General features: G+C 42.7%; 2 protein-coding genes and 1 pseudogene across 4 annotated transcripts; all 3 read right to left on the bottom strand.

The window, feature by feature from the left end:
- Positions 1-55,666: 55,666 nt before the first annotated feature.
- On the bottom strand, positions 55,667-64,718 carry NXNL2 (nucleoredoxin like 2). Its single transcript, XM_063128583.1, has 2 exons — positions 64,414-64,718; positions 55,667-55,976 (listed from the first exon to the last, which is right to left on the bottom strand). Exons 1-2 carry the CDS (start codon positions 64,713-64,715, stop codon positions 55,808-55,810), a joined length of 471 nt encoding a protein of 156 aa, XP_062984653.1. The 5' UTR covers positions 64,716-64,718; the 3' UTR covers positions 55,667-55,807.
- A 13,729-nt stretch (positions 64,719-78,447) lies between these two features.
- On the bottom strand, positions 78,448-128,791 carry SPIN1 (spindlin 1). 3 transcript variants are annotated; one of them, XM_063129437.1, is made up of 6 exons: positions 128,458-128,791; positions 100,721-100,935; positions 96,329-96,377; positions 88,445-88,698; positions 86,019-86,252; positions 78,448-81,903 (listed from the first exon to the last, which is right to left on the bottom strand). In XM_063129437.1, exons 2-6 carry the CDS (start codon positions 100,770-100,772, stop codon positions 81,704-81,706), a joined length of 789 nt encoding a protein of 262 aa, XP_062985507.1. In that variant the 5' UTR covers positions 100,773-100,935; positions 128,458-128,791; the 3' UTR covers positions 78,448-81,703. The 3 variants fall into 3 exon arrangements, with proteins under 3 accessions (XP_062985507.1, XP_062985508.1, XP_062985509.1); XM_063129438.1 differs by lacking the exon at positions 128,458-128,791 and adding an exon at positions 125,482-125,563; XM_063129439.1 differs by lacking the exon at positions 128,458-128,791 and adding an exon at positions 112,524-112,587.
- Positions 96,434-96,538, bottom strand: LOC134400972 (U1 spliceosomal RNA; annotated as a pseudogene).
- Positions 128,792-144,179: the final 15,388 nt, after the last annotated feature.

The following is a 144,179-nucleotide window of genomic DNA, read 5'->3' as shown; positions in this document are numbered from 1 at the left end:
TGGATATGTATGAATGCTTATTTGTGTGCGGTTGACAAACACAGTTGGATACATCTAGCTAGAACACAAATGTAGTCACAAAAAATGGTCTATCTCCTTCCCACTCAGTAACAACTGCTCTGTATGGTGATAGCTATCCATTCCTTTGACCATTTCCAGTAGTTTGCTTCATTACATTTCTTCACTTCTTTTCAATTGGAGTGTTTATGATTAAGAATGATGAAATTTTGCAGAAATGATCACTGGTTTAGAATGAATCAGCAGAACCACTGGAAGATGTTAGGTTTCATTTATGAAAAATGGGGTTGTTTGCTTACATCATGAACTATTTGCTCCTATTGAGAAAATAAACTGGTCACAATCCAGGAAAATTAGTCATGCTGCTAAGCCCCCATGAAAGCAATGGGTTGTGCCCACACCCTGCTGCTTTGCTAGGATGCTCTTTCTGGGCCAAAGAAAGTAGGCTGGGAACTGTGTCATCTGTTGTCCTTAATTGGAGGGGCGGATTATCCAGAAATGATTGTTTCGAGAAGACCAGTATGGTTAACCATCACCACCCCCAAAACCTTCACCCTGTGCAGCAATGGTTCATCCTGTACAAAAGTCATCTCCAAGCTGTAGGGCTTTTTAGGGCATGTTAGAATGCTGGGAGGGAGCTGCTGGAAAAGGCTCCAGCACAGAGGATGCTGTGGAGCTGGGGATCCTATCCCATCCTATCTATCTAAAATATTTATACCTCACCTTTCCATTATCATGCAAGGTGGCTTACAAGAATAATAAAAACAACAGAACAGGCTTTGGGGAGAACATTCCTATAGACACCAATATCTTCCCTGCACACCCATGTTAACTGCAGCACAGGGACTTGTGTGTTGGAATTGCATTGAACCTCCACTCCCCATGTGCTGTAGTCTCAATAAAAACGACCGTTGCTGCCCCGCCCTACACAAATGGTTAAATTTTTAAAATCCTCTGGTAATAAAGTCCACAAGCCATGCAATTAAAATAACATGCAGTTTGCCCTATGATTTAAGGACTAATAAAATAAATGTTATTCATATTAATAGACTGGATCCAGATTAAGTCACATTTAGTTTCTGTTGAGTTCAATGGGACTTAAATCAGTCATGACTTCAGTAAGAATTAAGGCTGTTATCCTATACACACCTACCTGGGAGTAAGCTCCATTGAACATAATGGGACTTCTGTGTACGTAAATGTGAATAGGATTGCTGTTTAAGTGCAACAAACATAGCATGTGAAGGACATACTGTGGTTAAGAACTAGCCAACCATCGAATGTTCCACCATAACAGTACGTTTATATTATTTGGTACCTGAAATCCATGCCATCTTAAATTTCCTTAAAATGCATCCCCCAAAGCACTGTCTTTGAAGTGGCTCCAGCAGAAATATTTGGAATATGGTACACATACTTTTACTTTCAAGAATAGTTAAAACAGTCCAAGAAAGACAGTACGACACACTTAGCGAGAGCATTTCAAAGAACAAGAAAAGTTTCTTGGAGGCATTCCAGTTCTGTATTATGTTTAGCCTGCTGAGAAAACAAAACATTTTAACATACAGGAAATCAAAGCTACATCAAATATGTATGTCACATCCTGTTGCAAATAAATCCTGACCCTCAAGCAAATGGCTTGCATCAGTTTGCAAATGAAATATCAACAACAGCAAGCACTATGGTTGACATGATAGCTGCTGCTATGAATATACAAAACCATCTGAATATTAAGCAGAATGAATTATATGTTTTCATTTATTCGTTCGTTTACATTTTTTTTGCATCCCACTTTCTTCTTTGTTAAAAGTAAGCCCAATGTGTCTTGCAATGTAAAATAAATAAGACAACAGACAATACAGAAAATACAAAGGTCAAAGCCAGCATCTTTAAATGGTGCCTAGAAACTAACAAGTTGCTATTTCTTCGCTGCATACCTTGCAGCTAATTTGAAAAGACAGCGAAGACTCCAATTTGGTAGAATTGCATTTGAGAGGTCTCCCTACCAGAACAGCAGTCTTCAATCGCACATATGGGTAACATGGTTTGTTTCAGCCTCATTTCAAAGTGCATCAGACACCAGTCTAGTGGCAGCCTTTAACATGCATGGTTAGTGTCTGTGCCATTTGTCTCAGGACGAAAGCGTCTGGGTCAGAAACGAAGGTCAGATTTGGGGGTTCTGCAGGTAGGGAATGTCACTGAATCCCCACAGAGCTCAGGAAGAGATTTTTTAAAACAGTGCTCAGCTTCACAATTCCAGAGGATGTGTGCCTGCTGAGACTTCAAGCCCTGACGATTTTCCTGGGATTTGGGGAAGGGGGATGGAATAAGAAAGGATGGGAAGAAAAGAGATCTCACTTGAAATCAAAAGAAGCTATTATGGTTCTTCCTTATCAAAGAACAGTGACAAGGAACACACAACTTGTTATGAGTGTCCCACTTTAAGGAACTAACTCATGTCTCTGACCTTTTACAGTATGTTAGAGAGAAAATTTCAGCAAGCATATCTTCCTCTGTCAATTCCACACTGGTGTTAGAAAAACCTACCAGGCAGCTCCCCTGCCATGCAGTTACTAGTTCAGATGATACTTCTCCAACTATCTGGCCCATTGTGTGGAGTAGAGTAAGAATATGCTTTTTCACACCAGCCATGTGACTTGGCTACCTCACCTGCCTCATCCAAATGGGAATCTAGTATTCAAATTCAGCCTCTCGCATCTAAATGGGAATTAATATTCACATTCTGCCTACATACACCAAGTCCTCTCACATTGAAATGGGAATCTAATATTCAAATTCAGCCTACATTCATAAAGAGGTTCATCGGATGAGCGTTTTATCGCATGCTCGCTACTGCCCACTTACAGATGTCGACGTCCACCTCCCGCGTGCCTCCCACTCCTTCCGCTCATTTTTCCACTGCAAAATAGACCCCTTTTAATCCAATTTTAAAAAAACAGAATGTGGCGCAATCTCCTGCTGTGTGCTGGAAAAGTGGTGTGATAAAAAGAGGCCTTGAATGGGCCAAGTGGTCTTTATTTACTTCCTCTTTCCCCTCTGGGCAGAATGAGGAAGTAATGAGGGACAAAGCATGGGTGGAGAAGCGACAGTAAGGAAACACGATTTCCCCTGTGTGATGACACTCAAAGTCTCAGAAGAAGAAGACCCAGAGCCACCACTACCCCAACTATCCAGTAACTGGCTATGCAGTTTTGGCCCACAAGTATTGCATTTTATTTGTGTAGGCCATATTTGATTCCCTTCTCTCTTTGCAGCCTTGTTTGACACATCCCCAACTACTCAGGAGGGCCCCAACCCTCTGGAGAGGATTAGAGGTGTGCAGGTGGCTGCAGGAGGAGGGGGAAGAGAAAGGTTGGTTGTGCAAGCTGTCTTCTACTCCTGCAGCCAGTAAATACATTATTTAATTTATTTTTATTCATAATATTTATATACAGCCTTTCCACCAATGTCACCAAAGCAGGGGACAGCAGTGCAAACAAAAACAATAATACATGACATATGCAATCATACCATATTAAACCTACAGTATTGTACAACATTGTACAATTGGTACAATTACAATATTGTAATTCTGTTATACACATCTATCATTTTACCACACTTGGAATACCATGCACAGTTCTGGTCATCAGGTATCAAAAAAGGATATTGAGAGCTGGAAAGGGTAAAGAAATGGACAAGCAACATAATTAGGGCACTAGAACATCTACCCTACTAGCAAAGACAAGAACATCTGGGCCTTCATAACCAATGTCAAAGGGTTCAATTCAGGATCCACCTTCCAGGAGAAGAAGGGATCTTCTACAAGACAAAGGATCTTTGTAGAAAATCCCTTTTACCTGCTTTTTGGAGATCCCTGTTTCCCCCCCCCCTCCTCCACTGATTCATGCACATTTGCTCCCCACATTCAACAGGGTGTCCTGACCCATGTGTAGCATTTACAGAGGTCTGGAGGGGCTGCCATATGGAGGAGGAGGACTGCCAGTGTAGTTGATCCAGCATAAATCTGGATTCAATTAAGGTCTATAAAATTCTGCATAGTGTGTACAAAGTGGTTAGATACAAGCTTTTTTCCATCTCTCATAATACTAGGACCTGGGATCATCCGATGCATGTGATCGTTGGAAATTCAGGAGAGAACAAAGGGAAGCATGCTTCGCCTCTGAATTCCAGTTGTTAGGAGCAACAGTGGGAGTGCATAGTTTCCCTCATGCCTTTTATGGGCTTTCCTTTGATGGTTGGCCACTGCAGGGAAACAGGATGTTGGATTAGATAGGCTTTTGGTCTGATCCAGCAGCACTCTTCTTATAACACATATGAAGGAACAGATTGAGGGAGAGGTATCATCCAATCAGGCCATAGGGATTAAGGCGATGGAGCACACTTCATAATTCTGAAGGTCAAAACTGGAAAATGGCCAGTAGTATTTACAGCTCAGTTGCAGGGATCTTACTCTGGCAGCAACAAAATAAACGCATCCTAAGTTGAGCTTCACAGAGTGTCAAAGGTTAGAATTTAACTTGCCAGGGTCCCTGTAATCCCAACAATCCTTGCCCTCTGATTGATGTTCCACCGAGGTTATCGGTTTTAAACTCCGAGGTTTTCAACTTAAAGCAAAGCTGCCAGATGTGACAGGGAACCCTCCAAAAACATTCCTGATTTGGAATGGCTGAAGTTTCTTGTGTTAATATGTAAAACTAAAGAAGAACTAATGAAGAACTGAGTTGGTTTTTCTTGTTCTTGGATACATTGCAATCTTTACAATGTTGCTTAATATATAAGTACTTTGAATGTGGGGGGGGGGGGAAACAGAATTACAAGATAGCTTAGTGACTTGTTTAGCCATATTATTAGAGGTCTGGAAAGCTTACCAATAATTCCACACACACCCCAAGAGGGAGTAGCTGTGTTAGTCTGCTACAGTAAAACCACCCAGGAGTCCTAGTGGCACCTTAAAAACTAATAAATTGATTCTGGCAGAAGCTTTTGTGGACACTGTTCATGTTTTGTCAACACTTCTTTGAATCTGATGAAGTGGACAGTTACCACAAAAGCTTAAGCCAGAATAAATTATTTAGTCTTTAAGCTGCCACAAGATACTTGGTTGCCAATGTTTGTTTGTATGCTACATCCGGGGTGGGGTGGGGGGCTGAAATGGAAGGCTATTGATCTAATATCCAGATAACAAATGCCCAACTAAAGTGCACATTTCTCCTAACATGTCTGTAAACATTTTTACTAGGGCTGTGCAAGGTTCGGACCTCAGATATTCAAATTCGAGGCTTGGGGGCCATTTGGTGGCAGAGACAACATTTTAGGATTGGATCTGCCATTTTAAGATGGAATGTGCCATTTTCTTGCACAGCCCTAGGCCCTGGTACAGCTTACAGCTCCCATGATACAGTGCCTGGGAGGGCTGGACTTACCAGGAGCAGAGGGCAGATGTGTCCTCACTGCGCAACATCGCCCGCTTTTTGGTGCAATCCCTGGCTTCCCAGCCACCATTGCCAGCGTCCTCTCACAAGATTGCCGGCGTCCTCTCACGAGATCACTGGTGTCCTCTTGCGAGATCACCAGCTTGAAGTGGAGATCTCATGAGAATATATATTGTTTTAACTTGGATCATGGTTTAATTTGTTTTTAAATGTGTATATTTATTGTTTCATACTGTATGTTTTTATCTGTACGCCACCCTGAGATCTTAGTGATATAGGGCAGGATATAAATATTTTAATAAATAATAATAATAAATAAGACGCTGGTGATCTCGCGAGAGTATGCAATCTTCCGAGAGGATGCTGGGAATGGCAGCAGGGAAGCTGGCAATCGCACCAAGGAGTGGCCGATGGTGAGTGGTGAGGACACATCTGTCCTCTGCTCCTGGGCCCAGTAAGTCCAGCCTTCCCAGTCACTGTAGGATGGAGGCTGTAGGCTATACCAGGGCCTATGGCTGTACAGGTAAATGGCAGATTCAGTCTTAAAATGGCGGATCCCATCCTAAAATGTTGGATCTGCCACAAAATGGCCTCTGAGCCTCGGATTCGAATATCTGAGGTTCAAACCTTGCACAGCCCTAATTTTTACCTACTACAAACATTTTGCCAGCCATTATATTACAGTTCTATACCGCCCCATAGCCAAGGCTTTCTGGGCCGTTCACCAATTATATTTTCCTAATATAATGGATTTTAAAATTTTATTTCCCCTAACATATGCATTTTTGTACACATTTTTTGATTGGATAACTCCATTAAAATTTGGAGTGTGAATTTCGAAAGATAACTGAGTTTTGCAAAAAAATGTGTGTAGTAGGCAAAACTACTTGCAAAAAAGTGGTTGGCCGCTTTGCAACAGAACACTAGACTAATAGGTTTTGGTTTGATCCAATGTAGATCTTTTTATGTTCTTATATTATAGCAGTTCAGAGCCCATCTAGCCCAGTGACTTCTGCACTGACTGGCAGCTACTCTCCAGGGGTTGTCTTCATGGCACCGGGTTGGCGCTACCTACCTCTCAAACTCTGAGCTTTCCCTTTCCCAGGGCACCATTGGGTAATCCTGATACCGAGGAGGGAGTACTTGAGCCGCCCCTGTGCTGTTCCTGCTGGTCACCTTCCACTGCCCCCGGATCGACCCCAGTTTGGCCCTGGAGTGACGTCAGACTGCAGAAGTGCTGTATTGAGGTTGCTCCACTTGAAAAAGTCAGGGTACATCCCTGACTTTTCAAACCGCAGCATTGTAGGATAGCCCCATGGTGGCTGTGCAGATGCGCCTGTGCTCTCAGGTTCTCAGGTAGAGAAGGGTCTTTCCCAAACCTGCTACCTGACCCTTCTAGCAAGAGATGCCAGATGTTGAACCTGCAAAGCATGGGGGGGTCTACACTACTGCTTTTAAAGTGCTTTAAAGAGCTTTAAAGTGCTTTAAAAATGTTTTGAAACCTGCATATGCAGTGTGTCCTGGGCCCCAACAGTTGTCAAAACTGTTATAAAGCACTTTAAAGCAGTAGTGTAGATCCCCCCCCCCAGTCCTTGGCCATTAATCTATAGTCCTTCACCAGCTTCTTGTTTCAGACTGCAACTACAGTGCCCTTGGGCAAATAGCAGTTTATTACGTTATTACATGTACAGGAAAGCTGGAAGTTTCTTTTCTCATCCTATTTTAGGATATCTTTTGTGGGCTGGGAGACAGAAGGGGCGGTACACATTAAATCAGCCCAGGAATGTTTTGTAGCATATTTATTGCCAATTATTTTCACAACGGAGTAAGGGACATGTCCTGCTGCACCTCATAAACTGGCCACACTCACTCTTCCATAGCATTTGTTTTCTCCAGATGTAACTTACATTGTCAGTACAGCTTTAGACGATGAATTTTCTTTTCTTCTTCTTCTTCTTCTTCTTCTTTTTTTTTTGAAGCTTGGACATTTGGTATTTGTCCTTTCTATGAACCCCCTGCCATGTTTAGTGGGTAAGTTAAATTATTTAGCTACATGTATTGCTTTACATGAAGCACACAGATGACTTGAAATGGCTGGTGGGCACTCATGAATGTAACACCAAAAGCACAATTTTACAGAAGTACCTCAGTGATCTCCAACTTGTAAAAAAGAGTATTCTTTGATGAGAGCTTGGGCAGATAGAATGGTGGAAGTGAAGTAGAGAGAATGTGTTCAAATTCTATTCAGTAATGAAGCTTAGTGCCAAAACAAACATTGATTTAAATCCAAATCTACAAGCTTTTTCTGCTTTCATTTTTACTCTAGAGTAGGAATGGAGTGGGGCTGATCCATATCAAAACCAGCCTGAACTTTAAAGGAGCTATCCAAGGTGCTGAACCCAATTTGGGGAAAGTGCTCTAAATAAGCTTTGGATAGCTTATTTAGAGTTCTGGCTGGTTCTGACTGAAACCCAGAATGCATTCACAGCCCCACCGAAATCAGAGCCATCAGCCTCACTAAATTTAAAATAATGTTTCTTTTGGACCTTATTGAGTACCTTTGGGCCACTTTCTCTTTGCTTAACCTACCTTATCTTCATTGCAAAGATAAAAGGGGTGACCTCCATGTCTGCTGCCGTGAGATAAGTGGAAGAAGGGTTAAATATAAATAGTTTTCCTATGTGAGAGCCTAGCCAGCCTACTCACGGAGCGTGACACTGAGAACATATGTGGGAACACTTTATCCTCAAAAAATGCTAAGTGCCCGACTCTTCTCCATGGCTGGTAGCAGTCAAGAGGTACAAAAGCTAGGATTTTCCATGGGTGGTGGATGATGATGATGATGATGATAAGAAGGGAAAATCAAGGAGCCAAATTACACGTTTCCTTCTCACCAATCAAAAGAGACTGAAGGCACAATGGACTCTGGAACTGTTCGGATGTCCCTTTATAAAGTCAGTATAATAATTAGGTTTGGGGACTGTGTGTCTCAAGAATCTCAAGTATTTCATTCAGCCAAGCATTTCATTTGGGTAGGGGAGGAAGGTTATTCTCAAAGTGTCAGAGCACTGGTTTGTTTATGTTTCGGGGTGCATTTTTACAATGAAGGTATAGCATACTTGACCTTTATCCTTGACTCCAGGCTTTCCTTGTATTATCTATTATCTATATCAATAACAGATTTCTTCATTTCACAATTTTTAGCAGTAACTGATGCTCTTCAGGGGATACGTCACTAATGTTTGCATGGTGTTTCCTGTACCTAAAACATAAATTTGAGATACGTACTTGACCCATTCTTGACTCCATACATTGTCACAGATCCAATTCCTTCATAGAGTGTTCAATATTTTATATGGCATCTTCTGTGGGGGAGTAGCTATGGAAAAAGAAGGATACATGGCTTACAAGCGGAGGGCCTTCCTCCCGAAGAATTACTTCTCTTCTCTTCTGCAGAGCACCATTTCCCCCACCCAAAAAAAACCCATCCCATGAGTGCCAGACCCTGCCCTGGTTCACACATAGCAAGAAGTCACCATGGGGTTTCACACTGTAGCAACGACTGCCATTTTGAATATTCAAGCCATGGCATGTCGTTACGTGAGTATTTGGTAAGGGTGGATTGTTGGGGTGCTTGACAAGCCACCCACAACCCTAAAACAGTACCATGGGTTCATGCAGTGAATGAAACTCACAACAAGGACACAATGGAGAAGGCAGGGCCAACAGACTTAGGCCAGTCCCGCCACTCCTAGTTCTAATAGTGCAGGTGAGAGAGAATGACTGAAAGGGCTTTTGTCTTTGAGAGTTGGTACAAATTAGGGGTGTGCACGGACCCCCTGATCCGCCCTGCAGGCCAATCTGAAAATTTTGGATCTGCCCGCTCTGCTCCGCGCCGCTCCGCCCACATTCTGCTCCTCTTCACCGCGGAGCTCCGGCTCCGAATCGGAGCTCCGGAGTGGAGGGGAGTGGCGCCAGGTAAGGCCCCCTTCCTCCTCTCCCTTACCTGCAGAGACCAAGGGGGAGGGGGGCCTTACCTGCGTCCATCCGCGGTCCCTCGGCTTCTTCAATTGAGCCCGTGGCTCAACCAGGAAGTCTGGGCCGCAAGTGCAGCTTAGACTTCCTGGTTGAGCCGTGGGCTCAATTGAAGAAGCCGAGGGACCGCGGACGGACACAGGTAAGGGAGAGGAGAGAGGGGGGGTTTACCGGGCCCTGCCGCTGTCGCCGCATGGGAGATAGCGACAGCGGCAGGGCCCGGTAAACCCCACTTACCTTTCTGGCGGCGCTCCGGATCGAGGCGAAGGATCCGCCTTCACCTCGATCCTCTTTGCCATGCTCTGCCAGCCCCCCAATCCTCTTCGCCTCCGCCTTAAGGGTAGGCGAAGCCCCCCGCTCCGCTCCTGCTTCTCCGGTTCGAGGAGAAGCGGAGCACATCCCTAGTACAAATCATTGCCAGCAGGTTATGAGTAATATCTAATGTTAGTCTTGTGTAGAGTAGACCCATTGAAATGAATGGGACTTAAGTTAATTGTGACTAGCTTAAGTCTCATTCCTTTCAATGGCTCTGCTGCTCCAGAGTGGACTAACATTGGGTTTGACCCTATGACCTCCCCCTAGAAGAAATCAAAAGCAGCATCCCTTTGAAGGTGGTGGAGTTTGAGAAGGGACGAAGGCAAATCAAGTTCCAGGATGGAGTCTCAGTCAGACATCTGTTTGCATTTCAGTATGGCAGCAGTCACAGAGTTATTGCTCAGATGTGAAGTAAGAAAACACACAACGAATTCCTCGGAACCCCTTGGGGAATTCCTTTCCTTTTGCTGGGGTGAAAGCAGACATGTGGTTGCTTAGAATTCTGGGAACAGCTGTTTTTGAGTGAGTACTCTGCTAGAGAAGAACTTTACTAATGCTACTCCCAGCAGGCCAGGTTTGGTTACTATCCTCCCCCTGTGTCATTTCTTTACTTAGAACATCCTGTCTCATTTTTAACTCCACGGACTACTTCTCACAGAGATTGTGGGCAAATTCATCATGGGGATCTCAGATAGATGAGCTAAATTCAAGATGAATCACTCTTTTGACACAGTTTTGAATGATTCTTACTGCTGCTTGATAGAATCATAGAATTTTAGCAGTAATACATAGGAAAATGGCAAGGCACATTATTTTATTAATGCACCCCCCCCCATACACACACACACACACACACACACACACACACCAAATCGCTACCAGTTATGTTATAAGCAATGCCTTTTCTTGATCAATACATGGAACAAGTAGCACAGCAAGCTCCAAACCAGATCTAAGTGGCTTTAAGAACTAAGAACTTGGCCTTCAATAGAAAGCTATTTAAGCAAAAGCTAAAGCTGACCTGAACATATTTATAGGCATCCTGGAATGCAATGTCTTGTCAGCTGCAGCTTGGTCCATATTCTCATGCTAAATTAGCTTGATGGGATATTCCAGTTTTGAAAATACTGGAAGATGGCCTTTCATGTCAAGTAGTTGGGCTGATAGTAGAATTTATACTTAGTCCATGAATTGTTACCAGTATTGCGAATTAGATATCATTTACTGGCTAGTGCTAGTTGGCAGTACGTTAAGATACTGTACAGCATTCATTGGAGTCTGTATACAGGCCAGCCATGATGAGTGCTTCAGTGCTTCCTGCACTGTAGCAGCAATTAATTGGTTCTTTACAGATAGCTAAGCCTACAATAGCTATTTATGAAAGTCGTTTGAAATTTAGTAAAGTAGATGATCAGATTGTCAGAGAAGAATGGAATAAGGAGTCAGAATGCTCTATACAGCCTAATCAATGGAAGCTGCCTTAGCTTCTATGTGTACTATTTCTACAGATTTAAAATTGATGCTAATTCAACAAAAATGGTTGTTTTACATATATTGGACAGTTTAGAGGCTTGTTAAGCATATGGCAGATGCTGGCAATGTAGTAAGGACAATGCCTCATTGAGGCACATGATGTGGGCATATCCTGCAATGACTTCTTTGAGGCTGGGAGTCATTGCTTGTATAAATTTTGTTCTTGAAAAACTGTGATAATAGCCTATGTCTATGCACTTTTAAATTCCATTCCTGTGATTTGGGGATTAACAAAGAGACAGCAAAAGTGGATACTGAGGGCCCTTTCAGGTGCAAAGAGACTTCAAGATTGGAAGGATAAACAACTACTACCTATCATTCAGTGGAAGCTCTTTCTGCTATTGCTACATTTGAACATATCTCCTAGAGCTGTCAATTTTATACAGTACTTATTTGGATATATAATCTGCTTGTTGTTATTACTGTGTTTGCAATGTTTGTTTAAAAAGGAAAAAGCTAAAGGTGACCTGAACATATTTATAGGTAGCCAGTGTCATCAGGAGACAATGTAAAGGTGAGATGAAGGCTTCATCTACACCAAGCAGGATATTGCAGTATAAAAGCGGTATATAAAAGGCAGGAGCCACACCGAGCAGAATATAGCACTATGAAAGAGGTATATGGTATGTGTCAATGGGCCCCAACAGTTGTCAGTACACTTCAACACTGCTATAAAGCAGTAGTGTGGCTCCTGCCTTTTATATACCACTTTCATACTGCAATATCCTGCTTGGTGTAGATGAGGCCAAACTTGCATGAAGGTAGGTTGGATCAATTTTGTATGTTATATAAAGCACAGGGGGCAGAAAGTGGAAGTGTGACTCTGTACTTCTTTGTAATGTCTGAAGTGGAGTGTTTTCTTCTTCTCATTTATTTATTTATTTTATTTCTATCCCACCATTTTTCCTCCAAGGAACCCAAGGTGGTGTACATAATCCTTTGCCTCTCCATTTTATCCTCACAACAACAACCCTGTGAGGTAGGTTGGGCTGAGAGTCTGTGGCTGGCCCAAAGTCACCCAGCTGGTTTCCATGGCTGAGTGGGGACTAGAACCTGGACCTCCCGACTCCCAATCCAACACTCTAGCCACTACGCCACACTGGCTCTTTACACTGACAACTGTTAGTTCCTGATATAGGAGCAGTTTACACACATTTCAGTGTGTATATATAAGAGGAGGGGGAAGATATGGAAGTTCCACCATACACATTAGAAAGAAGCCATGAGTTCTTATTCATACTCAATCTCTGTTCATGGCTTTGGACAGAATTTCCATCATTGTAAAGGGGAGCTGTATATGCTTATTAAACCCAAACACATAATTATGGCTATTAGTTTTAGCATCAGGTTTTGCACTTGACACCTGAGCATATTTGCATGTCAACAAAGTGTGTGTGTGTTGATATTATAAACAAACAAATAAATCAATATATTTATTTGTGTTATTCCAGCAGCAACGCTGCCTTTTTTAGTGTGTGCAAAAAATGCTGAGGTTCATTACAGCTCTAGTTAAAATGCTTGCGGTTCAGACTTTTACAGCATCCTGGTGACCATGAAAGAATGGCCATTGTTATATGATAAGTGCAGTGTGGGAAAGTTTTCTGCTCAAGAAAATCTCTCCACTTCATGTAGCTGATGGGAAGCGCAAGTAATTATTCTGTAACTGGTGGCAATTTGCTCCACAAATTCAAAACAGTGAATGCTCCACATTTATACCTTAAGAAATGTTAGCAGTTTTGCATATTCTCATAACCTTGTACTGAGAACTTCTGAAAGCCGAGGTCTCCATTCACAAATTATAAGTCACTGAAGCGGAAGCTGAGCCCATCTGATAAAAAGCACTGTATGTTTAGTGTGCATATACAGAGTGGCCGCTGACTTACACATTGCCAAAGAAGAGGAAGGGCATCAACAAAAAAGAGCACAAGCAAAGACTCAGATTTCCATAAAATTTCCATATGCTAATTTATAAGAATAGATTCAAAAATATAAAGAATTGCTATTGTTTATATAAAAACCGAGGGGAGATGATTGTGACCAGGAGAGCTGTGTGCGTGCCTTGAGCAACTTCAGTGACCCTTGAGCAACTTCAGTGCTCCTGCTGTCCCTTCATGTGGTTCTTTAAGCTGGACTTGGGCTGGACAGCTCTTTAAATAGACTGAAGATACCTTAGGGGTGGGACCAAAGCTCAGTGAGTAGAGCAGCTGCTTTGCAGACAGAAGATTCAATCCCCAGCCTCTCCAGGTAGGGCTAGAAAAATTCCTGCTTGGAAGCCACTGCCAGTCAGCGTCAGCAAAACTGAACCATATGGACCCATAAGAAATACGGCTGTGGATAGACACCCACCCATCCGGATTTGCTTTGAACCCTGATTCGGACCTTCCGAATCAGAGCCGATTCACTTTGGGTTGATTTGAACCTCCCCCGATTTGGTTCGGATCTGTTTTAGAGAAGTCCAAATCATCCCTATTTGCTTCAGATTTGGGATTCAGTTCCGAAGCGGTGCACAGCCCTAATAAGAACATATGAACATACAAAGAACCATGCTGGATCAGACCGAGGATCCATCTAGTCCAGCACTCTGTTCACACAGTGGCCAACCAGCTGTTGGCCAGGAATCCACAAGGGGGACAGAGTGCAACAGCAACCTTCCACCCATGTTCCCCAGCAGCTGGTGTACATAGGCATAGGCAGCCTCCTATGTTCCTATGTCTTCAGATAGGGGACTGTTCTCTGTAAAGTGAGACACATGGTCACTCTGAAAAGGTTTCCCTCGAGACTTGGCAGTTGCTGCAGGCTGAAAGATGGCAAGGGAAGAGGTGCCTCGGTGCAGAGAAATAAATGCATTTCCCTACAAAGAAATTACACTCTAGCTTAAAACCAAGGGCTCCCTATTCTTGAAGAGCTGGGTATACACCAAATGTAATTGCTCCCAACCTTACCATGCATGTAATTACTGTTGTGGTGATATGTGCAATGGGCCAAAATATTTGATGGCTTGTTTTCTTCATATGTACCCAGAAAATACCATAATCATAACCCTGCCTGCTGCAAAAGTGCATATTGCCTGTGACACATGGGCACGGTGGCCTTGCCCAAAGCCTGAAGGAATTTTGCTTGGATTTGTTTTTCTGAATTGTTTAGCGAAAGGAGGGCCTGATCATATACCCACATAAGTCAACTGGAACATGGGAGCGTCACCTCTACTGACTTTAGAAAGATGAGCCAATCTGATTGGCTTTGCACTGCTGGGGCTATGCAGAAATACAAGTTGCAAGAATAGTTTGTTATTCACACCAGGGAGTGGAGCTTAAGGGGGCATCTCAGAAGGCTGGAGAGCAGCCCACATTGCATGAGATCTGAGTGTATCATCCCACACTGGGGTCGTTGTCAGTGCATAGATTCTAAACTAGGCATGATATAATTTCCCTCTAAAGCAAGTGGTTGATGTCTTACCTCATATTGCCATCAGATTTCATTTACTTTGCCCCACAACTGATCTGCATAGAATGAATGAACGTAAGAAGAGATCTTCTGGATCAGGCCTATCTAGTCCAACATTCTGTTTCCCACTGTGGCCAATAAGATGCCTACTGGGATCTCCCAAGCAGAATCTGAGGGACATAGCCCTCTCCTGCTTTTGCTCCCCGGCAACTGATACTCAAAGTCATACTATGTCTGATAGTGGAAGTACCACATAGCCATCAGGACTTATAGCCATTGATAGCCTTCTCCTCCATAAATTTGTCTAATCCCATTCGGTAACCATCTTGTGGTCCCAGTAGGTAGCCATATTGGGGCAACAAATTTAATTGCTTAACTATGCCCTGTGCGAAGAAGTACTTCTTTTTATCTGACCTGAATCTACCACCATTAAGAGGCATGTTGACTCAGTGCTGCTATTGGCAGTCCGGGGATCACAGTCGTCATCAAGATTGCTGGGGGAAAGAGGCTTTAGCCTTGCCAATGTTCCCAATGCAACCAGATTGCTCTTTTTGTGCTTAGGGTGACCAAATGGAAAGGAGGACAGGGCTCCTAAATCTTTAACAGTTGTGTAGAAAAGGGAATTTCAGCAGATGTCATTTGTATGCATGCAGCACCTGGTGAAATTCCCTCTTCATCACAACAGTTAAAGCTGCAGGACCCCTGCTGCAGCTTTAACTGTTGTGATGAAGAGGGAATTTCCCAGGTGCTGCATGCATACAAATGACACCTGCTGAAATTCCCATTTCTACACAACTGTTAAAGATACAGGAGCCCTGTCCTCCTTTCCATATGGTCACCCTATCTAACAGGAATGGGGGAACAACAATCTTCAATGGGATTGCTGACGTCCCCACCACCAAGCAGCCCTGCCCCGGCTGCAGCAAGCCTGATGCAGCCCAAAGCAGTGGCCTTCATCAAAATCACTGTTTCTGCACTGCTTTTTAGCTGCATCTGGGTTGCTGGGAGAGGAGGGGGCTGCGAATGGATGTGTGAGTGCATGTATGAAAGACAGAGATGGATGGATGGATGGATGGATGAATGAATGAAGGGGAGGAGACCACCCCCCCCACTCACCACCAGGAATATGCAGCCCCTGACCATTCTCGCACATGGGAATGATGCCCTCAGTCCCAAAAGTATATAACCATCATAACTAGCAGCCACTGATAGCTTTTAATCTGCCATGATTTTATCTAATCCCTGTTTAAAGCCATCTAGTGGCTTCAAGGGCATCATCAGAGTAGCATTTTACCTCACACTCACTATTGCCCACTTATGGATGTTTGCACTTCCTTTAGACGTCGTTGTCAGACTCCCGTTTGCCTCCTGCACTCCTCCCGCTCATTCTTCCATCGCAAGATAGACCCCTTTTAATCCGACTATTTTTTTTAAAAGGAACGTGCCGTAATCTCCTGCTGTGTACAGGAAAAGTGGCACAATAAAAATGGCCCCTGAATGGGCCACGTGGTCTTTGTTTACTTCCTCTTTTCTGTCCTGGAAGAAAGAGGAAGTAATGAGGGACAGAAGCGGGGGCGGAGAAGCAACGGTAAGGAAACACAATCCCCCCCCCATGTGATTATGCTCTGAAGCATGAGCGAATATTAAAGTTCTCTCGGTTGCTTGCTAAATAAAGATAGTTTAGCACATTTTTAATGGTTTATTTCCTGCCTTCACTAATGTCTAGGGAACAACCAACCAGGAATATCTTCCTTTTGGATCCCCCTGAAATGAATAAGCATCATTTCAGAGCAGATCAGTGCTCCCTGAAATACACCCCCACACAGTGCGTTTGAGAAATTACTGGTGGATTGCACCCTTTAGCTACAGAGCTAAAAATATCCAACACACTGTTTATATCCTATAGATTGGAGGATTTTATATTTAATAAGCCTGTTCCTTTATTTCAAGAAATATCCTGACCTATCACAGCTGGATTCAGGTAATTGCCTTAAGGCTACAAGTTTGTTAACACAAAGCAGATGGGGCAGGCGGAAATTTAACCTCCAAAAGAAATTGCCTTTAAACAAAGTATTTTTTAGGAATTTGTATATGTGGACAGGACACTTGGCAAGGTTATCCATATGTTATGAATGAACCTGAAAACCTAGGCCCATCTTGATTTGCCCAATCAAAATCTAGAAACACTATTTTGGGATTTGCATTGACTGAGAACAATAGATTTCTGGATGGATTTAGGATTAGGGCAGAGCTATAGGCTGTGGTATGCCAGTTAAGCAGTTCTGGAAAAGTTCAACTATGAAGCAGCTCAGCTATTGTGACTTTCTTGTTGGTTTAATCCAGAGAGGAGGAGGCTCTCCTTATGATTGCCTAGGATGACCACTCACTCATCGTCCCCAAAAAAGGGAGGAAATGTATCACCAAAAAGAGGACAAGAGAGGACAGCATCATATATGAATAGGAGCAAATTTACCAGTTTTATATCATATTTAAATACAGAACTTCCTCTGTCAGGTCAACAAATTAGAGGATTGCTCTTTGTAAAGTAGGACACCTGGCTACCTTGTGACTGCAACTGGCATAGCAGTTCCTGCTCCTGTAGGGCAAAATGTACATCGATGGTGCTATATAAATAAATAATAATAATAATAATAAAATGGGGTAGGGTTTGTGAAATCTCCAAGCCCCACCTTTGACTCTTCTCAAGTTTAGCCAAATCATTCTTCCTGTAACCTTCTAAAACCAGGAACCATGGTGGGCATTAGTGGTGCTGCTAGGGCTAGATTGTGGGACCAAAGTCCAGTGCTCCTCAGTTGGGAGTGTGTGTGTGTGTGTGTGTGTGCAAACTACCACCTGGACAGTGGCATGTGCAGAAGCAAACTCCATTTTATTTCTGTAGCCATTGTGGTGCTAGTATTTAAAAATAGTTAAGAGCAGAAACACCACACTGACAACAAAGGTCCGCATAGTTAAAGCAATGGTATTCCCTGTAGTAACCTATGGCTGCGAGAGCTGGACCATAAGGAAAGCTGAGTGAAGTAAGATAGATGCTTTTGAACTGTGGTGTCGGAGGAAAATTCTGAGAGTGCCTTGGACTGCAAGAAGATCAAACCAGTCCATACTCCAGGAAATAAAGCCAGACTGCTCACTTGAGGGAATGGTATTAAAGGCAAAACTGAAGTACTTTGACCACATAATGAGAAGACAGGATACCCTGGAGAAGAGATTGATGCTAGGGAAAGTGGATATGAACATCCAAGGGCAAGATGGATGGATGATATTCTGGAGGTGACAGACTTGACCTTGGGGAAGCTAGGGGTGGCGACAGCTGACAGAAAGCTCTGGCGTGGGCTGGTCCATGAAGTCACGAAGAGTCAGAAACGACTGAACGAATAAACAACAAAAATTGCATATGCTCAGAACAACTAAATAAGACAATATTTTCCAAGGCATATACAAAGGAAAGGTAACCTCATTGGTTCATGAGAAAAATATATATCCACAATTGGGCAATGCCTTCAATAGGACCAGCCAAAATGTCACAAAAGAATGTGCAAGTTTTTGTGTTCTCCAGAAGTCTTCATTGGGCTAGGTAGCACAGAAAGCAGGGGCTGGGATGAAGGAATGAAAACGAAAAAGACCTAAGATCAGGCCACACATTGCAGTGATGAAGTCTCCATTTTAGATCCAGTTCCAGTAATTCCAGATAAGCCTAGGTATGCATTAGCCCCAAAGTGCACCAAAAAAGATTTAAATCTATTGCGGGAAATTCTACCCAGATGAATTTTAAACCAAGAATTTTAAGATACTTGTGAACCGCCCAGTGAGCTTTGCCTGTGGGGCGGTATATAAATGTAATAAATAAATAAATAATAAATAACTAAATAAGATGTCTTGATTGTTATTTTGATATTGTACTGGTTTTATATTCTCCTTTAGCCTGTTTTATGTATTATATTGTATTTGATGTTGTTCCCCGCCTTGATCCAGAGAGAGAGGTGGGTAAGAAATAAATTTATTATATATATATACCCCCCCAAAAAAAACATAGGGTTCTTATTGGGTCATTTGAAGGAACAATGACAAAACGTTATTACCATCTAAGCTGAATGTTTGCATAATGAAAATGTATTGAAAACAGGTCAGATTGCAGAAGCCTGGCCTATGAAAGCACTCCCGTTGCTTGAACAAGTAAGAAAAACAATTGTCCTTTTTTTTGTGGTACAAACAAAGGTTACACTGTGTTTTTCTTTCCAATTCTCATTAAAAGTTTTTCACACCACAGGGCGGGTGGGTGGGTGGATAATGGTTCTTTGTATTCCTCCCTAGTTTTACAAATTGGATCTTCCACCTGTAAAAGACTAGGAGCAGTTTCCTACTGACTGTTGTTGGAAAGAGTCTTACGACTTCTGTTTCAAAAACGCCTCCATGGAGTGAGTTTTATGGCTATTGATTTATATACAGGCATTTCTCGTTATACATGGTATGTGATGACACATAAATATGACTAAAATGGGGGCAAAACTCATTCTTGGAAATCTACGAGTCGGTTGACTTGAGTTGTTTCCATAGTTATTTTTAAAGTTAAATAAATAGGGCTACAGCAGCAGTATAAGTAGGAGTGAAATTTTGCTAACACTTCATTAGCAGATATGCTGCCTTTCCTCTGACCCTTTTATCTCAGAAACTATATCACAATTCTGCTAGTAAAGAAATGGAAATTTCCACAGGTTCCTAGAGAGAACAATGTTTGACAAGCAGGGCTAAAGCAAAACATTATTATAATTCTAGGCCTATTATTATTATTATTATTATTATTATTATTATTATTATTATTATTATTATTATTATTATCCTAGGCTCTGTGAAGACACTTCCAAAGCCTGAGCAGCTATGCTCATGATCATTGACCCAATCTTCTCATCTCTCTTTACTTCCATTCCTTGGGGGTTCCATTCTGTGGGGGTCACACAGGGCCCTTCAGGCCTACAACTCAAAATCTATAGATTTAAAAAATTAGGTCCATATCATCCATTTTGGGACATAAAAAGGTTTAAATGTCTTGTGGCATGTGCAAAAAGCACCTCCAATGCCTGTAGGTCAGGCTTGGCCAAAGAGGGTAGGGCCATAGCTCAGTTGATCCCCAGGTTTAAATTCCTGGCATCTCCCAGTAGGGCTAGAAAGAAATCCTGCCTGAAATCCTGGAGAATGCTCGTGTCCACCAACTTGTCCAGCTCCCAACTAGCAATTACAGGAGAAGTGAAAAGCCCTCCTCCACCCCACCCCCACCATACCCATTGGCGCAATATCTAATAATTAGATCCAAAAGATTAGTGAATTCATTGGAAACCCTTAGGAGAATTCAAAGCGTTTCTGTGAATTGGATCACAGCTTCACTATGCTGAGCTATCCTTGTCATTTTATGAGAAGGATATGAATTAATGCTATAGATCCTTCAAAATGCCTTAAGATGTGCTATTCTATGCTTAACAGCTGCTTAAACTAACTTAAATCATAATACCATCATGAGTACAATAATAAAATGGACTAAACACATTTACAATTTTGTTGTAGAAAAGGGTAATATAGGCCTTGTTCAGAAGACACCTTAAACCATGGTGGTTAAGCCAGAAAACCAGGATGTCTTCAGAAGACACCTTAAACCATGGCTTTAACCATGTTGACTAAGGCAAAAAGACTTATTCACTGTGGTTAAAACCATGGTTTAAGGTGTCTTCTGAACACAGCCTGGCTTTCTGGCTTAACCACCATGGTTAAAGCCATGGTTTAAGGTGTCTCCTGAATGGTTTGAAAGTAAAAAATAATACAGTGTACATCTGTAACCATCCACATGTCTGCATGGCTGCCCCCTGGCTATAGAATGGTTGGTTTTGTTTTAATAAGAAAAAAATAAAAGATACTGTGGCAAGCATCTTCAGCCCTGATCTGCCCTCTGCATTCTCCTGCCAGCATTGTGCTGAAACCTGTTTGACACTTCTGCATTATCTGCTCCTTTCTGTGTGCCCCTGAACTTTGTCTGCAATGTTCTGCCCTACTCCAGGGGAGCCCCACATAGAGTGCATTGTAGTAATCTGATCAGGAAGTTACCGGTGCATGCATTACTGTGGAAAGGTTATCCCTATCCAGGAAAGGCTTTAGCTGGCAGATCAGCTGAAGCTGGCCCCATGTACTCTGGGCCATAGAGTCCACCTGGGCCTCCAATGACACAAGGACCAATCTAGAAGTACTCACAAGCTATGCATTTGCTCCTTCAGAGAGAGTACAACCCCATCCAGAACAAGTTGCTTACCCAATACCCGGACTCAGGAACCACCAATCTACAGAGCTTCCATCTTATCAGGATTCTGCTTCAGATGATGATGATGATGATGAAGATGATGATGATGATGATGATGATGATGATGAATAATTTCTTACCCGCCTCTCCCTTTGGATCAAGCCCTCATCTAGCCCATTACAGCCTCCAGGCACTGATCCAGCACCTTCACCGCCCCAGCTGACTTTGACGACAAGAAGTAGAGCTGAGTATCATCCTGGGTACTGATGACACCCAATCCCCAAATCCCTAATGAGCTCAGCCAGCAGCTTCATCTAGATGCAAGTTTCTTATGGAAGCCCTATGTATCCACATCTGTATGCAAGAAGGGCCCCTTTCAGATGAATGCTAAACAGTTGGCCATTGGCCAGTGTATACACATGTAGTGGTGAAATCCCACTCCCTTCTCTGCTGCTTCAGCAACAAATGGAAGAGAAGGGGCTGAACAGACCTAAAGTCTTTGCTCAAAGAGATCCTGCAGACATGTCACAAGGAAACCCAGGAAACGGCCTTTTACCAAGTCAGATCATCAGTCACATCTGGTGACTTCCAGATGTGTTGGACTACAACTCCCACCATCCTCAACCAGCATGGCCATTGGATTCTGGGAGTTGTAGTCCAACACATCTGGAGGACTCTCGGATGGGGAGGCTGGCAGTGGTGCTCCAGAGTTTCAAACAAGGGTCTTTGCCAGCCTTCCTTTACACTGCCGGGGATTGAACTTGAGACTTTCTGCATGCCAGGCATGTGTCCTACCACTGAGCTATGCCTCGTCTTCTTAAGCAACATGTTACAACAACATGTATAACAGGATGCCCTTTGAGCACAGACTCTTGCCCTATGCACACATCTTCCACACACAGAAGGTCTGTGTGGATGAGAGAGACCTGGTCCCACCACTGGCCCTGGCCCTGGCCCTGACTTTGCACACAACATCTGGGTGTGTTGAGTGCAGATGTTTGCAAAGGGGCATCTACTAGCATTCAGATGAACATGCATAGGTGCTCCATGCAGTTGGAATCCCCATCATGGAGAAGGCTTATGCATGTCCAGCTGAATGCAAGTAGGTGTCCCTTTACAAATGCCCCTAGGACTGTCTTCAGGCTGCTGGATTGGCACTGCCTCCCTCTCAAACCCTGGTGTCAGGTAATCCCATTGCCGAGGAGGGAGTATGGGGTTTCTGGGTGGCCACCTGGGTACCAGAGCCACTCACACCTTCTTCCTGGTGGAAGGAGACCAATTGCCTTCCACCAGGCACACACACACACACACCAGATTGGCCCCTGAGTGACATCAGATGGCAAAAGTGCTGTATTGACATCGCTCCAATTGAAAAAGTCAGGTTAAATCCCCAACTTTTTCAAACTGCAGCATTGTGGGAAAGCTGTGCGGTGGCTGCGAAGCTGTGCCTGCGTTGTCTAACCAAAGCAGTGCAGATCCACAGCCACTGCGGGGCTTTCCCCACATACAGACAGCCCCCACACTGAACATGTGTACGTTGCAGGGGACAGGCCAGAAGTGCATGTGATGGCAGTGGCAGTGGCGCAGGTCCATTTGGCCCTCTCCATGTATACCTTGCTCATGTGGATAAAGTGTGCATAGGGCTATGGCATTTGTGGGAACCTTGTGTTGGTAGATTAGGGTTAAGAAAATGAAAAGCAGACTTTTAAAAATATTGTGTTATAATACCATGTTGTGTTTCTAGCATTTAATTAATTAAATAATTAACTAATTCAAATATTTACAGCCCACCTTTCCAATCCCAATAAGCCACTCAAGGCATCATTAAAACATAAACAGCTATAAAAAAAACCCACTAGGAACTATAAAATAACAAACCATCTATTGACTTTCTTTCTTTCTTTCTTTCTTTCTTTCTTTCTTTCTTTCTTTCTTTCTTTCTTTCTTTCTTTATTACATTTTTATACCACCTAAAAGCCGAAGCTCTTCAATAAACTTTACTCTGGGGCCTGAATATTTAAGAGCTGGATTCTTAAACTGTTCTTGATATAGGAAGCTATGTAATGGCCCTGATTTCTGCCTTTCTAGGAAATTCTCTGATGGCTCCAGTTAGAATTGGCTGACCTTTTAGTGACTGGACTTTGGAGACTTGACATTTGACACCAAGTAGCCTACTAATTAATGTCCTGTATGAAGGGGAAAAAACTCAGATGAGCCAGTTTGGTAATTTTAACAGAGAGAGAGAGAGAGAGAGAGAGAGAGAGAGAGAGAGAGAGAGAGAGAATATTATGAATTAATTCTTGAAGGTCTTTTATACTGGTCAGCCAAGGACGAACACAGCAGTAGGCAGAAACAACTTAACATTGGCAATGATTGGAGATCACACAAAAGATTTCCTTCTGAATCCAAGCCTTCCAAAAACAATTTCAAGAGAGGTGTCTCTAAAAATAAATAAGAGGAAAGAGTTGAATCTGGAAAATATGTATTTATTTATTCATGAGAAGAGAAGATTAAGGGGTGACATGATAGCACTCTTCAAATACTTGAAAGGTTGTCACACAGAGGGCCAGGATCTCTTCTTGATCATCCCATAGTGCAGGACACAGAATAATGGGCTCAAGGTACAGGAAGCCAGATTCCGGCTGAACATCAGGAAAAACTTCCTGGTTGTTAGAGCAGTACGACAATGGAACCAATTACCTAGGGAGATCTTGGGTTCTCCCACACTAGAGGCTTTCAAGAGGCAGCTGGACAACCATCTGTCAGGGATGCTTTAGGGTGGATTCCTGCATTGGACTCGATGGCCTTATAAGCCCCTTCCAACTCTATTATTCTATGATTCTATCACGCCGCCTTCAGTAGCACTCATGAAATGACTCACACTGCTTTAACCTTTAAGCAACTTCAAACATCCCTTGTCATTATACATGGTGTGTTTAATGTGCAGTATATACCCTGTTTGGAATATTAGTTCTCTTGATGTTAGTGGAGTTTCCCTGGTAGATTCCACACCAGAGTTTGTTTGTTTGTTTGTTTATTTGATTAATATCCCAAACTTCTGCCAAAACTGGGATATTCTAAAAGAAATGAGTGGGTTAGTGATGGTGGCCTTTTAGGTCTGACTCCACATTTATAGACAAGTGAAGTAATGTGGTAGTAAATTTTGAAATGCAGGGGCCCATCATGACAACCCCTGTAGTCACGCCCACAAGAAAAGTAAAAATGCAGGCAGCTGTGTTGATCCATATCAACACATCAGTTTTAGCAGTTTTCATCTCTACTACAAGCAGCTCTTTTGTAAAATGAATGGGTCTTAATTGCCCATTCAAGTCCAAGCCACCCCAAAATATTTTGCATTACAACATGAAACGTTATATTATTATTATTATTATTATTATTATTATTATTATTATTATTATTTATTTATATAGCACCATCAATGTACATGGTGCTGTACAGATAACACAGTAAATAGCAAGACCCTGCCGCATAGGCTTACAATCTAATAAGTTGTAGTAAACAATAAAGAGGGAAGGAGAATGCAAACAGGCACAGGGAAGTGTAAACAGGCACTGGGTAGGGTGAAGCTAACAGTATAGAGTCAGAACAAACTCAATATTTGAAGGCTATAGGGAAAAGAAAAGTTTTTAGCTGAGTTTTAAAAGCAGTGATTGAGTTTGTAGTTCTCAAGTGTTCTGGAAGAGCGTTCCAGGCGTAAGGGGCAGCAGAAGAAAAAGGACGAAGCCGAGTAAGGGAAGTGGAGGTCCTTGGGCAGGCGAGAAGCATGGCATCAGAGGAGCGGAGAGCCGGAGCGGGGCGATAGTGTGAGATGAGAGAGGAGAGATAGGCAGGAGCTAGACTGTGAAGAGCTTTGAAGGTCAGCAGGAGAAGTTTATATTGGATTCTGGAGTGAATTGGAAGCCAATGAAGAGATTTCAGAAGTGGAGTGACATGGTCAGAGCGGCGGGCCAGGAAGATGATCTTAGCGGCAGAGTGGTGGACAGAGACCAGTGGACTGATGTGAGACGAAGGAAGGCCAGAGAGAAGAAGGTTGCAGTAGTCCAGCCGAGAGATAACCAGTGCGTGAACGAGAGTCTTGGCAGAAGAGACAGACAAAAATGGTCGAATCCTGGCAATATTATATAGGAAGAAACGACAGGATTTAGCTGCTGCCTCAATGTGAGGAGTAAAGGAGAGCGAGGAGTCAAATATAAAGCCAAGACTACGAGCTTCCTTGACCGGAGTAAGCGTGGACTGCTATGTGTTGCTATGAAAATCCATGTTCCTCCAGCTGTGGTGAGGATTGCAGCTGAACTGGGAGGGAATAAAGAATTTTATATAGGAGGGTGGCAGATGGTGGCAGTGTCCCTGCTGATAAAAAAAAAAAAAAGTGCCAGCAATATGTCCCTGTGTACACCACTGAACAGGTGACAGGGAATTGATCTCCAATAGAATTTCCTCCAGGAAAACTCATTGGAAAAGTGTGGCTCACTCTCTGACTGATTGGAGGTAGACAGGCTTTTCTTCTCTGATAAAACTGGATGTTGATCTGGAGATGGAAAGCAAATTTCCTTCTGTATTATATGGTTTAACGTGCTTGAGTCTGCTAGAACTGATGCCTCAGAGACCCCTTATTACACTGTGTGTCTTCTCTATGACAGACATAGTTCTTCTAGACTCAGTGTGTTGATTTATGGGGAAGGTTTGCTAGTGGATCATTGGTGTTGCACCATGGTGCTGAACGAGCTGAACTTTGAGTCTTTTTCAGCTCTGTGATTTTATGAGGAACCCTTGAGTTACAGAAGGATAATTTACTACACAAATATGTATGACTTTTAAAATTAATACATTATTTTGAACCATCCCTGTGGCAAATTAGAAATCATGTTAAGCTGGTGTTCTTTTGTCTTTGCTTGGATTATGTATAGTGTGATTGTTTTTTTGTTTTTTCATCATTGCCAGTCAAAAGGAGCCACAGTTAGACGGCACACTCATATCTCTGGCATGTGGCTATAGAAAAAGTGTTTGGACAGGCAGTGCTTTATACTCTGGCATTCCTTTCAACTACCACTCACTTCCAGTTTATTGCGTTATTTTGTGTGTGTTTTTTAAAAAAATCATGTTATTCAAGCTCTGATTGAAACCCAAATTGTGCTGTCTGCCATTACATTACACGTTTGATTCTTTAGAGTGCATGTAACAGGGCTTGGATGGCCCATCAACTCTGCCTTGCTAATTATATATTGGGCTGGATCCAGATTTAGCCATCAGCAACTGAGCTGGTGAGAGCAGACTTCACCATCCCCTCCTCTCCATGGCAGCTCCTCTAGTTTCCCCAAATGCTACACTCTGAGTCTTGCACCCACCAGGAGTAAGTCCACTCAGTGGGATGTATTTATGAGTAGACATGTATAGGATTGCACTGTTAATGCTGCAGTCATCAAGTGACTCAACCAAGAACCAAGGATAGTACCCAGTGTTAGTCCTATGAAAGTAGACTCAGGCCTTAGCTAGACCTAAGGTTTATCCCGGGGTCGTCCCGGGGTCGTTTCTGCCTGCTCCCAGGATATCCTGTGTGTCATTTACATGAACAGGGATGATCCCAGGTTAAACCTTAGATCTAGCTAAGGCCTCAGTGAAATGAATGGGATTTAAGTTAGTTGCGACTCACTTCTGCCCCATTCATTTTAATGGTTTATTCTACATAGGACTAGCACTGGATATTGTCTCAAGCTTTATTTGTGACCAACTTTCCCAGATTGTGCCCTGTCTATAGAGATGTCTTGAATTTTGTAGCAACTTCATCCATGCAAGAGTTTGGAGCAGAGACCTTCTGACATCCTTTTAATCTACGATTGTATGATTAGAGCATACATATGACACCAGAGATACTTCACATGGACCATAAAGTGCAGTCAGTGTGGCTGAGTGTGAATTGGGGATGGCAGGGAGGAGGAACATCTTGTTGACTGCTTTGACTGGTGGAATGAGCCATAGCATGGAAGTAGGAAAGAGGTTGTCTTCAGGCTGAAGAAACAGAACAATTTCGCACCCAGAACACACTCCGGTGGCAGCTGTTCAGCCTCCAGAGAATCAGTCCTTTATCTATTCTTGATGAAAACTGTAAAATGGTGGGGGTGGGGGTGTTTGCAGATACTTCTATTTTTTTCTACTCCCCTTTTTTGTCCTTTGGCCAAAAAAAAAAAAAAAAAGGAAAAAAGGAAAAAAAGAAAGAAAAATGTCAGATGTGATGCTCTGAAGTGGCAAATGAAGTCAAGGCTCGACACAGCTCTTTCAGATCCATTTGGGAGGACATAATGAATGAAACAAATAAGTTGTCCCAGAGGCTACATTCCTGCTATCAAAGGCCGCTGAATGAAACAGCATGCAGTCCATGCCTCTGGAATCTTGAAGCAGCACAGCCCTAATTCATTTGGAGCACAATTGTTCATCCTTACAATGGGGAAAGAAATGTTTAGAGAAGCTCTATGAGGCACCATGGTATAAGGACCATGTGATGTTTTGAAAAACATACAGGAGGGAAGAGAGAGAGAGATCACTTGTTTGAAGATGGAGCCACTGGAAATTACTTGCAAGAGAGGAGAGGGAATGACAGATACTGTGGGCAGATAAAGGCTACAGATAATGGAAATACTATCCCAGATGTCTAATATTTCATAGATGTTTTATTACTATGGGAAATCGCAGGGGCTGGATCCAGGTTTATGCTGGATGAACTACATTTGCGGAAGTAGACTTCCCCACCCAACTGTTCCTTCCCAAGACAACCTCTCTAATGCCCTGAAATTCCTAAGCCAGCCTTCCTCAACCTGGGGCGCTCCAGATGTGTTGGACTGCATCTCCCAGAATGCCCCAGTCAGAGCTGGCTGGGGCATTCTGGGAGTTGTAGTCCAACACATCTGGAGCACCCCAGGTTGAGGAAGGCTGTGACCTAAGCAGAGATTCAGGATTTCCTGAAGAATGGGGTGAGCTATGGTGGGGAGAGGACAGAGGGATCCCCATAAATTCGGTGGAGGGACTTTATGTGAGTAAAGTCCTTTCTCTTGTGGAAGGCAGATTCTGAATTCAACCCCTTTTCTTATAAAAAAACAAACAAGCCAAAAAAAAACCCATTGCATTCCCTGAAGTTTAGGTAGCCTAACCACTGCAAAGAGCTTGGGTTTTGGTGCTGTTCAAATGCAGACCCAATATCTAGTTGTTATTCTTATTTCAATTTAAATATCACTTACCCTATCTCTAAGCAGTTTATTAAAAACCAGAGATTAAAATACATCATTGTAATACAAAAATTGTAAGTTAAAATGTTCAAATCAGCCTTTCTCAACCTGGTGTCTTCCAGATGTTTTGGAACTTCCAGCATTCCCCAGCCAACATGGGTGGACATTTCAAATGATAACTGAATTTTGGTATACATAATAGTTCAAAAGTGTGAAATTAGGTAAGTTTAAAATACAAACTGAATGAACTTCTCCCCTATACTTACCAAATCCTCACTCAGCCATGAAGCTCATAAGGTGGCACCACAGCCTCTGTGATTTATTTATTATTTTTATTTATTTAAGGATTTTTATGCCGCCATTCAGCCAAAAAAGGCTCTCACGGCGGCTTACAAAAGTATTTCTTGACAGTCCCTGCCCACAGGCTTACAATCTAAAAGACATGACACAAAAGGAAAGGGGATTGGGAGGGAGGAGGAGGAGGGGGGAAAGGAAAGCAAACTCAGGCACTACAATCTTAGTTGCAAAGTTCAGCAGTTACAGTTGACAGCAGGAGGGAGGGGGCTCTCAGCTGGAGCTGGACCCAGGCATGGTGGAGAGGTGCCTGGCTGCTGCTTCCTCCCTCACTGGTGGCCTCTGCAGAGATAGTTGGTAGCAGGAGGGAGGGGGCTCTCAGCTGGAGCTGGACCCAGGCATGGTGGAGAGGTGCCTGGCTGCTGCTTCCTCCCTCACTGGTGGCCTCTGTGATGTCTATTATATTTCTTTTCATAGGTTTTAAAATGTATATGTTTTAAATTTTGTAAGGTCGCCTTGAGGCCCAGTATTGGGCAAAAGGTGGGATACAAATATAATAATAATAATAATAATAATAATAATAATAATAATAATAATAATAATAATAATAATCCTCTCCTTCGCTGCCACCACCCTATTCTTTGTCATATAAAAGAATGAGGGAATAATAAACATTTGTGTGTGAGTGTGCCTGTGTATTGTCTACCTGAAGTAACTCATATTTCTGAGCAGACATGGTTGAAATAACAAAATAAGAATGTAGTTTATTTGTAAAGTAAAAGATTTTAATAGACACTTTAAGATTATTCTACTTTATCCACATACATCTACCTCCCTCAACCTCCCAGGGAATACTAACCACCTCCAAATCCTATAACCCCACTTTCTTAATACTATAGTGAAACGAGCCTCTACTAAACCTCACTCACTCCTACTCTCACTAACTCCCAAACCCTCTCTTTCAACTCTGACGGACTCTTCTAACTGACTCCCAAACTAACTGCCCAGCTGCCCAACTCTCCCTCGCTCCCCTCCCCTCTCTCCATTCAAATCAACCAACCAATCAGATGACACCGTTCACACTCCTCACCGTTCTAATTCCCCCTCCCACTTACTTACCATTTCCTGAAAATAAAATAATTTGCCACAGCAAATCCCAACCTGAACAAAACACTTAAACATGCACATATTCCCGTGCAGATGCCAGAAAGGAATGCAAGTGCGGGAGCCAGGCGCCTCGCGGCGGCAAAGCACCTCCATCAAAATGGGCCCCAGGTGTCATTTGTATGCATGCAGCATCTGGTGAAACTCCCTCTTCATCACAACAGTTAAAGCTGCAGGAGCCCTGCCCTATGTCGTATCTGGTCAGTCTAGTATAGCTCCTGAAACTAACTGTTCAATCTGAATAGGGGCTGTACATGCTTACACAAGAGTAAAGCAATCTACCACGCATAGCTACATGATGTGTGATTAGCCAAATATTTACTTTGGCCCTTAATGGTGCTTGTATACATAATACAAGCACTTTTAAGGGCCAAAGTAAATATTTGGCTAATCACATTTTGAGACTCCAGTCACTTAAAGCAGACTTACAACCTTGGCTTCAATATCACTACTTCCAAGTCTACTTTGGAAGCATACTTCTTTTTGAAAAAAGAAGTCTAACTTCTGAACTCTACTTTGGCTTGAAAGAGCATTCACATGAGATTATAAAAGAGTTCAATTTTAGATCCTAGGAAACAGAAATTAACATGTGGCAATGCAAAGTTACATATATAGCCCTCTATTTATGAAAACTCATTTCTGAGCAACTTTTTAGTGGAAACATTAAATCCAGTATATAAATATTGTCATCCTTTGGAATATGCAAGTAAATTACTCCAGTATGTTTATATGAATCTGAGACTTGAGTTTCGTTATACACTCGTTAAAAAGTCACTATGTCCATTTCGTGGGCCCCTGCTGATGAACGCAATGTTTGAAATGTCAGGCTGAATAATGGCTTCTCGTGCTGGCCTCTTCTTTCTTGGGATTCGGTGAGGCAGAAGCATTTCAGTTTGATCAGTTTAACATGGCCAAGGGATCATTGGTTGAACAAGTTCATGTTTTCCCCTTTAGTGGAACCTTAATCCGTCCTTTCTTTCACTTGAATCAGAGTTGTGGTGAGTCGATGTAACATGAAATGAGAATGCCAGGCGAAGCATGTTTCATTTGACTGCACTAGTTGAGCTTGAGGCTTACACAGGCTGCTAGAGAACCCTCAGCATTTAAAATGCAACAACATGAATCTCTTGGGTGGCCACCAACATTTCTGAATGCTAGTAAGGCCCTGCCTCACAGAACCTCTCTTTATCCATCCTAAGGTCACTAATTCTCATTGCTGGTAAATGGGGATACATGAGAAATTCATTTCAGTTCATTTTTTAATCAGGATTTTTCCAGTTCACGATTCCTGGACTAAACATGGACTCTGGTCTGTATATTTCTGAACTTGCAGTGTGATGCACACACACACGCCCCTTGTGTTGGATAAAAAATATGCATGAAAAAAATTCATACTTTTGGGGGGGGCAACCAATTGCACCCAATTATGCTATCAACGATGAGACTACAAACTCCCATAAGTTTAAATGTTGCACATACAGAGCCTCAGAGTCTCTCTGAAAAACCATCAACACCTGAATAGACAGAATAATAAATCATACCGCATAAATGGAGGGTTTTTTTTAAAATAAAAAAACCATTGGGTTGTATCCAACTCTGACCATCTGCCAGCAAAATGTAAACTACTGGTGGAATGGCTTCTCCTTCCACTCACAGCTCCCATGCACCCATAAGTCTGCTCCAGTGGATTGGGGGACCCCTTGGAATAGATTTGGAAGGCATGCAGGAGGCTACAGTGTGGGGAGGAGACCAGGCAGAAATCTGATCATGTGACTTTGAATTTAAGCCATAGCAAAAATATAATCTCTCTCATGTTGGATTCTTTTGTGGAGAAAAGAGAAAATATATTAATTCTTGAGAGCATTTTAATTCTCTGGAAAAAAAAATGTCAAAAGAAATGAGAAGCATTTCTTTCCAACTCCTCCTGCCCCTCTCTTCGTGTCATTCTTTTGATAGCCTGCAGAAATTTCTGTAGGTATTTTCCTCTGTGAAATATAAGCTTTTCTTGGATGGCTGAGACCATTTTTGGTCTCATACCAACAATGTCTCCAGCTGAGGGCAGGAAATCCAAATTGCTTTTCAAATTAAATCACAGGAAAACCCCCGACCTTTACTTATCTCAAGAAAAGTTAATAGCAAACAGATGCATTGCCTGTGCTAAGGCACTTATGCTGTATATTTATCCAATATTCACTCATCTTTTAGCCTTCCGGGTTCAAAATACATCATTCAGTGTTCTGCTGTTCATTAGATTTGGCATTTGTGTAAGCCAATAGTTTCAAGTTTCTAATCAATGGTCAATGGTCATCCACCCTGTTAAGGGATCTAGGCCAGGGGAGGTAACTTGGTGCCCTCCAGATACTACAACTCCCATAACCCCTGACTGTTGGCCATGCTAGCTAGGGCTGATGGGAGTTGTCGTCCAAAACATCTGGAAGGTACCAGGTTGCCTACTCCTGTTCTAGCCATTCAAGCATCCTGATCCAGCAATTTCTGAATCAAGGATCTTGGATGCACTTGTGCCAGTATAACTGCTTTGTCTGCAGTAAATATTACGGCTAGCATACTGTGCCAATGTAGACTTTGGATTGTAAATTGTTTACAATGCAAACAAACTTACTAAACATTATACTCCCTGATCTTACAGATTTAGATATCCAGTACATTTATAGCCTTCCTTTCCTCCAAGGCGTTCAAGGCAGGATACATGGTTCACCACACACACACCTACCTCCAATTTTATCTTCACAACAACTCTGTGAGGGAGCTCAGTGAGTTTACAATGCCCAGAAATCTTTTCCGCTTATGTTTTTCACTCATCTGTTCCTGTCTTCGACATCTTAGGGGCTGTCTTCATGGTGCCAAATTAACGCCGCTCCACCAGCAAACCCTGTGGTATTACTGGTGCAGAGTGGTGGTGAGTAGTACAAAGGAAAGGAGGAGGCGTGGGCTTTATGGCAGTCATTTGACCCACCGGCCCACCTCCTGCCCTCTGCCTGGGCAGAGGGTGACCAATCAGGGGTTGCCATCCACTTGGCCATGCCTCCACCATGACTCTGGAGCAAGGCTAGATGACGGATATGCCACACTTACCTTGCTTCAGAGGAAAAAGGTGGGGTAAAACTTTGACTTTTTTCTTCTGCAGCTTCACCAGAGAGCCCTGGGGTGGGTGACCATGCTGTGTCGTATAACTGATGCAGCACCAATGCACGCCCACCCTGGGGCTTTCTGTGCATCTAGACAGCCCCTTAGACAAAGCTGTGGAATTATGCAGTTTGTATACTGCAATTAATTATTTGGGAATTTAGGAGGAAAATGGGGCAGTATTTCATTCTAGGTTGAGGTGCAGAAGGTGCTAGAACCATACAATATATGCCCAACAATTGTCCAGTGGCAGCTATTGGTAAGTCAACATTTTTTACATTTGTACTGGTGATATGTCTTGGATTTGTCCAAGGCCCAAAGCCCAGGGCAAACTGGGGGCCCTTTAGACTGTTTCTGGTGCTTCTTGAGGGAAAGCAGGCGTCTCTCTAAAGCTGGATCCCACATGACATCTTCTGTGTTATCCAGGCTTTGGGAATGCAGACAGTGCAAAAATAGTGTCTTTTGGTTTCACAACTCTGTAAGTGCTGGAGGGGGACAGGAGTGTGGTTGAGTGAGTGATGGGTCCATGTTCTAATCATACAACACATTTTACAAGGGACTTGCCAATCTCTGTGCTTGGTATGGGGAAAGGATTATGAGTTACATGCACCTCTTAGCTTCCTTTTCTCAGTTAAGTTGTCCTGTTGGAAGTCACATGTTCTGTGTTAGGTAGGGAGTGGGGTGGCTTCAAGTTCTGTTTTCTATTATTTCAAAACCATTTCCTTTTCCCTTCTCAATTGTTATATCAATCTTTATCTCAGACATTTTCTTGCATGAAAAATGTTTCTTTCCAAAACTCTATGCTTCGCTATCTTTTGTTTAAAAAATGGCATTCATTTCTCTAAGGTGCAAACAGCATAAATTCTGGTCAAAATCAAACTGAAATCAGTTTCCCATACATCCCTATTCTCATGGGATTTTTTGTACTCACGTATAGATACTGGAGTCCAAAATACAGGTCCTGTCCATCAAGGATGAATTTTTGGTCTGTTCTATAGTTGAACAGAAGCCATATCTGGGCCCACTTGTCATTAAAATGGAATGACCGGGGCATGTTTGACTTGTTCTAATATTTTGACACATTTTACTGGAATAATTTGAGTAAAATAAATATGCTTAGCCTGAGATTTATAGCTCAAACAAAGATTTGTTTGTGTCTTACCATTATAAACTTAAACTCATAGGTCACTGGCATGTGGGAAATGCTATTTAGACTTTTCTGTAGGTAAAGACCAAGACCTGTGTTTGAAATGTAAATAACATCAAGGGTATAGTGAATGAATGATATAAAATGTGTGTGTGTGTGTGTGTGTGTGTGTGTGTGTGTGTGTGTGTGTGTAAGAGAGGGAGAAATAGAGAGATTAAGGAAAAAGTTCACAGCAAACCATTTTGCAGTGTTTCCACTTGAACTGAAATGCAAACCTGCCAAATCTTTGAAGAGAGCAAGTGTGGTGTAGTACTATAGAACTGGATTGGGTAAGAATAAAACAACTTACTTTCCAATCACATTAGGCCATAGGCAAGCAAACTAGTTGGTGCCCACTCCATTCCACACGAGAAGCTGACAGGACTGGCAGTTCAATCTTACTTCAACACTGGCAGCAAGATAATACCTTCTGCCTCACTTGAGGGCAGCCAGCTTGTATAGGGCTTGTAGGACAAGCGGTGTGGCAGCTCTGTCCTCCATGAAAGGGAAATGGCTGGGCATTCAGGAGCAATGATTGGCGGACTGTCAGAACTGCTTCATGGCAACTGCTACCTGAGGTGGTTGCTTCACTTTGCCTAATGGTTGGGCCGGCCCTGGAGAATACTGAATAAGCTCACTATCTGTCAGTGCAATTTACCTCACAGAGTCGTTACGGGGAGAAAATAGGGGGAAACTCCATATATACTGCCTGAGCTCTTTGAAGGAAGGGAGAGGTCCAAATTAGAAGTCTGTACCAACCACGAGATTTGACGCTGAGCCCTATTCAGTGCTTCATAAAGTGGCCCAAATTGTCTCAGCCCGATTCTGAGGCTTTCCACTTAAATAAATAAATAAAGCTCTTTAATAAAGTATATTTTCCATTAAACTATAGGTTGAGTGCAATCCTATAACACCTACCTGGGTGTATGTCTCATTTAACTCAATGAGACTTACTTCTGAATAGATATGTATAGGATTAAACCGGTAAAAAAATAACATTTTTGAAGAAAGCTGCAACTTGTACATACGACAACTTGTAAGAGTTATGCAAATAAAGAAATAATTTGTTTTATAGCTTATTTATGCTTTTAAAAGTACCTGGGGGCTAATTCTTATTTGTTATCTTTTATCCTTACAGATAACTAGTAAAGACATATATTAAAAACTGCCCTGTGTACACATGTTCATTTCATAAGAGGCATGAAATCTTTCAGTCTCTCTATTGTCTCTTACTTCCTAACTGTCTAAATATGCAGATGATATTTTTTCTTTCCTCTGTTCATCCATTTCTCTCTAATTTATCCTGCACAGCTACAGAAGTGCTAGTATTTAATGAGATGACCTTTTACAAAGAATCTAGCAGTTGATGCCAATTCAAAGCAAAGCACAATCTAGTTTCAGAGTTGCTTCTCATGTAGGGATGTGCAAATCAGCAAAACTCTCATTCTGATTTATGTCCACATCAGATTGTGAACTTGGTTTATTTTTATTTTTGCACACACACACACACACACACACACACACACACACATTTTTGTGCCCATTTCCACAAATGTACCCATTAATTGTGCACATCTTTCCCATTGATAGTATGCATTTTTCAAAAGTGTGCATTTTTCATGTACATTTTTCAAATGTTTGCATTTTTTTAAAAAAAAAATACATTCTGCGAATCGCATCGGAAATGAAGGGACTTTGGCTGCAGATTGCATTTCCATCTGAAAGTGCTGGTCCATTCTTTGACAAGTAAACCAACAATTATTCTCAGCCAATCCAGTTATGAACATCTGTTTTGCAGTTTAACTTGAGTAATATCTTTAAATCCATGAAGTCATTTCTTCATAGTTATCCACAGCAGCTGCTTTTGGGCTAAAACAAACTAGCACAGACTAAATCCATCCTTTATACAGGAATGGTAGATTTGGGCCAGTGTTGTGCTATCACTTTTCCAGTACTTGTGACGTGGTTTTGTAATATTGTTTAAAACTGTGGCAACTCTTTCATAGATGCATGCTCACAATTCTTACAGGAAACAGCTGGGAGTACTGCATGCTCTGCATCCCTGTGAGCAAGCACAAAAGGCTGAACTCATTGCTTTTGTAAAGGCATATATGAAAGAGATGGAGGTTGGTATACTGGCCACAATAATGACCATGCCATGGCTTTCTTCAACTATGATTAGATTTGGGGGGGTGGGGGTTGATTTTTGTTTTGGTTTTGTGCAATCCCAAAATATCTTTTTCTGGGAACTTAGAATGCAATGATGATTTCTGTGTAGTCCTTTAGTTAATAATAAATTACTCTCTGTAACGAAGCTGGTTCACAAGAGAAGTCAAATGAACTATTTTAGTGCATGCCATAGCATAGAGCTGTTCTAAACCAGGCAGTTATTGGGAGCTCATGATTCCTTACTCACAGTTGTTTATGGGTTGTTTAAACAATGTTGTGATCCTCCAGTGTCACTTCTGGTTTTTCAGACCACTTTCCCCATTTTTTTATTTTTAGAATGGGGTATTATTTCTAAATGTGTTGCTTCTACTTGTGCATTTGTGGTATTCTGCTAAAGCACAGCTCCACCTAGAGTTATATAGAGAAAAAGCAGGAGAGGAAAATGTCTTTGTGTAGAGATTTGCCCTAAACATGAGCCGCAGGTCACACTTGGCCCCACATTACCTGTTTTTTGTACTCCCTCCTCTTCTCAAATATGGAGTGCATAATTTCATCTGCATTCATGACCTGTCTTGCATATTTGCAGCTTCCAGAAAGGAATGAAAACTTTTGTGGTTGCTAATCAAATTGAGGGCATTGCTACCTCTTAAAGCAACCAAATAATACTGATAATTTCTTAACATTTGTCATAATCAAATAGCCTGGAAGTATATTGTGCAATATTCTCCTGACAGTCAGATCATTTATTTTTTATATTGCTACAGTGAAGCAAAGAATAGCTTGCACTCTCTAGCTATAGGAGTATGTCATGAAAGGTATCTGAATATTCCCCCATCAGATAAACAGCATTCACTTTTAGTTGTTGGGTATATAGGGTGACAGCTTTGAGCTGAGCACTTGGGGGGCTAAAACACCCATTGAGTACTGAGTCGTTGGACTGTCTGTGGCACTTGCATGGCATGCACTGCACCGAAGACATTCTGACTATGAGAAGAAAACTAAGGAATCATAGGCCTTAGCTAGACCTAAGGTTTATCCCGGGGTCGTCCCTGCCTGCTCCCAGGATATCCTGTGTCATTTGCATGAACAGGGATGACCCCGGGACAATCCCGGGATAAACCTTAGGTCTAGCTAAGGCCATAGAGAACCAAGGAATAATGCTGGGCTTTAAAGCTGTCTTTTGTTCCAGAAGTAAATGACTAAATCAAGTGTGCTAACGTGAGAGTGTTGTACAGAGAACTTGATAATAATCAAATTCTTGTGTGTCTGATCACTGAGCCCACTTGAAGTAATTATTTCACACTGTGAAGTAATTTATTATCTCTATTACTCTATAGCAGCCTTCCCCAATCAGGTGCCCTATGGATGCATAGGACTACAACTCCCATCATCCAAGCCATTGGCCATGCTAGCTGGGGATGGTGAGAATTGCAGTCCAAGACATATGGAGGGCACCAAAATGGAGAAAGCTACTCTACAGAAAGAAATGATGGCTCGTCCTGAAAGCTTGGGAAATTACCCAGATATCCAGGCAACCCAGTCTAAAAATCTAACCATGCTGGACTGTGTCATTCAACTGATTCTAGTGACACCCAGTTCCTAATGTATATGCTGGCAGTTGCAGCTTGCAGGGCCCATCCTATGGGTTGCTGCTGGACCAGCAAAGAAGTGCTGGCATAAGGACTGCTGCGGCAGCACAATGGCTTGATCCATGAGCATCATCAGACGAGTGTGTTATCCCATGCTTGTTACCGGCCACTCGTGGTATTTCGCGGTTGTAGGACCAGGATGATGTCTAATGAGTAATATAAGTGGCTGCAGAATGCAGCAATATTGGTAAGTAGCTGTAGAATCAGGATGAGTGCCTACAGAGCGATATAAGACACTGGTAAGTCATTGCAGGATTAGGATAAACACCCACAAAACAATACTGGCATAGTAGGACTAATTCCTTGGTGGGGCCCTTCTTCCCAACTTGACAGACTCTCAGGTATGTGTTTTTCTTGCTGTTCCTAGCACTTCCTTTCCTTGGCATCTCCCTTTTGCACTTCTATTTATCACACTTGACTCCATGTTGTTTTTGTGGCTCCTTTTGACTTTGTCCCTTCAAGTCCTGTTAGTTAGCAGTGCATCTTGTCTTTTCTTTCCTGTTGCCCATTTTTGTACCTTCTTTGTTCTTTTCCAGTTACTCCCTCTAGCCACACTTCCTGAGCCTCTTTGCTCCTGCTTTGTCCCCGGAGGCTTCCAACATCTGGCCTTTTATGCTCTTCTTCTGTCCTGCCTCCTCCTTCTTCCCCAGAGTCATTGAGCCATTTAAAGAGCCCCTGTCCTGATTCTCTTTCCTCTGTTCAACTAGTCCCAGCTGTGTCTTGCTTTTGTCACTGGGTGATTGGGAAAACATGGGGGATTACCCCCCCCATGGTTCCTCATCCCTGACCACTTTTATTTTGTAGAAAAAGCAGGTGTGGGGCAGTGAGGGCACCAATCTACCTGGGGCACCTGTCCCCAAAGGTGCTACTTGCAATAAACAGTATGGGGGGTGGAGGCAAAAAGCATCCAAGAGAGGTGATCTTCAGCAGAAAACCCGGGTGGTGTCCCAATATGAATCTAGAACATGTTCTGGTTTGGAGCCCAGAGTTGCTTTTCCTTCAAATGTGTAGTTTGGCTCTGTTAAAAAGAAATGTACTGAGAAGGGAATATACCCTTGAAAAAGGGTTGTCATACTCGTGACACTTTGCGTCATTTTGAAAATGAAACTGGTTTTCTTTCTTCTCTCCCTCTCCCTAAATTATATATTGCTTTATTATTTATATAAACTGCACATATAATATCAATAATAATAACAATAACAAAACAAAACAACAATAATATACTAAACATAATATAAAATAAACTGTATACAATCATCCAGAACATATTTTAACAATATGTAATATATAGACGAATAACCCACACATTATCTTTAAACATCTTTTATCTTTAAACATCTCTGTGATGATCATAATTTAAATATGTGTACAAAACATTTAAATACTTACAACAAAGAAAAATTCTTCTATTCAACAATATCAGAAGTGTACCTTAATTAACTGGTTTTCTCCAATTACTGTACAAGCAACAGATCTAACCAAATAATGTGGCTTTTATTCTTATTTTAAAATGTTGTTTCTATGTCACTTTGAATATGTAAGCTAAATACAAATTCAGCTCATAAATGTAACAATTCATAAAAGAGACCCTATAACTAGATGTGCTGAGGCAAAGTTGTGTTGCCATAACAGATGTGGGCTGCAATTTATGGGGTAGAGTAAGAATGAGAGGGACTGGGACTAGGTGTTGTTGTAACTACCTGTTCTTGTAATGGCGCCTTGGCTCCTACCAGAGTTTGTATTCAGATTTGTAAGGGTGCAATCCGATGTTTAGACAGAAAACAGTCCTACAACTACCTGCATTCCTGGACTTTTTTCTGTCTAAACATGCATACGATTTTGCCCTAAGTGAGTTACATCAGGGTTTTATCAGGTCACATACATTCTGGTGATCGACAGTTACAGTATGTTCACCCTTCCAAAGCTAAAGTGGATGCTCCCTTGTCATGACAGTGGTAATCTAATAATAAAGTCAAACAATTGCCATTTTTTGGTAGCAGCAGAAATATTAATTACAAATTAACAGTGTTGCAAAATATACGAAATTAAAGCTATTACAGCTTTGTAAGGCATTTCATGCCTTCACAAATGTTGGATTTAAGAATAGCATTGCCCTCTGGTGGAAAACGAGTGAAGTGGAAATTTGAAACGCCCATAAAACATTGTATTGAGCTGTTCGTTCACATCTGAAGCAGGGCCAACTACAGATCTAGTCTTGTAAAGCATCAAAAGCCCTGAATCAAAAGTTTTGGTTTGAGTATCTTTTATGGAATATGTAGCGTGCCTTGGCATCCTCTGGGATCAACCCCGTGATTTGTTTGCAACAAGTTAGAATACCAAATGACCATTAACCCTATAAGGTTTAGAAAGCTGGAATCCTCCTGAAAGAACATATTTGCATGGATGAGAAGAGATCCAAAAGAAAAGTAAGAAGGATATTGGCAGGGAAAAAACAATTTGCACATTCTTTTTTGGCCTTCGAAAGCTGATGTGGTCGATTTATGTAATACTTTTGGCCAGGACACAAACAATTTGTTCCATCCCAACCATATGTGGCTATGACTAAATAGACTCCCTCCTATCTACTTGTTGTTTTTAAGCCATTAAAACAAAACCTGGATAAGGTACAATAGAACAACTGAACCAGTATGTAATGTATGGAAATGATTGTGGAATATCATGAGAAGTCTAGAATGAACCTCCAAAAAGAGCATTGATTTCTATATTGCTACAGTTCAGGACAGGATAACTTAGGGCGACACCAGACAAGCATTTTATTGCATGCTTGTTACTGGGTACTCACAGATTTTCACGGGTCCTATTCACATTGTCGTCTGCATCCCACATGCCTCCTGTCCCTTCTATCCTTCTTCACATGACAAAAAAAGACTCCGGTAAATCTGAATTATTTTTGAGACAGAAGTTGCCGCTATCTCCTGCTGTGTGCAGGAGAAGCAGCATGATCAAAATTGCCCACTGAATGGACGACATGCATGTTGTTACTTCCTCTTTCAAAAGAGGAAGTAATGAGGGGGGAAAGTGCAGGTGGAGAAGTAACGGTAAGGAATTGCAATTTTTCCCCATGTGATGATACTCCTATAAACACAGAAGCTGAATATCTGGATTCTGAACAGTAAGATGGCAGTTTTGGTGGAGCACAGGAACTGGAAAATATTAGGCCTGTGGATTTTCTTGGACTGGGAGATCTGCTCAGGACTGGCCACCAAAATGCCATCAAGAGGCTCTCTTCCCCAGGTTGAGGATTGTGTCTGACCATTTTGTGTCTCATGTGTGACTGAAAATATGTGGAAATGTATCAAAAGAACTACAAGACATGTATTTCAAATCTGAGAAGGGACCTGTGAGAAGCAGCTGCAAAGCGCTGGCAAAAGGATATAATCAAGAAATGACAGAAAATACTGAAGATGTCACATAGAAACATTTTCCCCATCCTACAATGTAGAAAAGGCTCATACAGAAGTATAAGATGGCTCATGCTATAGCTGATAGCTTCTAGAATACTTATAGACTGGGTTCGGACAAGGTGATAACCAACGGTGGTATAAATAGTTGACAATTGGTATTCAACCCACTGTGGATTATAGTTTTGTGTGGCAGGAGGTTTTTAACCAACAGTTGGTTATTTGGCTGAAATAACCAAGTTAAATAACCAAGGCTGTGAAGTGTTGGCTATTTGAACCACTGTTGGCTATTGTGTCATGTGGAGGTCACATTGGTTATTTCCTCAGCCACTGTTGTTTATTTTGTCAGCCACAGAATCGCAAGGCCAGCATGCAGGATAGATTTTTGGCAGCAATGACTAATGGGATACTAGGGGGAGGACTGAGGGGGGAAAGAGGGAAAGGGTTAGGGCTGAGTGAGTCAACTCTGCGTGGACTATTAGTCAATTCAACGCTGATCTTAATCCACACCATGGTTGATTATTATCATGCCGTGTGGGGTGTATCCCCTAGATAAATAACTGTTGAGTTGATTATTACCCCACCGTTGACTATTGTGCTTTCCGAATGCAGCCATGGTGTTATTAATCTGTTATGTATACCTAATGAAAATTTATAATAATAATAATAATAATAATAATAATAATAATAATAATAATAATAATAGAAATCCTCTCTAAGGGTGCAATCCTATGCATGTTAGACTGAAAAAAAATCCTACAACTTTTTCTGTCTAAATATGCAGAGGCTTGCACTCAAAATATGTTTTATTATAAGTTCAGAAAAGTGGGAAGAAAATCCAGAATATTATCCAAAGATTTTTATTTTCAAGTCTTAAAAAATGACTGCAGAGGGTGGATAGACTACTATGCTGAATATTCTATTTAAAGGCATAATTTTAGAAATGTCTATTTCCTTGTGTCTGCTTTATTCTGAAATTGAGGAAGGGGCAGCTTCAGAAAGTGAAAATAGAGGAAATGTATATTTTTCGAGTCCTATCTTTGATACACCATCCCCTAAAATAATAAACAAAGTTTGGGCTGAGAATGGTAAAGCATAAACTAATGGAATACTCTGGCACTTTTGCACAAAGAAGCAATGTTCAAAGAAATTGCCTCTCTCTTTAATGTAACAGAAGAGAGACGTACAAAAGGCAATTTCCACTTTTGCTAGAAAATGGGCTCATGGAAGAGTAGGCATATAATCACCAAGAAGTGCTGGAAGCAATAAATAGCCACCGATATATCTAATGAAAATAGAATAAAGAAAACTACTTTTTAAATTAATTCATAGCTTTCAAAACCTCCTGTATGACAAATCTTCTTCTGGTTTCCTTCTTTCCCTCATGAAAATGTGGGAGATTTACCAAGCTTTCTTTCATACTAGCCATTAATTAAGGAATTACCATCCTCTGTTCATAAACTTTTTACAAAGAATTGAGACAATGCTATTGCCACTCATTACATTCAAATGTTTCCCATGTGGTCCTCCTGTCTTTTTCCAGTCTTGATTTGTGCTGATCTCCCCCTCCCCCAAACATAAAGGGCTAATTTTTTTTCTGGTCTACTGTGCCTTTAATTAGAAGCTTCCTTTTCCAGGAGGAATAGCTTCCTCTGTTTTTAATTGCTTCCTCTTCAGCATCATCCAGCATTACTGAGACATTTCCACTTAATTAGTATCACTTGCCTCATGTAGTATAGCTCACCTCATAGTGGAATGACAACAGGTTGTGCATTTCCCCAACTCTGTTCCACATCACTGGCTGATGGTGAAAGCAGGGAAATTCATAATATCACTGTGTCCTGATATGAGATAAGTGTTATTACATGTTATGGAGGGTGTGGCACAGTGATGGCTGGTGGCTCCCATTTCGGTGGGGGCTGTAAATTAATTCCAGGTTTCAGTCAGAACCATCCAGAACTCTAAAGGACCTATCGAAGATGCTGACTCCTATCCCCAAAATCAGTTCAGCACCTTGGATATCTCTTTTAGAGTTTTGGCTGGTTCTGACCAAAACCCAGAATGGATGCACAGCCCCACTGAAATCAGAGCCACCAGCCTCCACTGGTAAGGCGTCTATACAGGGATACCATTTTTCTGCAGCAACCGTGTGCAATGTAGTTCTGCACTCATTCTCATTCTTATCAGTGATCTACATGTGCATAAACAAGGCATAGGGTTATAGCTATTATATCAAAGTGAATGCCACTGAAGTCAAATTTTTGATACGGGGCATTAGAGACAAAAGGAGGTTTGGGACACCTTTTTATGGAATGCCAAAAGGATTTACCTCATGGAGATACAAGCAACCTGTAAGAAACTCTTTTGCTTCCAGTTTTATATCTAGCAACTGTTAGAAATGCGATTTGAAATAAAGATTCAAGGACAATGGTGAAAGCACTTTGTTCCTTTTATTGATACAGAATTGCAAGTCTGGGTGTCCAGCAAAGTAGGCACACCTCTCCAAGCACATGTCAAGACATCTTATACCCTACACCCGGCCGAAGAGGTCCCTCCCCGTCTCGTTATTGGTCAGAGACTTGTGGGGTTACAGCCTATCCCGGCACGCAGCTTTGTCCCGCCTCTGATTACTTGCTTTTTCATTTCATTTAATATTCCACCCACCCCTATTTACTTATGTCCAAATATAGGTTTGATTTATCTGGGCCTACCCACTTTATTGCTCTCTATCATCCCTCCACCCATCAGGTAACCACAAAAGTCATGAGTTCAAAAACAACAGATGTATGTTTCAGTTTTGTTCTGTTTATCACTTTTTCTGACCACTAGTCTAACCACAAATTCCGCTTTGTTCTTTTTACTCCGACTGAATAGTCTAACGGCGCTTTGCACTTGTTTGGGCTCTTCCCTGTCCCTTAACCATCTTTCAGTAAAGATAACAGTACTTTAGGCTGGCTGCTATTCAGCCACATATTTTTAATTATATTATATTTCTTTATAACATATAGTATTAGCATCCTTATACATATAGCATCATTGAAAAAGTAACATATCTCTCCATTTCTCACACAACTGATTGAGATCTGATTCTACGTTCATTTCATTTCACTTATTACATTTATATCCCTCCCTATAGCCAAAGCTCTCTGGGCGGTTATATATTCATACCTATACTCAGTTTCTGGGGGAAATTACAAGCCCAGATTTTCCAAAGAATGCGGGAGGGCTAAATGTGGGAAACACCCTGCCCCACAACCTCTCCCTGGTCCCACCCCTTTCTTTCCCTGGCCTTCCCTGCATTGAGCAAGGAGGCCTGAATGTAGGTTTCTACTCATGATCCATTAAATGTGAACAGAATGCTTCCTGTGATCTGGAGCCCTGGCGAAACACTCCCTAGTCGCACTGAGCATTCTAAGCACATTCAATTGAACATAAGTAGAACTTCCATTAAGATGTTGCTGCACAATGCTGCAAGGTTGGGAAATAAAGGATCCAGTGTATGCCCATGAATTTAGCTCTCACCCATTCTTTAGAACACCTGTATAGGGCCAAAACATACATCATTTTCCTTTATGGATATTAATATTGCATAACTATTTTCTTTGATTAGGTCTTAGTGAAGTTCAGGCATCCCTCCCTTTTCTTTCCCCTACAAACTGAGGACAATATGGAAGACTCTGACATATTTCTTTTCTTCCATAGCCCCATTTAACAAAGTCTGAGAAATTCTAACTTAGGTTGGGGGTGGGGACATGCGCAGGATCTACACTACTGCTTATAATGGTTTATAATGGTTATGACAACTGTTCAGGCCCAGGACACATTACATATACAGTTTTCAAAGTGTTATATCCTGCTTGGTTTAGATTGGCCCCATAGCTCTCTACCTACCCTCAAGTAATACACTCCAATAGCAAGAGAAACCCCTGCTTGTCCCAGCTCAGTTAGATGGGAGTGTATTGGTTGGTTGGAAAGACAGAACAAAAATTGACATTGAAATGATGGATATAACCCATTGAAATCATTGAAACGTAAGTTAGTCACAGCTAACTTAGTTCCTAATTATTTCAATAAGAACATAAGAAATGCTATGATGGATTAGACCAAGGGTCCATCTAGTCCAGCACTCTGTTCACACAGTGGCAAACCAGCTGTTGGCCAGGGACCCATAAAGCAGAACATAGTGCAACAGCACCATCCCACCCATGTTCCCCAGTAACTGGTGCATATAGGCTTACTCTGATACTGGAGATAGCACATAGCCATCAGGACTAGTAGCTACTGATAGCCTTTTCCTCCAGGAATTTATCCAACCCCATTATAAAGCCATCCAAATTGGTGGCCAGATTTCCTTCATCCAGCACTTATACTAAGTATGACTAAGTACTTAGATTTCAATGGGTATACAATCCGTTGTCTGTATCCAGTGCAATAAAACCTACAGAATAAAACAGCAAATTAAAAACAGTGAGCCGGCAGTTAAAAGTCAAACAAAACAGCAGGCTTTATACCTGCACAATAGTTTACACTTTTTAATCAGTTAGCAGGGAAATTGTTGACAGCACTAGAGCTGGTTTCCTGTTTGCCTGTGATCATGCTATTACTTTTTCCTGAAGATACAGATTTACATGTATTAATTACTTGATGTATCTAGGTAACCAATTTACATATCCAACTGAGGTCTCCAGTCAGAAAAGTCTGCATGCTGAAATTAGTAATTGCTTCAACATTTACCCAGGTTAATTAACAGGAAATCTGGAAACAATGATATAGTTTTTTACTCCCAGTATGTTTTTCTTAAAAGAAAGAATGAAGCAATGCTAACTTGGAACATCAAATACTATTTCAATTGTACCCATTGATGGGCTCTCTTGGAACTCCTGCCTGCAACAGCTGTGTCTCATTTGCTTATCTCCCTTGGGAAGTAGTGTTTATTTTATTTTTATTTATTTGTCTATGGATGGATCCCAGTGTAAGGTGGCATCCTACCAGTTATAAAGATCCACTGATTAACAGGTAGCTATGATTTGAAGAGTTGGCAACAAGGATTGGTGTTGTTGGGTGGTTTGGCCAACTTGGTTAGATTAGGGTGGCCATATTAACAGGAGGACAGGGCTCCTGTATCTTTAACAGTTGTATAGAAAAGGGAATTTGAGCAGGCGTCTTTTGTATGCATGCAACTCCTGTTGAAATTCCCTCTTTACCACATCAGTTGGTAAAGCTGCAGGAGCCCTGCCCTCTTTTGTATCTGGTCAGCTGTTCTGATGAAGAGGGAATTTCACTAGGTACTGCATGCATACAAATGACACCTGCTGAAATTCCCTTTTCCATATAACTGTTAAAGATACAGGAGCCCTGTCCTCCTTTCCATATGGTCACCCTAGCTTAGAGGGGTGATGCCTTAGAAATTACAAAAATAAATAAATAAATAAATAAATCCTTGTGAAGTTGTTCATGATTGTTGACCTGGTAAAAATCTTTACATTAGCTGAACAGTTGCTGCTTAAAGATCATGCCTACTGGGATTAAAATCATCTGTTTTGTGATCCTTGAAGAAACAGTGTCTCAAGTGAAAACTCCTCAGATAAGTAACTAACAGAGTACTGTGTCTAAACCCGCTGTCTCACAACAGGAGAGAATAGTCCTCAGATCTGAACATTATCTGTTCAGATTTGAGTTTACAGGTTGTTACAATTTACAATGGGCTTACTTTTTTAATGCTGATGAGATTCCCTTATAAGACTCCACGATGCCTGAAGTTACCCTGATACTAATTTGTGTAGTTTTATGAAATATTCATAACCAATGCTCTACAGTGACAAGAAAACACAGAAATCAGACAAATAGTTTTTCTTTGAAGGCATTACTGAAGCCACACGCCTTTCAACTGCGAATTTATCTTGGGGTACTTCCAGATAAGTTATTATTGTGCAATTGTCCTGGCTCATTCATGGAATTTTATGGCAGATTCAGACAATGGCTGCTTCCAGACAGAGGGTCCTAGAACTATCAATCAAATGGTGTTGTACAGCTATTCCATCTTCTCTTCTTCAATGGGAAGTGGTGGGAAAACACAAGAGGGTTACAAATGATGACTTCTGGATCCCCTGTATAATTCCATGAATGAGACAGCACAATTGCACAATAAAACCTTCATTTGGAACATCCAGTACCATCTTCCATTTGTAACTCTTCAGTATTTTTCCACTACTTCTTTCATCTTTTTCCCCCTTTAAACATACAGAAACACTTTTTGATTGGTAGCATTAGGAGCAGTCCCCCTAAATTCACCCTTAGAACTCTGCCAGACTTTGTTTGTTCAATAGGTCACACTCCAACTCATGGGCTGAGGTGACCCAGGAGGTTTCTATAATGCTCCAAGGTGATCGGAAGACTGAACTGGGAGCAATCATAGCACCAGAGATTCCTGGATGAACAGAACATGATTAAAAGGCTGTACTCATCCACTGCTTTTCTTCTATGCTGACTCTTGCTGACATTTAAAGGACCTGGGTTCTGTTCCCATGGGTGCGTACACCTCATAAACAAAGGTTATGACTACAGAGGGCCAAAGTGTTCATTAGGCTGCTCAGTAATTCCTAGTTCTACGTGCCCTCATCCTGAACCACTCTGCCAATTCCTAGCCATGTGGGACATTCATGAGAATGAGTAATAAGACCTTAAGCCTTGATCAGAGGTATCAAAACCCTTTGAGTTTGGGGACCAGACCCCCCATGGGCTGGATGATATCAGGCCACAATGCCATCAGGCCCTCTCGTCAGTGGGTCTCCAGCTTTGGTCAAGGAGCCACGTTCACTCTGCTCAGGCAAAACAAAGTCCAGCAAAGTGCTGACTTCACTGTGGTTGCTCTCTTGCCTCCCCTACCATCTCAGGAGATGGGGCTTTGGCGATGGGCCTGAGGCCCTGCGGGTCAGATGAACTGGCCTAGTGGGCCAAATTTGGCTCACAGGATGGAGGTTCCCCATCCCTGGCCTAAATACATGCATGCCAGTCACTGTCTCTAACCACCACCACCCGGCCCCCAGGAATGTGTATGCACAGGAACCGGGCATTATTACTTTTTAAAATGTGCTTTATGGAGCAGATCACAATTTTTACTGAATTAAGCTCCTCTTTTATTGCCTTGTCAGGTTATCTAGTACTTAAGCAAAATTTGCAGCAACTGCTTTGTAAAGTTCAATGGAAACTCCTCTAATATGAACAGGGTGCACAGATCACCATACAGCCTGCCTGCCCAGTCCCCTTCTGTGACATCCTAGAAGGTTCATGTCTGGATTCTATCAATTGCATGAAACAAAAAACATCCATGAGACTCATAATTTAAGGGGGGAAACAAAGAGACCTCTGGCATTATCAAGACTAGCAATTTCATTTTGCCTCAGTCTTTATTATGCCATATTCTTAAGTGGCCTCTGGACTCTTTGTTCGTTTTGCTTCCAAAAACTAACAGGGCTACCCCTCTGGAATAATTTAACATTTACATGACGTAAGAGCAGCCTGCTGTGCTTCAACGTATGGGAGGGAGCTGTTTTTACCATAGCAACCTCTCCACTCTTGCTTTTACCTTCCTCTCAGAAATACATTCATCTTTTCTTACAGCCAAAGAAAATAATCATAAACATGTTTTATGTCCAAGACATTTGTGTTAAACATATTACAGTCAAACAAGGAGAAAGACGACTACAATAAATCTTTCTGTGAGTAGGATGCAGTCATCTGTATATTTGTCTTCATGGCAGTTGACAGCAGAGAATCTGCAGCCACCCACACATTCATGTACTAGGGAAAAGCCTCAACTTTAACCTATGCTTGGTACAAATATCTGTCTGAATTAACCCTTTTTAATGCTCGCAGCTGACAAGTAACTCCATCCTGCAAATAAATAATAACAGGAAAGCAATGTGTGGAATCCAAAATTTATACGGATACAGACTGGGGGTAACGTCACGTGTCATGCCCGTATGTGAGGCGCAGCAGCACCTCAGCATACTCCCCATGCGCATTGGGCCAAGGCTGCCACTGAATACAAGATCTCCATGTTCAGTCCTTATGCTCTGCTCTGCAATGTCCTCATACTGTGATTCCCAGCCCCCTCCCTTCGCATTATTGGCAGCAGCTAGCAGGGACAGGGAACATTGATTACGCATTACAGAGGGGATGAACTTGATATAGAGAGGGAGGTTTGGGTGGCCATCTTTCCTGTATTGATTGAAATGACTAATTCTGCTCACATGGAGCTCCCGGGCAGAGTCCCATCCAGGCACTGACCAGAATGAACCCTGCTTGTTAATATAATAGTACCATGTCCCCTCAAACTATTCTATGAATATTTAGACCAGGAATGTATGTGTGTGGGAGGGGGGGACGTCTTTGAGCCTGAGGGTGAAATTCAATTTTGAAGAAGCTCTCAGGGCTGCATTCCAGTGATGGCAAAAGTACATTTTAGCTTAAAGCTCTAACTGCCAATGGCCCTGTTCAAATGATATGCTAAGCCATGACAGTTAAGCAATCTGAGCTAACCGTCATGGCTTAGCATGTCATCTGAACAGCATTTTTCCTAACCATGGTGGCTATATAACCATGTTTTAACTACCCTCACTAACCATGCACTGGAAAAGGGTTAGCAGCCCTAACTGCCACTTAGCATGTCATCTGAAAAGGCCCCCGTGGTTAATGAAGCACTACCATAAAGCACCTTGGCAAGATTGGCTGAAAATGGCCCTGCTGCATCTCTATATTGTTGAAATGGGTGATCTCATCTTTGGCCATTAGCAGCACCATCCTTTTTGATGGAATTGGATTGGATTGGTTTGGGGAAACAACCAAAACATGGTCAACAATGCCATTTTGGGCCTTTTTTTTTTTTTTAGTTTTCCTGAAGGTTAAAAAAAAATGGCTGATGCATTGCTGGCCTTGTAATGGGCACCAACAGCTGTAAACAGCGCTGGTCTGTAACAGCCTCCAGCAGAAGTCTGTACTGCTGAGGATGCTGGGATGCACAACAGCATGGCCAGAAGACTGCAGGATTCTGCCCGATGGTAGGTAGGTATGGAATGGTTAGGTTAACCACGGTGATTAAGTGGTCATCTGGCAGCAGCACATGTAGTGATTAGTGTTAACCACCAGGCAGCATGGTTAGCCTAAACCCCCTTTCCCAAGTGTTGTCTCAACAAGGCTAGTAATGAAGCCTTAGGAAAGTCATTTCAACCTTTTAGAATGGAGGGGGGATGTGCAAAAGCTGGTAAACCATCAAATGATCAGGGTTCAGGGAAAAGGGTGTGTGGCCATGGAAAGGAGGCGTGGCCCTCTGGGAAATTCTACAGGGCCAGATTTGACCCATAGACCTGAAGCTCCCCACCCAGGATAGACATTGATAGGAATATATAACCCTACTCACTCCTAGTTTTCTACTCGAGTTGGGAATGTCAAAGATCCTGCTATTCACACGTTGAAACAATCATATGACCACTAATCATATGATGAATTCTGCACAGATCAGCTCATGTCACATTCTCAACAGTCCAGTTTGGTAATGCACATTCATGTTGCTTTTCATGCTTTATTGTGTTCTCTCTGTTTATGGTTGTTTTATGCTTACAGTGGGATTAAAATAGGGGTGGAAAAGGGTGGGGGAGATTGCAGCTTTGTAAACCTTGACAATGTTTCACATTGTTGTCTTCGGTATAGAATGGGAGGAAGTTAACCAGTAAAATGCTTTTAAAAGGGGAACAGTGTTTCCATAGGCCAAGAGCCAATGACGATGAAACTAGTTCTGTGAGTCTGAAGTGAGTGATATGACATGGAGGTCAGCTGTGAAAGAGAAAAAGGTCAGAACTTCCACTGCATTAGCAACTCTTTGGATCCTTAGGCAGTGAAGTGGGATATAAATCTGTCCTTCTTCAGTATCGACTTACTCTGCCTTGTAGAATGCTTAAACTTGTTCACTTTATTGATTCAGTCTTCAGATTCATAACATTTCAAGGATCTAAATAAATAGTTACATCTTTTGACACAGGAGGACAATTTATTTGCTTACATTGAATATCTGGTTGTAAGGCATGAGAGTAAGGCAACAGACATGAATTTTACAGGAGAAATATGAGCCTTTGGTCCCCACAGCACAGATGGCTGTTGCTAACCAGAAGCCACATCCACATCAATTAAGCCTCCAGAGGTTTGGATTGGCAAGGAGGAGAGAGCCTCTTGTGCAAGCTTTTTATTTACCAGTTGTACACAGCTTGCTGGTTGTAAATGTGAATTGCTCGATGGATATTTGGTGATAAAGAAATGAAGATGGTGAAAATGGGCAGATCCTTTCTTACTCCACTGCATCAATTTATCCTTGAAGAAAGATAGTGTGGGGAAATGTTGTAGAGAGCTATAGTTGAATCCTGGGGAAACAACAACAACAGTGCTGCATGTTTGAACTTGGGGGCCCTTCCATTCACACTGTGTGTTATTCTGCGTACAACACCTCATTTTACATAAAGCTAGAAAGGCCAGAATATCAAGGGCTGCATTTAATGTGTACATTCTTCCTTCAAGGTCCCATCTGGATCTACGTGGCGTGGGGTTGTCTTCCCATGGCTGGTTTCTTCGATCAAGTCTCTTTTGAGATAGTTGGCTTGCCAGAAGAAGGCCCTTAATTTGCTTCTTGTTCCAGCCTTATGAGGAGCAGGTGAAGGACTGATGTGGCTGCAAAAAAGCAAATGCTATTTGGGGCTGCATTAATAGAAGTATAGCTTCCAAATCGCGTGATGTCCTGGTTCCCCTCTATTCAGCACCGGTTAGGCCTCACCTTGAATATTGCATCCGGTTCTGGGTACCACACTTCAAGGATGCAGACAAGTTGGAGCATGTTCAGAGGAGGGCAACAAGGATGATTAGACGTCTGGAAACAAAGCCCTATGAGGAGAGACTGAAAGAACTGGGTATGTTTAGCCTGGGGAAGAGAAGATTGAGGACAGACATGATAGCACTCTTCAAATACTTGAAAGGTTGTCACACAGAGCAAGGCCAGGATCTCTCCTCGATCATCTCAGAGTACAGGGCACGTAATAATGGGCTCAAGTTACAGGAAGCCAGATTCCAGCTGTACATCAGGAAAAACTTCCTGTTAGAGCAGTACGACAATGGAACCAGTTACCTAGGGAAGTCATGGGCTCTCCTACACTAGAGGCATTCAAGAGGCAGCTGGACAAACATCTGTCAGGGATGCTTTAATGTGGTTTCCTGCATTGAGCAGCGGGTTATAGGCCCCTTCCAACTCTACTATTCTATGATTCATAGTTCAGACAACCCGCTAATTAACTGTTGTTTTCTATTTTGTTCCTATTACCCCTCCCCCTCCTGGTTGATTAGCATGTCAACTGAACTCAGCCTATGACTCCTTTCCCCTCCTCTTTGGGTTAGCTCTGATAAAAGGACATGGAGTCCCTGTTTCTTTGAGACTGGAGGGGGTCTGTTGGTAGCTGGATGTGTTCCTGTTCTGGACCTTGGCTCCCCTCCCAGTAAGGGGGTGGTGGTGGTGGCAGCATGTGAGGCATTTCCCAGTGTCTGTTGTAGGGGAGTAAGTTAGGAGTCTGTGCAGATTAGATAAAGGCTTAAATTTGTTTTTTCAGCTTTATGTTCTCTTTTTGTGTCTGTAAAAGGTTTTTGGGTGTGGGTGGGGATAATAATTCCCCCCCCACACACACACCTAATTTGGATAGGAAGTGTGTGATTGAAATTTATGGACACCCCCAGAGGGTTTTCTCTCCCCACGAGGCTGACCCACTTGGGAACACTACCAAGGCTTTGGAAGCAGGGAGTTGCTGCATAGGGGGGCTTGAGTGTGCTCCAGCTCTGGGCATGACTGGGAGCTGAACCTGGGATATTTCACACCCAAAGTGAGACTTTTGCCCCTAGACCAGCTTTACATAACCTCCTGCCCTCCAGGTGGTTTGGACTACAACTCCCATCACTCCCAGCCAGCATGGCCCCAACCAGCATGGTAGTGCTCACACAGTAGAATCTATTTCCAATGGCAGCTTGTTTGGTGCCATTGCTGCTGGTTTCCCAATGGCGGGTGAAAATGTGCCTTTTCAGGAAAATGTTTTAAATGGGCAAAGTGGCTGAAGAATCGGTTGCCGTTATTGTGGGATTTTATTTAGCTCTGCTTTTATTCATGGGACAATGCCAAATCAGCAAGAGGAGGTAGAGAAGCGGTCTTAGCTGGCTGTTCCCAAGCAATCTGCTGACAATGAACTTTGTACTCATATTAATGGCTCCTGGAGGCTTTTCTGCAAACTTGTGCCACGTGCAGTTCAGCCTTGCAGCTAACCAGACGTTATATGCTGGCATTCCATGTCCTCTTGCCACAGAAGAACCAGTTCATTGGAATCCTAAGTAGTAGCAAATTATCAACTTGTCCAACAGCCTTCAAAAAGGATCACGCTGTGATTGCTATGGAGCCCAGTTCTAGGCATTGTTATTTGGAAGTACCGTATTTCTTCGATTGTAAGACACACAAATTTCAGTACCACCAACAGAAAAAAAAAACCCCTAAGACACACCCACGATTCTAAGACACCACCCCCTTTTTAGAGATGTTTATATGGGGGGGGGGGAAAGTGTGTCTTAGAATCGAAGAAATAGGGTAAGTCCTATGATGTTCAGTGAGGTTTACCCTCTGGTGAGTTTAAGACCGATCTATTAAGAGGATGTCAAATTTGTCAGTTTGCAATAAAAATAGATTAACCTAGATTAGCACTGTGTCTTTAATAAGTGTTCTCACAATAAATTCTCATACGGGAGTGAAGCTCATAGATTAAGATTCATGTACATGCAAGCACAAAGATGGAGGGAGCAAATTCATATAATAAAAAGAGGATTTAACAGAGGCCTTCCTACCTCTGATGCAAAGGTTATCACTTCTTAGCCACCCATCTTTTGTTGTCCTCTGTGTTTTGTGTCTTCTCAGATGACATGCTCAGAGATCCCAAGACAGTTCCTAGTAATCGTAGACTTCAACTTCATAAAGATTAGTTCACCTTCCTTTCAGCTGTGTGGTGGTGTTATGCTAAGCAGGCATCAATAGGCAAGACTGCTCCCCATGCATTTTTATTCCTGTGAGAAGATTTGCTATAATGTCTCATAAAACCACTGCAAGATATTGTTTAATGGGCTATGCAGTCTGCATGTGAGATTCCTCAGTCAGTTCCAATAAAGAGCAACCTGTGTACACATGGGAAAACTATTTCACAGCTGATTAACAGTAGCCCTACCATCTGCACTTGGAGGTGTACTTGGGTACACATCTAATTTACTCCAGTCCCTAATTAAGGATAAACGACATAGTATATCAAATGTGTAGCATATTTCTGAACCTAGCCTACTTTAGTGTAAGCATGTGGGTGGTCAATATGGATTACCCACTGTGTATGGGTAAGGGTATACCTATATAGTATTGTGTGTTCAGTCTTTAGAACCAGCCTACGAAATGCTAAAAGCAGCACTCAGTCTGATCTACTTCAACAAGGGTTTGGAAGACGCAGATCCTTTCGGGGTGACTTAACTATGGAGAATAAGGTTATCTATGGCTACTAGTCATGATGGCTATATATTACCTCTCAATACCAGTTGCTTGGAAACTTGAGCAGGAGGGTGCTATTCTGCTGATGACCTATTTGTTGGCTTCTTATTGGCCATTGTGAGGGAAAAGAATGCTGAACTAGATGGGCCTTTGGACTGGGCCAGCAAAGCTTTTCTTATGTTCTTAAGCTGTACAGCATTTGCACACACCAGGCCAATACAAGTTCACATTGAAGTGACCAAAGTGAAGCAAGAGAAGCCACTCAAAACAATGGGAGCGTGTGTAAACAGAAAACAGCACGTGTAAAGGATGAACATAAAACAAGAGAAGCATTAGGTAGAGAGTCATCCATTTTCTTTTTCAATTTTGTATATTATGAAAAGAGACAAGGGAAGACAGGTCAGCTAGAAACAGGTTTTATTAAAGCAGAGACTATCTCTTATTTTAGCAATATAAATTCTTGGCCAGCACTTGAAAAGAAGTATTTCTGTCAAGAAAATAAAGTGTTCCCTGTGGTTTTTAGCCTTGCAAAAATAAACGGCTTGCATAGATTTAAGATGGAACCCTTTTGAAGGCCCTACTAACTGACCATTATCAAATTCTTCAGTAATATTAGGACTCCTTTGGTTACCTTTTATGTAATAAAATGTACCAATAAAACAGAGCAGAAGGACAAGTGCATTAAGACCAACTATTTTTTAGCTACTCCAACTGCACAGAATTTGAAATAAAGCAAAAACATTACTAGAACAAGGAGAGTGCCATTCTACCCTACTTGTGATAATGGGAACTCTATAGAGATATAAAAGGCGTATCAAAGCTATCTTAACTGTAAACCCCACCTTAGTTCAGCTACAGAAATTCTGAAAGACATTTGCCCCTTCAAGCCAGTTTCGGAAGCAATTGAGCCCTCTCTCCCGTATCTGTTTTCTTCCTTTATCAGTAATGACTTCTCCAGTTTGTTTAACAATCACAAGTTTAGGAATGGCTGTGATGTTGTATTTCTTCTTCAACTCACTGTAAAGAAAAAGAAGGGGGAAAGTTGAGCACACTGATGTGAAACATATAAACAAGGTAGATACAAATCAATTTAAAAAAACTTTTTAAAAATCCACATTGGATTTTCTGAAAACAAACAAATGATCTCCCCGACAAAGCCCACCTGCTGCTAACATTGCTATCTTTTCGGTACAAGATCAAGGCTTTTCTCTTTTCCCAGGCATACAGCAGCATGTGATGAGTTTTTATCAATCCCAGATCTGATTTTTGGCTGATAGCTCAAAGTCAGTTTTAGATGCATGTTGTCTTTGTGTATACTGTCTGTTGTATGTTTTTATGTTTTAAATTTTGTATATCGTTTTCAATGTTTTAATCTTTTGTAAACTACCCAAAGAACTTCAGCTATGAGGTGGTACAGAAATGTAAATCACCATCATCATCTCCAGATGTAATTTCCCATTGCATTTAGTGGGGCATAAATGCTTAAATGTGCAGCTTCAGACAAAATCAGCACCTCTGTGTTTAATACACAGGGGTGGAATTTGGGGTGGGGGCTTCCAGTCTACCTAGGTATTACCATCTTGGGACCTCCATATTTAACCTTTTACTTGTTTTCAGCCTGTCCCACCTTTAAAATGAGTAGATCTTTCTGTTCTCTGCTCATTTTACAAATACTTATCTCCTGATAATGCACTATGTACTTGTATGTTTAATGACTTCAGGTGTAGTCTGTGGATAGGATCCTATACATATTTTAGTTATTTGTATTTGTGTACATAGTATTAGACCTGGGTTATTATGACAGATTGGTAACCGTGGACTTTTATCATCTGTGGAAGTCTACCTTCTTCTTGAATTAGAATTCCATATGTTTAAAGCCCTCTCCTGTGTAGCATGGAAGTAAAACTCATCCATATCCGCACATCACAACATTGTACATTTCGCCACCCCGCATTATTGGCAGCTGGTGGTAGGGAATGGTGATCCATACAATGTTATGAGGTGCCGTGCTTGTGAAGTGAATGGGGGATAAAAGAAAATGATACACACAGCATGTGACTCCCCCCCTCCAAAAAAAGTCCATGCATGTCAGAAAGGAGATAAATAATGACACTTCTACTTCACGGAAGCAATGTGAGACTACCTTCCTCAACATGTTAAGCACTTCTGCCTGCTTGACTACATCTTGGTGTGTGGTAGTAGTTCAATAGGAGAATGCATACTTGGCATGCAAAAGTTCAGTCCCTGGAATCTGGGAAATACTCATGTCTGAAGCCTGGAGAGCCACCACCAATCAATGTACACAATATTGACATACCAACGGACCAATTTGGCAAACTGCAGCTTTATATGTCCAATGTTTACTTAAAGATCCTATGAAAGGCACACAATTACACCTTACACTATCCAGACATGAGTACTCCACTTTCTGTCCTCCCAGGTCACAGAATCAGAATATGAAAATCCTTGTTGTTGTTGTTGTTGTTGTTTTAAAATGGCTCTCTCTCTGTGTACTTTCCATGTTCTCAATTAAACAAAAAAACCAGGGCAACATGATCATTAGTTAAAGGCTAGTGTGGAAAACCTTGCCTCCAAAGTGCTAAGATTCTAAAGTAGAAATCAACCATGTGAAGAATTAGGACCCAGGCAAATCCTAGCCGGGAGTTAATCTATATGCTCTGGAAGTCCTGGGGTGGCTCCGAATCGGTGCTGCGTTGGTTATATAGTAGTAGTAGTAATTTATTAATGCTTAGGCCATAGGCCATTCGCATACAGAATATATACATTATGGAGAAACAACAATATAAAAATACTACATATAATCACAAACAGATCATACATAATAAAAGAATAAAATTCAGTACAATTAAAAACATAATTTGAATATAAAATTTGTAGTTAAATAAGAGCATCTCCAGCACAATCAACTGCAATCTCAGTAATAAATCTTGCCCGAATTTTCATTGCTGCCAGGGCAAAAAGAGATACTTTGTGCGTTACCCTAGAGTCAGTGTCAGACAGGAGATAGAAAATCTTTTCTGAAGTGGTATTGAAGTGTAGTTGATATAGAATAGATTCCAAAAATTTGGTTCTTGGTTCAGAGTATAAAGAACAGAAGAGCAAATAATGAGGCAGATCCTCAATTTCTGGGGCCCCACAAATACACAGACGGAGGGCCAAAGGGGTGCGCTGATATCTGCCATCCGTCACAGCTGTGGTCATAGTTTGAAAACGGAGGGCTGTAAATGCTTGCCTAAGCTTTGGGGATGGAAGCTTTACCAGGTAAACAGCCCTTTGATGGTCAAATTTATAAAGCCTATTCCATTTTGAAAATTTGGAATTGTTAATAGCTTGTCTGTCCAGCTGAGCACCATAGTTAAAAATATATTCCCGAAGTTTCTCCCTTGAGTTCAAGACAGAAAAGTTGTCAAGAAGAGCAGGATACAATTCAAGCAACTTGTAATATCTTGAACTCCAGCTTTTGCAGTTTAATAGCTGTTCAAAACATAGCTTGGGGAAAATCCTAACTGAGGAATTCTGTACAACTCTCCAATAGTTAAACAAAATAAAATGAATGCGAGATCTAATTGAGGGGAGATCTACTTCTGTCCGGACCAATGCTGCAGAAGTGCCTGGAGGAAGTCTTAACAGTTTTTTAAGAAATGTGTTCTGAAGTGCCTCCAGTTTAACCATTTGAGAATCATCCCAGCCCCAGACAGCAGCACCATACAGGATCTGGGCAATGACTTTACTTTGAAATATTTTCAGAGCTGGAACAACCAAGTGTCCTCCTGTAGTGTAATAAAATCTAATGATTGCTCCAATAGATCTCCAAGCCACTGCTCTAATAGCTTCTATATGTGGCTTCCAGGAGAGGTTCTCTGCAAAGTGAATGCCAAGGTACTTAAATTCCCAGCATTGTTCAATCTGATGACCATTGATAAACCATTGGAAATGAGAATGTCTTTTCCCAAACACCATCACCTTTGTCTTAGTATAATTAATGCTCAGTTTTTGTTTAGTACAAAATACACTGAGCTTAGAGAGCAGCCTTTTCAAACCTATACAGGTAAGTGAAATTAGAACCATATCATCAGGATATAAAAGGATAGAAATCTTCTTTGACCCAACTGAAGGCGGAAAAAATTCTGGGCCAGAATTTTTATATGATGCAGCCACCGATTCAGAGTCATCCTAGAGCAAAGAGCCAAAGATCCGCAGCAGAAAAGTTGGAGACATATCCTGACTTTTCCTGCCTGAGCGCGGTCAGTGTGTCTCTTCCGCTGTCTGTCCTCGCTCGGGTGCTGCTCCAGGCAACGCTGCGTTCCTGGGCAGAAGGTGACCTCCCATTGGTCGCTGGAAGATGCGGGAGGGGGCGGACCTGGTGAGCCTAATGGCCACCAGAAAGCCCAAGCAGCCTCCCCCAGTGGGGATTATTCGCTGCCACCCCGCACCAGCGATACCATGGGGTTTGGCGGTGGAGCGGTGCCAACTCGGCACTGTGAAGACAGCCCCCAGGACAAAGTTTAATTCAGGGGTGGGGAACTTTTTTCCGATTGAGGGCTGCATTTCCTTGGAGGGCACAGTAAATCTGTCCAGGGCCGCCTGCCAGCGGTAAGCAGGATTGAAGCCACCATTTCCTTTTTCTTTTTGACTCCCCCTTCTCTTACTCTTTCTTTTCATTCTTCTTCTCTGCCCAGTAGGCTGCCAGCAAAGGGACCAATCATTTGGGTCAGAGGTCTGAACTGATAGCTTGTACAGGGCTTTTGAAATTAGGCCAAGGGCCACATGAAGTTAGACCAAGAGCCGCCATCTAAATGAAGGGCTGTGAATTGCAATTGTGTATTGCTTCAGATACATGCAGCCCCAGTATACAGGTAACAATGTGGAATGGGACATCATTCGCTACTTGCTGTTCCAAATCAATTTCTATTATTCTGTTTGCTTCATCCCTTCGTGTTTATCCTTCTCCCTACCTGCTGAGCTCAAAAGTAGATCCTGAAAGCACCAACTGTAAAAAGAAGCTGCTAAAAAAATTAAGTGACTGGGAGTTATATAACTTGTTGATGCTATCACTGCTTGGAGACCTATATGGAACCTATATGGAACCACAGAGGTGCAAGTTTACCTCAGGGAGATTTTCAAACAAGAATTAAGTCTGTTAGTGCAGCTCAGTACAAAATGAAACCAATTTTGTTTCCTCAGTATGGATATATCCTATGTAGTACCAAAGGAAAACTATCTACAACTGTCCTGATAGATAAAACATCTTCTGAGGCTCAATGGTGAGTCATTTATAGATTGATTTTTAAAAACAAACAAAAAACAAATTTACATCCCAACTTTTCTTCAAGAAGCTCAGTGCAACATAAAAGTTTCTCCCCCCAATCCTGTGAGGTAGACTAGACTAACAAGTAGGACAGACCTAGTGACATGCATGGCTAAATGGGGATTTGAACTCCAACACTCTAACTATTATACCAACCTAGCTCTTCCTCCAGGGAGGCTCACCTGGCAGCTGGTACCAAATTTAATGACCTTTAAGTGTTTGATAAAGACTTTTTTATTTACCCAGACTTCAAAAAACAAATCCTTTCAGTCTTTAATTCTGGAAGTTTGCTGATTTTATGAATGTTTGAACCTGATTTTTAGTTTTGTTTTTAATTTTTTTTAAAAAAAGACCCTATATCCTAAGAGTGAGAAATTACTTCCTGAGTCTGGATCCTTATGTAGCCAAAATGGCACTATCCACACAAAACAACAGGGCTAGGGGAATCTCAAGGTTTGCAGAAGCACTTTTTAAAGGAAATATATATATACAAGGAGCAGGAGTCCCCAAGGACCGGCCATGCTCAATGGGCATGGTATGCTGACTGACTGTTGAGTCAGCATCAATGTCACCCCTTAACCTGCAAAAGAAGATGGTTTGGGCTGAAAGACTCTTCTGATATTCAAGTAAAGGCAGGAGCCTTAATGTATAACTTCCATGCTTTTTGGAGCAAGAGTGAGTTTTGTAAGAGCCTTAATTCTTAATTCACACTAGGGTTTTTTTGAGTGGTGATGGTAGTTTTTAAAAATATAATAAATGCACATTCTACCATTGTGAGCTTTCCTATTCAAATTACAGACATATGAAGCTCAACAAATGATTTAAGCATTACTTCTAAAAACAGCGAAATAGACTTCCATTCTAGGTAAATACTGTATAAGAAATCTTCATGGTTAAAAATCATTCAATAAAGTAATCTCATTAAGACTTAAGCACATTAATCTACACCCATTGGAGATAATATTCCAAGCTGCTGTTTACATGCTCGTTTATCTCAAGATGTAACATTGAGATAAACACTTCAGTCTTTCTGCATGATGTGAACTTGCTACAACCTCAAGATGGCCCCTAGATTGTACAGACAAACTGGAAGCTAAAATGAGCTTATAAACTATTAGCTCTGATAAGATCTTGTGCAAGGGTGAGATTAATCATCCCGATTGCTAGTGCTCTGCTGCAGCTTCAAGCAAAATGGCTTCTCTCCACACGGTAATTTATATATCTAAAATCTTTGCACAGATGTGAACTAATCTGCTAACTGGTGGAGTTATGTGGTCATATGAAGGTAATGGGTACTTCTTGGCTGAAGTGCCAGTGACATCACTGGTTCTCCCCCAATGCCCATTTTAAAAGCTTTTCTAGTTTTCTTTTTTGCTGGTGGCTAAGCATTCTGTCCTATACCATTCCAGCAGAAGCCTTCAAACCTGATCAGCACAGTTATTTCCCCCTGAAGCAAAACTACTTCACCCTATATCAGTAGGGATAGTAATGCATTGCTAGTCTAGCAGTGGCGACTGGTGCTCACTGGAACTGGTGGGGTGAAGGGCAGGTCACCAACGTCAGAGCCAATGGGTAACCTGTGGTGGAACCAACTATATCTAATTTGCCACCCATCTTCCTCTCTTGCAAAGCACCTAAAGGCATTTAAGCAATGTATCACAAGTATTTTTGCATGTAACTAAACCGACTCGGTCGGAAACACATTTCACACAAAGACACACTCAAGCCAGTAGGCCTTGACAGAGATCATGACTGCAAGGGGGTGTTTGGGTCTGATCCCCACAACATAAGCGTTGAGCCCAAATCTCTCTACTCTGCAAGCATTGAGCCCATTTCAAAGAAAGGAGAAACTGAGGGTTGTTAACTTTAAAGTCATGGCTGAAAACTAGAGTCAGCGATTGTTGGGTGGGAATAAATCTGTACAGTAACACACAGAACTAGTAATTTGAATCCACAGGAGCCAGCAAACCATACCACAGAAAAGGGAAACTGGGACACATGAACTTTGAGATCATGCCTGCAAAGCAGGAGTGCAATTTGGGATGAAAATGGGTTGTTTTTGTTTTAAAGTACACTAATACTGCATCACACCGTCAGGCGTGGATTTAGCAAAACTTGGAAAAATGCACACTGATCGCTGCTACTGCTGATCTGCTCTTCACTCCATGATCTCAAGAACGGAGTAGAAACAGCTACCAAATTGTTTCCAATTACTGCATCACTGGGCATGCCCAGAAAGAAATGTTTTTTAAAACTGTGATTGCCTATGATCCATATGTTTAATATCACTGATTGGTTGGGGGCGCCTACATTCCTGTCCATTCACATCCATTGCTTGACCACATCAGGACCCTTTGGGGACAGGGCCGGTTTAAGTCACACTCTCCAGCATCCAGGCAGGTTGATACTAGCAAACTACCTGCCTGGTTCCAGTTGCTGCTTTTGTTCTGCTAAGTGCAGAGGACAACAGTGCTTGCACAAAGCAAAACTCTCTTTAAGCTAGCTCTGCTCTGCACATGCTCCAGGTGTAGAGAGATCAGAAAACACTGATAAGTGCTTGCTGGGAGGATGAGGTGGTGTTGAACACAAGAAAGAGTGGAAGGGGTCATTTTAAAATTTTATGTAGAAAATGATGCAGCTGTACAAGTGGAAGCTGAGCTTGTTGCCCTCAAAGACAGACCACAACTATTGGGCTTAATATTTTAAAAATCTGAACTCCTAAACGTACTCACTCGGATGAACAGAGCATGAATACTTCTGAGAGCCAATGTGGTATAGTAGTGGTTAGAACATTGGAAACTGACCAGGGAGACTTGGATTCAAATCCTTGCATATGCATCAAGTACATTGGACAGGTCATCTTAAGACCAAATGGTCTACATCACAAGATTGTTGTGAGGATAAAACGAGACAACCCTCATGTATGCTGCTCCTTGGAGTAAAGATGGATAAAGTTCTGTGATATATAAAAAAACATGTTTAGGATGAAGTATGAACTTAAGGGAGAAGCTGGGAGATTTTGAAAGCGTGAGATTATATACAAAAATCCAACACTTGATGAGGTCAAGTGGATTGACATGAAGCTCCATCTAATGAATGTTTTATTGCACGCTCGTTACTGGGCACTCACGGCGTTTGCTCAGGTCCCTCACATGACGTCGTCCGCCTCCCGCCTTCTGGCTTCCTTACGCAACAAAAAAAAAACCTCATTAAGTCCAACATTTTGTTAAACCTGGCATTGCTGCTCTCTCCTGCTATGTGCAGGAGAAGCAGCGCCATTAGAACAGACTCATGCTCATTGGGTATTTCCTCTTTTGAAAGAAGAAGTAACTTGAAGAAGGAAAACACGGGTGGAGAAATGAGGTAGGGAGCGTGTTAACCCCTGGTGTGATGGAGCTCTTGGCTCATAGTATGAAGCAGCCATCACTGCTCAAAAGACACTCAAGGATAGAGGAAGCTACCTTGGACTGTCAGGTTGATAGTTCATCTACTCAGTGTTGCAATGGATCTCCCATGGTCTCTGGCAGAGGTATTTCCATCTAACTGCAAATGCTGTCCTTTACCAGTGAGCTATCATGGGCCCCTTTCCTCACCAGTTCATGTGATTCAAATAGAATACTTTTCAACAGAGTGTCGTGGTTCATATCAACAGGAGGAAGTCATCAATGTGGTGTAGTAGCTAGAGTGTTGGACTGAGAGTTGGGAGATCCGGGTTCTAGTTGCTACTCAGCTATGGAGGCTCTCTCGGTGCCTATGGTCAAGTCACAGACTCTCAGCCCAACCTACCACTCAGGATTGTTGTTGTGAGGATAAAATGGAGTGGAGGACACCACCTTGGGTTCCTTGGAGGAAAAAAGGCACGATATAAATGTATTAAATAAATAATAATAAATAAATAAAGAAATAGTGGTAAAATCCTTGAATGATGTTATGCCAGCTTAGGTGCAGGCAACCATAATATATGTCCCTCCCTCACACCGAAGCTCCTTGCTCAATTCCTCCACCCCACCCTACCCCATTTCTTCCTGGAATGATGGGTTAAATGATCGGACAGAAGGGTGGAAATGACATCTACTCCACCGGCAAAAAGCGGGCCTTCGCACGTCCCGGCCATCCTCTACTTACTGCTTCAAGGGGTCGTGGAAGGGCAGCGCCAGCCAGTCCCCGTGCATGTTGTGCATGTAGTCCACCATCTCTTCGGGGCTGCGGTCGGAGGAGATGAACACGATCTCGAAAGGGGCGGCCGGGTTCGCGTCCTCCACCAACTCGCTGTAGAAGTCGCACAGGGTGGGCGTGAAGTCCCGGCAGAGAGAGCACCACGCGGCCGAGAAGTACAAGCCCACGATCTTGTTCTCCAGGGCTTGCTCGGGCTCCACGGCGCGACCGTCCCTGCTGATCAGCAGTCGCCCGCTGAACACGTCCACCATCCTGAGCCGGGCTGCGGGAGACACGCAGGCGGGGAGGACACGCCAGGCCCGGCCCGGCCCGGCGCAGGCCTCCAGGAGCAGCGAGGCGGCCGCTTCTTCTCTCCTCCAAGCCCCGGTCGCCTCAAATCCGCGGCTGCTTCGCTTTGGAGAAAGAGAGACGCGTGCGTGTGCGCGTGTTGAATTTGAGTTTCTCAGCTGACCCCCGCACAGCCTCTGAACTTCACCGACGGCTGCGAGTATCTTTTTCTAGAAGGTAAACGCAGCAACGAGGAAGGGGCTGACGGCGGACGGACTGGGAAGAGAGTCAAAATCAAACCTTTCTTACTCTCTAACTCCGCCGCTGGCTTCCCGAGTGAGCCGTTTTCTCTACTGTAACGCGGAATCTCCTCGGGATGCGAATGGGGGCGCGACGTGAAACCAGCGCCGAGCGCGGCCGAATCAGCTCGCGGGTCAAAACTTCTCGGAGAAAACCCCGGACGGGAGAGCGAGCAGGCAGGCAAGGGAAGGGGAGGCAGACGAAGTGGGGCAGGGAATGGACGCCCACCCCCCGCCCCAAAGGTTATTCAGTCCGTGGAGCGGGCGCAAAGGAGCGCCTTAAGGCTGCCGCCTTAGTTCGCGAGTGCTATAAATGGAACGGGCGCGTTTAAAAATAGCCCTCGGAAGCCAGACTTAAGAGGCGTGTTTGGAAAGCCGGGTCTCTTCATCGAGGATCACCCTAGATCTGATTGCACAACGACGGGGCGTGTCGGTTGAGAAGGACAACCGAACTGACAGGCGAACACGAGGCAGAGGCGCTCCTCCTCCCCCCCCCCCCCCCAACGAAAGGAAGAAAATATCTTGTTAGGGACAGGAGTAAAGTCTGTGCTCTTCTGGTTGCAAACCAACACACACGGCTTCCTCGTCTTTCTCTCCCTTTGAACGCTCCTCTTCTTCTCTACTTTCGCCTCCATTCCTCAAGCAAGAATACCGCAACAGCCCTTAATGCACAGGAACAAGTTTGACGTCATAAAGTAATGGGCGAGCTTTCGAGTTCATCAGAACTTTTCTTACGACAAAAGAAAACGGGGGTGGTGGTGGTGGGGGAGATACGTTCTGTTTCCCGATTGTGGAAATCATTAAGAAGAGTCATTAGTCATTATGTGCCAACAACTACATGACGACAAAACACCACCAATTCTAGGTCACCAGTGTTACATTTTCAGGAGCCAGCATTAATGTTTAGGGATCAGCTTCTGTATACATAATCAGTCATCTCAGATCCTTTCTACACCTGGACCCAAGAGTTTACTTTTGTCGAAACTTTAGAAATTAAATTGATCGGGCACAATCTAGCCAAAATTCACAATTTTTAAACCACATTTGATTTCAAGCAGATATGCTTAACTCTCCCATTGAAATAAATGGTAGTCACAGAGCATCCTATGGCAGACAGGTGTATGTGGGTGTATAACACATGTACATACACCTGTCTAGGGCGACCATATGAAAAGGAGGACAGGGCTCCTGTATCTTTAACAGTTGCATAGAAAAGGGAATTTCAGCAGGTGTCATTTGTACGCATGTCTCACCTGGTGAAATTCCCTCTTCATCACAACAGTTAAAGCTGCAGGAGCTAGCCTAGAGTGACCAGATTCAAAAGAGGGCAGGACACCTGCAGCTTTAACTGTGGTGATGAAGAGGGAATTTCACCAGGTTCCCCATATATACAAACGACACCTGCTGAAATTCCCTTTTCAATACAACTGTTAAAGATACAGGAACCCTGTCCTCCTTTTCATATGGTCACCCTACCTGTCTGTGGAAAAGCAACCACCACTTCCTTAACACTGCCAGATTCATACAAGCTACAGCAGAAGGTGTGTGGGAGTGCCTTTTACCTTTCCCACTTCTCTCTCTCTTTTATTCCACCCTTACTCTTCCTACTGATTCCAGGGCTGGGGTAGTTTTGCCCCTGTCTCAGGGGCAAGACCAGGGAATGAGGAGGGGAAGATTTAAATCCAGCAGATCTAAAGCCTCCCTGAACTGTCCTTGACATACATGCATTCTGCCAGATGCTCCCCTTTTGTCCTTAGTTTTCCCCAGAGCACTTCCAGAGTGGACTCCCTCTCTGCCCACAGTATGCTTGTGGCTCCTGGAACCATAGGATAGCAGGAACTAGGCGTGTACATGGACCCCCCCGATCCGCAAATTGCGGATCGGGCCCGCTCCGCCCCGCCTCAATCCACCTGGGGGCCACTCTGCTCCGCTGTGGAGCTCTGGCTCCGAATCAGAGCTCCGCAGTGGCAGGGAGTGGCGTCAGGTAAGGCCCCCTCCCTCCTCCCCCTTACCTGTGTCCGTCGCGGCCCATCCCGATTGTGGCCTACACTTCCTGGTTGAGCCGCGGGCTCTAGTGAAGCTGGGATGGGCCGCGACGGACACAGGTAAGTCCCCCCTCCCCCTTGCCCCCTTACCTGGCTCTGCCGGTAAGGGCGACAGCGGCAGGGCCAAGTAAACCCCACTTACCTTTTTTGCAGAGCTCTAGATCGAGGCGAAGGATCCGCCTTCACCTCGATCCGCTCTGCAATGCTCCATGGCTCCCCCGATCCTCTTTGCCTCTGCCTTAAGGAGAGGCGAAGCCCCCAATCCGCTCCTGCTTCTCCGGTCCAAGGCGAAGCAGAGCACATCCCTAGCAGGAACCATAGGATTGCACTCTAAAATGCCTGACTTGTCTAGATTGTGTTTATGCGGACTATATGAACCTTCTGGGGTTTGACGTTATTGTTATGATTTGATAATTGTATGCAATAAATTTAATTTCATGTACAAGACTCCCATCATCTTTAGTGACACAGAGAACAAGGCATACGTTTCTGTGTTTGTTATTAGAAACTTCCAAGTTAGATACCCCAAAGTGAAATCAATCCTTCGGGGTTTTGAAAAGAATGTTTACTGAGGGATGTTCAGACCACACACTAAGCCATGGGTAGGCAACTAACCCTTTTGCAGCAAATGGTGAGAGAGCATGTTTAAACCTTGGTTATGTAGCCACCATGGTTAGGAATGGTTCACAGCACATGACAGGCAATAATGTTTAGCTCAAAATGCTTAACCACCATGACTTATTGTGTCTTCTGAAAAGGGTCTGACACTTCTTAAGAACTCAAGACACACTGTTGCATAAGCCTCTTGATGACGTCTTTTACCTCAGATATTCCCTAAATTCTCTAAACCTCCAACCCAACCAAATACATTCACAACCAGGTCCAGTTTTGGGGTACTGTCTTCCTCTGACACCAAAGCTCCTCCTGTTGTAACCCTGGTTGCTGGTTTTTAATGCCTGTTTGTGTAATCTTCTTCTGGTAAGATCTTTGGACAGCCTCCTGCATAACCCAACCACCAGCTCTCTACTGATCTTCACCAGCCACGTTTGGTTATCACACAAAGAAGGAATAGCTTAATATTCAGGCCATAGCTATCTACCTTCTGAACCTTTCATTTAGGGTGACCATATGAAAAGGAGGACAGGGCTCCTGTATCTTTAACAGTTGCATAGAAAAGGGAATTTCAGCAGGTGTCATTTGTACATATGGAGAACCTGGTGAAATTTCCTCTTCATCACAACAGTTAAAGCTGCTGGAACTCTACTAGAGTGTCCAGATTTAAAAGAGGGCAGAGCACTTGCAGCTTTAACTGTTGTGATGAAGAGAAATTTCACCAGGTTCCCTATATATACAAATGACACCTGCTGAAATTTCCTTTTCAATACAACTGTTAAAGATACAGGAGCCCTGTCCTCCTTTTCATATGGTCACCCTATATTAGTTTTTCCTATTACCCACCACAACCACCAGATTCTCCATTTCCAAAAATCTGACTAACTCAACTCTAACCATCAACTCCTTAACTGTCAATTGCCAACTGACCTTTTTCACCAAGCTAGAACCCTCAGCCAATCAGAATCGGATGTTTCCTAGACCAACCAAAATTGAATTTCCCTGATCCAGACCCCATCTCTAAATATATGAAAAGCTATCCTCTCTCTCTCTCCCATGTCAGAACTTGTGACTAAGCAGCTTCTACTAAAACAGGCCTTAAACCCAGCAACAACACTACGACTCAGGCCTTCACAGATACATTAAAGCCTTACAGAGACAACACAAAACATTTAATTATTACAGAACAATAACAGTTATTTACATGGCATTTCTTCACACCTACTTTTTGAAAGCCAGATAACTAACTTGTTTACATATACTTTTAATCTTAATCCATTTTGCACAATGCAACCTACCTATCAAAGTTCATGTTGCAGAGAGTTCTGTCCTACCTCATGGGTGGGGAGCCTCAGGCCTGGGCCAAATCCTGCCCACCATGGCTCTCCAGGTGGCTACACCCCCTTTCTGCACAATCACTGCAGTAGCTACTGTGAAAACTTATTTTGCTGTTTACACATGTTGGCCTTCTTTGAATTACCAAGAGAACATGCAGTCCTTTAAGAATTTTGCATGATATTGCATAAATAGTAGGGGTGTGCACGGACCCCCCGCTCCGCTTCACTTGCAGATCCGCCATTTTCCGGATCGGGCCGCTCCGCCCCGCCCCCGCTCCGCCCACTTCCGCTCCGCTCCGCTCGGAGCTCCGGATCCGGATCCGGAGCTCCGTTTCCCCCCCCCATAGGCTTGCATTGAAAGCTAAAAAATTATACAACTTTTTTTCTGTTCAAGTTAGAAACCTCATGTTTGGCACCATGACACCTCATGGGGATATACACATGCACGCCAAGTTTCAAAGCAATCCCATCATCCCCTGATTTTTGGGGAATTTTTGAAAATCGGGCACCCCACACACAACATCCCTGCGAGGTGGGCAGGGGAGGAGGGAGGGAAGGCAGGCAGGCATGCAGCTGGCATTTCTGGGGGCATAAGGAAGTGAGCCAAGGATAAGCCAGTAATGCATATAAAATGGAATAAATCAATAAATAAACAAAGGAGGGGTGGAATTAAAAGCAGCAGTGTTGCTCAATAAACAGCAAGAAGAATTTTTTTAAAAAGGCTATATCTGTCTTTTACCAGCAATAGGGGGACGTGCCCGGGGGAGGGGGAAGTAGCTGCCAGTTCAAGACAGCCACCAACAGCTCTGAGAAGAAGTAAAACGCTCACTTCAACTCATAACAGGCATTGCTCCACCACTGAAAAGCGAGCATTCACTACAACTCATGATAGGCATTGCTCCACCGTTTTACTCTCTTTGGAAGGCTCTAATGGCCTTCCAGTGCAGGAGAGAGTGGGGGCACGTCCACAATGAGATGCCCTAGGGGAGCTCATCCCCTTGCACCACATCGATTCAGTTGTTCACCAAGGTTAGGGTGGGGAGCAGTGCTGTGTTTCTATCTCTTATTCTTGGCTTAGTATATGATTTCAGGTTGTATTTGTGCATTTGGTGGGGCTACTGTGTTAAAAAACACGGGGAAAAGCCCGTTCAGATGAAGAAAGAGAAGTTTCCCAGAATCCCAAGTTACCTGTTTTGCCTATGCCCTCCTCCAACTTTGGGATCATCATGACCGGGAGCTGACTCTGCCCCTCAGCCCTTTGAAAAAGGTATTTTTCCCGCTGATTTTTTAAAAACTTCTAGCGCGCGACCCGTACGATGCAGAAAGTTGAGAGTAGTCTCAAAATGACCCCCATCCACGACTCTCTGTGCACAAGAATTTTCAGAATGATAGCTTAAACCCCCCCCCAGTTATCCCCGATTCTTTCCCTCAATGCAATCCTATGGGCGAAAAGCCGAAAACGCCGTTTGAGCCGCGCGGTTGACCCGATTTTCACAAAAATATAGCACGCGACCCAGACAACGCAGAGAGGTGAGAGTGGTCTCAAAATGACCCCCATCCACGACTCTCTGTGCACAAGAATTTTCAGAATGATAGCTTAAACCCCCCCCCAGTTATCCCCGATTCTTTCCCTCAATGCAATCCTATGGGCGAAAAGCCGAAAACGCCGTTTGAGCCGCGCGGTTGACCCGATTTTCACAAAAATATAGCACGCGACCCAGACAACGCAGAGATGTGAGAGTGGTCTCAAAATGACCCCCATCCACGACTCTCTGTGCACAAGAATTTTCAGAATGATAGCTTAAACCCCCCCCAGTTATCCCCGATTCTTTCCCTCAATGCAATCCTATGGGCGAAAAGCCGAAAACGCCGTTTGAGCCGCGCGGTTGACCCGATTTTCACAAAAATATAGCACGCGACCCAGACAACGCAGAGAGGTGAGAGTGGTCTCAAAATGACCCCCATCCACGACTCTCTGAGCACAAGAATTTCTAGAACGATAGCTTCAAAAACAACCTAGTTATGCGCGATTATTTGCCGCAATGCAATCCTATGGCGAAATGTTTTCAAGATGGCGACCGGAGCGCTCCGCCTGAACTCGGAGCTCCGAAAAATGGCCGCTTCTCTTCGCCTTGCTTCTAGGGGGTCCGCGGTCCGCTCCTACTCCGCCTCTGGGTAAGGCGGAGCAGGCCAATCCGCTACTGCTTCTACGCTCCTAATCGGAGCGGAGCACACCCCTAATAAATAGAGCTAAATGTTCATAGAGAAAACTTCAAGGAAACTGTTATAGTTTGGAGATTCAGCTCTTTTGTTCATAGTAAACATTGTGTGTGTGTTTGTTTATTTTTATTTGATCTGGCGTTAAGTTTCCTAAGCCTCTCTGAGGCTTATCATCATGCCACTATTTATATAGAGTTTGTGCTCTTTTCCCAAGGAAGCAAATTAGCTTCTGTTTGTGACAGAGGTGACATTGCCTACTCCCTACTGGAAAACTAATAAACATTACTTGGTTACTACCACATGTCATGTTCTTTGATCAACAAGAAGGTATTTTTAAACCCAAACACAATCCATTTATATTTTGATAAGAGAATATATTTATTTTATTTAAAGTATTTCTCGGTTGCCTTTCAGGGCAGAAGCCATCCCAAGGTTCTTACAGCAATAAAAAATACACTGAGATATTATGGGCTCCATCAAACCAGTGATTTATCACACACTCCCCTATGCCTGGTATGCAGTTTTGCAGGTGGGTACCCAAATGATGTCGTCCACGTGCTACACTCATTTTGGCTCTTACCCATCATGTTTCATTTCTTTTTGGAGCACAGAAAGTCTGGATTATTTTCCCTCCTTGCGAAATAAATGTTCTCCTCCCTCCTGTGTATTTCTGTGGTTCTATCGACCATCCTGTTCTTTGTTGGGTGTGTAATGTATGTGTCGAAGGGCAGTATCGCTCCTCCTGTTGTAACCCTGGTTGTTTGGACAGCTTATCTGGTTTTTAATGCCTGTTTGTGTAATCTTTTTCTGGTATGATCTTAGGACAGCCTTCTGCATAACACAACCACCTGCTCTCTACTCCTGATCTTCACTAGCCACGTATGGTTATCACACAAAGAAGGAATAGCTTAATATTCAGGCCATAGCTATCTACCTTCTCAGCCTTTCACTAGTTCTTCTATTACCCACCACAACCACCAGCGTTTATTCACTTATCTCACACAGATAATTTGAGGTTAACTTTGAATTTAAAACACTCACATACACAGCACCGCCATTCCTAAGTTTATGTTAACTAAACTAAGAAGACATAACTATTTTATTCAAGACTTACTACTACAAGTTTTCCAGCTTCTTAGTCTCAATTCTGTGAGGTTGACCAAGCGATGGGATCTCACATCTCACACCTAGGAAAAAGAAACCAAATGCACAGTTACAATATGGGGGACACTTGGCTCAGCAATACTACAAATAAGAAGGATCTTGGAATTGTTGTAAATCACAAGCTGAATATGAGCCAACATACTGTGGCTGCAAAAAAAACAAATGCTATTTTGGACTGCATTAATAGAAGTATAGCTTTCAAATCACACAGGGTACTGGTTCCCTTCTATTCGGCCCTGGTTAGGCCTGATCTTGATTATTGTGTCCAGTTCTGGGCACCACACTTCATGAAGGATGTAGACAAACTGGATCATGTTCAGAGGAGGGCAACCAGGATGATCAGGGGTCTGGAAACAAAGCCCTATGAGGAGAGACGGGAAGAACTGGGCATATTTAGTCTGGAGAAGAGAAGATTAAGAGCAGACACGATAGCACTCTTCAAATACTTGAAAGGTTGTCACATAAAGGAGGGCCAGGATGTCTTCTTGATCATCCCAGAGTGCAGGACACAAAATAATGGGGTCAAGTTACAGGAAGCCAGATTCCGGCTGGACATCAGAAAAAACTTCCTGACTGTTAGAGCTGTACACCAATGGAACCATTGTTGTACTGCTAGGGAGGTCATGGGCCCTCCCACACTAGAGGCCTTCAAGGGGCAGCTGGACAGCCATCTGTCAGGTATGCTTTAAGGTAGATTACTGCAATGAGCAGGGGGTTGGACTCGATGGCCTTATAGGCCCAACTCTACTATTCTATGATTATATAATGTGTGTGCCATGTGTCTCTTAAATTCAAGCTACGCTAATGACTTCAAATCCTACCTTTTAATTCCATTTGTACAAACTCCTCTTACATCATTGGGATATTCTAGTAAACATATTCAAATAGATCGTCAAAGTCCTGGTGTTCAAAACAGCAGCAAATGGTGAATGTCCATGCCATAGCATCTGATTTCTGGAATCTGGTGTGATTACGCCTCAGGATAGTAAATTTACTGGGACTTTTGCTCATCTTGCTTGATTGCTGATTTAAAAAAAGGTACATCCATATTTGGGTGACCATCTGGATAAGTTGGCACATCCAGGATTGTCAGAGCTTTATCAAACTCTAGATCTCCAGCTGTCCAGTTCAAGAGAATCAGTAAATATTCACCTGGTGGTGTTTTCAGGCAGAAGAAGTATCTATGATTAGCCACCTGATGGTACATCAAGAATACTGGATTATATTGTTTTCAGAAACATGACTCTGATTTAGACATGCTCCAAGACAACTTTCCAGAGTGACACTAACCTGATGATCACCCAAAGCATACCTATGATTTGGGGCAATGAATCAATGAGGCTCTTTCTAAGTTTGACTAAGAAACTAAAGGTCCATTATGTCAGTGCAACATAATTTATGTTAGTATTCGTTTCCCTATTGGATACATCCCTGTGGGTGAGTGGTTCCCACTCAGTCTGGGAGATAGGCTCATGGCCTGTTCTGGGTTGAACTCCCTCTAAAAGATCAGGTTCGTAGTTTGGGGGTACTCCTAGTTCCATCATTGTCTGTGGAAGCCCAAAAGCTCAGAATGCCTTTTACCAGCTTCAGTTGGATTGCCAGCTACAGCCTCTTCTGGACAGGGATAGCTTGGCCACAGTGGATTACTGCAATGTGCTCTATGTGGGGCTGCTCTTAAATCTGCTCCGGAAGCTGGAACTAGTGCAGAACACAGCAGCTGAGCTGTTGTCTAGAGCTGCCTCCTTTCAGCACATAACTCCTTTGCTGAGGGAATTGCTCTGGCTGCCTATTGGCTACCAGGCCAGGTTTAAGGTTTTGGTCCTAATGTACAAAGTCCTAAATAATTTGGGACCAAGATACCTGAGAGAGCACCTTCTCCCTTACCAACCTGCCTGGTCACTGAGGTCATTGGATGACATGCTCCTGGTGGTTCCACATGGACCTTTGGCCTGAGTCCACCAGGAGAAAAGCCTTTAGTGTGGTGGCTCCTTCTCTTTGGAACTCCCTGCCCCTGCAGGTCAGGCAGGCACCAACACTATGCTGCTTCCAGCGCTCCTGAAAACAACTCTTTTGCAGGAAGCATTCCTCAACTGTCCAGCCACTGTTTTTATTGTTCCTTTGTTTTAAACTGAAAAAAATTTAATTTGCTGTTTTTTAATCTTTCTTTATTGTGTTTCATTCCTTTGTGCACCGCTCTGGAATCTCTTAATATGGAGCAGTATATAAATATGGTAAATAAATGATAATAAATGCTTTAAAACATACAGGTTAAATGACAATGTAAAATTTCTCACGGCAGATGGTTAAAAACTCTGTCTTAAAAGTGATCTCTATCTGGTAGTTTTACATAGCAATTATATAATTTACTTCAAACAGTTTGCATTCTGTTGAAATTGTTTCATCTTATGGATATTTGCTTTTAATTACTATAAGCCACCTACTGAGCAAATGTTTGGAAAGCCAGAAGATAAAAATAGGAATACGTATCTGTTCAATGGAGGAAAGACTTATGGCCCTGTTGTTCAGGGTCTGAATTAACTTTTCTGTTTATATTATCTGGAAGAAATGTAAATGCAGTTGCATATGATGAATGATACTACTTAGGTCTGCTAGCTAGTACTCTACCCATTCATTTTAGTAATAGCCAGCCATTTTAATTGTTTTGAGCCACTTAGCCTGAAAGAAAACGAAGGCTGCAACCAATACAGAAACAGGAGGTGAGGTGAGTAGCGGGGGTAAAGCGCATTCTCCAGATACTGGGGTAAAACATTCATCTTTCCCTTTTGTATGGGACTGATACATGCTGAGGAAACGTAGTTCGCATTCGCAATTCCTATCTCATTGTACCTATGAGTGTCCAGAGCAGCCCACAACTTGCATTTCAATTCAACTGAACCTATGTCACTCTGCCATAGCACATTGACCCATTAATGCAGACTTCTCCCAACCTGGTGCTCTCCAACCCATATTGTTTTGATTATCTGGTCCCAAAGCTTCTAGAACACCACCCCATAATCCCAGACTGGTGTTTCTCACTGTGTCTGACTATCCACCCCACCTCCCCGCACTCTTAAATGTACTGGTTCCTCTTTGGTTCTAAATAATTTTGACTACCTTTAAAAGGCAAATATCACAAATAGGCAGTTAAGAATTTTAGTGGTCTTTGGATCATGTGCTACTTCTGATACCTTTATAGTTTTAAAGGGGAACCACTGACAAAAAGATTGTATTACTGATGTATGGTTGTTGTTTTTGCAGATGTTATTTCAGGACTAGCTCAAGTCTACATGGTCTAGTGTAAACTATTTGTAGCATGATACTAACCTTGTAACTTGCTGGCTGGAGATGATGGGAGTTGTAGTCCAACACATCCAGAGGGCATCAGGTTAGGAAAGTCTGCTGTCGGTCATCTTTAGTCTATTTCTAAAGAGCTGAAGCAACAGTGTGTGTGTGTGTGTGTGCACACACATGCAAATGGCCACTTTACAAAAAGACCCTTTTTTCTGTTGGATACAGAACAAGTGGAAAGGGAGAGCTAAACTCATTTCTAAAAGCCCTGACAGGACTCTTGCTTCCGTTATTACTCTTAAACCACCCAGAGTGCTTCGGCTATGGGGCGGTATATAAATCAAATAAATAAATAAATAAATAAATAAATAAAAGCTCAGAAAGAGAAACTGAAGAGCTTCTGGAGAAGACACATTGCATATTAGCCTACTTCATACTAGCATCTGAGGCCGTAGCTAGACCTAAGGTTTATCCCAGGATCATCCTGGGTTCATCCTTGCCTGAGCACTGGATGCCCTGTGTGGCACTTAGATGAACAGGTTTGACCCCAGGACAATCCTGGGATAAACCTTAAGTCTAGCTATGGCCACAGTTGAATTTGGCTGCAACATGGTAAAAGGCCTTCCTGCGGCCACACCCCAGCTTGGACTGTCCTCACAAGGCACATTGTCCCCATCATTTCTGTTGCCACAACAAAATATACTTTTGGTCTCTTACAAGTTTTTGGTTCTTTTACTGATGGATTTTAGCTAACAGATTTATTATGAATTTTAATTCTGTTAGGGTGCAATCCTATTACTCGGAGGCTTACGGCCAAGCCTCTCAGGGTGGGAGGAGTAGCGGAGGAAATCTTGGAGGCTTTTTTGCCCATCTAACTGGGGTGTCTTGGAGGAGGAGGGTAGAAGGCTGGGGAGCCCTCAGGATAACTCATATCTTGACCTCTCCAGTCTCCCCTCCACTCTCACCAAAATGCCCCCTTTGCATTCCTGACCTTGGAGAGGTAGTGTTGTCTCTGATCTTGGATCTGGGGATCCAAACTATCCCATAGCCCCACAGATGCTGAGTGGCATAGCTGTTAATTAAGACTGTATTTTTCTTTGTTGTAAGCTGCCTTGGGCACTGTTGATAGAAAGGCAGGACAAAAATATTTGCAATACAATTTAAAACTTACCAAATTAACAAGGGGAAAATTAGTATTCATATTTCAAGTGGCAAGAAAATTTAATTACTAGAAGCTTGATTACAATAAGTGGAATTGTTGTATTATTTGATACATGCAAAGTGTGGAATTAGCAGAAAAGATCCATTGGATGAATTTCTCCAAAAGCTTTCAGGAAATGTAGGATCTCAATTTCTTCAGCTATTTAGAATATTGGGATGAAAACCCAGCTTCGCCAGTAACCCCATATCCAGCACAACTACTATGCAATGTAAACTTTTCTGCAAGAAATTGGGCTTTCAAGGTGTTTGATATTCCTAGTCTTATCCTGCCCCTCAAGAAGTCTATTAACTTTAAAAGGCAAAATGGAGTAAAAATAAAAGCTTGACACCTTTGAGGAAGCATGATTAATAGGTGAGAAATGTATCTGGTCAGTTGTCACCAATTCAACAATTTTCATATCTGCACTTCGATCATGGATTCAAAGCAGGCATTGCTATGTGCCCAATTTATTTATTTTAAATTATTTTGGGCCACCTTTAAGGTTTTTATCTCTCATACAAGATAAAAAAACCCAATCCAAAAACAATAAAGTTCAATTAAAAAATGTGATTATGAAAAAAGCTAGCAGCCCCAAATGAAGAGGTCAGCAAAAAGGGGTGGGTCTTCATAGCTTTCCTGAAGACCTGCAAAGATAGGGCCTGATGAACCTCTGATGGAAACTCACTCAACTGAGGTGGGGCCATTTCCAAAAAGCCTCCCCCGTACTTTTCATCCTAACCACTCTTGGTAGCAAGCAAATGAGAACAGTCTGTGCTGATGATCTCAAGAGCGAAGGTGGGCTGTTCCAGCTGAAGGTGGTGGTCTTTCAAACAACGGGTCCAATCTGTTTAAGGTTTTAAAGGCTAAAAACCAGCACTTTAAAATTGGGCTGAGAACTACATACTGGCAACCAGTGTACCTGGCACAGTATTGGTGTCACATGAGCTGACCACCCAGCCCCCACCAATACCAAGGCAGCTATATTCTGCACCAACTGAAGTTTCAGAACTGTTATAGTCCAGCCAATGCAGAATCCAATATGGTCACTGTTGCACTTTCTCTCTTGGGCCTGCAGAACCCACTGTAAACACAACAGGAAGCTAGTGCTTTGTAAGATAAATCTGGAAATGAACCAGAATGCTCGTTTCAAGAAGAGGACAGGTTGGCAGAGCTCCGCTGACCTCCCGTTCCTGAAAACAGCGTTTTGGTTCATTTTTGTTTTTGCAATCACTAGCTTCTCATTGGGCTAGCAGTGGGTCCTGCCAGCATGGATGGAGGCAGCATTGGATACTTCCCCACGATCACTATTTTTAAACGAATGGGAGAAAACACACACAAATCATCAGGCTGCTTCACATACTCCCCTTAACTTCCTTAGATGTTGTTCATTTGTTTTTTTGGAATTTCAAGGTAAAATATTGCTGTTCAACTGCCAGACAATTCTATAAAATAGATAAGCATATTTGCTCAGGCTATATATATATATCTCCTGTTCAGTTTTAAACACATCACTACATTTGCCTTGTGAGAACAAGATTTACAGTCATAAGTTGCACATAAAGGGTTTATTTTAAATGTTTTAAGGATAGAGTTACATCATAATTATAAAAATTACTTACAGAATTAAGTAACAGATTTAAAGTGTTTATACTTCTAAATGCAGAGAACAGGGAACTGTCTACATTGTTAAAAAAAAATAAAAAAAATAAACCAAGCTCTAGAGATGAAGTCATTTACCTAATTTTAAAATGTGAACACGAAGACCTTTGAACTATACACATACCAAGAACCATCCAAATTGCACTAAAGATGTAAAATACAAAAAGCACAGCATTTCCAAGGAACCACAAACTTTTTTTTTGGTTCTCTGAAATGGTTGCAATTAATATATCTGTGGAGAAGCCTTTATATTTGAAGTGTACCAATTTAAGGTTAAGAATGTATCCAGCAAAAAAGGCTTTTCCCCATTATTATTTGGGATTTTTAATATGATTCTACTTCAACTTAATTTAGGATTTGGCACAAAAAAGCATAGTGTTGAATTCAACTGATTTTTTATTACATTTTGAGCGGAGTACATGGTCCCTTCAAACGCTGCATGACACATACAACTGGAAAGTTACCTCCTGTTGGCACTATGTTTGCCTCACCAGTGCATTTAATCCTACTAACCACCATTAAAACAGCACAATAAGCAAATTCACAAAAAATACAAAATAAAAAACCTAAAAACCTAAACATTTTTTTAACATGCAACTTTTAAGTTTGTTACATTGAACATTCTATTTTCTAAGCATGCAAAAAAGGGATGGTCTGAATTTAAGTTTGTCTTTTAAATTTTTACAGGGCAGCCTGACATCACGCAAAACACACAATATACAATACTACAGCAGGTAAATGGAGAAAGGCCAGTAACTTTTATACACAGATCCATAGCTTGTGCCACCACAAGCCCCATGATAACTTGGAAAACCATGTTGAACCCTTAGAACAAGGAATCAACATTGAGTTACCAGGGTAACAAGCACTGCATGCAGATCTGAAACATGAGCCTAAAACAAAGCCCAAAGCAGATGGGCAGGGTGTAGAATTAGTCTCAAGCCTAAAAATAAAAAATAAGGTGGTCTAAGCTATCAAAAAAGCAGATGATGTGGACACTTAAAAAACCATACAATTTATACAGAATATAGTTTACTCTAAACTGGCAGAATGTGGTGTATTAAGAGACTTGCAGAACACCCCTCTCCCCTGCAATCGCAAGCTCTTGGAACGCGACATTTTCGGTCTACTTAATCCTCAGCAAGACATACCTTGGATTCATTGTTTATGTAGCCCATAATTCAAAAGTACGTTTATGTGTGTATCTTGTGTGTGTTCAATACACTCACTCATTCTTGTGCCACAAATATCAACTTGGGCTCATGGAGCCAGGCTCAGCTTTGAGATTTACATGCAGGACTCTAAAGAGTCAATAGAAAACATACAGATCTGCAGGATGAAGAACACTGGGTTGCAAATCTGCTCACTTTGTTCAAGAACACAGGAACATTTATGACTCAGGTACTTAGGGCTTAAGGACTGCATTTGAGAAGCTCTTCATGGAAAAGACAATAGCTTGCCTTTGGTTGCCCATGATGAAATACTGGACATAATGCAACAGTAGCAATGGACAAGAGATTTTAAGATACTGTATTTATACGGTGAGTATTTATTACCATTAAAGAGCATAATGAGGCACAAGCCTTAAGGCTACAATATGAATTCAGGCAAAAATAAAAAAAGGTTTAAACCACATGAAGTTTTAATATGTTTACTCACACTGGAGGTAATCTGGACCTCAGAAAGCTGATCAGCAACACTTTTTACTCCTTCTCTAAGCCATATCTAAACAATGGTGTTTAATTCTCATTTACTTGTGCAAAGCAGTTCTTTAATAACTGCAGTGCCCTACCTCAACTTTGTTGCTGTTCCGATATTTTTCCACTGATTACTTTAAAAAGCTGCCACACCAACCTACCACTTTACAAAGAACAGAAATAAAAAACAAAAACAAGGGTGAATTCTGTGGCTGTGGGCTGCTTATTTACATCCACAATCTGCTGTAGATGACTGAACCATGGAGACTGCCTAGCTTTCGTTAGAGAGTACACCATTAGCATGCAGAACCCTAGCGTTCTTTTAATGAAGTTCACATTAAACAGCATACCTCAAGCAAATACAATGTACAGCACAAAAGGCGACAACAGGTTTGAGTTGTATGTCTTGTCTGGACGCACCCCCAAGAAGGCCAGGAAGAAAAGGTAGGTGCCTTCTTCAACAAAAGACAATAAAATGAGAAGGAATGCAGCAGATCAAAACAGAAGGCAACAAATGATTTTCCTTCTCTGCAACACAAGTCTTTAATGTATGAGGACTCTTCTTTCGTGAGGTTTGTCTTTACATGTAACAGATTTCAGTCCACACACAAGAATCTAGGTTGCTAGTTTTGATATTGAAACACCCAGTAGTTGCTGTGTAGTATTCTTTAACGTTAACATGAATTACTAGACTGCTATGGCACCAAGCACCTGGGTTCTGCTAGAAGTTAACAAAAATACCTACAACGACGAGAACTGAAGGCATCCTTGTTCTAAATACTTTGACCAGGTCCTACATTTGCAAATATGGGCTCTTACTCTGCATTTTCTCATCAGCTGTGTTACATGTATATCATGTTCCATTTTCCTGCAACTAAAATGTACAAAAGTCTCATGTAATTGCAGCTTAACAGCTAACCTGAACACAGTACACTGATGTTAATTGGGTTAGGCACTCCTTAACACTGCTTAAAACATTTTGTAATCATCTCTGCCCAAACCCTGGAAACAAGAACTGCCAGACAAGAAAACTTAATGTTACATACATGAAAGCAATATAATATCAAGCTACACTTGCATGTGGCAGTTGAACAGTTAAGTGAGAAGCTGAGGGAAAGTTATAATTGGGGAAAATCAGATTAATGATTACATTGCTAGATCCACTTACACAGCTTGAATTTGCAGCTGCTGTTTTCTCTAACTTCATCCACATCCCCCCTCCCCACCCCCAAAGATGTCCTTCAAGAAAAGGAGTTTCCCTACACAAAATGTGTCATGTTCACATAAAAGTCTATTTGTATAGTTCACAATGGAATAGTTTTCCTGGCAGAGATTGTGAGCTCGCAGGGACATTTAAGCTTTCAAATAAACTGGAAAGCAGTTAAGTCTTTATGTCTACAAATTTTACACTGAAGTTCCACAAGTTTGGCAAAAGTTCGCATGGTGGTGTCTAGGAGGTCTTCACCAAATCATAGACATAAATATGGAAATCATCATCAAACTTGATGAAATAGACTGAGGGTTTGGCTTCAACTTGATGAATGACCATGCCAGTCCTTTTTGAGCCATCTTCTTTGGCATATTCCACTTGTTTTCCCACTAGGCTGTCCACAACTTCACCAGGTTCCCGTTCTGCTGGAGGCGAATCATCTGAGAACACAAAGTTTGAGTTAAGACACATTCTCACAATCATCATCAAGAAGTTGACCAGTAATCCATGCTTAGCTACAAGCAAGAATTTAATGATTGCTTCAACATTAGCAGGATGTATATGGCAACATGCTAATGACCACAAAAGTTTTGCCTCCTAACCCAGAGAAAATAAATCACTGAATGTGCATGCTTGATAGTATTTTATCTGTAGGTCACAAAAACCCCTCAAACTGTGACAAATACAGATACAGTTAAGGCAAGAATACACTGAATTGGTGTTGTATAACCTCATTCTTGGAAGTTTATCTGATGTTGACTATATTACCAATTAGAATTCAGAAAACAAATGGAAAAACTATGTACCTCCCCGCACCCCGCCACCAGAGATAGCTGGTTCAACAAATTCCATATTTAACCTAGATTAAGTGCCACTATAGGTTAGAAAACAAATGGGAAACCCATGCCTAGATTTCTATTGCTTGATAATTTGTATTTGTTTAACAAAATATTCTGTCACAATTTGCTAAGATTGTTTTTAAAAACAAACAATTCATATCCATAGCATGTTCTGGGCAATTCCATGAAGACAAGGATACAGAGGTGAGAATTTAAAAATGCTGCAAGCTGAGTAAAGTTAGTGTGATTTTGTAGAGAATTTTTTGTAGATCAATAATTCATGCTTGTTTAACTTGTGCCTTGATCATATCATCAACTAGAAAGTCTGAAATGTCTATCAAAAATACAGTGTTTGTGAACGAAGAACCAACTTATTAAAATACAGGTAGTAAAAGAAAAATGTTACATGAAATGTACATAATGTATCCTGAACAGGGCACTTAAGACTTTATTTTCTCTAATAAGTATGCTTTAAAAAAATGAAAAAGAGAGGGATGAGTACTACGTATTCTTAAGTAAATAGTGATTCCATTACCATAACATGTGTGTAATGGTTGTGGGTTTTTTAAAAGCATAACGAGTGCGAAGAAAACTTCCAAGTTACTAAGCAAACAAAATTTTCATGATCGTAACTTACTACTATATGTGCATTTATTGTTTTAATGTCTGTTAATGGTAACAGAACTATTTTTCATAGTGACAGAATCATCAAAACCTCAGTAATGGCAACAGCTTCCTCTTTGGCTTGAGGTTATTCCATACACAGTCCAATATGGTCAGTCTCCCATATTCGACCATCAATCACAAGACCATAGCCAGTATTCTGCACTGAGCTACAGTAGGTCTACTTGTAAATATACTGTATGAATTATACTGTATGAATTATGTTCTTGGCTAGCAAACAACACTACAAGATGACGGTTAGCTGTATGTTTGTGTGATTAAATCAGAACATGCAGAGAAAAACTAATACATTCAAAAGCTTGAACAATGAATATACATGGCTCAGAACTGCAATACCCTTCTCCAGGTATGAACATACCCATACATTACAATCGTCATCTAAGGTCATGCCTCCTCCAAGTGAGTTTTGGAGGATGGCAACATGGGGGAGGGTGGTCCCCCAATTGTGGAGTGCTCTCTCCAGTGAGGTCCACCTGGGGCCAACACTGTCATTTTTTTGCCACCAGATCAAGACATGCCTCTACGTTCATGCTAAAATTTCCAGAAATGTTGAAGCCATGGGAAAAAAATCACAATTTCACTGTTTTTTTCTGGGGAAAAAACCAGGAGATTTTGGGGGAATTTTTTAAAGCACTCTTTAAAGATCTAAATTCACTTTGTTGCTTTAGGACAACCTTCCCAACATGGTGCCCCTCCAGATATTTTGGACTTCAATACCTATCAGCCTCAGACAGGATGACCAATGGTCAGGAATGCTGGCCATTGTAGCTCAAAACATCTGTAGGGTTCCAGGTTGAGGAAGGTTGCTTTAGGAACATAAAGCAACCTTTATATTAATAAAGTTATATTATGTAAAACATGGTTTGCTCATAAAATTATCATATTTGAAAACATTAAAAAGTAAACTCAGTAAATTTGTAATTGTCTGAATAAACCACACCTTAAAATTTTAATATACCAAACATGATTAATTTTATGAGCAGACCAAGTTATACATAACATATTTTAGATTCCTAGTTTATGTCTGACCAGAGGGACTCCAAGAAGTTGTCCCTGAAACATCTGAATCATTCTAGAAGCCAGAAGAAGAAGGAAGAACTGGAGGCAGAAGAAGACAAGTCCAGAAACATAGGATTCTGTAGAACAAAACTCAAACTATCAAGAATGTACATTTTCTTTCATATGATATGGTGACTCCATTCACATGTTGGGAAACTGAGCATGAATTGGAGCACCCTAAAATGTATTAATAAAAGATAAATTTGATCAATAATTTTAATACGAAATGAAAGAAATAACTGTGATTTGAATCTTACAGAGGGTATTAAAACCATTTCCCTGATGGCTTCATTATTTCTATACATTTTACATCTATAGTCTTGTTAACAATATATAAACACCATGTCTAAAAGAAAATATTTCATAATCCAAAGCTGTCTGATTTTTCAATGGTTGGGGGGGGGGGGGAGAAACAGCCCTTGGGGGGGAAAGGAAAAAAACTTTTTTTCTTGGCCTTCCCATCTCTATTCCAGGCATTTGACCACATACGATAAGGCTTTTTAATGTTCCTGGGATTTTGTTGATTATTTAACACTGTTTATATATTTTTATATGTTAATGGCTTATTTTATTATATTGTATCTTTATGGTTAGAATCTTTGTAAACTGCTCAGAGACCATTGGCTATTGAGTGGTATAGGTAGTGAATAAATGAAATGTAGTTTACAGGGGGGGGGGGGATAGTCACCTGAACGAAGTTATGTACTGGACTGAATTGACATATATTAAGTGCAAAAAGTGATGTCCAAAAAAGATGCTTCCATTATTTAAATATTTTGAATGCTTCATGCTCTATAATATTTAAGGGATTTTCAAAACTATAGCCTTGGAAGAGGATATGTTCTTTCCTGTGGGTGTATGTAGTATCAACTGAATAACTGGCCTAAAGTCTCTGATCAAACCAAATCCATAGACCAGGGCTGGCTAACTTGTAGGCCACAACACCAGAAGGGCCACAACTCCCATCAGCCCTTGCTAGAACAGCCAATAGTGAGCGATGATGGAAATTGTAGGCCAAAACATTGGGAACACAAGTTACCCATCCTTGCCCTAAACCCTAAATAGCCATTTGTTAAAACAATTGTTCTGATCAAGTGGAACGACATTTCAGATAGACCTAGAATTTCTGGCCCCTCTACCCAGCATCAAACTAGGATAATAGTATTTCTTTTTTTAGCCTTATGCTTTGCAATAAGGGAGGCCCATTTATAAATAATTTGGAGCGTCATCAAACGGGAAATACGTCTTTTCTACCACCCCCTTCACATTGGAGGATCACATTAGAAATTAAGTACCACAAAATGCTCTCTGGAAGCCTGCAGAAGTCAACTTCAGATATAGGAGCAGTCCATGGCTATGGCTTGAAAGCTCTCTGAGGGTCCATCCCAACAACCCACGTACCAATATGTTCAAACAACTCAATTATGAACATCTTAACTATGTGTTAGAGTCTAGAGTCCCACTTCATTCACAGACATTGGGAGCTATAATTGCAAACAGCGGGATATGATTTTTCTTGTAGATGTTTGCAAGATCTGTACAACTCACAGTGGTATAGTTACACAACTATAAGGGAATACTATGAACATGAGGACCTAGACTACAATCTAGATAGCTCTGTATAGCCTACATAGCTAACAGCAGTGGTCAATTATTCCTCTCCTTCCCTCCCATAACAAAGACACACCTCTCCACATAGCAAGCTGCCACTGAAACCTGGAGCTTCATTTTGCATGCAGAACATTCAAAATCATGCTAAAATCAGTAGTTCTACGGAGCATTCTCTGTTCTTCTCTGCTTTCTGTATGTCTAAAGCATATGAACACATTATATCAAGTTACCAGGGTGGTTTACAACAAGAATCATTTCTTGTGTTAGACTCCAATTCATTTACAAATTCTCACTGTCCAAACCTCAAGCATTTTAAAGAGATCCCCCCCTTTCTATAGAGTATAAACCAATGGTCAACTTACTGGAATCAGGCATAATACGGAGATCACCTTCTTTATAGTCATCTAAGAGTTGGTACATGTACAAGACAGGATCCTTCTCATAGGTAATATAAAACCATGTGTTCATTATAGGTGCTCGAGCCAAGACCATTCCCCTCCATTCATCTTTTGAGCCATCTTCTGTCTCAAACATATGTTCTACTGCTTTGCCAATCATTGTGTCTGCCAGGTGGGCATCACTGATTCTAGATGAAGCTGAAAAATAGACCAATAGTTGGTTAACATTTTGTTACAAACATGGCCTGCTGTATCTTAAGATGTCAGAAAAAAAAATGATATGCTTAAGGCGACAGACTAGAGATATTTCCCTGAATTTCCCTAAACCATTCTTCTGGTTTATCCAGACTGAGGTACAAGCTTCTATCCATGATTACAGAATGAACAATTCACTGCCATCATATTCAAGTGAGGAAGTTATTTCAATAATCATTATACTTTAGAAGCTAAACAAAATAATTCTGATTCGACATATTGAAGTAAACGAATGCATGAGAAACTGAATGAGTCTCTATTTTCAGAGAAGACAGTAACAAGAAGGGAGTGGCCACAAAACCTTTATTGAATTCTTAATGTTATGGGGAATATTGAATATTAGAACAGCCTGATCTAGAACTCGATGTTAGATGTTAATTGCAAACTGAACAAGACCCAGCACTAGAAATGTGATAATATGAGCTGCTATTCAAATAAAATTAGGTGCACAAATCCTAGGGAGCATCTCAAGTGGTTTGCTAGATTCTGGCTCCAGTATTACTAAATAAAGGCCTGATAAATATTTTATTATTTGGGGTATATCAATTAGAAATACATTAACCAACTCCTCTAACCAGCTTAGCATATCAATATCTAAAGAAACACACAAGCATATTAGGTCCCACAAGGCATAGCCTAGTAAAACGAGGGGTCTCAGTCCTAAATCTTAAAAAGCAATGTTGCCAGTGACTGATCGAATAAGAATGTTTTACTAAGCTTATAATGAGACCACTCCTTACAACTCAGCTCAAATTTGTCTCCAAGACTAGACAGCAGTTTTCTCAAATTCCAAATCTAATTTTACTGTCTATGATATATGCCTCAACACAAAGGGAACTCCGCCGGATTGTATTAAAAATCCACCAAGCCTTCCACACTGTTTCCACAGTGGTCAACCAGATGCCTCCAAGAAACTCACAAGGAAGGCATGAAGGTAACAGCGGTCTCCTATTTTTGCTTTCCAGCAAAGGGCATTCAAGGTATATTGCCTCTGAATCTAAAGTATGCATACAGCCATCATGATTAGAAGCCAGTGACAGAAATCTCCATCAATTTGCACAGTCCCCTTTTAAAGACATCTTAACTAATAGCCACTAGGACATCTTATGGCAAAGAATTTCATGAATTTTATGTTGTGCAAAGAGCTGCTTTCTTCAGTAGCAGATCTCAAACAAATCAGTTTCACTGGATGACCAAGTTCTAGTGCTATGAGAGAGGGAAATGAATTCTCCGTCCACTTTCTCCATGCCATGCATATTATTATTATTTTCAAACCTCTGTCACATCCCCTTGAAAGAGTCTGGCTGCTTTGGGAGGCTCCTTGATCCATTTTTGTCACTCAAGGCCCAAGCTGCTGCTTATGTGACATTGGAGTGCTTTTTACCACTTAAGCTGCTGTATCAGCTGAGGCCCTACCTGGACAGAACCCTGTCCAGGTAAACTCCATTAGACTATACTACTCTATGTGCTCGGGGTGGGTGGGGTGGGGCTTCCTTTGAAGACAGTTCAGGAACAAGACTTAGTAAGCTATTCAATGCATCTGAACTAACCAGGATGAGGCCTTATCATATTACACTAATGCTATGCCAATTGTGCTGGAGCCCAGTCTGTTTGTGAGTCAATTAAAAGTGTTGGCCTTGGCCTTTAAAATCCTTTAAGACTTAGGACAGCCAGTCTTTGTTTCTTTAGTGATCTTTGGTAGAGGACATTCGGCAGATGCTCCTGCTGTCTGAGGGTCTTTATCGGATGATACTTGGAGAGGGCCTTTCCAACAGTGGTGTGCCAATTATAAATGCTCTCTCCAGAAAGGTTTGCCTGGTGCCTCCAGGCTGAAAACCTTAAAGGCTGTCCATAAAAGACTGTTTAGAAACACCAATTAATTCATAGAATCATAGAATAGTAGAGTTGGAAGGGGCCTACATGGCCACTGAGTCCAACCCGGTGCTCATTTCAGGAATCTACCTTAAAGCATCCCTGACAGATGGCTGTCCAGCTGCCTCTTGAATGCCTCTACTGTGGGAGAACCCACAACCTTCCTAGGCATTTGGTTCATTCCACTTCTTCAACCTTTGGCAATGAAAGTCAACCTCGATGCTTTCAAAGCAACACATTCAGGTCTAATCAAGAACACTTACCAACTCTATCTGGAAGGACCTCAAGTGCCGAAACCCTCTCATCTTTGTGCAGTTCTAGTCCATAGACACAATCAAATCCATCATATTTAATAAGGTAGAGAGAGGGATTTACAGGAACCTGATCTAGGACTGTGCCTTTCCACTGTGTCACAGGTCCACTCCCTTCTTTCCATCCATGCTGTATTCTGCAGCCTACAATATTTCTTCTGGGTTGAGAAATGGGTTTGCTTGGTCCCACGTTGTTTCGATGCTTTCTATATTTAAATATAAAACCATAAGCTTTAAAGTCAGTTGAACTATTCCCAGACATTCTATAGAATGAAGCACCTCAAACCAACATTATATAAACCTATTTTCATGAACATGCCCAGACCTCACTAGACCTCTCTGTGAGCAGTGTGACACCCTAAGAGGATGGCATTGCAGCCCTCTATCATGTCAATTTTCTCCAGAAATGGAAGGTGGAGACATCCCGGACCACGTGACAGCCACTTCAGTATTCCTAGAATTGCCCCAGAATCCATGGAAGAAATAAGTCCTGACTCAATTCCTGGAAATGCTTCTACCCTAATTGAGAGCTGTGCTTTGGACCAGAGAAACTCTAACCCAGGGACAGGCAACCTGGTGCTCTCCAGATGTTTTGGATTATAGCTCCCATAATTGCTGACCACTGGCCATGCTGGGTGGGGCTCCTGGGAGATCACCAGGTTGCCCACCTGTACTCTAGCCCATCCCAAGAAACAGAAGTATATATCTATAGCTAGATAAATAGACATATATATCTCAGACTCTTCATTACCCACAAAGGTAGAGGAGACTCTTTCCTCTGGTTTGGATTCAAAGAGGCACAAACTTAGTGGTCCTCATGCAATGGAGATTTTCTGTTCTCCCCTTCATTCCACCCCCAAACCCCTTCTTCCTCTAGATCAGCTTTGTGTGTATGAGGGGAAGCAGCCAGGGGTTTTGGAAGAACTGGCTCTCCCCTGCAGGCACTCATCGATTGCCTCCTGCTCGAGCATATGGGATGTAAACTACAGAAAAACAGGTAAAGGGCTACTTAGGGTAAGCTCTAGTATGAAATGTTTGATGTCTGGCTAGTTAAGTCATTGCCAGTAAGTCTTAAGGCTATGTTTGTACTGGAGTATTGAAAATGTGATTAAGGGATTTCCTTTTAGCTCTAGTAATTTCCCCAACTTTGATGCAGGTTATTTCCACTGCACTTCAGAGGATTTTCTGTATTTCACATGGAACTTCAGGTTAATTCACACAATAGTTTTCACTTCTTGTCTCCCAAGCATGAACTTTCACAAGTGGAACACAACATGCAAGCAGAAAAGATCAAAGATCTTGGCTGCGGAAAGACTGTGATCCAAGGCTGCTAATGAAAGATCATTGAAGTTTACATTGCCCATATTTGTTATTTCCCAGCTCATTGAAGTGCACATTGGGTGCTTTCACATTGATGATATGAGTGAACAAGTCCCTCTGAATGAGGCTTTTGCAAGCTGAAGTTGATATACTGCAGAATCAGAAACAATGGTAGCAGATGAACTTGACTTCTAGAGCCCAAGAAAAGACAGGTTGCTTACCTGTAACTGTAGTTCTTCGAGTGATCATCTGTGCATTCACACATGCGAGGCCAGCTTCGGAAACTTCTCAAGCTGAAAATCTTTTAGGCAGGAACCCCTCCCCCACCGTCCACTGAGCATGCTCAGGGGTTCCCGCCTAATCCCCTCAGTTCCTGAAACCGCCTAAACAGTCTCACTGAGGAGAACCACCAGGTGATCAAAAAGAAATTAATGACACCATAGTGGGGACGGTGGGAGGGTTGTGTGACTGCACAGATGACCACTCGAAGAACTACAGTAACAGGTAAGCAACCTGTCTTTCTTCTTCGTGGTCTCTGTGCATCACACATATGGGAGATTAACAAGCTGACTTACCGGAGGTGGGTGGTGTCAGTTGGTATATGAGTAGTCATAGGATTGCCGATAAGACGGCACGCCCAAAGGCACAGTCTCTGTGCGCCCTGATGTCCAGGCAGTAGTGACTGGCAAAAGTCAAAGGTGTCGACCAGGTAGCTGCTTTGCAGAGGTCTGGTAAAGCAATCCCCTTTTCAAAAACCGTAGAAGTGGCCACTGCTCTGGTGGAGTGAGAGCGCACTTTCCCCTCCAACGGGAGGCCAGTGCGTTCATAAGCTAATTTAATAGTCTGAACAACCCAAGAAGATATTCTCTGCGGAGATGCTTGGAGTCCCTTTTGTTTGCCCCCATAACAAACAAAAAGTCTTTGGGATCTCCGGAGAGTTGCTGTTCTGGACTGGTAGAAAGCAAGGGCGCATCTCACATCCAGGGTGTGCAGAGTCGACTCAAGGGGAGATGATGGCGATGGAAAAAAACTTGGCAGAGTAATAACCTGGCCAAGGTGAAAAGAAGACACCACCTTTGGAAGAAAGGCTGGGTCTGGTCTAAGGACCACCTTGTCAGCATGAAACACCGTATAAGGTGGGTCCATACGTAGTGCTGCTAACTCTGATGCACATCTAGCAGACGTGATGGCAACGAGGAATGCCACTTTAAAAGTCAATAGACGTAAGTCTGTCTTTGCTAATGGTTCAAAGGGTTTTGCAGCTAGTGCTTTGAGCACCACGGAAAGGCTGTTCCCATTGAGGAACAAAGGAACAAACTGGTGGGATGGTATTCTTCATACCTTTCATGAAACGTTTGGTTAAAGGGTGGGTGAAGAGCGAACATCCCTGAACCCAACGGTGAGAGGCAGAAAGAGCTGCCAAATAAACTCTAAGTGACAAGAACTTAAGTCCTTTTTTAAATAAAGAAAAAAGAAAAGAAAGCACAATGGGTAAAGGTGCTGTAAATGGGTTTTCATTTCTGCTGAAGGCAAAGGCAGAAAAAACTTCCTATTTTTTAGTGTATGATTTTCTGGTGGCCGGTTTTCTGGCTGCCAGAATAACGTCCCATACATCAGTAGGCAGGGATAGATTATCTATCGTTGCCTGATTCTCCACGTTGTCAGGTTCAGGGACCGGACAGCTGGGTGGAGAATGAGTCCTTTCTCCTTGGAGATTAAGTTGTGACATTGGGGCAGTTTGATAAACTCCGCTGAGGACAGTTTGAGTAGCGGAGTGAACCACGGCTGCCTTGGCCACCAAGGTGCTACTAATACGGCGTTGGCGTTGTCTGTGTGCAACTTCAGGATCACCTTGGATAGGAGTGGTATGGGGGGGAACAGGTACAGCAGTTGTCCTGTCCACGTCGTCTCGAAGGCGTCTCCTAGGGATCCTGTCCCGTGCCCCGCCCATGTGCAGAATTGGTTGCAGATGGCGTTCTCCGGTGACGCGAATAAATCTATTGCAGGCTGTCCCCATGCCTGAAAGATCAGTTTGAGAACAGAGTCTTTCATCTGCCACTTGTGCGTGTCCACGAAGGTGCGGCTGAGGTTGTCCGCCAGGATATTGTCCTGGCCTGCGATATGAATGGCCGTTAAGGTCATGTCGTGGGCGATAGCCCAGTGCCAAATGTCCAACATTAGGGTAATCAGGTCCATAGACCGTGTTCCACCGTTTGCTTATATGCCAAACAGCAGCCATGTTGTCTGTATGGATTTGGATTACATGTCCTGACAAGGTCTGCTGAAAAGCATTAAGTGCCTTTTGGATGGCCATCAGTTCTAGGACGTTTATATGCCTTTTCCTGTCGGAAAGGCTCCAACGCTCCTGAATTGTAAGATCTCCGCAGTGGGCTCCCCAGCCCAGAAGGGATGCGTCCGTCATCAGATGTTGAGATGGCAGTGGAGGTCTGAAGTCTAGGCCCTGCATAATGTTGGACAGATCTGTCCACCAAAGAAGAGTGTCCTTTACTTTGGTAGGGAGCGACAATTTCACTCGATGAGCGTCCGTTGTATTGTCGTACTCCCACAGAAGCCACAATTGTAGAGGTCTCATGTGCAAGCGTGCCCAAGGGACAACGCTGACAGTTGCCGCCATGAGACCTAGTAGTCTTTGCACCTGGAAAGCAGATATGGTCTTGGAGCGAAAGAGTTTGAGTGCAAGTCGAATTAATGTTGCAGCTCTATCCTCCGGAAGGAAAGCCCTGGAGCGGGTTGAGTCCAGAATTGCTCCAAGGAATTTAATTTTTTTAGTTGGTTGAAAATTTTTCTTTGTTGATGCAAAGGCCTAATTCGTTAAGGAGGTTGATGGTAAGGTGGGTGTTACGGGTGGCTTCCTGCTCCGTACTAGCCACCATCAACCAATCGTCCAAGTAGGGGTAAATCTCTACCCCTCGAGTTCTCAGAAAGGCGCAAACTGGTGCCATACACTTAGTGAAGACTCGGGGAGCAGTAGAAAGACCAAACGGAAGCACTTTAAATTGGAAAATGTCTTCCCCTACTATGAACCGGAGGAATTGGCGATGGTCAGGGTAAATTGAGACATGAAAGTAAGTATCTTTGAGGTCAATGGAAGTAAACCAGTCCCCTTGGGAGAGGAAAGGTAAGATGCTTGCTAAGGAGTTCATCCGGAATTTTTTAGGATTGATGAACTTGTTCAGGTCTCTAAGGTCCAAAATAGGTCTTAGCCCCCCATCCCGTTTAGGAACCGTAAAGTAGCGGGAGTAGAACCCGCACCTTAGGGCATGAGTTGGTAATCGCTCTATGGTGCCCTTCTCCAAAAGAGAATGGTCTCTTGCAATAGAGCATCTGTAGGTGGAGAGAACCCTGCAGTTCCTAGGGGAGGAGGAGGGTGGTAAACTCAACTTTGTAGCCCCGAGAAATTATGCTGAGGACCCACCTGTCAGTGGTAATGGTGGTCGAACTATTATAAAAGGGGGCAAGGATGTCACCAAATTTTGGTGCAGAAATTATAATTATGGGGCAGTCAAAGACTCCGTCTTTGACCTTGGTCTGGTTTGCTTCTGATTTGTTTGAAGCGTCCTGAAAATTGTTGCCTCTTGTACTGACCTTGGGGTTGGTACAGAGGGGGTCTATCTTGAAATTGTTGCTGCTGTCTGGGCTGGAACTGTTGTTGAGCCCTAGGCCAGCGTCTTGGGCGGAATGCTCTTTGAATCTGTTGTTGCTGCTGCCCAATTCCCATCTTTTTGGCCGTGTTCTTGGCCTTTTGGATGTTTTCCATCGATTCATCGGTGGAAGAATGAAATAGGCCGTCTCCATCAAAAGGCAGGTTCTCAATACGGGTGCGTGCCTCTTGGGATAATCCTGCAGACCTCAACCATGCATGTCTTCGCAGGGCAATGGACCCTACCATGGCTTTTGAGGCGCAGTCAGTAGCGTGTCTAGCTGTATTGAGTTGTTGCCTAGACAGTGTCATGGCCTCAGTATAAAACACATTTGCCAGTTCCCTTTGGTCAACTGGTAAATATCCAGATAGGGATGCCATCTTCTCCCACAAGAAGAGCTGATATTTAGCGATGGTGGCTTGGTAATTATGTACTCGCAATGACGATGCTGTTGAAGAATAGATTCTTCGCCCTATGCCGTCCAGTCGACGACCTTCTTTATCTACTGGCGCATTATGTCTTTTATGAGTGCGTCCCTGAGATGCCTCTACGATTATGGAATTGGGCTTGGGATGAGGAAAAAAAAAGGAGCGGTTTTCTCCTGTATCTTATATGTATTATCTAACCTCCTGGACATTGGTGGCATAGAGGAGGGCAGCTTCCACGACTGTTGTGCCATGCGTACTAGCACAGGCAAATAAGGGATGGCTGCTGGAGTAGCTGACTCACAGTATGCGTCGTCATAAACTTGGTCGTTCAATTTTTCTATGGGTTGAGACATTTCAATTCCCAGTGATCTTGCCATCCTTTGCATTTGGTCAGCAAAGTGTGACAAGTCCTCCGAGGGAGAGACTACATTCGAAGTCCCTACAAGGTCATCCAGGGAGGGAATGGAGGGTACAGGTGATGCCTCTTGGGAGGAGTCAGATTGGTAGTCCTCCTCCGATGGAACGTCCAACGTGTCTACCCTCATGTCTGAGAGTGGTTGTAACGCTTGAGCCGGTACCGTGGTGGTCGGTACCGTAGCTCGCGTTGGTTGCAACAAGCACCTCGGTACCGCTGGTTGAGGCGGAGGCGGCATGGCTGCAGCATCCTCCAGGGGCGGTGGACAGGAGACCGTCTCAGAGGGTGGCTGACGAAAACGCGGGTATGGGTCATACGGGCGTTCTTGAGGGTAGTAATATTCTTGGTGTCCTCTGTGCCTCCAGTCCTCATAGTAATATGGAGGAAAATGTGGAGGTTGCCAATCGGCATAGTAGACCGTACCCCTCTGTGGGGACCTGGGTCTTTCAGTGTAAGCAGCATATTGCCGACTGGAATGAATTGAAGCCGGTGAACAATCACGGCCATATCCATAAGGAGGTGTTTGTCGGTATCGATAGGCTTCGGTATCGACCTGTGGTTGCTGTCGGTACCGACGTCCGTCGGTATCGATGTCTTCTTGGTACCGAGGGGAAAAAGGTCTCCGATCTGCCATGGTGTTATCCAGCGAGGAGCCCCTGATTTCACCTTCCGAGATCGATGCCCTTACACTGGGCTCATCAGTCAGGACCGTGACAATATGCAGCAGCGATGGGACCGGCGAGTTAGCAACTGGCTCCTCACACGGCTGCGGTTGGTTCGGTACTGATGGCGAAGATGGGGTTGCCTGTCTCGGTATCGAAAAAGGTGTCGGTAGCGATAGCCTCGGTATCGGGCTTATCGCATGCGAGGGAGGTCTCTGTAGTGAGAGACTCGATATTGGGCTTCTATGCCCTGTGTCGTGGCTCGGTACCGAAGTACTCGGTACCAGGCTCCTCGGTACCGACGGAATCGGTTTCGATTACTTTTTCTTTCCATTTTTTGTCATGGTTTTGCTCTTTTTTCTCTGAGGGTTTTCTGCCTCAGAGTGCTCTCTCGCTCTCTTAGAGATTTTCTTTGCCGCCTTTGTTGCGGACTGAGAGGAGAAGGGGGGAACCGCTAAGGCTTCACTCCTTGTCGGAGGATGTTGGGGCATAGACTCCATCTTGTGTGGAGATGTAGAAACGCGAGTCGCTCTCAGTTTGTCTACTGCCTCCAAAGCCTTTTCCCAGAGAATAGCCCGAAGGCGCTCTGCGCGGTTTTTTCGTGCCTGCCTTGAAAACTTCAAGCAAAAGGCACACGACTCTACATGAGTCTCCCCCAAGCAGAGCAAGCACAAAGAATGTCCATCGTTTTGTGCTATTTTCTGTCCACAACTGGAACACTTCTTGAAGAGGCCTTGATGTGCCATAGGCACCAAGACGCCGACAAACAAACAAATAATATATATATTAATAGGAAAGATAGAAAACTGGAGAAACAAGAGAAAGAAGGAAAAATTGATAGATTTTTCAGCTATGGTATAACAAAAAACGCACTATACCAAGAGAAGTCTCCAAACGCTGTTGACCCACAGGCGGTTGAAGAGAACTGAGGGGATTAGGCGGGAACCCCTGAGCATGCTCAGTGGACGGTGGGGGAGGGGTTCCCGCCTAAAAGATTTTCAGCTTGAGAAGTTTCTGAACCTGGCCCTGCGCAGGCGCAGAGCCCATATGTGTGATGCACAGAGACCACGAAGAAGAATGTGTTTCTACACATGTACTTTGTTTTTTTAAAAAAGTTTCATTTTTTTAAACATAAATCATCATTAAGTGTTACACAATGCAAGGTCTTAAAATGTTTAATTACATATTAGGGCTGCAACCCAATTGACCTTCACTAAATCTCCAGGAACAAAACATTCACACAGCTCCTGAAACAAAATAGCAGGCCTCAATAAAGCTGACATTCTTGAAATTACATATCTATCACAAAAGCTGCAAAACATCAGATTAAGATTTGCAAAACCGCTTACTTGTGGGAAGCTCTCTTCTTCATCATGCTGGCAGATACACCTGCATGCCCTACAAGAAAGAGGTCAACAGTGACTAAGCCAGCAGGCATAGGTGCATATGTGCAGGTTTATGCAGTCAAGTTGGGTCAGCACACCCGAAGTGCAATGGATGAGCCTCACCCTGGTAAAACCTCCTTCATGATCAAGGTGTCTCCCCTGCCAGGGAAGTAACTTTAAAATCACTTCACTGGCTGCCAATTCATTTCCGGGTGAAGTATAAAGTGTTGGTTATTAAAGCCATACATGGTTTGGGTCCAGGTTACCTGCGGGATCGCATTCTCCCATACAATCCACCCCACACATTCAGGTCCTCTGGGAAGGGTTTACTCCAGTCAGCCACAACTAGGCTGGCCACTGTTACCCAGAGGACCTTTTCTTCTGCCGCCCCCGGACTGTGGAATGGCCTGCCAGAGGAGATTAATCAGCTTAATGCTCTCTCTGAGTTTAAGACAGCCGTAAAGACTAGTCCCTTCTGGCAGGCCTACCCAAATGAATTTTAAATCTAAGAATTTTAAGATGCTGTGATTTTAATATTGTATTGGTTTTATGTGCCCTTTTAACTAATTTTATGTATTATATTTTATTTAGTGTTGTTCCGCACCTTGATCCAGAAGGAGGGGCAGGTAATATATTATTAATTATGATGATGACGATGATGATCAAGCGTCTTTCTTATCTGCTTGCTGAGATTGCAAATGTTCACAACACAAAGCACACGGATTAAGTCCAATGAAATAGTATTAAAACCTAATTTAACCAGCCCTAGTCAACCAAGGTTTACAGTTCATTTCTAAAAACATTACTGCCACCAGAAGACTGGGTTCAGACATCTGTGGCATGCAGTTCCTTCAGCAGGCTCACTTGGGGTTCAGAAGGGGTTGTTTTCTCTGCCCATTGGGAGTTTCTGTCCCAATGCTGCAGCTCGGGACATCTCTTTTATATACCTCAGATAAGACACCAAACCTTGCTTATTGCAGTTTGATGTCCATCTGACCATTCAGAAAGAGTCCCTATATGATTTGTTTTTTATTCTTTCTTCTTGTCCTGGGCATTGATAATCTGATGACATGAGATAAAAAGTCCATGGGTGGGATCAAAACTTTGACATGCTTATAGCAGACCCACTGAAAGCAATAGTCATGACTAACGACCCACTGATTTCAATGGATCTACTCTCTAAGCATGACTAAGTCTGAATACAGCCACATATCTGATTTTGCTTTTGTCCAATTTCTTGTTGTGGAAGAATCCAGTCTACCAGTCCAGAGACAGACAAAGAGAGAATGTGATAAGCCAATGATAAGCAAATGATCCAAACTTAATTAGATTTATCTAACCAACTTCAACTCTGTATCAAAGCCATCTGTTTGATGTTCTAGCATATTTTGCTATAAAGCAAAATTTGAGTCAAGTCTTGGTTTGTGTTCAAAAGCTAATATCCCCTTGGTTATATATGGAGCACAACCTCCCATGATTACTTCATCTCTAGGCCCAAGATCTAAATTAACATATGCTAATATATGTCAATATAGTCACATGCGTTATGACATACGGGTCTTCTCTCAGAATATTCTTTCTGTAAGTAGGAGACCCTGGATCACCAATGTAACCGAGTCTATTCAGATTCCTCCAAGAAAAAATTGTCATCTCAGCACAGAAAAATATTCAAACCATGGATATAAAAAAGTTTGTATGTCTATTTACCATGAATCACTCTCTTAGACCAGGTTTGCCTTTCTTTTACTATTAAGATAACTTCATAAGAACACTCAGTACAAGGCCTATACATGCATAGATTCAAACACATGACACATTCAAAACCATGCTAAGGCTTAAGCAGAGCAAAAACAATTCAGGCAGCTTACCAGTCTTCTCCCTACAGGCAATTAAAAAGGGTAGCTTTCTATAAGAGAGCTCCACTGTAGTGTTCCCCAAATAAATCTCTTCTATTTATGATCTGAGAAACTCTCAATCTCTAGGTGATAACATTCTCAATTTTATGGTTCTTTCTGGACTTTAATGGCACTGTAACTTAGAATTTGCTTGGAGGCATTTGATCATTGAATTTCCTAATTACATAGGGCAAAGTGTCCTGGATATGTGATATCGTACACTTGCATGTTGGCTGTAGCGAGATTGGGACACGTGGTAATATCACCTTGGAAAAGAACTAGTCTATAGGGATTTAGAGGCAGCAAAATACCTCTGTGGTAAGATGCAGAGGGAGAATATTTTAGTTACAACCTGAAATATCCTATTCTAAAAGGATATAGTCATACATCCACCATTAAACAGGTTCATTAGTTCAATTGGAATAGTCAATTACTCTTATTCATACAATTATTCAGAAAACTACTGAAAGACCTATCTCCACATTTGCAAAACATGTGACCTCATCACAATTATGTCCAGCGTTATGAGCAGTCCAAGAACTTTCGTGTGTGTGTGTGTGGGGGGGATGCTGTTGTTCATGATCTGTGCAAATAAATGCCTTGACACACTTATCTATATTTTACTGATTTCAGGCTAAAGAGCTCACCCAAGGTCTTTGAGAAGGAGTTGATGGCAATTCAGATTTCCAACCTTGAGAATCGGCAAGCTGTTTTTCTTGACAACTTATTACAGCCACCCCCAAACTGGCGCCTTCCTGATGTGTCAGATTACAGCTCCCATCATCCTCAGCCAGGATGGCAAATGGCTATGCTGGCTGGGGATGATGGACTTTAATGCCATTTTCCATTTTTGGGGTTGAACTGTGGTATCTAACAACAAGTTCCATGCCTGCTCTAGTCTATCCAGGTGTATTCTAGTTGTTCTTTGATTTGTAACTTTAGCATACGTGCTTCCATATCAGGACATTTCTGAAAAGTTAAAGAGCATTCTTCCCTCTCAGATCACAATCTCTCCCCATTTTAAATGCCAGTGTGCTTTTAAGACTTCTTTTGGCATGTTTGCTTACCATCTATGCAATTTCCCTGATTTAAATTTGATATAGAAAGGCAACACAATAATGTACATTTGCCTGAACACAAATATTTATCTTTGGAACTAAGCAACTTTAATCTTGTCTGAGGAAATATTCTGATCATGGAAATTCTATGAATGCTTTATATCAGATTAAGTCAAAACTAGACTGCAGCACAACTGAAAAAGCAGTCTAGTTGTCATAATAAATTAATATTTGACCACTTGACTCATAAAGCAGATATGATGTATATTCCAATTCAAATGCTAATATGTTAAGAATGTCAACTTTTATTATATATTTATTTACAGAAGACACCCTGTGGGCAGGGCCTATCTCGTTAACATCTACATAAAGTGCTTCTGAGGCACTGTATAAATAATAAATATCAAGACATGCCGTGCCAACAAAATAAATCCATTCTAGGAATGAATTTAAAGCAGATATTATTTAGCCATATGGAGGTATTCCTAATTGTGCATGGTGGTGTTTGAGTGGATAAATCCCAACCGTGTCAACTGTGCCCTCTTCCTTTACCATGCCCAACATCCATATGTTAGATGACACAAGTGCATCTACCCTAGACTTGTTTATGCTCCAATGATTTGAACACCATAAAATAGGTGATGTACAGGCTTCTATGCACATGTATTGCCCGACATAAGAATGTCAGGTGTGCGAAAGGGTCATGGTCAGACATCATGATTGCGATCATCCACCTTCTACTTCTAACATGAGAACATCTCTGTATATGGATTTTGCATAATACAAGCCAAATTGTCAGCAGAATGAAGCAAGATTAATGACACATCTGACCTGTAGGGGAGTCTCAAACTGGGGGACATCAAAAAAGAGCAACACTGGCCAGATCTACACTGAGCAGGATGTGACACTTTGGAAACAGTTTGAAAACTGTATGTGGAGCATGTCCTGGGCCCCAACAGTTGTCACTACTGTTATAAACCATTTTAAAGCAGTAGTGTAGATCCTGCTGTCAATAGTCATCTACTTAAAGCCTTATTATTGGAAATTATGTGAGAAAAATATTGCAGCAGGTCTTAAATTGCTAATGGTTCTCAAAACTTTCTGAGCAGCCAGTATAAATCCTCCTTAGTAGCTAAAAATTCTAAGGAACAACAGAAGCATCACCTATTCTTTATTCTAGCAGATCTTACGTCCCTCTTGGCACGTTGAGCATTCCAGTTTGAATGTGCCACTGTATACTTACAGTAGAACTTTAGTGTGACATGACAAGTTAAAGAAACTAGCAGAACTCTTAGACACAGGGATCTGGCCTCCAACACCTACAAGCACCACAATGCAACATATAGATTTGCAGCCACCAACATTTGCCAACCACTGGTGGGATGCATGGAAACATTACCTACCTGCATCAGCTCTGGATCGCTGACCTGGTGCCTTTCCAAATGGGGTCTTCATTCATCTGTATTTAAGTGAGCAGCAAAGCTGCTGAACTAGGGTGAAAATCCAGTTCTATTTGGTGTTGTGAAGTTCTCCTCAGTCTTGGAATAATAAGTATAACAATCCAAACTCCAAACCAGGATTATCTTCAATCCCCAGTTGCTCACTCAGTTATAATATTCTGCAAGAGAAAGACAAAGACAGCCAGATCAAGGACTGCTAATAAGCAATCTGTAGGGTGACGGTCAGAAACCGTATGTGTCCAACAAGGCCAACAAAGAACTTCCTGTCTGCCTTTTCTCTCCTCACTAAGCTGGATAACCTGCTACCAACCTCTTTTCCCAGCATCCACATTCCAGCACCAATAAGAAGAGTCACTTCAGTAGTGGTACTGCAATGCTGCTGTACTCTTAATCATTTGCATTTGGGATGAAAGAAGCATTTCATCAGATCTCTGCCTGGTGGAAAGCAGTATCTCCTACCTTCCTTGGAGTCCAGGCCAGCCAAAGTGTATTTTCTTCACCTGACTGGGTCTCCTGCGCACACAATCCCTTTCCAGGTAAAACTGCTCGAAATTCGTGTAATTCTTAAAACCTTAGACAACTGAAATCCCTGGATTGTAAAGTGGGTAGGGGTGGAAGGAAAAAGCTCACCACAAATATCAGATATACTAGTGGCTTAGGTTTTAAAGCTCCACATGGCTTTCAGCATTGGCAATTGGAGAGGAGAGAAAACTGAACTGGAGTATAAAGTAAAGGTAGCAAGTGGAAAGTTATCAGAGAACATAGGGAAGTGGGGTAGCCAAAAGATAGGAAATGTACCCCACCATTCCTCAATGTTTCGCTAGATAATCCTTCAAGAAATGCAGTTGCTGTAGAAATATAGAGGTAGGCATCATTTTATTCTACATTACTTGGCAACATATCAATTAAAGACAACTCAATGATCCATAGGCAGGGAAAAGAGGTAGCTGTTGTCCATAGGGATTGCATCTCCCTGTCCAAGAACTCAAAATTGGGAGACTGCGTGCATGTACGCACACACACACACACACACACACTCCTAACCATTTCCTTGCCCAAGCTGGCAGAGCTGATCCCATGGTGCTAAGGACCCCAAAGTTGGTGGTCTTGGGAGACTTAAACATGCACGAAGAGGACACCTTGCTGGGGATGGCTTGGAATTTCATGGCTTCCATGACCCTACTGCAGAATATATCAAATCCTGCCACATATACTAGCCTTGTTTTTCTGTTCTGATTGACGGGACAGAGATTATCTGTGGATGGGGGAGCTTGTTATGACTCCATTGTCATGGACAGATCACTGTCTAGTCAGGCTTGGCTTTGTGCTGGCACAGACTTCTGTAGAAGTGGGCAGCCTATTATGATCTGCCCTTGGAGACCTGTGGATCTGGATTGTTTCAGAGTATTTCCAGCAGAGTTTATTTCAGATATGACCAATGGTCCTGCTAAGACCCTACTGTCTTTTTGGAAAGAAATGAACCAGCCCAACAATACAATTGCTCCCAAACATCCTTGCTCAAGGACTTTCTCAGCTCCTTGGTATCCTGACGACAAGGACACAGTTGATTCAACAACTGGAGCATAAAGATCATCAATAAAACTCAGGATAGATCTCATCTTAGACTAGTGTGGTGATGATAATGGTGAAGATAGCTTATCAGCCATCATTGCATCTGCTCAACGTCAGCCAATGTCAAATAGGCTGAGAACCAACTGCTAGAACCACTTTCTATCACATTTTGCAAATAAAAACCACTCCTATCCACTCCAACTTGGACTCCAGAGTTATATCAGAGATTGATGTAGCCAGAACACTGTCACATCAGGCTGTAATGGATACCTTTCAGTTTGCACAGCTGGAGGGTGCTGGCAAGCTGCTTAGAGGTTTAATGCCTACTCCCTGCTTTCTGGATCCTTGTCCTTCTCCATTAAGAACACCCAGATCTCAGTTCTCAATCTAGGCCTCGGAAGAGCCCCATGCCTCCTGTAGGGAAGCTGTGGTTCCTGCCACTCTATAGAGGTGGTGGTTCAGCCCCTTTTAAAGAGAGCCAAACTGGATCCAGCAGGTCTGAATCATTACTATTCAATGCCAAACTCCCCATTCCGAGGCAGGATGCCAGAGTGAACTCCAGTTTCAACTCCAGTTTTGAATTATACCAATTATTTGCATCTGTTGTCCAGATTTTTGGGTTTAAGTGTCACAAAAATATTGACAACATGCAGCTCTGCTTCTTGTTTCCATCTTCTAATTTTAGAGAGGCTGTGGAAAGTTTCAACAAGTGTCTGAAAGCGGCTTTGGAATAATGAGGCAAACGAACTTAAACTTATTCAGGTAAAATGGAGCTTTTATTGGTTGGAATGACTGCTGATCTGAAGAAAAGTTTGCAACCTGTTTTGAACAGTTACACTCCTCCTGAAGAATCAGGTAAGCAGCTTGAGCGTGTGCCTGGACCCAGTGTTACCTATCTATCTATCTATCTATCTATCTATCTATTTATTTATTACATTTCTATACCGCCCAATAGCCGGAGCTCTCTGGGCGGTTCACAAAATTTAAAAACATTCAAAGTATAAAACTACAGTATAAAACCATAGTATAAAATACAATATAAAAGCTCAGCCAGATAAAAATCTATGGAGGCACAAGTCACCTCAGTAGCAAGAAATGCATTTTACCAGGGTCAGGGTTAGCAAATCTGGCTATCTAGAGAGAGTGGACCTAGTCTTAATCACAAATACACTGCTAACATCCTGAGTAGACTACTATGGTGTACACAGGGCTACCTTTAAAGGTAAGTCTTGAAACTTCTGCTGCTCAAAATTTAACCACCAGAATTCTTGTAGTGGCTAGGCAGTTTGATCACATCACACTTCATTTAATAGCTGAATCAGTGACATTGGCTCCCCAATTGTTTCTAGGCTCAACTGAAAGTGCTTGTTCTGGCTTTTAAAGCCCTGAACTATTTGGGACCAGGTTATTTGAAGCACTATCTTTCCCATTGTATGAATCTGTCTAAGCCTCCAGAGCCCTGCTCATAGGCCTGCCATGAGGGTTAAGTTGGAGGGGAATTAGGGAAGGGTCTCTTTAGTGCCCCAACCTTGTGGAATTTCATCCCAAGGACTCCACCAGCCGCCCTCTTGCATTCCTTAAATGGAACGTAAAATAACATTTCATTCCAACAAGGCCTCTTTAAGATCATATTTGCGGCCCCTTATATATGTTTTTAATATCTGGGACTGTTTACTACGTTCATACAATTGTTTTATTCGTACAATTGTTTTCTGCGTGTGATGGGGTTGTTCTAACAGGCATGTTGGAAATATATAAACAAACACAAAGTCTGACTAATGAAGGCTTTTTACATATGCTGCTTAATTTTAGAATCAACTCTCGAGTAATAAAGGGATTAAAATTCTACGCACATGGAAGACAACCATTAAACAGCATATTATGGTAATTCTTAATGGTAATGCCAATGTCAAATCTCCTCAAAAGGTAAATAGTTAAATCATAGGTTCAATACTTCAAAAGTTTGCTTAATATATGCAGTAACTTTAGAAATAAGCATTTTAGCACCCTCTTGTGGTTGACTCTCTGCAGCTATCCCAGCTAAACCTTTTTAAGTAACCCCCATCCCCATTCCACATGGTGAGCATTCCATAGCTTCTCTCACATGCTTCTCCTAATTCCTCACACACCTAATTCCTCATCCTCAAGGCTCTCTAGGTCATTATGGCTGGGAGGGAATAGCTGGGCACCCAAGAGATTCTCTATGTTGCATGTGTACTTTTCATTCTATCTACTTTGAACTGTTCAAGAGGTACGAAGAGTTTGCCATGGAGTGGATTCGGAGTGGCGGCAGGTCATCTATATGATGCAGCCACCATCGCGAAGCCATTTAGGGGCAAACCCCCTAAACTCCAACCTTTTTAAGTGGAGCCGTGCCACAGCCGATGGCGCCCCGATTGGTCGCCATCGGCTAGAAAAGGCCTGGTTCAGGCGCTGCATGTCTGTTTTTTCCTTTCCCTCCAGCTGCCCTGTTGCTCCCATTTTTTAATTTTTTTTACTATGTTTTTAATCTGCACATCTACAGATCTACAGATTCACATCTACAGATTTTAAAAAAGGGGGGGAGGAAGAGAGGGATGTGTGGCGTCTGAACTGGCTCTCCTCCCTCTGAGGAGAGCCAGTTCGGGCAGCACGTATCCCTCCCCCTCTGGTTGCCCCGTTCCTCCCCCCTCCCATTTTTTAAAAACTATAGATGTGAAGGTTCGCATCTACAGATTATTATTTTTAAAAAAGGGGGGGAGAGGAATGGGGCAGCCAGAAGGAGAGCCGGCTGCCCTGTTTCTCCCCCCTCCCCCTGTGCTCGGCCTGGCAGTGGCAGCAACTCCACACTGGCACTCCTTCCCATGCAGATGCCATGAAGGAGCACCAATGTGGGAGCCTGAGGCCTCACGCCGCCATCAAGATGGGGCCCTGGTCTTTTCAGCCAATATTTAACTACATGTCTCATAGAAAAGCTTTGGCAAACAGTAAGATTCAAACTGCTAATAGTTAGACCTTACCAATTCTGATCTGCACAAGCAATATTGCCTTCATTGTGGCCCTTTCTAGCAATCCCTGTGCAGCACTGTAAAAAAAAACCTCAAAATTTTGTGAATGATCCTTTTCAAATCTCCCTCCCACAACATCTGCACTTTGTTTTTGTCAAAAAGCATTCTCCATGGGTTACGTAACTGACTACAAACAAGAAACTGCTTTTGTCAGATGGTTTCTTACGCACCTCTGCCAGTCGTGACACAGTGACACAAACACCTCTTGTAGCATAATGGAAGTGAGCGAAAACTCCTCAACGCTATTTCACTAAGAGCAAATCCTTGTAGCTCTTTCTAGCATATGGCAGCCATATCTTCTTTAGAAACTTCCAGTCACACTTACCACACACTCTGAAATGTTTAGGTGAACGCTGTATGGAGTCCCATGCGGACTAGTTTTCTTTTCATGCCACCACAACTAGCTCCCATGGATCCCAAGGTACTGTTAGAGGTACACATGAAAATCGGCTTTTGTGCTTCCCACCTCTCTTATCAACCCCCTCCCCCACAAGACATCCCACAACAACTGGGGGGGGAGCATATAAACAGATGGCTACATTTGCCAGTTCACAACACTGGCCCAGTACACATGTCATCATAACACACGATTTAAAATTTGTGGCTTATTGCAAATGAGCAGCATGTTAATGCATGCTGCCAGATCACTCCCACTGCAAGTGTTCCTGATTTGCATAGTGTGACATGAGAATCAGGAATTCTGGCTTCTTTCTCCCCCAACAAGCCAGAGTTTCTGGTACACATGTTGCGAAGGGGGGGTACCCTAACTCCCAGCAGTGTAGGCAGGGACAACAGGTTGCTTAGATACGTTAAACAGCAGCAATAACCAAGGGGAAAGCAGTACCAAGGACAAATGGAATAAAGTACACACATTCCAATATGATAGCTGGTAGGTTTATTTACAGAAAGGGAAAGGGGGCAAACATACAAAAGAACCTGAGCAATGTTTATAGACAATACTTTCAGGGCAAAACAACAAAACCGTCTAAACCTGTCTATACATACCAGCGGCACAGGCCTTCAATAGAAATGGCCTCAGAAAGTGAACGCTCGAAAGCAAGCACCGGACAGGGCAAGATGAAAGAAAGCAAAGACACCAGCATCTTCCCAGCCCTTGGTTTTATATCCAAAAGCCTTTAGCAAATCTGATGAGATCCCTATTAGCCAATCAGAGCTAGCTGGAAACAATCTGCTCAGGTTTCTGGAAGCAGAAATTTTTCACCAACGCTCAGCTGAAGTTGTTCAGCCAAATTAGTGAGGGTTCTGCTTTGGCCCTGAAGCCAGAGAAGGCATGAGGTAACACACCCAGGTGGCCTAACGAATGCACGCAGGCTCAGCCTTACGGAATGGAACTGCACAGGCTGCTAAAACACAGAGAAGAAAAAATGGATTTCTTGACACATATCACACTAAACAAGCCATGGACAGAAGTCTGCCTCATTCATTACAACCCACAATTTAAAAGAATTGTGCATTTTTGTGATGTGTAATCTGGGCCATTTATTCTTTAAACTGGAGGTTTGGGGTGTGACAGTGAGATGTGTGGGAGAACCAGAACACCCCTGGACACCTTTCTTGGTGCCTACCTTTCACACTTATTTTACATTTATGTATGTACATATACATGGGTTAGGATGAGAGGATAGCTGTGGGTAAACGCAAAAGCACAAAAGATAGGGGGGGGAAATGAGTTCGCGTGTAGAGAAAAGGAGAGGAAAAAAGAGTTTCCCTTCTGTAAAACAGGTTTCTGTTGCCACTGAAAACTGTGTGTTCAAAAGAATTGCGTAGTGTGTTGGGATTAAACCACTTCTGACTTTACTCAATCTTTGGGTTGGGTTAATTGTCCACTGGGTTAGCAACACCTTCAATGGCAGCTATTTTCTGATAGTGCCCAGGACAGTGCCTTAAATTGCCAAATGTGTCCATGGGCTCAAAAAGGTTGCCCACCTCTGCTTTAAACTAGTATGTCTCAGAAGTGCTACATGGAATAATTTGGAGGACTTAAATCTCAGAGGATTTATAAACACATAAATTGATACTTAAATGTACGAAAACTACGTAAACAAGAAGGAAGACATTGTCTATAACAGTTTAGTTTGGATAAATTAAGTTATGAGAAGTTGAAACCATAGAAAGAGATGTGCGAAAGGAACAAAAGGACTTTAAAGCCTTCGTTAATATTAGGCCTACTAAATTTGTATCCCACCAAGCCAAATGCTGACCAGTCACACATGGGCTAGATAACTTTTGTGCTGCATGCCTGGGATTATGGGAGTTATACTCTAAAACATCTGGAGAGGCCAAGTTGCCTACCCATGTCCTATGCAATTAGTTTTATTGCAAAATAATTGTACTGCCTATGTGAGAACAGAAATAGGAAGATTTTGTTTATTAAACCACGTATGTGTGCTTGCTTTGTCCGAGAAAGAAAATACTGAGAGAATATGAGGATTCCTGTACTCAGGAGATCACTTCAAAATCAGTCCATCACGTCAGAAACATTGCTAAGGCGGAGTATCAATATGGGTACCTAGAATAAAGATTTTGCTTCCTACCCTTAAAATGTTGTTAGCTATTCTTCAAGTTGGTTTCCAAAATTGTTAAGCTGCTGTTTTGCCATCACTTGAAAGAGGCTGCAGTTCTCTAATTCATTGATGAAAGTTACATTAGAATAAATGGATACAAGTTAATACACTTCTCTTGAAGACAGTAAACACAGAAATAATGGTATTTCACTACCAGGTTAGAAAACTTTTTTCAAAATATGTTTACATTTAATTGGGAATTCCTATTCAAATATTTATGCTAATCCTCCATCTTTATTTAAATGCCTTAATATGTCACTTCAATTAATTTATCTTCCATTTGAAACCTGCAAGATGTATTGGTGACACAACATGACAAATACAGCATAAACTACATAGTAGGGTTTTGTGACTATCATACAGCAAGTACTACTGTGCAACTAACAAACCAACAAAAAAAATAATTCCTTGGATCAGAGATGTGCAGCATTGGGAAACACTCTCTTCTAGTATACAACAGGTACTGTCTTCATGTGGCTAAATCTACATAGTTAAGTCTATGTGGCCTTGATCCTCATACTGGTTTCCTAGATTCACTTTGACCAAGTGGGTGAGGAGCTTGACAATTTACTTCATTTCAGCATGGCTTCTGATACTAGCTGTTAACATGAAACAGTAATCTTTTTTTAAAGCTTTGGCAAATGGGAAAAGCCAATGCTACTGAACAAAATGAAATTGTCATATACCTATGTGGATACAGCTACTATAGAAGGTTTGCTGGAATTGGTTTTATATGGCCACTAAATAGGCTCTATGCACTCACAGAGGGCCAACTAACTGTTCACCATGACCACAGAAAAGCCTCTGTGCCCTATGTTTTAAAACTAGCTTGTGGCATGGAATGCCACAGTTCAAAAAAAAAAAAAAAAGTCCGAGCCCTTGAAAGCCCTTGGCGATAGAAAATACGTTCATGGCCTTTTGTGAAAGCTCATCTAGATGATAAATTGAGTTTTAGAATTAGGAACTGACAAGAAAAGGAAGAGCATAGGAGGAAACATTTACTTTATTGTCCTTTCATATTTGAGAATATTTGAAATTTGGCTTTGGAATATACGATTTCAGTTTATTAATTTTGTATTTCTTGTAGTGAAGTTCCTGTTTTTTTCTAGATTAAAATTAGCAATTCAATCAGATTTACAACACTAAATTAAAATACCACTTTAAGCACACTTCTACAAAGGTTGAGTACAGCCTGATCCAATCAAAGTAAGGCTCTAGTCCTAAACACTAACTCCCATCGAATCTAGTAAAACCTACATCTAAGCAAATATCTAGCAGACTGAGCTGAAAACAAGTCACTTAGGTTAGGAAATGTGTTTAATGGCACACTGTCTTGCCAAAGAAGAGTGTGCAAGGAGACCTTCTGTTGTCTCAGATATGCACTTATATCCTGATATGCACTTATATCCTATGCCCCAAGCCAAATGTGGACCAGTCATATCTTATTCCAATATAGGCAAAATACATTTGTTAAAGTACTGAGAATTTTAGATCTATACAGCACAGCAGATTAAATCAAGGTCATTGAAATCACTAAGAAGGGATCCCAATTTAAAAATCAATGACTTAAATCAATGATTTCCCATTTGAAAAGTCATACAGTTCCCAAACAATTATGCATACTGGTTATTATACCTTAAACTATCACATAAATATTGGTTTACAATTAAAATAGAACTTTTATACAACCTAAGAGCACAATCCAAAATATTTGGATACATACAACACTATGCAGGATCAATTACTTAATGCTACAATTCTATATATATATACACATTTAGAAGTGTAACTTACTTCCAGCTAAACATGCATAAGATGCAGCTAACAAGTGCCCAGTCCACCACTTTGCAGAAGAAAGGAATTGAAGTTACTGGGGGAAATGTGTTTCTCTAGCACAGTGGTTCTCAACCTTCCTAATGCCGCGACCCTTTAATACAGTTCCTCATGTTGAGGTGACCCCCAACCATAAAATTATTTTCATTGCTACTTCATAACTGTAATTTTGCTACTGTTATGAATCGTAATGTAAATATCTGATATGCAGGATGTATTTTCTTTGTTACAAATTGAACATAATTAAAGCATAGTGATTAATCACAAAAAGTGAAAGACCTCTCTAATGCCCCACCATAACGTGTGTCTCACATTGGTGGAACACACTGGAGGACTCTTCCAACAGATCTCAACTCTCCGGCAGGCGTATAGAGAGAGACGCACTCCCTCAAGTATCTAGCCTGAACAATATGCACATGTAAACTGCTTAAGAGATTTTATGATATTAAGCAGTATAGAAGTATTATCAATAAATAAGAAGAATTCTAGGGTACTTCAGAACTTACCACGTTGTGACATGGTGAGTTGGCGTTAATTATATTTGTTTGTTTATGTATTTATACCCCACTGCCACTTTTGTTTGGATTTTTTTCCAATGGACCAACACGGCTGCTTGCCCCTTTCCAGGTAAAATTGTTGCCTTGAAGTCAGCAAGGCTGGCGGTAACTGAGGAAACGGAGCTGAGGCGTCTTTCCTTGGCCAGAACAAGACAAGAAGGAAGGAGCCGGGGTGGCACATCTTGCGGTTCGTTCTAGGCCTGGTGCTGTTCTGTAACCGCTATTCTAGCAGGGAAATGCTCTCGTTGTCCTTGGGGAAATAGTAACGGGAGTATTCCTCTGCCTCACCGTCGTGCGCGCCTCGTTTTCTCCTTTCGAGTCCATTCCGTCTGCAGTCCCTACCCTCCCGGGATGTGAGAACCTTTCTGCACCTCTCAGAACCTTTGCTGCGGGAGCGTCTGTTGCTGCCCGGGGGATCCTCCGGGTGGCTCCGGCTAGGGGGATGCTTTACTGTTGCGGACCCCAGTGGAGGGAGAGAAGAGCGAGGTGAGAGTCGGCCTCCAGCTGGAGTCGCAGCGAGGGATGTGTGGAGGGAAGGAGGGACCGCGCTCCAATGGAGGCGCCGGGGGAGCGGATGGGCCCAGGGGTGGGAGGCAGAAAAATCCAAGCCCCTCCTCCCCGTGGCACAGCCAGGCTCGAGGGAAAGGAAGGCTGGGCGCTGTCCTGGGAATGTATGGCTACTACGCTGGCTGAGCCCGGCTTTGGGGTAGGCACCCAGGGGGCGGGGAGGCCGGCATGGGGATGTGTGCGGGGAGGGGATCTGGTGGCTGAGATTAGCACCGAAGGGGGGCATCTGGACAAAAGCGCAGGAGTTTGTACACGGAAGAATGTTTTCCCTGAACAATAAAGTGGGTTTCCCTCGCTTCAGTCTGATGCAGGCAGCGATGTATGGAGACTTTAGGCCCTAAAGTCCATCGGAAATATGTGTTTTCCGATGGTCTTAGGCGACCCCTGTGAAAGGGTCGTTCGACCCCCAAAGGGGTCGCGACCCACAGGTTGAGAACCGCTGCTCTAGCAGATGGAAAGGGTCCACACTGTTTGGTAAAGTGACAAATTGTCATAAGGCAAATTGATATCAGAACACATTACTGGAACCGCTTAGAGATATTTTTTTTAAAAAAAGCTCTAATAACTAAAATTACAAAATACAAGCATCTAGAGACCATGTAATAGTACAAAGCTGTCCATATAGCAACAGGCCAAACCTCTCCGCTCCCAGGATAGCCCCTGATCCCAACCCCACATTATTATTTCTCTTAGACATTTTCTATGAAGCAGACACACAAAAGGCTCTTTAACCTCAGCTTGAACAACAGCAGAGACTTTGCCACTGCTCTTCTTTTGCGTACCTTTAGCTGCCCACTTGCTAAGATGCAAACAGGAGTAAGCACATAACTGAGGTTTATGAGAGAAGAGCTGCTTTTCAAGTTAGAGAGCAGAGGAGGGTTAGAGAGGTCTCTGCCTGCCTACCTCTTGGCTTGCAAAGGAGTGTTGCTGGCTCTTCAGAATTTGCTCGATTCGAAGTTGCACTGGTTAAAAAGTAGATGCAGAATCCTGGACAGCAACAAGACTTCCATTGGATCTTCTTGGAACAGAATTAAAGCTTCTCAATCCTCGCCCAAGCACGTACCTCTCTTAAATTATCTCCTCTATGTATGGAATACACATAGCTAGTCGCTAATGCAACCATGGATGTGGAAATGGTCACTGGAAAGTTTGGTAACTACCTATGCCCAAGTGATACTTCATCTATCTGGCTGTGTTTGACTTTCCAGAAGAGACCAGTGAAGCACATTAGAACAGTGGGGAATGAGGTGGGGAAGAGGGGAGATTGACCCAGAACTTCTGTAGGACGCTAAGGTAAAACCATTTTTATAGTGTTCAGATTTGTCATCTCTGATTTGCCAGACTTGAATACAGTGGTGGAGGAAAATAGATTATCTGAACCCGCTGAATCAGGCTTGTGGGACAGAAATTGTATTGATTGTGTTAGTAGATGACATCTACTGAGACACAGACTAAGTGGGAGAGGGTGTGTGGAGAGAAGAGGGTATACATCCCTGTTGATTCTCTTAAACATCTTAGTGCTTTTAATACCAACCCCTCTACATTGCTTATGGATACGAGGGCAACACACCAGTTATGCTCTTACCTGACAGAGGATGCAGAAGGAGTTTGGCGTCATCAATACTACATGCAATTATTTCTCTCCTTTTTCTTAAATCCTGGGGAGGAATTGGGGTATCTAAACAGATGACCCAAACAGTATTGTGTTGGATGAAGGTCAATAAACAAGTTTCATTAAGAAAAGACATATATTAATGGTGGATTGTCTAGTTGCTCTACGATTGGAGTCTGGCCTGCACTTCATAGGGTAATTCTATCTTAAAGGAGGAGACGTACAGTGTGCGTTGCTCATATAACTGACTGGGTTTGCATGATCGTCGCAGCTTGTCATAGCTTTTATAAGCCACAGCACCTCCTGAACCACAGCACCTCCTGAAAATTCAAGCTACAGCTTGTCATGTCATCTGAACCTGACAGGGGTTGTTGTGTGAGGGCTAAAAACAACCCTCACACAACAGTAGAATAGGCCATAGGTTCTGCAAGGGTTTAACCCTTGCACAATTCACCACCGCCATGTTTGAACACAAGCAGCAACTGTGGATTGAATATTCAAAATGGTTGCTGACACAAGCCACAGTGGGCTGTTTGAACGTACAAACAGGCCCAATATGTCATAAACGAGTCACTGTGTGGGATACCATACTCAATAGACTGTGCACGCAGACTCACACAAAGTATCACATGCCCCTATATCTAAAAGTGATCACAATGTATTAGTCTACAAATAGTGCAAATTTGGTGGTTTTATGAAAGAATGCACAATTGGTTGGCTATATTGGTGCACTAAAATTGCAACTGGTTTAGGACACAATTGCCCAGCTTTTGAGCAGGGCTGGTTACAAATATTCTCTAAAAGCTTGCCAGCTGTTTTTTTAAGTGAAAGCCCTGAACTGCCTAGGTGATGAGTATTGTAGAGACATACTTTCCCACTTATGATCTTCCAAGGTGGCCCTGCTCCAGGTGCTACCTGGGCTGCAGCAGGTGAGTATGAAGTTGAGTGTATTCTCACATTAGAGCCTACTCTATGAAACACTCTATTCAGGGAAGAAGACAAGCTTTTTGAACCTTTAGGGCAGCCTGTCTTAACGTTGGAATCTCAGATTTTGTTCTGACCAAACTCACATCATCTGTAACCTTGCTGGCTGGGGATGACGGAAGTTGTAGTACAACAACATCTGGGGATCAAAGGCTGGAAAAGTCTGTTTTAGATGGATTGTGGGGTTTTTTAGATGAACATCTGCTGGGCTAGAGAAAGGCCTTGAACTTTAGATGGTTGTATGGTAGGATTGCTGTTATTGTCATTGCTATTTAATTATCTGCAATGTATTTACATATCATATATTTTTCAACCTCAAACTGGTTTGAGGGATGGATAAAAAAGGAAGAGAATGGTTCCTGCTTAGTCCTAGAACAAGTGACAATCCTTACTTAATTTGATTGTGTTGCTCAGGGTCTCAATAGGGACTATGCTTTCTATGCACATTAGAGACTTTTAGTGCATTTTGTTGTTTGTAACTGTCACTTTAAGAAAATGGAACATTTGCTGCAGATCTGCCTATTTAACTGTCTTTTCAATCTCAAAGCCTCCAGCTCCTGTTATAGCATCTGATGAAGTGGGTTGTAGCCTACAAAAGTTCATATAAATGTATTAAAACATCTGAACAACTGAAACAGTTAATATATGTGTTCTACACTTAACTCTTACATTTGTAAACAAAATACTAATCCTTACTTATTAAGGTTACCAAAGTAAAAATTCTCAACCTACAAAATGACACCAAGGATCAAAAAGTATGGGCATGCAGTACTCTTTTCAGAGTAATCAATTCTCTGGCCCTAAGAAGAGATATTGCCTAACTGTGGATTTTGGATTTGTTACTCATGGGCCTAAGCAACTATCTTTGTTTTTTATATACCATTATTCAGAATAATGAAGATTGAAGTAAGATCTCTCCAAACTGGGTGAACAGGTAACTAAATAAAATTTACAGTAATGGTATCAGAACTGTCTGCAGCAATGTAGGAAATGTATTTGGGGATAGGCAGATTACTAAGCTGTAGAAATAAAGAAAGTAAACTCAGGGCCAAACAATATGGCATTAGTCATGTTTAAAACTAGCATACTCATCTGGGCTGATCTTTTGGGAGCAGCAGCTACGGGATCCCAATTGGGGCCCTACATTAGTTTTCCACTACCCCCCCCCCCCCCACACACACACAGTGTTCTCAGTAGAACGGCATTTCTGGGGATAAAAAGCATCCAGGAGTAAGCCTGTTTCAACAGAAAACTGGGTTTGAGGTCGAGTGCACATTCCGTATCAGGGTACTGTGGCTGCTTGTTCTCCAAAATAAAAACAGCCAGTTTAAGCACACTTTTATAAACACATAACTAATGTCACATGCAGTTTGGCCCTCAATATTGGAAATTAGAAACAGAATTCTAGGTTAAAAAAAAAATCACAATGACATCGCAGCAATATGATCACATGTAGAAGACGGTCTAGAATACTGGTCACTCCACCCTGTGATGGGCTTGGGGGGGGGGTGCGGTCCCTTTAAGACTACTGACAAAGTTGGTCTCTGGGCAGATCTGAGATCGGGATGCCAAGGACCTTGAGTAATTATTGTGTCGACTCATCCTACTCTGCACCTGGCCGATAGTCCCCTGTTGTACGTGCAACCGAGCCGATAAAAGATCAAGGCTGAGCCAGTTGCGGGGCTTCCTTGCAGCAGTGTGGTCCTGGTAACATAGGCTGAGAGGGAATGTTTTTCTGTCTGTGAGGCTACGGCCTGCAGAGGTAGAGTTTGTGTAAAAGTTTGTTCAAGGGCTGGATGTCTTGGGAAAGGAGTGGCTGCTTGTTTAGCAGGGGGGAGGGTTGAGTGTGTGAGTGTGGGGTGTTGTGTTTGTCCTTCCTGCCCTTCTTGTTTTTGTGCTGTGTCTTTTCCCCTTATGTGTTGTCCTGGCCCTGGGACGTGGGAACCCTACCAGACCTTTCTGTGTGTAATTAATAAACTGTTTTAGACCCTACTGTGGTGTGACTGTTATTTCTGGCGCGCCAGACTCAACCCAGATCAGGAGCGCAGGTGCCGGGCTCCTTGACATACCCCAAGAGGGTACTTGATAGTGGGAAAAGAGGAATTAAAATGTTCAAGGGGCTGAAGCATCTTACCAAGGCAAAGTCTTTTCTTTGCAGACATGGACTTCTTTCCTTTGTCTTTGTAGATATTACCTGCAATCTCCAAGATTAAAGGAACCACAGCTGCAGAAAAGAAGCCCAAATGTATTCTTGAGTCCAACGTATTCACAGCAGACCCCTTTGTTGTGTGGAGTGCTGTTTACATAAGAGACAATACTCTCATCCCATCAGCTTTAGCAGAAGACACCCATTTGTTCTTTTCCATATTACATATTTAGGATGCAGCTTGGCTCTAGACTAAAGGCCCATACCCAAATTCGCACAGATTGCCTCACCTCCTGAGGTCTACCCTGTCTACCTGAGAAATAACTGCCATCAAATCCAATTCTCTACATTTGAACTCTTATAATTCAACAGGAAGAAGCCAACCTTAACCTGTAAGTTGTGTTATTTATTCCCTCCAACCCCAAACTGAAAAATTTGTAACTATTTCCATTAAAATAAAATAAATGGGATAGATGGATGGATTAGGAAATCCGGCTATATTATACAGCATAATACTCCCCTTGAAAACTCATATTCCTACATCTGGCTTTGCTCCTAGATTCTCAGGTAGCAGCCATGGCCAAGAGTGCTTTTGTTCAGTTTAGGTTGGTATGCCAGCTGCATCCATTCCTAAAGAGATCAATCTGGCCACGATAACATGCCTCACTTACAATCGAGGCTGAATTACTGCAATGCTCTCTCTACTCTGAAACAACCACAAATGCTCAGCTGGTCCAGAATGTAGCAACTAGAGTGCTGACTGAAGCCAGTTTTGGTGGGCATATTACTAGAAGAGCTCCACTGGCTTCCAATCCATTTATGGGGGAAATTCAAATTGCTAGGTATCACCGTTAAAGCCCTAAACAGCTTGGACTGCAACACCTAAAGGGCCATCTCCTCCAATCTGACCCCGCCTCGTCCTCAAGACCAATCAGAGGCGCTCTTGTCCACATCCAACAATAGCTGAGGGTGAACTAAACATCTGATAAAGCACGTATCGTGGAATTATGTGTACTAGCCTTCTCTACTCTCCTGTAAGCACATTTGGCCCCAATACAGTTCAGGACCATGGTAATCCAGGAGAGGTTGTTTTATATTCCCTCTACCTTTTTTCTGTGAAATTCTACCTGTCACCCCCATAGTGGGGTTAATAATAGAAAAATGTCTCCAGTGGAATTTCAGGGAAATCCTACTCTCCTGGGGAGTGCTAAACTGATTCAAGACTGTTCACGCTTACAGAATAGTAGAGGAAGCTAACATGCATAGCTCTACTATGTGTGCTTTAAAGAATGTTTAGTTTGGCCCCCAAGGTGCAACTGCTCGGGAGATGGGAGACAGCCTTCTCTGTGACAGTGCCTAGCCAACCTTCCCCAACCTGGAACCCTCCAGAAGTTTTGGACTAAACTTCCTTACCATTAGCCACATTGACAGGGATGACAGGAGTTGTTCCAAAACATCTGGAGGGCAACATGTTGGGACAGGCTGGACTAGTATATGGAACTACCCAGAGAGATTTGTCTTGATGCATCTCTGATGCTCTGCCATCTTGCAAAAACTTTTAGAATAAGCTTTTGGATTGCCAAGCTGAAGTTATTTTGTTGCTCCCTTGAAGAATGAATGCATTGTTTTTATCTGCTTGCTTTGAGGGGGAAGACTTGTACAAAGAGTTTTGTGGACCAGGTTTGGCCCAAAGGGTGTCTAACCCACAACATTTTTGAGTTTCCAGGATAATTCTTTGGAATAGCTTAATACTTGTAGCTTATATTAAATGAAAGGGCATGGAAAATGACGAGATGCGGTTAGCTAATAGCAAGCATATTTTGAGAAGGATTTGTAGAAAGAGTGTTTAAAAGTAACTCCTTTCTTGCCATCCATATCGAAACACTTTCCTCTGTCACCTAGCCTTCTAACATCCAAGACAGGAAAGCTTATTTTTGAGAATAGAGTACTAGCCTCCTTCGCTACCTACCAGTCCTGCCTTTGTGTCTTGCACTGCCACTCATACAGAACTGGGAAAAGGGGTTCATAACGAATATTAACAAAATGTTCAAAAGAATGAGTGTCAGTGAAACACACAAAGGCCGGAGTGGCACAGAGTGAATTAGGATTGGTTCCCTTTACTATACTTAGCTATTCTTTCAATTCTGTGCCTTACATTAAGATGCAGCCCAGCGGCAACTTCAACACAGGAGTGGGCAGGTATGAAGCTTGTAGAATCAACTTTCTTTTTACTAGAACCCCAAGATCCACTAACTGAAGCGTGGTGCAAAAGATACACAATTAGAATTAAAGAACTCTGAGCCCAGGATTTGTTTTATGTTTTGTTTTTTGGAGTACCAGTATGAAATGCAACTCAGTAATTCCACTCAAAAATTACTTAGTGCCCATTCTGGTTTTCTTCATTTCAGCAGTATAATTAAGAGTGGGGGAAGGAGTGATTGGGCTGGTTCGCATCATCAAACAGCCAAATGGTGGGCTATAGGATGTGTGAACAGCCATTTTGAATATTTCCTATCCAGGAGCAGCTTGTCATGTTGTGCTAACCTAACCTCACATAATCCTACAACAGATCATGGGTTATTGTTTAACCCTTACATACCCCTCAGCAACCAGGTTCAGATGCAATGACTACCACTCGTCAGAGGTTAAATATGCAAAATGCCAGCAAGCACATACCATGACTTGCCGTAGCTTGAATAACCCACAGTAGACTATTTTGACTGTGAGAACTGGCCCATTGTTGCAGCTGCTTTAAACAATTGGAGACAGAAATCCTTGGCTATCTACCGCAAATCATTCAGAGATCTACCAATAGATATACAATTACCTTCTGCCCATCCTTGACAAGCAAAAAAACAGGCAAACACTAACCAGTGTTCATATGCTACTTTTGGGCATTTTAGTTCATTTATTTCCAAGTAGGTAAAGACAACCAGCAGAACTGGCACCCTCATTGAGTGATGTAAGGTGGTAAAATTTCAAGTGCTTTATTTTCTCACAGAAAACTTTTCATTTCATAACTTCATTAATAACATCACGCCAGTCCTTTTCCAGCTTCATTGGCTGCCAGTCCAGGTCCGGGCCCAATTCAAAGTGCTGGTATTGACATTTAAAGCCCTAAACGGTTTGGGGCCAGGTTATCTGAAGGAACGCCTCCTCCCATATGTACCTACCCGGACCTTAAGATCATCTACAGGGGCCCTTCTCCGTGAGCCCCTGCCAAAGGAAGTGAGGCAGGTGGCTACTAGGAGGAGGGCTTTCTCTGCTGTGGCACCCCGGTTGTGGAACGAGCTCCCCAGAGAGGTCCGCCTGGCGCCTACACTGTACTGCTTTCGTCGCCAGCTGAAGACCTTTTCATTCACTCAGTATTTTAACACTTAATTTTAACTTAAATTTAAATTTTATTGTTTTAACTCTGTATTTTAATCTTATATCAACTTTGCTGTGTGGTTTTATCCTGGTTGCGCTTTTTATACTGTATTTTGTAATTGTGTTTTAACCTGTTGGGTGTTTTACTGTGGTTTTAATTTTTGTGAACCGCCCAGAGAGCTTCGGCTATTGGGCGGTATAAAAATGTAAAAACAAAACAAAAACAAAACAAAACAAAACCAATGAATGGATGCCAACTGCAATTACATTATAAGAATTTTTCCAATTCGAAATTTTCCGGAAAACTCATATCACTGTCCTCATTTTTTTAAAAAAAGTATTAGCCACTCTGCTAGTCAGATGAGCAAATAGAAGAAAGCCTTCTAATTTCAGGTATAGCTAGTGACCTCATAAGTCAAGTGGCTAGAGCTTAACTAGAGCATGTTAGTTACATTTCAAACTTACACTGATGGCTTAAAAATGTCAAAGTGCTATGTTGGATACAGAATTGAACCAGGATTGGGTAGTTCTGGGATCAAATGGGCCAGTCAAATTAGGCCAGTCATCTCTCAGCCTTAACTAACCTATAAGGTTGTTGAGAATACAACAAGCAAGGAAACAACTATATATAATGTTAAGTTTAAGAAAGTAAAAGGCTTGCGTAGTCATTAAAATTGTGTGTGTGGCTATCTCAAGACTAAGCAGAGGAAGACTATCTGTGAGCAATTACCTTGAGATAGAAGCTGTACTGGGAACCTTGCCAGGATTCTCTAAGATATCATGGTGTTAATGATATGAACATACCAAAGATCCTTGAGGCTGGGTTAGCCTAATCACAGCTGTATGTAATATAGATAAAAAACTGTGTATATGTGTATAGATTTTTGTCACTCTGCACAATGACACGGAACTGTAAAGAAGTCTGAAGCTAATAAACTTACTCTGCTAAGTAAGACCTGCATTGTGAGCTGTGTTTCTGAGCACAAACAGAATTCCCAAGGAAAAGTTCTGGCCGCAACATATAAGGTCCCTGAAAAAAGGGCAAGATATATAATAAAAATGAAGGGCAGTTGATAGTACTCATCAGGAAGCATCTTCCTGGGTCAGCTAGTCTAACAAAAAGTTTGCATAACATTGAATCTATATAATAGGCCAACCTTATACTTCTTTCTAGAAGTTGTAGACAGGCAAATATAAGATATAAACTCAAATCAGGAAACCAAATATAGTGCTAAATGCTACCACTAGTCAGAGGTATTTTGGGTACACTGAAAGTTAAAGAACGTCTTTCACTGCTTAATGTTATTTTGCTAAATACAACTTTGAACTCTGGCTCCCAGAGTGTCATTCTTTCTCCTGCAGGTGGCTTCCTCTGCCCTCACGCAGAAACCCAGGAGAAACAACTTCTTGGCAGTGCTTGGAAACCAGGCTGCTTAACACACTGCTTCCTAGCTCCTTCCGATCACTCTTTGTATGCAGCCATAAGATGGTAGCAAACACTTCTCTTTTCAGTTCAGCTTACTCTTTTTCTTCGTCAACTGAGGACCTGGGAACCAGCCACTGCTCCAAGTGGGACAAGTCTTGCCAAATGCCCTATCCACAGCATACAGCAGAAACACTGACAGAAAAGGAAGGCTACACTGAGGAGAAAAGCACTGCTATGAACCAAAGACAAGTTGGACACAACAGTACCTTGCTTATCACCATGGAATGTGCTCTGCCTGCTCACATAGCCCAGAACAGCTATTGCTGCACATCCTCCCATGGCAAACTGGGCAAGACTGGTGAGATAAGGGCACCATGGTAACATCTGCCCCAAATGAACAGTGCAAAGCAGATGAAATGCGGTAGGGATGATTAGTGCCGCACCTGCACTAACCTACTGCCTAGTGCAACTATCCCCAAACCCAATTCATATCCATGCTCCAGAACTAGAGCACCATGGAGTGACCTGGCCCTGCTGCATACCTCATCCCACCACTACCTCTGGCGGACAACAGTTACAGTCTCAGGAACATATGATCAACAGACCTACCATAGCCTTCAGGTTTTTATTTCCTCCTGCTGCTTAAAGTTTTTTCTAAAGGTTTTGTTGAGGTTCTCCCAAACCTGCTGATCCTCTTGTGCATGATGGTGCTGCTTTGACTACTTAAACAATGGCACTCACCTCTGAATGCTGCGAATGATTTGACAGGTTAATAGTGATCATACAAGTGGGTAATACTTATCTATATTATTACACTCAGAGGAATTAACAGACAATATAAACTTTGAACAAATTCCAATACAACAGTTGCATATACAATACAACTTAAGTGAACCACCACTTATACTATTAGATTTATGCTACCATTTATGAATCACCAAGCATTTCAAGTATGTGAACCTGAAGTATGACCTAAATCGAAGTACAAATCATTTAACCTCAAAAATTCACGTTACAGCTTTATCCAAAGCACGCAAATGCCTGCTTTAGTTTCATATTCAGCAGCATGGGAGCTACTTTTAACATTCTATTGCTAGGTGTGACAACAGGTCCTTACTAGTAAATAACTTCTACTGAAATCAATGGAACTTGTTACTAAGCAAAAGTCTTTAGAATCAGAGTACTGCAGCTCATGCATTTATTAAAACTGCAGGTGTAAGTGGAACAATATCATAATAGTTATACCAGTGCCAGTGGACAACAGGAGTTTTATACTAAAGAAACAGATGACTTACTGATTCTATTCACACATCTGTACTGGGGTGCTGCAGGAAGAGGAGGCAAATAAGCAAAAATTCAACTCTTCCTTCTCTTTCCACCTGCAGGAGCATTGTAAATGGATCTCTGCTCAGGGGATGTTCTCAGTGCCAAAATAAAATGCTGGATGCAACCCATTACACCTTTGGTGGCTGTTTGTACACTCTAAATAAGAAGATTGATGTCAGACAGTCATTCCCGACTATGAGCTCAAAGGATAATGGCAGTTTTTACATCTTAATTATCAGATGTACAAGTATCCTGAATTGTGGTAATTTCACCACTCTCTCAGTAGGGGGATATTTTGTTTCAAAGCACCAAAATTATGACATTCATTCTCAGTTTTTCCATAATAAACTGTCCTTCACATCTTCTATTCATATAAGAAGAATGTTCACATATTCTATTCTTGAAATTTTTTGGCCCTGTGGCCTCATTTGGCTTTTTCAAAAATTGCCGTGGGCCCTACCACAAATTCGATGCTATGGGGTGAAGGCAATCACAAAATGGTGGGAGCATGCATGCCCTTATCTGTGTTTGCGTGCGCGCACATGTGTATGTATGAACATGCACCCTGTATGTGCTACTCATTTTGGTTTTTCTCTCTGGATCATTTTTTTCTCTCTCCTTTTCCTCTTTTTCTTCTTTCCAGCTCCACTTTCCTTTGTTCCATTAGCTTAAGTTGGGTGGAAAAAAGTCTTCTCTGACAAATAAAATAAAATAAAATAAAAATAACTGTGGGGGGAGCAAAGTCCAGCCCCACCAAAGAACCTTCGGGAAAAGGGTTCCTTGGTTTGGGATGGACTCTGTGCGCCTCCGTAGCCACTGTTTGTCACAGAGGACTTCTCCTATTTAAGCTAATGGGTGGATCAGCCCACTGTCTGAATATGGAGGGAAAAGCCCCCCTGTTGAAAATCAGCTGGAGAGGGGCAAATGTCATCTACCACCAAGGACCTTGTTGCCCCTAGGGCCTTTAATGAGGGGTGAACTGAACCCACTCTCCAGCCATTTTTTGGCAGAGAGGACTCCGTCTCCCCATTCAAGTGAAGGGAGGAATCACTCCATTCACTTGCAAAGAGGGGAAATCACTCCAGAGACTCCATGCTTCCTAATATCAAGTGCACATTCCAAACATCCAATTTCCTCAGTTTCCCAGTACAGTTCTGGCCTACTGTCAGATCACCAAAAGTCAGACCATCATAATCAGGCTAGAGTTCAACAAACTTTACTGATAGTTGAAGTGCATCAATCAAGAACACAATGATGATGGATTGTTGATTATTTCTTACAAATATTTACAGAAACTGACAAATTACAAAAAGATTGTAACTCAAATAAGGAAACATTCAAAGCAAGAACATTTCAGTTCTTATATTTCTATATTACCCCATACCTGAAAATCTCTGGATGATTCACAGAAATTAAATCATATCTAAGATAACAAATGGAGATGAGTTGATAACATAGAAGTTTGAAAATAACAAAAAGATTGCCATATCAATATTTCAAAGAGATCAGATCTTGGGCTCATCTACACGAAGCAGGATATTCCACTATGAAGGTGATATGAAAATGGTATATAAAAGGCAGGAGCCACACTACTGCTTTATAGCGGTATTGAGGTGCACTGACAACTGTTGGGGCCCATTGACACATGGCATATACCATATACCACTTTCATAGTTCTATATCCTGCTTGGTGTAGATGTGTCATGGACACCAACAGTTATCAGTGCACTTCAGTACCACTATAAAGCTGCAGTGCATGTCAATACCGCTATAAAGCAGTAGTGTGGTTCCTGCCTTTTATATACCACTTTCATAGTGAAATATCCTGCTTGGTGTAGATGAGCCCCTTGACTCAGTTCACCAGAACATAGGCTTGTTCCCTATTAAATAGACAACACGGGGAATTGCTCCTAAGAGGGGCTTTCCAGCTAGTGTTCCAGCCCTATTTTATTGACAATAACTATGAACATTCCCCAAAGTTTCCTGGCTAAAGTATGTGGGATCCGTCAATGCATAATATTTATAAAGGACTAAATTTAACATAGCCTTAAACTAGTGTTTGATTCCGTAATAGTTGCAGGTCGATCTAATGTGCCAATTAAATACTAATTTTTGCTCTTTTCGCCATCAGCTGAAACTGCAAGATATGCCTATAAAACACTGAAACTTTTGCACGAGTTAATGTTCTAGCAACTATGGGAAATTGTCATATTCTTTTCTTAAGATGTCTCATCCCTCTCAACATTCCATATTACAGGACTATTTCTAATAGCAAAGTCATTACAAAGTCAAGTATCAAATTCTCTAAATGACTGACCACCTGCACAAAGCCACACTGCCCAGGCTGCACCAAAAAACAACTCTGCACATCTTGCCTCAACCCTTTGGCACAGTACATAACAGGTTGTGGGGGGTAGGGAGGGGGTGCGCAAAGCTAGGTCACTTCAGGTTACATTCAGGCAGCAGAAAGACAGAAAAGAATACTGACACCAGCATAGAGGACACACATCTCTGTCCATTGTGAAGGCTTCAAGCTTGGCTAAGCATAATGCTGAATACAATGGGAAATCTTGGAAGTTTGCTTACAATATTCCTGAGTACTGACTCAAACTGCCTATCAGATGGAAACAGCATTAGGTAATTATAGGACTAACTTGTTCAATTGAAAGTTTGACTTAGCAAGTGGAAACTAGTCTGCAAAGAATAAGCTGATCTATAAATTTATTTGTGAACCGCCCAGAGACCTTCGGCTATTGGGCGGTATAAAAATGTAATAAATAAATAAATAAAATAAATAAATTATTCAGAAGTCACACCAAGTTTAATCCAAAGTAAACATGCATAGGGCCATCTAAATTGCACTTTTCACAAACATGATAGTAGCAAAATAAAACACTTAAGAGACTAAGACTGTACTCTCAAACCAGCCTGCAACATGTAGACCTAGTAGTCAAGTTTGCTTTGTTACAAGTTCTTCCTTGCCTTTCCCAAATTAAAATTCCAGCATCAAGTACAATTCCCATACAGCACCTCCTGGACAAGCATACAAGTTATGGTCACATGTCTTAGGGTCACCTACAAAATATGTCCTCAAAAACAGCTGTCTGCCTGGGCCCAAGTTCCTGCTTACCCCCATCCCTCCTTTACAAGTGGAAACAGCAGATAGCTTCCCAGTCTGGTCCTTCCTTTTGCCAATAATGAACCTTGCCCAGAGAACCAGCATCCTCTCACCTAAACTTTATTTTAGCATTTCAGGTCCACCTTTCTGCCTCTCCTTTCCTTGAACTCTGGCTTACCATAAAAAAAAATTATGCTAGAAATCACAGCTTCTTCAAACAAACAAGATTTGTAACAGCAGAAAATAGTCTATTACAGTAGAACCCTAAAGGGCTTAAACTTACTTATCTTACGGGTTTTGCTCATGTACCACTCCCAACCCATGCAAGAATCCTCTGAAGTTCCACTGTTCCTTGCCTGCAGGGGTTGACAAGTGTTCCTACAACAGGGTTTTTTTTATTTTAAAGTCCTTTCTGACGCAGTGTTTTAAGCTTTAGGGCCATAGATTTGTCTCTAATATTTTAAGAGTTGAGGTTAAATGTCCTTCTCAGAAACTAGCCCTCATACACAGATTAAAACATTCTTTAACCCTTGTCAAGGCCTTGTCAGGTGTGAATACCCACCTGTTTGATCCTCAGGTAGTTTTCCAAAAACAGCTATTCTCACTGGAGCAAAGGTCCTCACCTCTGCTTTTGGTTCACTGTCCTAGAGCAAAGATTACAAAGTTACAACAAGCGAATTCTAATGTAGCCGAAGTAGATCCTAGCCAACATCCCTAATTATCTGATGAAACTATTTTACATAGTATAAGAGGATGAGGTGCCATCATAGATAATGCCCTGCTTGTTGAGTTCATAGATTTACCCACACCTGGGAGAAGAAAAGGGTGCAAGACATCATCCACTGATCTCAACAAGTTGGCACTCTTATCAAGAATGCTGAGTAAAAAGCCCAACAAGAACTTAACTAAAAGCTCCCTATCACAGTCTTGGGCTAAAACAGATCTCACATTGCCCTCACTGGTGGACAGAGACTAACCAAGCATTTTCAGTAGTGGTGCAACCCTTCGTTTTGGGAACCTCCCTTATCCAGCCTCTGCACCTTGAAAGCATTTTATAATGTATACTAACATGAAGTAATGATTTTGAACAAAGGCTCCTGATTAAGCATTTATGCAACACTGTCATGTGACAACAGAACCAAGAGTTCTAATTCCTAAACCTTAACTAAAATGTTCACTATTGTACCAATCTGCTCTGCAATTTCAGAGCAAGTTTACCAGTCATCATTCAAACTTTAAATTTCTGTTATCCTGTAATTTTTTTTGAAAGATACTACTAATTTTATTGATTATATTATACAAAGACCACAAAAGTATTGAAACATTGATATAAAAGATTAGCATAAAACTGTATTCTAAGTATTAGCAATACACTCCAAATAAATACACTCCAAGTAAAATGTACAATAGCAAAATAGTTTTCAGCAGCTGCAGCCACCCAGAAGCAGCAGAGAATCACAGAAAACTCTTGTACATTATCATCTTTTAAAGATAAACATGCAATTATACTCAAGGTCATTTTACAACAGAAGAATGTGTAGAGGGGAAAAAACACTGTCAGCTAAAGATGTGTATGCAGTCAGTTCAAAACTGTTTTATGAAGTTTTGTAGAAACCAGAAGGGGGTGCTAGTTGGTTGACCAGGATCTTAGGGGTGAAAAGTCTTCAGTGGTTAGAAACAGTTGGATATTTTTTGCTACCCAACATGGGATAATGAAGAACCTGAAATCCGAGTACTTGCTGAAGCACAGAAGAAACAAGCACAATTCTTCATTGTATGCAAATATTTCAGCCACGATAGGGTCATTAAGAGGGCAAATTATTTTATGGAACTATTGTGAAGATGATTCAAAGTTTTGTTTCTCACAGCACAACAGCATATTACCAGGAGAAGTAGATCAGGCTGGAAAAGAATCTATAGTTTTGCCACCCTGTTTTAGAGCTAATATACTGTCTGATACCTGGTAATCAGGCATGTCCCAAAATAAAAGGACTCGCTCTAAGCATACTGGCTAATATAATACCTACTTAATCACCGCCAACGTTTTGGTGCATCCGCCTCCCTTCCCCCACACCTAGGAAGATACACACATTCCAGTCAAGCTTCTCAGCAGAGGTCGCCCCACTCAACCCCTCCCCCTCTACAAGGCCTCAACTAAGCTTCCAGAATCTTTTGGACTTTTAGTTCATCGTTTTGTTCACAACAAACCAAAAGGGAGAATGCTTCAGAGCAAATATCCTTACCCTTGCTATGCAACCACACAGAAACACACACACACTAGGGTGGGTGAACTGCCTTTCCTTCCGGAGGGGGGGAGGGGAGGGAAAATAAAGAGAGGGAACGACACAAGTGGATGAAAGGCTAAGAAGCAGAGACAAAATGAGCTCCACGGAGGAAAAGGCAGAGCGTCAGCCATGTTTTGCTTTTGTGTGTGTGCATGTGTGTGTGTCCCCAGTATTTACAAACCTGCAGCTGCAGCAGCTCTTGGAGTCTGTGAAGGAAGAGATGGGTGGGAGGGGGGGAGAGAGGGAGAAGAGAAGAAAAAGAGGAGGGGGGAGAGCGATGAGGACGGAAGGGAGAAAAGCAGAAAGAAAGGAGAGAAGGGAGGAGAGATAGGCAGCAACAGCAGACAAAGGAACCCAGCAAAGCCTGACACACACACACACACACACACACACACACACACGCAGAGCTGCTGTGTCCGGCGCTGTGGAGTATGTTGCTCTTTCCTACCCCGTTCGACTACTTAGTGTGGTGGGGGGGAGGGAGAGAGGAGGTGGCGGCAACGACGACACACATTCTCATGGGCAGCAGTAGCAACAGTTCCTCCACCACCACTTACCACGCATCCTTCCCTCATCCCCGCTCTCTCCTCCCCCCGCTCAAAATCCCCGAACCCCACAGTTCCCCAGGGGCGTTGAGGGAGACTCAATTCCTGTGGCTATGAGGGGGATAAAGGTGGCGAAGGAGGGGAGGGAGGCAGTGGAGGAGGAAGGAGATAAGAGTTGGGGGGGGATCTGGGCACTCCTGCAGGGGCCCCAACCTGACACACAATAGCGGGGCGGTACACAACATTCAGGCGAAGGGGTTTTGTGTGTTTTTTGGCGCCGTGGGAGGGGGGGCAGGGAGAGAATGAGCCGAGCCTGGCGCCTCCCTCTCGTCCCTTCCCCCCTCCACACACGCACAAGAGGAGGAGCAATTAGAGAGCCGTGTGAGGGAAGGGGAAGAGGGTCGCCTCCCGCTCCCCCGCCAGGTTACTGAGGGAGCTCCCCTCTGGCTTCGCTCCCTCTTTCTTCATGGCAACAGCTTCCGGGAGGGGTGGTGGGGGGTGGAGCAGCGCGGGCCCGCCGCGAATGAATAATAAATAACGCCAGCCCCAAGGGAGGGGAGGGGGGCGGCGGCGACTCCCCCACAGCGACTCCCTCCGGCCGTGGCCGGTACTGACTGGCCAGGCCAAGGGCGGCGCGGCGGCTCTCGCGTTCCCCCCTCCCTCCTTCCCGCCCGCCTGCCTCCCTTCGATCCCTTCCCGCTTTCTCACCTGCTGCCCGAGCCCCCTTCTTCTTCTTCGCCGCCGCCGCTTCCTCCTCCTCCGCCGCCTCCGCCTCCACCCGGGCGGGCGTGCGGTGCCCGGCGGGGGGGTGGCGTCGGCGGGGGGGCCAGTGCTGCAGAGGCTTCGCCAGCCCCGCTTGCTCGGCCAGGCCGCTCAGCTCCTCGGCGGCGGTTGCTGCGGCGGCTCCCCTTGTCTCGCTTGGCCCCCTCCTCCTTTGCCGCCGCCGCTTAGCCCTCCTCTCCCTTGCCACATTCGGATCCTGCCTTCTGCCTGTGCGGGAGCCGCTGCCAGGAGCGAGGCCTCCGCACCTTCCTGCCAAATAGTGAGCCGCTCCAAACACGCGGCCCCGCCTTCCTCCGTGCTGCGGTGCGCAGGCGCACTTCGCCTATTGAACTGCGACAGGAGAGCTGAAGCCTTGAGCTCTCGCGCTCACCTCCCTCCCACCCTCGGCTGAGGAGTCCCAGTACGCGTGCGCGGGCTCAGCCTGGCACCTCAGTTGTCTGAGGATGTGGGGAACGTAACTTTGCTTTCCATCCCTTACAGGGCCGAGAAAACGCCTCAGGAGCTGCGCAGAAGCTGGCTCCGACGTTGTTACTGAAGGAGACGCTACTCTTGGCCCCCAGAATGTTAAAAAAACATTACACACCACGATTTAACTTCACGTTAGCTTCCCAGATGGCTCTTTTAAAACATATTTGATGTGATGAAGAAAAACCAAGTTAACCAAATCTAAGCTATCTATCTGCACCTCAAGACCTGTTTTGTATTACCACTATGAACGTTGGATCCCATCTCCAAAGTATATAATTTGCATAAATAATCAAAAGGATCACTGAATATCACACATATTTCAATTTGTTTAGGAAATAAAGTGCAATATGTATGAAAGCTGACACATGATGACTGTGCAGGTGCATACATGCTCCTTGTACACCTGAGATGCAGAACCTTCAGCCTCTGAGGCCCCAGTCAGACTTAATTAGTTACAATATGTACCATTCCCTATCCAAAGATTTCAGAGTGGTGAACAAATGGAATAAGAGAATAAAAACATTACAATTACATTTTAAAAGAACAAGGTACCGATTGAACCAGACGTCCCTGGGTTTCCTTCAGGAGGTGGGGCTTGGCATCCAAGGCCCATCCCCTGGAGGACTTCCTGCGGTTATTTCTAATCTCAGATTACAGCAGGAATTGCATGACTGGATGTCAAGGGCAAGCATAGTCAAGCACCTGCCAAGGACCCACCTGCCTACAGGGATTCACTAACAAGAGGCTCCTGGAGATGCCCCTCCTCACCATCACCTACCTCTCACTCTAAACTAGGCAATGGTGGTTGTGAGAAGGATGAGGCGAGGCCACTGCCTATTTGCTGATTGGCTTGGAAGCAATGAAGATAGCAGCTGCTGACAATGACAATGTATACAAAAAGCAAAGGCCAAAATGCTAAAATCTATATTAGTGTCATACCTTTATTTGACGAACTAACAGGTGACATAATAATGTGCAAGCTATTAGATGCAGACTTCATGGCTTTAACATCAGATATCATTTCCTTCCCCCATGCCTTTTTGCTTTGTTTACCATCTTGCCTGATGAAGATTCTGAAGAACAGCTTTTGATTTTTGAGTTGGCCTAATGTTTCGCTAATATGGATTTTAACATTTTTCTTTTGGAATAATTTATACCATACCCATAACTAACTCCTCCATTACAGTGTTCCTGGCCTGGCTGTTACATCTCAATAAGCTTGACATGTGACGTCTCTGTGCTGCATGGTGAGTTTCCACATTAGTGACAGAAACCATTCATTCATTTTATTTCTGTACAGCCCAATAGCCAAAACTCTCTGGGCAGTTCATAACAATTACAATACAAAATACACAGAAAAATAATACTAATTCTTTAACATGCTAAGTTTTATTCAATAAATAAAAAACCTACAGTTTACAAAACAACGTTAAGGATGTACAGTTTTCAACCAAGCACCAAAAAGCGGGGAAATTGGGAGTTAAGGCTCACCAGCCTTAAAGCCACATCCTCCCTAAGGAGGCAGAAAGTACCAGTGAAATTCTCATTCTCCAAAACAGATATAAACCATGAGGACAGGATGGAGAATAGGATATGCAGAGGTGACTGTGGGGTTGTGGAAAACTGATGACGAACAACTTAAGAGCCACCTACTTCTTTTTTAGGTTTAAAGCAGCCCTTCCTTCACTTACCTTCTCCGGCGGTAGCAGGCCTGGGCTACCCTCCACTGCCAGAGAAGGTAGCCCCCGCCGTCCCGCCTGGGCCCGCCATCGCCGCCGCACAAACTGCAGCGGCAACAGCGAGCCCAGGCACCCCCCCACCCCACTTCAATTACCTTCTGCAGCAGCGGTGGGCCCGGGCTACCGGGCCTGCCACTGCCAGAGAAGGTAGCCCCCCCCGTCCCGCCTGGGCCCACCACCGCTGCCGCACAAATTGCAGCGGCAACAGCGGGCTCAGGCAACCCCCCCCCACTTACCTGATCTCTTGGGGATGAGTGCAGGCCGCGCTCTCCCTTCTTCTCCCCCCTTCCCTCTGGGGAATCTGAGGCGCATGCGTTAGCTTATCAGATTCCCCATAGGGAAACAGGAATTTTTAAAAAATTAATAAAAAATTGATGGAATGGTCTTTTGAAAAAAGAAAGGCCATTCCATCAATGGGGAGGATAGGGCACTGCAATCCTACAACTGGATTGCATGGGGAGGCTCCCAATTTGCAGCTATTAGTGCGCAAAAAAATGGTCGCCAACCCGGAAGAATTTCTGTGCCAGTTTGGAACAGAGATGCTTCCCCCTCTTTTGTCATTTAAAGTGACATCCTGCCCTCAATATTTCATCAATCTTCTTGAAACGCGCAGGGTATATAAAACCAGGATTTCTTTCTGGCAGTACTCCGTTTCACAAAGATTGATGAAATATTTTTCATTTTAGGATGCTAGGTTGACCCACCCCCCAATAACTCCTTTTAACATGGTGGAATGCTCTTTTTACTGAGCATCCTTAACACAGGGAACACTGCTGTGTTCCCTGTAGGGGTGTGCACAGACCCCCCGCTCTGCCCCGCGGGCCGATCCGAAAATTTTGGATCAGCCCGCTCCGCTCCACACCGCTCCGCCCATACTCAGCTCTTCTTCGCCGCGGAGCTCCGGCTCCGAATCGGAGCTCCGCAGTGGAGGGGAGTGGTGCCAGGTAAGGCCGGGAGAGGAGGGCGGGGGGGGGTTACCGGGCCCTGCCACCGTTGCCGCCCATGCGGCGACGGCGGCAGACCCCAGTAAGGGACCAAGAGGGAGGGGGCCTTACCTGCCTCCGTCCGCGGTCCATCGGCTTCTTCAATTGAGCCCGTGGTTCAGCCAGGAAGTCTGGGCCGCAAGTGTGGCCCAGACTTCCTGGTTGAACCGCGGGCTCAATTGAAGAAGCCGATGGACCGCGGACGGAGGCAGGTAAGGGAGAGGAGGGGGGTTTACCGGGCCCTGCCGCTGTCGCCGCATGGGCAACAGCGACAGCGGCAGGGCCCTGTAAACCCCACTTACCTTTCCGGCAGAGCTCCGGATCGAGGCAAAGGATCCGCCTTCACCTCGATCCTCTTCGCCACGCTCCGCCGGCCCCCCAATCCTCTTTGCCTCCACCTTAAGGGGAGGTGAAGCACCCCGCTCCGCTTCTAATTCGCTGGTCTGATTAGAAGTGGAGCACATCCCTAGTTCCCTGTAATAAATGATTTTAAACAGCAAAAAATAGTTACAATAAAAACCAGGACCTGATAAAACACAGACATTAAAATGTCATTATATGCCATCAAATACTGGGAGTAGGAGAAAGTCTCAACCTGGTGCCCAAAACATGACAACATTGGCAGCAGGTAGACTTCAGGGGGGATTACATTTCACAGTTGGGACCCACCACCAAAAAGACCCTCTCCCTTGTTGGCATCTTATGAACCTCGGCCACTTCTACACAAAGCACGATATGACACTTTGAAAATGGTTTGAAAGCTGTATATAGAGTGTATCCTGGGCTCCAACAGTTGTAACTACTGTTATAAACTGTTTTAAAGCAGTAGTGTAGATCCTGGCCTCCTCAGAAATGGTGCTTGGAGGAGGGCTTCATATGTTGATTGTTCATATCAGGAGAGTTCTCCATATCAGGAGAGAATACTGTATACAGTTCTGGTCACCACACCTAAAAATTGATATTATAGAGCTGGAAAAAAGGGCAGAAAAGGGCAACTAAAATTATTAATTTTTATTTTATTTATTTTATTTTATTTTATTAATTACATTTCTATACCACCCAATAGCTGGAGCTCTCTGGGCAGTTCACAAAAATTAATGATTAAGGGGCTGGAGCATCTATGAGGGAAGGTTACATCAACTGGGATTGTTTAGCTTGGGAAAAAAGGAGGCTAAGGGGAGACATAATAGAGGTGTACAAAATTATGCATGGTATAGAGAATGTGGATAGGGAGACATTTTTCTAAGGCTGTGCTCCACTCCGTTTCAGGTCGGAGACGCGGTAGCGGATCGGGGTGCTTTGCCTCCATTGAAGGTGGAGCAGATCAGGGGGGCAGCGGAGCGTCAGGGAGCAGATCGACTGTTATGCGGAGCTCCGCATCTTTTTGGAGCTCCGTCCACCATCTTGGATTTTTCCCATAAGATTGCATTGGGCAAAAACACGCCTATAACTTCTTTGTTTTTTAAGCTACTTAAAAAACAACTTACTGTGCTTAGAGAGTGATGATTGGGGGTAATTTGTGTCGATTTTCAGAATTTTCAGAGTTTGCTTGCTATTAATTTCTTTAGAATGGCTAAGGAGAAGGGAAGCTCTTGTTTTCTCCCTTGATTGACAGATTCAAGTCCCCATCATGATGATAATGTGAAGCACCCTCCAATCCCAATGCTGGAGTGGGGTGGGACTAAGCCAGAGGGAGCCAGAGACAATTTCCTTTCTCTGGAGGGTTAGTTGTAGCTGCGTTTGTTTGCTTGCTTGCGTGTGTGTGTGTGTGTGTGTGTGTGTTTGTTTCTGACTTTTTGCTTAGCTTTCCTTTGTTCTGTTTTGACTTATTGCTTTATATAAATTTATAATTCTTCATTTAGAGTGTTTGTTTGTTGTTTCCCACCCACAACCCCTTCCCTTCCCAATCTGTCCTCTCTTTCTCTCTCTCTTTCTCTCTCACTCTGTGTGTGTGTGTTGGGGCCGTGACTGGGTTTGCTGTGCACTGCTTGTTAAGTGCAAAAAGCAAATAAAGTTTGAGCATTCAAATAAAGTATGGGCAAAGCACAATACACACTTTTCCCATTTCCCCAAATAATAAATACATCTGTAAGTAGAAAAAAGACGGAGATATTGTCCTATAGATTGCAATGGGCAAGCACTTTGCAATGGATCCCTATGGGCAAGTTTGTTTTCCCTATGGGCAAGTACTGTCCTTTGCTTTCTAACGTGTTTCTGAAAATGGGGTGGGGGATTTTCAAAATTTCCTCCAAAATCAGTGGAGGCTCGGATTTCCTTCCAATTGGGCTTGAATGTGGATACATGGATAAGCTCTCATGGTGCCAATTTTGAGGTTTGTAACTTGAAAACTGATGGAGTTCTAGAAAGGGGTGTGAATGGGGGTTAGGGGGTGATGCTTAAAATGAAAAAAAAAATTCCAAAAATCAGGGCATGCTCAGAATTGCTTGAAACTTGCCATGAATGTGGACCTAGGTGGCATCTGTGAGGGTGCCCATTTGCAAGTTTGTTTCTATAAAAATGTCAGAGTAAATCCCATTTCTGAAAATGGGGTGTAGGATTTTCAAAAATTCCCCCCAAATCAGTGGAGGCTTGGATTTGCTTCAAACTGGGCATGAAGGTGGATACATGGATAAGCTCTCGTGGGGCCGATTTTGAGGTTTCTAGCGTTCACAGAAAAAAAGTTATAGGCTTTTGAATTTCAATGCAAGTCTAGGGGTGGAAACACAGAGCTCCGATCCGGATCCAGAGCTCCTCAGCAGAGCAGAGCGGACCATAGGCGGATCAACGCGGAGCGGACCCGATCTGGAAGTTGCGGATCGGGACTCGGAGCAGATTGGGGTGTCCGTGCACAGCCCTACATTTTTCTCCTTCTTTCAAAATACTAGAACCCTGGTCATCCCATGAAGCTGATTGGTGGGAGATTCAGGACAAATAAGAGGAAGTACTTCTGCACACAGTGCATAGTTAAATTATGGAACTCACTACCACAAGATGTAGTGATGGCCACCAATTTGGATGGCTTTAAAAGGGGGTTGGATAAATTCCTGGAGGCAAAGGCTATCAATGGCTACTAGCCCTGATGGTTGTGTGCTATCTCCAGTATCTGAGGCAGTAAGCCTGTGTGCACCAGTTGCTGGGGAACATAGATGGGAGGGTGCTGTTGCACCACGTCCTGCTTTGTTGGTCCCTGGCCGATGGCTGATTGGCCACTGTGTGAACAGAGTGCTGGACTAGATGGACCCTTGGTCTGATCCAGCATCAGGGCACTTCTTATGTTCTTATGTGGTCCCAAGCCATGTAAGGCTTTGTCAGTTAAAACCAGCCTCTTGAATTAGTCTCAGAAATGTACAGGTGGCCAGCGTCAGTGCATCGGAATTGATGTTATATTGATGTTGGTGAAAAATCTTTCAAATGAACGCAAATTGTGCAAGAGGTGGTATGTGTGTGTGAGCGAGATTGAGCATGTGGAAGCAGTTTGCCACAGTGATTTAGCATTTCCACCTTGGAGCCTGATAAAGCCTGCTTCCTGAAAATAAGTGTTGCAAGGCGTGCTTGTTATAGAGAAACTGAGGCCAGATCTATACCTCATATCATGTTCCTGGTGGCTCCGCATAGACTTATGGTTAAATTGGAGTCCACTAGGAGAAGAGCCTTCCGTGTGTTGGTCCCCTTCCTATGGAATTCCCTGCCTTTTGGAGGTCAGCCAGGCACCAACATTGTGTTACTTCCGGCACCTCCAAAAAATGTTGTTTCAGAAAGCTTTCATTCAGTGACCAGCTGAGGTTTTACCAGAACTCAAGATTTATCAGAACTCTGTTTCTTTTTAAAGTAGCATTTTTATTCTTTTATCCTATCTGTTGTTCACTGCTCCGAAATCTTTGGATGTGGAGCGATATATAAATATTGTAAATAAATATATATCATATCACTACGATCCCATGATAGTGGCACTATATCCCTCTTGCACATTTATACCTCGTAGCACACTCAGGCCGCTTCTACACCAGCCTTTTTTCCTAGGGTTGTCCCACGGTGCTCCCTGGGTGTCCAAATGATACACCGGGACTCCCCAGGGGCAGGGGGGATGGGCACAGTTTTTCCCAAGGATAAAGAAACCCTGGGAATATTTGATTCTTCCAGCAGACCTGGGACTGCCCCAAGACCATGGGAGGTATGGGTGCCCATCCCACCTGGTGCCCGCTTTCTCACAAGTAAGCCTGGCACCAGAAATGGGCATGCAGCTGTGCGGCACAGCTCCATGCCCATCAGGGGAGGGGGAGTGACTGCATTTTCGCTATCCATGGGATGGGGGGGGGCGTTAAGGGCTGCGATTTCAGAGGAGAAATGTTTTTTAAAAACCTGTTTTTGATGGAGTGGGGCCTCGCTCTTGCGCAACCAGCCCCGCTGCTTAAAAAACAAAAAAGGCTCCTGTGACATTCCTGTTTCCTCCCAGGACGTTGTGTGCCGTGTGTGCACGCTGGGGGAGGCTCTTGCCATCAGGATATCAAGAGAGCCTCCCTCTTCCTCCCACAATGCTGGAAGGTGTAGAAAGAGCCTCAGTGACCTCTGTTATGGTATTTTAGATAATATGGAATAAAAAGCTGGAAATAATGCCAAAAAAGTGGTATACGGAATATGGAATGTGCCTCAACAATTATCAATGCACTTCAATATTGATAAAAAGACAACACTGGTGTAGATCTAGCCTGAGTGGTGTCAAATCTTTGAGTGTATGTGGGCCTTGAAAGAGGACTGGTAATGATTTTTTCCTTAGGTGATCGATGGGGAACAGACTGTAGGAGGAGGCCTAGTGGGAGGGAGGGAGACTACCACAAGTGAGATGTGTGGCTTTCAATCAGTGTTTGTATGCTAATTGTGAAGGACTCTGTGTTGCCAATGTGGAATGGAGATTTATTTATCCTTGTTGGGAATGGGTTTTTATATATACTGTATATATATATATATATATATATATATATATATATATATATTTCTGTGTTATGCTTTATTCTTTCTCCTGTTGACTACTAAGCTGTCGGATTAGGTTAGTTATATTTTACAGTTCTATTTGATATTGTATTGTGACAAATATTTGCTCCAGAAGCTTTTGCATCTTGCAAAACACCTGCACCAACCTGCATAATAGGCTATCTTGCAAATATTTATCCAAGATAGAGTTATTGGTCTTCCACATCTTTCTCATAAATCAATGCACTCTTCTAAGCTATAATTTTTATTAAAACCACACACACACAAATGAAATATTAAGATGTATGCCTTTATTAAGTTTGAATCAGTTTGATTCTAACAGTGGCATTCTAACAGAAGCATTCATGATGGCATGCTGTAACTTTTCACTGACCTAGGAGCCTATTATTGGAAAGGTGATTTTCACAAATAAGTGAACATAAAATATTGTAAGAGGTAAAAAGGACTTATGAAAGAGAAGCTGATGTTATCATGTTTTGAAGGGAAGTGTTCTTTTAACATTATTTTACGGCAAATTTACATGTTCAAGTTAAAGCCATAAAATGGCAATTGGCCATCAGCCCCATGGTAGACTTATCAGCCCACCACCCTGACCTCTGCCCGGGCGGAGGCAAGCAATCAGGGGTTGCCATCTGCCTAAAGATGCCTCCGCCATGATACTGGAGCAAGGTTAGATGGCGGATGCACTGCACTTGCCTCGCTCCAGCGAAAAAGTCAGGGTAAGTCCCCAACTTTTCAAAATCACAGCTTCGAGGGAAAGCCCCACAATGGCTGCAAGGCGCCTGCTGCATCATATAAGCAACGCAACGTCACCCCGCAGCAACCACAGAGCTTTCAAAACATCTAGGAAGCCCCAGGGTCTAACTCCTCCATACTTGATGTCATGTCCTTTTAACATTATTTTAGGACAAATTTACACGTTCAAGTTAAAGCCATAAAATGGCAATTGGCCATCAGCCCCATGATAGACTTATCAGCATCAAGCTTGGCTTCCCTTTTTGAGTAATTGTCTGAGGTGATGAGACACAATGGCCCATGACTCATCTTATGATAATGTATGGTAGCAGTTTTATATGTTCTAATTATCCAGCATTGACAGCAATTATCACATGAATAGAACAACTTAACCTATGAATACTTCCTAATTATTCTTTAGCTTACCGCTCTTGTTGACAGAATCAGAATAACTAAACAATAATAAAGCTTTTTCTCTCTTATTCTTGTGGCATATGGCTGTTCTTTTACGTTAATCTCTTGTCTTTAATTCAAAACTGATTTTCTATTATTGTCCTCAGAGTCACTGAAGTGAACAGATAGCTTTACCCTTTCAAACTCATGAAAAAAGTTGGGATAGTCTGTTCTTTTACTACCCTTGAGTATTCTAACAGAATGTGAATATTATTTTATTTATTTATTTATTTATTTATTACATTTTTATACAACCCAATAGCCGAAGCTCTCTGGGCGGTTCACAAAAATTAAAACCATGAAGAGCATAAAAACAACCAACAATTTAAAAACACAAATACAAAATACAATATAAAAATACAATATAATATAAAAAGCATGTTAAGGTAGAAGGTCTTAATCTGTGTTGTTATCTTCTGAGCATCCCTTTGGACTCAGGCTAATTGACACAAATGTTCTGGAAATCGAAGGTACCCACCTGCTTTTTACAGACCCAGGGGCTTGCTTGTTTCCTCCAGTGACCCATTCTAGTTGACTTGCCATAACATATACATGGAAGAATTCCAAAGGGGATTAAGTGAGCTAATCTGTTGCAGCAATAACAATGAAGGATAATGTGGCACCTTAAAGACTAACAAAATATATCAATACATGAGCTTTTGTGGCTTCAGGCTACTGCAACAGATGCATAAATTAGTAATTTCAGTAGGTAACATATATATACAGTGGGTTGGATCCAAACATTGTCATGCTTACAGTAGACCTGTTTAATTCAATTGGACGTAAGTGACTGATTTAAGTCCCACTGATTTCAATGGGTCTTCTCTAAGCACAATTCTGTCTGGATCCAACCCAGTGACTAAAAAGCAAAAGGGGTGTACATTTTAATAAAGTGGAGCAAAAGGTCAAGCAACACACACTCAAAATACTATAAGCTCAACCCACCCCAAAGGGCTAAACGCAGGTGCAGAACCTTTCTCTAGGCCTGACTTCTAGGCTCAAGCCCTTGGGACCCTGGAACCTTTTAGTTTTTCCTCTACAACATGCAACATTTTCACTGCGAATCATCGATTTAGATCATATTTCCATCCTGTAGGATTTGATTTCTTCTTTTGGGGTGGGTGGGCAGGGGGCTTCTGTAGTGGTGATGCTATTGCCTTTTTCATCTGGATTCCATGGAATTGCTTTTGATTGGCAGTGTTACAAAAACTGGATTACAATCCAATAAATCAAATAAAAAGCAATCGGATGCAGTTTTCAAAAGGAAGGTTTATTTCCCACTTAAGGTACCAAGAAATCTTCTTTGCGCAAAGGTCCTCCCTTCAGATCAAATGGGAGAGGGAAGGCCACAAACGGAAATGAGCTTCTTGTTTCATACAGGGAGAACCATTTGTACATATACAATTGTCTGCTAGCCCAAATCATCACCCCTTATGTCACCCGACATGCTCTGCTGGGAAGGGAAAGGGTTAATTCTGCACAATCTCCCTTCCTGCCCAACCCCCTTCACAATGTCCCCTGGGACATTCCCGTCCCACCTTGTCTATGCAGAAACTTCCCTCTTCACCTCCCCTCCATCCAATCAGTATTCACTATTCCTTCCCAAATTCCCGCTGGAGCGTGTGGAAAGGAAGGTGAAGAAGAAGCCCCCAGCCCCCCAAAATGGCTCCTGACATTTCTTTCGATGGGCGAGCTTCCCACCTCTTATTTCTCTCCCTGGTTTCCCACCGAGCCGTGGGGAAAGGAAAAAGGTGTTTGTCTGCGGGTGCAAGCGCCTGGCGATTTAACCAGCGGCTAGGGCTCGTCCTTTACACCTGTGTAAGCGACCTCACCCAAATAGGTAAATGGGGCTTTTCTTCCCTACCTGGGAGTAGAGGGTCTACTCTAGTCATCTAAAACCAAAAGATGGTATTTCGGGGAAGGAGGGTTTTGGAGAGAAGAAGAGAAGGGGAGAAATGGATGAAGGGAATAATGGGAAATCAGCTATTTTCCCATAACAGCACTACACAAGTTGTTTTGCTGTTTACATCAGATTCTTATGGCACCAGGAGATACAGACTTCACAGGTTTCCCATTTCTGCTTCTGTGTATCAAGGTAATGCGTAAGTGATGCCATAAAATACGTTTACTTGGGGCAATATTGCATTTTCTCAATATAGAGTTAATGAAATCTGTTTCCCTGAAAGAATTCATGTGCGTGGTACTTTTACCAATTTCTAGATGCGAATCCCTTGTTATTTGCATTTAGGCCAGATCTAAACTAAGCAGAATATGACACTTTGAAAACAGTTTGAAAACTGTATATAGTGTGTGTCCTGGGCCTTAACAGTTGTCATTACTGTTATAAACTGTTTTAAAGCAATAGTGTAGATCCTGCCCCTATCTTGTAAGCTATTTTGATTCCTGTGTTGAGAACTATTAATATTGCCTCCTATCTTATTCTTTTTCAACCTCAAACCTAGAAGTTCAATGAGGTAGGTCCACTTTATACTGCAAGACATATTCTTTCCATTTCACCCGCCTCTTTAAAATGAGTTTGTCTGATATAATTTAGATGTTTTATTGTTTCAAATGTTCGGTGACTTATATACAAAGTCTTGAAAGTACACCTGTGGTTTTATACATCTGGACATATTTATAAAAATCGTCCCTAATGTTATCAGACTCAATACCACATCCACAATCTCTGAATAAATGCTCTACATTGCTGCTGCTCTGTTTTTATTATGTTCTGTAAAAACACTGGGAGCTGGCTAAGTAGGTTGGAGGTGCTTTAAGATTCCACTTATTATTAGATACCTTTTTTTTGTTTCAGAGAGGTATTTCCTGAATAGAATCAGATGTTTCCTATCAGCTATATTTTGTCCTATAAATGGAAAGAGCTACAGCTCAGTAGTATAGCACATGCTTTGGATGCAGATGGTCCCAGGTTCAATTCCCAGCATCCCTCCTGCTTCCTTCCAGCAATGGTCACCTGGCAGCAGCCATTCCACCGGGCTGCAGGAGACAGAGAAGGGGAGCTCTGCTGAGGAGACACCTGCTCAGCCATCCCTCCTGCTCCCTTCCAGCAACAGTCACCTGGCAGCAGCCATTCAATCCCCCCCCCCCCGGTCAAATTGAGCTAATTAACTGCTAATTTCCCCTGTTAATTGTGTATTGTTGTTAATTTGCTATTGTGAAGTTATTGTAGGTGTGTAATGTATAATGGAAAGGAGGCGACAATTCAAGTTGTGCAGGGCAGAGGGAGATATGGTGATGGCAGGGTGAAGTGCCATTACAGGGGAAGGAGAGATAGATATTTAACACCCATCTTTCCTTCTGGTCACCCTGCCACCCTGGGGAACTTGGAGAACGAACCAAGCCAACCACGGACCCTCTCCTTGCTCCTTTGCAATGCCAGGTCGGTTAAAAACAAAACAAATATAATTTATGATCTCCTCACAGATGAGGAGGCTGACCTGGCATGTTTCACAGAGACCTGGCTGGGAGATGACAGTGGCCCAACATGGGCCCAGGCCCTCCCAGCTGGGTACTGTGTTATCGAGCAGGTGAGGAAAAGTGGGCGGGGGGCAGGGCGGAGTAGCTGTGGTCTATAAGGATAATCTCAACCTGACCAGACTTCCTGTCTGGGAATTGAATCACATCGAGTGTGTGTACCTGAGTCTAAAGACCAGGGATAGACTGGGGATTCTGTTAGTGTACCGGCCACCCTGCTGCCTATCAGACTCCCTGGCCGAGCTCACGGAACTGGTGTCGGAGTTGGTGTTAGAGTCGCCCAGGCTCTTGGTCCTGGGCGACTTCAACATCCCTTTCGGGAGTGGTTTGTCAGGTGCAGCTCGGGAGTTCATGGCATCCATAACAAACATGGGCCTATCCCAATTGGTCTCTGGACCCACACATTCAGCAGGTCGCACCCTCGATGCCGTTTTCAGTTCTGAACAGATAGATCTGTGGGCGGAGGTGATAAATACCTCTGCGTTGTCATGGACAGACCATTTTCTGGTCAGGGTTAATATCATGGCTACTATCCGCCCCTGCAGGGGTGGCGGACCTATTAAGATGGTCCGCCCTCGAAGGCTGATGGATCCTCTTGGATTCCAGAAAGCCTTAGAGGGTGCTATGGCTGGTATTGTCGACGATCCTGTTGAAGCCCTGGTCAATAGATGGAATCAAGACCTAACTAGGGCTATCGACACGACTGCCCCCAAACGTCCTCTCCGACCTGCTTCCAATCGGGCACCTTGGTACACAGAAGATCTCAGGAAGTTGAAGCAGGAAGGTCGATGACTGGAGCGCCAATGGTGGAAAACACGTCTCATATCCGACAAGGCACATCATAGAGAACATCTTCGTTCCTATGGGGTGGCAATACGTGCAGCGAAGAAAGCTTTCTTCTCTGACTGCATTGTGTCTGCGAATTCACGTCCAGCAGAACTGTTTAGGGTGGTGAGGGGTCTAACTCAGGCACCTCCTCCCCTGAACCCAGTTTTAGAACCTTCGGTAGTTCGCTGTGATGCATTTAATGATCATTTCACAGATAAAATATCTCGGATAAGAGCCAATTTAGATGCCGTCGTTATAACAGAAACTGAAGCTGAAGTGTCCAGCAACTCCATGAGTAGGATTACACTGGATCAGTTTCAGTTGGTAAGTACTGATGATGTGGACAAGTTGCTTGGACGAGTAAGGAAGACAACTTGTCCTCTTGATCCCTGTCCTTCTTGGCTGGTCGCCCGGGGAGGAGATGCAGTTAGACTACAACATATTGTTAATGCATCTCTCAGGGAAGGGAGTTTTCCACCATGTTTAAAAGAAGCAGTGGTATGGCTGCTTCTCAAAAAGCCCTCCCTGGATCCCCTGGACCTTAATAATTATAGACCAGTATCAAATCTTCCATTTTTGGGCAAGGTGATTGAGAGGGCAGTTGCCTTCCAACTCCAAGCAGTCTTGGATGATACAGATTTTCTAGACCCATTTCAAACTGGCTTTAGGGCAGGATACGGAGTTGAGACAGCTATGGTCACCTTAGTGGATGATCTCCACATGAGCATTGACAGGGGGAGTGTGTCCCTGCTGGTACTTTTGGACCTTTCAGCGGCTTTCGATACTATCGACCATGGTATCCTTCTGGAACGCCTGAGGGGTTTGGGAATTGGGGACACTGTGCTCCAGTGGTTCCGGTCCTACCAGATGGTGATGCTTGGGGATAGTTGCTCCTCAAAAAAGGAGCTGTTGGATGGCATACCACAAGGTGCCATCCTATCCCCAATGCTGTTTAACATCTACATGAAACCGCTGGGAGAGATCACCCAGAGGCATGGGGCGGGGTGCTATCAGTATGCTGATGACACCCAAATATATTTTTCTGCTAGCTGTACCCTGCCACGTGTTGCTGTGGCTCAGTCTGGTTAAATTGAAAAGAAAGAAAAGACAAAGTGGATGTTTCTAATATGTTTAATTTCACAATGCTTGTGGATATACAATATTTTTAGTTGTTCCATTGTCTGTGTAGATATAGAGATTGTCTAGTTTGCCGACTCTAGAACACGCAACATATAATTGTCCATGTGAGAAGCAATCTGTCTAGATCTAATTAGCAGTCTAGATCTAAACCGCACAATTCTAAAGATTGGCCCTGAGCTTTGTTGATGGTGATTGCAAACGCCAATCGAATTGGGAATTGCAATCTCTTAAATTGAAATGGCATATCTGTTGGAATCATAGGAATGCGAGGAATGAGGACATCTTCACCTTTGAAAGGTCCTGTCAAGATTGATCTCCGACTATAACAATTGCCACTTCGTCTATAGTTGGAGCATTGAATCTTCGCACATGTTCTCCAGCAGGCGTTTTGTCAGCATGAATAACAATCTTGTGTGTATCAGATGGCATCATGTCAATTGCTGTTTTGAACAAATGTACTAATTTTTTTTTTCGTGAAGTAGCTGTTGCAGTTTTGAAATGATGGACCTTTTTATGCCGGTATAAATTCCGCAGCGTGCATTCAATTCATTGTTCTTCCTGAGTCTGATTTGCAATTTTTCGTCGCAGTGCTTCCGCTCTGCGAGTACGACAACCTAAGTGTGATCTTCTGCGAGGCATTATTTGGATGAAGTAAAGCAGATTGCCACCAAGTACTAAAATTTCACCTTCCTTTAAGTACAGAATGATGTGGTTTATTGACCTTTCAACTCACTTCTGATACAGGCCATTTCGAGCCTCATCTCTAAGTTGGCATCAAAGTGGTTTATACACACACTCTTTCATACCGATTCTTTCA

Source organism: Elgaria multicarinata, chromosome 6 (genome assembly GCF_023053635.1).
Source record: "Elgaria multicarinata webbii isolate HBS135686 ecotype San Diego chromosome 6, rElgMul1.1.pri, whole genome shotgun sequence".
Classification (NCBI taxonomy): Eukaryota; Metazoa; Chordata; class Lepidosauria; order Squamata; family Anguidae; genus Elgaria; species Elgaria multicarinata.
The sequence above is the reverse complement of the archived record's forward strand: the minus strand, read 5'-3'. Positions and strand labels throughout refer to the sequence as shown.

Excerpts from the sequence above, each read along its gene's own strand:
- NXNL2 (XM_063128583.1), bottom strand. The coding sequence starts at position 64,715 with ATGGTGGACGTGTTCAGCGGGCGACTGCTGATCAGCAGGGACGGTCGC. Across the intron at positions 55,977-64,413 it reads TTCCACGACCCCTTGAAGCA|TGAGTTGAAGAAGAAATACA; the intron begins GTAAGTAGAGGA and ends TTTTCTTTACAG.
- SPIN1 (XM_063129437.1), bottom strand. The coding sequence starts at position 100,772 with ATGAAGACCCCATTTGGAAAGGCACCAGGTCAGCGATCCAGAGCTGAT. Across the intron at positions 88,699-96,328 it reads AAGAAGAGAGCTTCCCACAA|AAAGCATCGAAACAACGTGG; the intron begins GTAAGCGGTTTT and ends ATTTAAATATAG. Across the intron at positions 86,253-88,444 it reads GGTCCTTCCAGATAGAGTTG|CTTCATCTAGAATCAGTGAT; the intron begins GTAAGTGTTCTT and ends TCTATTTTTCAG.